The 117,033-nt window shown below is 41.6% G+C and overlaps 2 protein-coding genes and 1 long non-coding RNA gene across 6 annotated transcripts; 1 reads left to right on the forward strand and 2 right to left on the reverse strand.

Annotated features, from left to right (window-relative positions):
- Window positions 1–13,621: 13,621 nt before the first annotated feature.
- Window positions 13,622–39,869, reverse strand: shcbp1 (SHC SH2-domain binding protein 1). Of its 2 annotated transcripts, none has more exons than XM_053418354.1 (13): window positions 39,558–39,869; window positions 36,835–37,038; window positions 36,608–36,723; window positions 32,099–32,307; window positions 31,565–31,660; window positions 31,236–31,466; window positions 30,943–31,120; window positions 30,440–30,560; window positions 29,437–29,568; window positions 22,832–22,950; window positions 16,266–16,352; window positions 15,389–15,527; window positions 13,622–15,041 (listed from the first exon to the last, which is right to left on the reverse strand). In XM_053418354.1, exons 1-13 carry the CDS (start codon window positions 39,688–39,690, stop codon window positions 14,713–14,715), a joined length of 2,094 nt encoding a protein of 697 aa, XP_053274329.1. In that variant the 5' UTR covers window positions 39,691–39,869; the 3' UTR covers window positions 13,622–14,712. The 2 variants fall into 2 exon arrangements, with proteins under 2 accessions (XP_053274329.1, XP_053274339.1); XM_053418364.1 differs by lacking the exon at window positions 39,558–39,869 and adding an exon at window positions 38,989–39,539.
- A 199-nt stretch (window positions 39,870–40,068) lies between these two features.
- On the forward strand, window positions 40,069–45,816 carry LOC128436619 (uncharacterized). The gene is made up of 2 exons (XR_008338096.1): window positions 40,069–40,303; window positions 44,690–45,816. It is a non-coding gene; the product is annotated as an uncharacterized LOC128436619 (long non-coding RNA).
- Window positions 45,817–50,566: 4,750 nt separating this feature from the next.
- spg21 (SPG21 abhydrolase domain containing, maspardin) lies at window positions 50,567–116,457 on the reverse strand. 3 transcript variants are annotated; one of them, XM_053418385.1, is made up of 9 exons: window positions 116,180–116,453; window positions 115,073–115,135; window positions 106,599–106,760; window positions 81,903–81,983; window positions 63,586–63,731; window positions 63,394–63,502; window positions 58,659–58,766; window positions 58,436–58,576; window positions 50,567–51,151 (listed from the first exon to the last, which is right to left on the reverse strand). In XM_053418385.1, the coding sequence occupies exons 2-9, from the start codon at window positions 115,133–115,135 to the stop codon at window positions 51,035–51,037; spliced, it is 927 nt and encodes a 308-aa protein (XP_053274360.1). In that variant the 5' UTR covers window positions 116,180–116,453; the 3' UTR covers window positions 50,567–51,034. The 3 variants fall into 3 exon arrangements, with proteins under 3 accessions (XP_053274360.1, XP_053274366.1, XP_053274371.1); XM_053418391.1 differs by lacking the exon at window positions 116,180–116,453 and adding an exon at window positions 115,319–115,328; XM_053418396.1 differs by lacking the exon at window positions 81,903–81,983 and having other exon boundaries at window positions 116,180–116,457.
- Between the last annotated feature and the right edge of the window lie 576 nt (window positions 116,458–117,033).

Raw genomic sequence — 117,033 nt, forward strand, 5'->3', positions numbered from 1 at the left:
CCGCATTCCAAGTAAAGAAACATCTCGCGGTCCGGACAGCGAGCCAAGATAACCCGTGAGCCGAGCTCCAGACTACGCCTCGGATCTGAGACACTGGCCAGAGAAGAAAACACTTGGAATACGTTGCTTGTTTGGTGTGCATGTGTGTGTGCGATGAATCATGGGTAACGTAGTGCGAAGTCGAGTTACTTGGTTCAGGTTAGGCTACATCGCGGACATTTCACGGGCACTGAGCAACTACATGGTGCAAGCATTCGATTCAGACAGCGTCTCTCCTCAGGAGAAGGAAAACATTCCGTAACGTTTTAGCTAGACCTCAGATAATATTGTAACGGACTGGTAGTTAGGTTTATGTTCCGTTTGACTGCTATGTGTTTGTTATGACTTATGTTCAGCTAACTACACCATGTCAATAAGTATTGGGATTTCCAGAGGGTCAGTGAACTAGTCGGGTGGGGCAAGTGACCGTTCTAGACCAATGGCTGGAGAGTTACCTGGCATGACAGGCTCTCATTGGCAGATGAGTTGGCATGTCAAGGGTGAATTAGGAAGGGGAGTGAAGAACATAGTGGTGGATGACAGGAGTGTCGGAGTTACGAACAAGAAGTGTGTCGTGTTCGCTGGACTTTAATAAAGTTACACATAAAGAGAGAAGTTTCCCGTCGTCTATAAGCGAGGACGCTGAAATGTGAATGTGTTCACCGTTCAAATTCATTATTTGTCATTGAGGTGCGTTCAGTTCATCGTTCTCACAAAAGTGAACGTGTTCAATGAACGCGTTCTTTTGCGTTCGTTCATGCACAACACTGGTTACTATCACATGCAACTTACACATGTAGCATATTGACATTAACTAATTAAATTCAACTTGCTTTAATCTGTTCATTAGACGTGTTAAATAAACGGTAACTTTTATAACAATTACATATTAAAAACCACTTCAGGCATGTAAGCATATGATGATAGATAAAGCAATACGTTTTGTTGTTGTATAGTTTCAAGGTTACCTACCTCTAGTTCATGCTAAAGATTGTGACCATACGGTAGCAGCTGCAGCGCAGCGCTAGCCGGTTAGCACCGGCGGGTAGCATGTCGCAGGTAATCTAGCTCCGTAGCCTGAGCTAACCATGAAACGTAGAGCTCTGCTGGCGTCGCTCAGCTGTCAGTCTTCACACGCACTCCTCACCCTTGCCCATTGATTGGTTAGCGAGAAACTAGGAGGAGTCAGCACCGGCAAGATGGCCCGGGGGAACGCCTCCTACTAGCCTCATTCTCACTCTGCAGAAACCAACGGGTGACGTAACGGAGCCTACGTCCATTATAATACAGTCCATGGTTCAAACACATTAGATTACTCTACATGTTCCTGGGAATTGACAACTGGGCCACAGGGAAATGTGTGTTATTCAAGGTTGGTCCAGATGACACATGATATACATGATGCACCTGAGGTTTTTAACATCCGCAAGAAAATTAATTACAGTAACTATGTTCAGTGTGTAAAGGGTAGGTAACATCTTATCAAACTGACTGCTCCTCACTCAACCCTCCCTTCCTTATCGTGAGGAGAGCTATGGTGGCCCTCATGCATCAAAACGCCAGATGACCTCACTGAGCTGTCTCTTCTCCAGTGATGAGGAGTCTATAGACAGTGGTGTATAAAGTACTTGAAAGCCATACTTGAGTAAAAGTACAGATATATTACCTGAAAGTGACTCCTATAAAAGTTAAAGTCACCCGTAAGAAAATGACTTAGGTCAAATTCTTAAAGTAGCTCTTAGTAAATGTACTTAAGTATCAAAAGTATGTGACGTTGAAATGTACTTAAGTATCAAAAGTAAAAGTACAAGTAACACAATTAACAATGCAAGTTTTTTTCATAGTAGGCCTACACACAAACAAAAACAAATTTCACTCCAGGCTTTATGATTATGGTGAGGGTTGAATGTAAGGACTGTATACAAGGGACTTTAGCCGGTTCTGATTCCAGCTCCACTCCGGGTGTGTCTGCTAAAACAAGGCACTGTCGACTTCTCTCGCTTAATGTCCTTTAAGTTGGCGAGAGCACAGTACAACATATGCCTATGAAAGGCAGGGAAGAATATGGGTGGGGATGTGTGGGGTTCTACAAGAAGAAATGACACAAAAAACCGCGATGCTAAGATTATGGAAGGGATAAACAGTGCCAACTATACTATCAAAAGAACAAGTAGGCTGAACATACACACTACGTTAACGCGCATGCATGCAGACTACAAACATATCCGTATGAACAATATATATCCTTATCTACCCGTATATACATATTAGCGAGGAACCCACCGATATAAATATAAAACAGTAGAAAAAGGAACCCAGATATACATTGACGCAGATAATGCGCAGCATTCGCACTGACCATGCAGCTCCAGCAGTGCATGTTCACTAATAACGAACTCTAACCTACTCAACTGAAGCAACTAATAACACACAGTGCACACTCACGGTTCTCACGGAACCACACACACAAACAGACAGTAGTCTCTGACCGAAACACAGCTGTCTTCTTGCGCCAAGGAAAGCCAGGCGCCTCGTTTCTGCCCGTTACACAATTGTGCTGTTCACATGGGCTGCGATGGGACGCGCAGTGCCGTCTGTGCCTCGCGCCCTGCACAGATGGTTTCGGTTGAGAATGGCGCTGCGCGGCCCTTCCGGTGTAAAACTTTTACTCCTTTACTTTACATATCTACAGTGCTGTGAAAAAGTATTTGCCCCCTTCCTGGTTTCTTATTTTTTGGCATATTTGTCACACTTAATTGTTACAGATCATCAAACAAATTGTAATATAGACAAAGATAACCCAAGTTAATGCAAAATGCAGTTTTTAAATGAAAGTTTCATTTATTAAGGGAAAAAAGCTATCCAAACCTACCTGGCCGTAAGTGAAAAAGTAATTGTCCTCCCTTGATAAATCATGAATGAACTGTGATTAACCACATTCTTTGGAAAACTGAATTCAATTTCACTAGCCACACCCAAGCCTGATTACTGCCAGACCTGTTAAATCATGAAATCCCTTTAATAGAACCTGTCTGACAAAGTAGCTATAAGATCGCAAAAAGCAACACATCATGCCTCGATCTAAAGAAATTCAAAAACAGATGAGAAACAAACTAATTGACATATATCAGTCTGGAAAGGGTTACGAAGCCATCTCTGAGGCTTTGGGGCTTCAGCGAACCACGGTGAGAGCCATTATCCACATATGGAGAAGACTTGGAACAGTGGTGTACCTTCTTAGGAGTGGCCGGCCTACCAAAATAACTCCAAGAGCACATCGACGACTCATCCAGGAGGTCATAAAAGACCAGAAAAAAACATCTAAGGAACTGCAGGCCTCACTTGCCTCAGTTAAGGTCAGTGTTCATGATTCAGCGATAAGAAAGACACTGGGAAAAAATGGCATCCATGGGAGTGTTCCAAGGCGTAGGCCACTGCTGTCCAAAAAGAACACTAAGGCTCGTCTCACATTTGCCAAAAAACATCTTGATGATCCCCAGGACTTTTGGGCAAATATTCTGTGGACTGACGAAACAAAAGTTGAACTTTTTAGAAGGTGTGGGTCCCGTTACATCTGGCGTAAAACTAACACAGCATTTCAGAAAAACAACATCATACCAACAGTCAAACATGGTGGTGGTAGTGTGATGTTCTGGGGCTGGTTTGCAGCTTCAGGACCTGGACGACTTGCCATAATTGATGGAACCATGAATTCTGCTTTCTACCAGAAAATCCTGAAGGAGAATGTCTGGCCATCAGTTTGTGACCTCAAGCTCAAGCGCACTTGGGTTATGCAGCAGGACAATGATCCGAAGCACACCAGCAAGTCCACCTCTGAATGGCTCAAAAGAAGCAAAATGAAGGTTTTGGAGTGGCCTAGTCAAAGTCCGAATTTAAATCCGATTGAGATGCTGTGGCATGACCTTAAACAAGCTGTTTATGCACGAAAAACATCCATTGTGGCTGAATTAAAACAATTCTGCAAAGAAGAGTGGGCCAATATTCCTCTACAGTGATGTGAAAGACTCATTGCCAGTTATCGCAAATGTTTGATTGCAGTTGTTTTGCCGCCAAGGGTGGCACAACCAGTTATTAGGTTTAGGGGGCAATTACTTTTTCACATAGGGCCAAGTAGGTTTGGATAGCGTTTTTCCCTTAATAAATTAAATCATCATTTAAAAACTGCATTTTTCATTTACTTGGGTTATCTTTGTCTAATATTAGAATTTGTTTGATGATCTGAATCATTTAAGTGTGACAAATATGCAAAAAACTAAAAATCAGGAAATGTGTTTTCACAGCACTGTATATCTGATAGATTGATACATTTAATAATGTCACCTGTGTATTTTGTATGTAATCAGTAGTTTACATGTAGAAAATATGGTACCAGACTGTGGTAGTGCTTTATTACTGACGTAAGGTAACTGAATGCGGACTAACAATGCTAATGCGAGCTAACGTTAGCAAACAGAGGAGACAGGTGTCTTTTCCGTTGAAACACAAACACCTGCGAGCTGTACCGAGGTGAGCGAGAAGAGGGGGAGATCCTGGAGCTGCAGCAGTGGGGATGAGGAGACAATGAACCAGAGGGACCAGACTGAAGCTACACAGTTTGTCTTTTTATTCTATTACTCCGTGTTCATCTTGATATCAACCAGAGCAATCCAACACAGTGTTTTTATACCACATCTCTGGGTTTACATCTTACTGACTAATGTAACTGTAGCATTAGCTGTGCAGTCTACGTCAGTTACTGACTGTAACACCACTGAAAAATAATTATATGAATACTGTGTGTTAGAGGAATATTTTGTTATTGTTTTACATATGTGGGGTACAAAACCTTACAGCCTACAACCCCTAAAAACTGACAATCATATAATCAACGTAATACAGAACTAATAATAAAGCCTTATCTGAGATTCTCTTTTGTTTGTTTTTAGACACTTATTGAAGAGCCTGGAGCAGCACAGGGGCCAACAGCGGCAGACATAGGTACACACCTTTCAGAGAGCCAGAGGAAATGCTCTAGGGTCTCATTTTTAACCGTTGCATACACACAAAACGGGGCCTGAGACGTGCATACGCCACTGCAAACTTTGGGATTTATAAAAACAAACTTGACGAACTCTGACCCACCCGTAAGGACGTTTTGGAGACGGGAAAGTGAGGTGGTGAACTGAAGCCGGATTATTGATCCAATTCATAATTTACATTAAAACCAGCAACTTAGTTTTGCTCGCGCGACATTTCTGTTCTACACAAACCTTTTTAATAAAAAAATATATATAAGACATTTACAGCAAATTACTTTTAGATTCCATCAGGCGCACAGGATTCCATTAGGCGCACAGGAGACTTACAAGAAATGAAGAAACTTTCCAAATAATATCCCGGAGTGGAGGTAATGATCCACTGGTGTGAGGGAATCAAAGCTCTAAATAAATAAATAGGGGAGAGCGGGGTAATGTGGGACATCGGGTGATGTGAAACACCCCCTGTATCTAGGCAACGGAACACATTTGTGGTCATTCAAGCCCCTCCCATTCCCCCCTTGCCATGAAGGAGAAGTTGGTGCTGGTGCTGTGGAAAGTATGTTTTTTCACAAAAATGTGTTTTTTGCATGTAAAAGTAAATTTTCTTGCTTTGAACTTAATCAACTGTTGTGTCAAAACAAATTGAATCAGGTAGAAAAACTTATATCATACATGTTGATGAACTTCCAACATATAAAACCATGTGATTGATGCTAGCTGAAGATTAGCCTGAATTGCTAAAATATGTTGTTTTTCTAAAATTGTGGCTTCGGGGTAAAGTGGGACAAATGCTGTGGGGTAAAGTGGGACAGTATCTCACTTTACACCACCAATGAAGCACAAGTTAAGTTTAGTCTTAAACATATTTTAGTGTTATATTACATAATATATGTTTTATTTTTAATGTCATAAACATTGTAGAAAAGCCATCATGCCAAGAAACTACACCAGGAAGACAACCTGGGGCCAAACACCCCTCGCAGAGATGGAGAGTGCAGCCGCTGAGGTAGTGCAAGGAAAGAAGTCCTTAAGAAAAGCTGGAAGGGATAGAAATATTGATAAGACAACCCTCAAAAGATTCATAACGAAAAAAGAGAAATGGAAAGTAAAATCAGTAGCCTGGGGTGCAGTAGCTGAGGTAAAGAGAATATTCACAGATGAGATGGAGGAGGAGCTTGCCAAACACTTGAAACAACTAGCTGACCAGTTCCATGGCCTTGCTCCAGTTAAGTGCCGTGAACTGGCATTTGAATACGCAGAGAAAAACAATATCCCTGTCCCTGTGCAGGTAAGCTAGAGTGTGCAAGAGATCACATGAATCATAATAATCATAAATGTGCTTAATTGACCAATCCCCATGATTCTGTTACCAGTCCGATATTAGTTTTGGAATGTGTGGTTGTCGGGATTTTAACTATTACAACATGTGTTGTTATGGTAGTTTTAAAGTGGAGAAAGTAAGTGGACCACTCTACCCCGTAGCTGGGGTAAAGTGGGACACAAGACCACTTTTTTTAAAACAATCATATTTTCACTGCCCTTTGTCCTGAAGACATTCTGATCATTTCCATTGCTAGAAAATATCCTGAATTAATGGGAAATGTGTAAATTTTACTGATATATCATTTTAGCTCACCTAGAGGGGAACAAATGTAACAAATGTCCCACATTACCCCGCTCTCCCCTACTGCCGTGACAGTGGTGCGGGGTTCTGCATGATGTGTGCATGCGAATGGAAGGATGAGGAGGAATAGAGGGTTCAGCGATGTCTGATCAGCTGATACACATTCTATTGATCTGTGATATTTTAACACATTGTGTTATCCACAGCACCGGCAGAGAATCAGTGTATTTTATTTATTAGTGACATCCCTGCTGTCCCATAAAATAGTTCTTCATCTCCAACTCACTAACAAACATCTCAATGTCAGTTTCAGAAAGTTTAGCTTTGTCTTCTCGTCGCTTGATGCCGGGACTCAGTCAGTACTCACGGTGGATCTCATTTGTCAGCAGCATAATTTAATATTAATGGTCCGCTTTGCATTGACCATTTAAGAGAGCTTGGGGATGACAACACTGTTACCGCAGCATACAAGCATTTAATTTATTGACAACATGGCACTTTAGGCGAGGGTCTTGTTATCCCAAGCTGCTGTATTTGTCCCTCTGGAATATTCATACAGTACCACAAGTATTCACACCTCTGCGTTTATGTGCATAATGATATAATAGTTACTATTACTTATGTGGTAACTTTTTTTATTTAATTGTCTTTCTATTACTATAGTCACATATTTGCTTTGAAATTGTTTATTTTTTAATGAATATATTCATATTTCCCACAATAAACATTTATTCAATTGAGTTTACACTAATGCAAATGCAATAATAAAAAGCACGTTAAACAGATTTGCTGTATTTATTTGTATATATATATTATACACATAAACTATGTTACACAGGCTGGTGTGTGTGAAAGTCACCATACTTCAGCTTTGCTTTTCAAGGACGAATAGCGACCTCCCATCTGGATCATTCCACATCAAGAGCTGCATGGATTTGAGGTCCTGTTGAAAACAGTTACGATACTTAATATCATATTTGAAATGTATATCCAGTTTTGCAAAACCAATGCTAATGAGTATGACTTGCATAGCTTGTATTCCACAAGAATGACAATTTTTTTTAAATCATCTTTTACGCATATAAAAAAAAAAATCATATGAAGACAATTTTCACAACATTGGTCAAAAATGACCCATATTGACCTACAATGTTATTTCATGCACAGCTGAGTGTTTCTTTGCTGTATTTTTGGAAATCAATTTATTTCATCATTTAATATTCAAATTATTCATTAAATAGCTTGTTTTTGATTACCATAAATCATTATTTTAATTTTATCTTTCTCAATTCATGAACAAAAATATTTTTTGTATTTTTACATCAAGTTTACACACATGGGTCAAAAATGACCCGATGGAGTTTTAATAGTAAATATCTTTGCCATAAATTTATTTCATCATTCAGAATTCCAGGAGTTCCTCAATTAACTTGTTTTTGATCATTCCAAATTCTTATTTTCATTTGTCCTTTTTAACTTTTTTAATAAAATCATTTTTGTATCACTAGGTTCAACATGGGTCAAAAACGACCCGTATTCATTTCACATGTTATTTCATGCATGGCTGTGCTTCTTTGCTATATCTTTTAAAATCTATTTATTTAATCATTTAATATTACAAAGTATTAATGAAAATATCTTGCTTTTGATTACCACAAATCATTATTTTCATTTTCTCTGTCTTAATATTTGAAATAAAATAGTTTTTGTATTACCACATCAAGTTTACACACATGGGTCAAAAATGACCCGATGGAGTTTTAAAAGTAAATATCTCTGCCATAAATTTATTTCATCATTCAGAATTCCAGGAGTTCCTCAATTAACTTGTTTTTGATCATTACAAATTCTTATTTTCATTTGTCCTTTTTTACGTTTTTAATAAAATCATTTTTGTATCACTAGTTTCAACATGGGTCAAAAACGACCCGTATTAATTTCACATGTTATTTCATGCATGGCTGTGCTATATCTTTTAAAATCTATTTATTTAATCATTTAATATTACAAAGTATTAATTAAAATATCTTGTTTTTGATTAACACAAATCATTTTCATTTTCCCTGTCTTAATATTTGAAATAAAATAATTTTTGTATTACCACATCAAGTTTACACACATGGGTCAAAAATGACCCAGGTATGCAAGTGTGAATTTGATAGGAACCTTTGATTTGTAAATGTTTTTGGTTAGGAACATGTTTACTGTGGACAACTTTTCATATGCCATACTTGTCAGAACTACTTGTTCTGACAAGTAGACTATGTGCAGTTATCTTTTCACAGGATATCAAAACACTTTCTTAGGTAAAACAATTGTAAAATAAGACTTACAAGATCAGATGTGCAAAAGCAGCCCGTTACGTTCTGACAAGTAGTTCTGACAAATGTGGCATGTGAAAAGTTGTCCACAGTAAACATGTTCCTAACTACAAACATTTACATATCATAGGTTCCTATCAAATTCACACTCGCATAAATGGGTCATTTTTGACATATGTGTGTAAACTTGTTGTAGTAATAGAAAAACTATTTTAGTTCAAAAATTAAGACAGAGAAAATGAAAATAATGATTTGTGGTAATCAAAAACAAGATATTTTAATTAGCACTTTGTAATATTAAATGATTAAATAAATAGATTTTAAAAGATATAGCAAAGGAGCACAGCCATGCATGAAACAATATGTGAAATGAATACGGGTCATTTTTTACCCATGTTGTGCCTTAGAAGGGTAGTGATACAAAAATGATTTTTATTAAAAAAGTAAAAAAGGACAAATGAAAATAAGAATTTGTAATGATCAAAAACAAGTTAATTGAGGAACTCCTGGAATTCTGAATGATGAAATTATTTTATTGCAAAGATATTTACAATAAAAATTCCATCGGGTCACTTTTGACCCATGTTGTGTATCAAAGGGTTAAATCAGTTTTGTTATTTATTTTGATAAATCCTTAATTATTTTTGTATTTATTATTTCTTATATAGGCCTTTTATTTTTATTAGGCAAGCTTTTTAAATTGTACTCAGAATGCACTGGAGCTGGCCAAGAGTGGCAGGTACTGAAGACGAATGACCAACGCTGTTTCTTTTCTTCTGCTAAAACACTGAACAAAGCACATTCAGCAGCAAATCAAGTCTTGGTAGTCTACTTAACAAACTGAAACACAACGCAGGTAACCGGCACAAAGGATAGACCGGTTACATATGTTAACAACAGACGTACTCATGCAATTGAGGGAAATTTGTACTCTGCTTTTAACCCATCTGGTGCGGGACAGAGAGCAGTGGGCAGCCATGTACGGGGCCCGGGGAGCAGATGTTGGGGGAGTAAGGTGCCTTGCTCAGGGGCACTAGACAGGTTAGGGAGAATCCTCTTGGATTTTTGGACAGGTCCAAGTGTTGTCCATCCAGGTTCGTCTTTTTGTTAATCTGTCCAGGTAAGTTTTTTTTGTTGTTACTCCGTGGAGTCGAACCAGAGTCGAACCAGAGACCTTTTCTGCCCATAGTCCAAGTTTCTGCCACTAGTCCACCGCCTGTACAATGAGTGATCAATTGCAGATGAAAACTTTGGAAACACACAAATAATATTATAATACTATTGTTTATAATAGATATTGTAAAATGGCGGTCAGAAAGGTAAGAGAATACGAAAGAATGGAAGATAAAAACTTTTTATTTATAAAACATCAGATTAATAAACATTGCAATTTTTTGCAATGCATTGACTTTCCTGTGCTCCAGTGAAAACTCCATTGCTAATCAAAGCCGGATCTGAAAAAGGTTTTTCTTTCATTGAATTTGATCAGTATCAGGGTCAGAAACTGTAAAAGAACAGTAAGAAGATAAGTCATACATGACACAGTTGTCTTCTCCTGTAATATATTATTTTACATCCTGAAGTGGTGGGAAGTTCCCTAAACCAATAAATAAACCTAGGATGTCTCAACAAGTACTACAATGATCTTTGGCATGAATAGTTAACAATATTAATCTACTATAACAATGTAAATGTTACTATAACAGCATCAGCCTGACTACACACATTGTATTTATGGTGCATAGTAATACAACTAATCTATTAAACAATAGATTGATGTGTATTGATGTGGCAAATTACATGTTCAACAGAAAAACTTGAAAATTCAGCATGATAAACATGAATAGTTCACGCTCATAGTTCACCATTTAAATTCTGAACTAGTTCATTGCTCAGTTAATTTCATAGTTTTAAGGTGGAAAGTGAGAATGAAAGATTCGTTTTTTAAAGAAAACTTTATCCATCACTACCAGAAAGAACATGTAGGAATCTTTATCAGACAGTGTGTAAAAATCCCTAAGATAATAATAAGGTGCATCGGATGTAGTCGCTGAGTCTCTGCTTTCACTTGCCATTTTCATATGAGACCGAAAGCTGTTGTCTTGTGTTGCAGGTATGGCCTGCCCCTTTATGGAAAGTCTGTAGTGTGTGACGTAGTGCACCTGGGTATTGTGGGAAAAGGCGCTTAAAGTGTGTGTATAACGAGAAGTGAACGACCACCTAGAGGTGATGAGAGTGTTGCTCCTGCTGTATATCCGAGAAATAAAGTGGCCGCATTCCAAGTAAAGAAATGTCTCCTCCTCCTTATTCACAGATTGGTCCGGTCGGCTGTTTACTGGCCAGACAGTGAGCCAAAATAACCAGTGAGCTGAGCTCCCAATTACGGTTCGGAGCCGAGACACTGGCCAGAGAAGAAAACACTTGGAATACGTTGCTTGTTTGGTCTACATTTGTGTGCGATGAATCATGGGTAACGTAGTGCGAAGTCGAGTTAAATGGTTCAGGTTAGGCTACATCATGGAAATTTTACGGGCACTGAGCAACGACATGGCGCAAGCATTCGATTTAGACAACGTCTCTCCTCAGGAGAAGGAAAACATTCCGTAACGTTTTAGCTAAACCTCAGATAATATTGTAACGGACTGGTAATTAGGTTTATGTTCTGTTAACTGCTCTGTGTTTATCACTTATGTTCAGCTAAGTAGACCATGTTAAATAAGAATTGAGATGTCCTGAGTGCCAGTGAAGAGGTCGGGTTGGCGCACGTGACAGTTCTAGACCAATGGCTGTTGGGTTGTGTGGGATGGCAGGCTCTCATTGGCTAATGAGTTGGCGGGTCAAGGGTGAATGAGGAAGGGGAGTGAAGAATACGGTGGTGGATGTGAGGAGTGTTGGAGTTACCAACAAGAAGTGTGTCGTGTTATTGTATCTCTCTTTGGATAAAAGCGTCAGCTAAATGAAATGTAATGTGTTGGACTTAAATAAAGTTATACATGAAGAGAGAAGTTTCCTGTCATCTATAAGCGAGGACGCTACAATATGAACGTGTTCACGGTTCAAATTCATTATTTGTAATTAAGTTGCGTTCAGGTCATCGTCCTCATAAAAATGAGTGTTCAGTGAACGCGTTCTTTTGAACTCGTTCATGCACACAACTGTCAATTTATACGTTTTTTCCGTCTTTTTTGTTATTCCTGCAGAGCTATGATAAAAACCTCCCGTTCCCATTACTTCTTACTTCTTCTACGTTTTTTTTAGTTGTTCATGCAGCTTCTTCAGTAAACAAACATACACTCTAAGTGTCTACACCCAGACCAGCTGGTTAAGATTAAGATACATTTATTTATCCCAAACACATGCATAGACATGCACAGGCACACTCATGCAGGTAGGGAATTTAACGTTGGGGGACTAAGGTGCCTTGCTCAGGGGCACTAGACAGGGCAGGGAGAATCCTCTTGGATTTTTGGACAGATCAATCCAGGTTCGTCTTTTTGTTTTTCCTCCGTGGAGTCGAACGAGAGATGAACCAGAGACCTTTTCTGCCCATAGTCCAAGTTTCTGCCACTAGTCCACCGCCTCTACCGGTGGCGGTAATGCACCAAATTGTTATTTGCCCACTGCCGAAAAAAAGCCAGAAGCGACGAGACGCCACCTCAGACCGGTTTGTGCCAGGGTGGGACCTGTACTTAAACGGATTGACCCCCCCCCCCCCCCCCCCGTTTTGTTGTAGAATAGCGGTCGCCTTCTGATTGGGTGAGGATGAGTCGCAGGAGAGAGGAAAAAGCGGGAGTACGGCGAAGGAAAGAGAGAGAAGAAGCCGGCGAGACAGCTCTGAAACCCACGGGTTAGGTAGTCAAAACGTGGAGGTAGTGAAATGACCACAACCGGACCTCGGAGAGACAGAGAAAAACTGAATAAACCAAGTAAGGACTTGACAGTCAGCAAATACTGGTATCGCTGCCGGTCGAGCTGACGCACTCACTGACTGACTGACGGTGTGACTGGTGCGATCCTTATTTTTATTTTCATTAATTGAAGTGGACTATTTTTTTTTTTTTTCATATTTTTTTTTTTCCTTGGACATATCCTTAAGTGTACTTTTTGTTGGCGGTGTTTTTTGTTTTCTCGACTGGATCAATTTTTTTTGTCTCTTCCTTAGAAAAATAAAAGAGACTCATGGACCAGAATCGACATCTCCTGTGGTGTTTTATCATTTGTATGGTTGAAAGACAGATATAATTGTTGTTGGGATTTTTCTATTTGATAAGTTTTCTTTAGGTATTGTCAGAGTAACGTGGTTTATGGTACACACCCCTGCCTAGCCTTTGTGTTGGCTTAATTTAATTAATTTAGATAAATTATTGTCAGGGTTCTCCCTGGCTGGCACCCCAGAAAGAAAAAATACATACCAAGTAACGTTAAGCCGTCACAGTACGAATAGAGATACTACAAATTTATAGGGATTATTCTATTGAAATAAAAACGCTAGGTTTTTATTTAAGGCTCACTACAGAGTTAATATAACTTAGATAAGGATTATATCCAGTTTTTTTTGCAAAGAGAGCATAGAAAACCTTAGACACCTTACACACTGCTACTTTGAGACTTTATAATTTCTTTATTTCATAAAACACATCAATAAACCTTAAAAAAATAAACGCACAAAAAACAAAACCGATGCACCATGTGAGAAATCACAACATAAATTCAACATTGGTGCTCAACTTTCGACAAGCCACCCACCTTCAATTTAGTATTTATTAGATCCGACTTTGCAAAACCAAAACTAGTGGATTTCAAACTAATAGTATATTAAAAAATTTAAATCCTTTAGCTTCAGGAGGCAAAATGAATAAATAAGATAAAAGTTCAAATGTAGATACACTCACCGTTGCTGAATTTTAAAGGGACAGTTCACCCAAAAATTAAAACGTACACATTATCTACTCACCACTCTATGCTGATGAAGGGGTGGATGAAGTGTTTGATTCCACATGACACTTTTGGAGTTTCAAGTGTAAATAGTGTTGCAGCAAATTCCAGTAAAATTGAAGTAAATGCTGTTTGCGATTCTTGAAACATGAAAAAAAACATAAATCGCCTCCGTACTGTTCCTTTGTCCCAACATTTAAATTTGACTCGACACATCATCATTTCTGCCATGTTTTTTGCCTAAATGTCCTCTGATACCTTCCAATTGAGCCGCATTCAAGCAAGGATTATAGCGGACATTTAGGCTAAAAACATGCTGTAAAAGGACATTGTTTCAAGTCAAATTGAAATGCTGTGGGTTACGGACACTTTGATGATACCACAGGAGCAGTGTGGAGGTATTTTCTATTGTTTTTTTATGTTTGAAGAATTGGTCACCATTTTCGTCAATTGTGTTGGAATTAGCTGCAACGCTGTTTAGCCCTGAAACTCCAAAAGTGTTTTGTGGACTCAAACACTTCACCCACCCCTCCATCGGCATAATGGTCAGTAGATAATGAGTTCATTTTCATTTTTTCGGTGAACCTTCAAGGTTAAAGTGCAGCTGAAACATTTACAGGCAGCTTGCAACTGATAACAGTTCGTCTTATCATCTCTACTTAATGTGAATCAGCTTAATTTACAGAGGAATTAAGATAAATATGAAGTCAAATTATTGCTAAGGATGAGAAAAACATGTTGTCAAAAATATTTGTCAGTAAAAAAAGGTACCAAAGTCTCCCATGCCGTTACGTCTAAACTGGTTTCCTTGAATGGACATGAAAATCTGGTGGTCCATCAAATCCTGGACTGCTCGACTGCAAGTCTCCTTGTTTCTGCTCAGCTGACAACTAAATTGCCATCTCCTGCCTGAGAAGGAGGCTACGTTACCATCTGTGCTGTTGTTCTCTTTTGACTTGGGCTGAGCTGCTGAACTGCTGGAGTTTGGGCTTGCTAAAGATATTGAGGCAAGTAGAGAATCTGCAACTCCTGTCTGCTGTCCATCTTCAGCTGTCTCTCCAGCAGCGTCTTTTACATGGTCGTCTGGGAACAAAGCGTCAGTTAAACCGATTCTGTTTTCATTTATCTTCTGAACATACCTGCTGGCTTTGGATCAGGAAATAGAGGCAACCCCTGACCAGAAGGTTGGGGATTTGATCCCAGTCTCCTACACACTGAACTCCGAATTGCGCATGATGACTGTTCAGGCTGTGTGTGAATGATGTGTGACCGAGAATGTGCAGCACATAGATGCACTGAATGCAAATGTGTATTTTGAATGGGTAAATGGCTAAATTTTACATTATTACAGACCACTTAACATTCTCTCTGCTTCCTTATGTCTCATTTATTTAAGAATACATTGTGACTGTATACGGTACACTGCTTACCTTCATTTCTGTTCTGAGGAATGCTTTGTTGAACCCCTGTGTTGGGCTTCACGACAATAACTCCATAGCCTTCATTGTTGTGGATTACATTGTTCTCCATGGTGATGGTTGGCATCACATCAAGCTCATCAGCAAAATCCTGGGTGCAACCATTTAACATTTTTAAAGACAATGATAATGACACTGGTTCTTCAGATATAAGGAATAGGACTCCACTTTAGTTGCTTTTAAGTGCTGCCTTTAGTCTAATTTCTAAGTCTACTTAACATGTGATACATAAATGCAGCCATGTTTTCACATCGACCCCACAGTGTTGGCTAAACTGATAAATTTCTGTTACAGAAGTGTTGAACGCAAGAACCCATCAGGACAAGTCTGCTGTGAATTTAAAGCCCCTTTTCCACTTACATCTGGCTTTTGTCTAGCAGGTTTACCAGTGTTTTTAAAAACCTGCTATACCAACGAATCTTGGTGAAAATATAAAGGCACATTTTGGCTCAGTAGCCATTTTACTCATAAAAACTGTATTGTTTGGCATCATCCCCAGATGTCCTTTAACAGGCACAAGTACTCATTCTAAATGACTAACTCATCACCATTTTGAGGTTAATTTATTTATTCAATTTAAAAACTGTTTGAAAACATACATATTTTATTGTAAATCATGAGAGATTTCAAGCGGCCAGTAATTTAATTATAATCAATTATATATTTAAATGTATTAGCATTAAAGTCATTCACTGTCTGGGAGGCGATGAATAATAATTAAGTTTGATTACCTATATGAGCACCTACATGTAGTTTGTGATAAAGGTTTTATCATTTTCAGCGGCTCATTTAGGAACATTGTTAAATTCAGTTTTAAGTCTCTTCTCACCTTTATGAGGATTCCGTCTTTACAGTGATGGATGCCATTACTAATCAGATTGCAAACACTGCCAGGGTAAATCTCCACACCAGCCCCCTGTACAGAACACACCGCAGCATAAATAAGAACAATCAAAGAATCATTGTACATGATAGCCAGTAAGGCCCAATCCCATTTCACCCCCTTGGCCCTCCCCCTACTCCTTGTTTTCAGGGATTATCTTGCCCCTTGAAATGGAGTCACAAGTGGTAGTGTTTGAAATATTCCCCCATGAATTAGGACAGCCCTTCAAGAAACCATTACATCATTAGTAGTTCTTGCGAAAACCCGGCATATGGGGATTCAATCAACAGCATTGCGTGTCTTCAATGTTATGCATTTTCACATAACATGAAGAAATGTGAAAATACGTGATTATCATGCAAAAAAAAAAAGATCAATAGCATGCTAACGCGATATTAATAGAGAAATTGCTACATTTGTTGGTCTCTCTCCCAGCTTGCCGGTGATACGCAAGGCATTCTGGGTACCCCTGGGTTTGAAGTGAGGGTTGGAAAAATCTCTGTTTCAAGGCCATAAAGTCCCATCCCTTGGCCCCACCCCTTTGTCCCAACAGTTATTGGGACAGCCTACCCCTACAAGTGAATGCGCAAAGCCAAGGGGAAGGGCTAAGGGTAGGGCTGCTTGATTAATCGAAATTTAATCGGGATTACGATTATTGGGTCAAACGATCTCCAAACTACTATAATCGAGTTGAAACGATTATTTGGCGTTTTTCTCGAAAGATTGCATGCACAATTCAGTCCTTCCCCCAAAGCATTCAGCGGCCCAGCTGACTGGCACTCCCTCTCAAGCAGCTGTAAAGTGAAGGAGGCGAGTGGTGTGTGTGGTGACTGCCAGTGAAAAAAACAGCGCGAGGGGAAAAGCAGGGAGGGCAGCCCCGTTTGATCGATAAAAAGGGTCGAAAAAGTTCGAGCAGCAGCACACCATGTAGCGGCCGTGCCGCGGACCGCTATTCTCAAGCGCGCTCCCTCCTGGCTGTTCAGACCGGACCCGATTTCTCCGCGCCGGTCAGTCGGTCAGAGAGTGTTAGGGTTGCCATCATTAAGGGTTTGAATAACCGGGCGCCGTCATCCGTGTTTACCTGAACCGGAAGTGATTCACTTTATTGCGCACGCTCCAGTCACTTTAAGACTAAAGCATAGACTTCAGAATAAGGGCACATTAATAATCATTTGAATAATCGTGATTTCGATATTGTCCAAAATAAGCATGATTATGATTTTTTCCATAATCGAGCAGCCCTAGCTAAGGGGCAGGCCCAAGTGGTGAAATGGGATTAGGGCAGGTGAAGTGTCAGTCAGGCCAGTAAGCTAATTAACCTACGTGTCTTGGGCCTTTGGAGGAAACCACAGATAACCTTTATGGTCTCACACAGGCACATAAACATGCCAAACTAAACAAAATGGCCCAAGCAAGCAAGCAGGCAAGTTCAAACCAGAGGCTTCTTGCCGTTAGGCAACAGTGCTAACCAATGCACAACTAAGCCACCCGGATATGATATATGAAACCAAGGCTTGACATATCTAACTTTAAATTGATAGATTTAACATCAAACAAGCTTATTTCCAAATCCAGTAGATACAAATAAAACATGACCATTAACCTGGAATGGGTTTTTTTGTCAACCTGATGAATCCAGTGTTCATTCCATTTTAGCTGTTTCTGAACTCCACTTTAATTGCTCCACTATGTTTACCAGCTGGTCTCAACTATGTTTACAGAGAAACAGCTTTCCAAAAACGGTAATCAGGTGCTGAAGCAAAAAAAAAATACACTTTGACTGGTCATGGTTCTTATACCATTAAGAGTCGAATTGAATGTTTTTAAGACCTCAATAAATTGACGGCGGCGGCGGATGCTCTCTGTCCGCTGGTGGGAGAGTGCTCACCTGTGTGTGCGTGCACGTTTCTGTGTGTGCGTGTGTGTGTGCATCGGGATGGAATTTCGCCATGCGCGATACAGAGAGAAGAACAGAAATCTAAACGCGCGACCATGTAGAGACAGAAATGGTAAATGGTTTTGTTGTGCCAGAGCCCAGCGGGGGGCCCCCAGACACTGGAGCCGAGAGGAACAAAGGGTTGTTAAACTTTGGGCGGGAAAACATCCTCCTGCAGGCTCAAGAATCTCCCCCTGGTGGTGGAAAAATGTCCTGGGGTTTTCCCAGAAACCCCTGCTCAGTTCCAAGCCCCGCCCACTCAGATCCATTTCTGACACTCAATTGGCTTGAAGCCAGCATCATCCTATGACCAACTCCTCATGGAGGAGGACCTCTCAGGTAGAACAAAACCACTGAGACATCAAACATTGCAGCCATTTTCCCTGCTCTGAAGACGCCAACAGACCCCTCCGGGTCTTTCCAGATGATTTAGTTGCTAAAGGGGGCAACCAGAGTTATTTTCTTTCATTTCTTTCATTGTCTTTTATCTCAGTCGACGTTTTTATTTTCAAAAGGACTTTTGCTCTTTTAACTTGAAAAGACCAAACAGGAAATTGCACGCGGAACAATCTCAGACTGTTTCACTTTCCCCACGGACTTTATTTTTCTTTTCCCAACGATCTACAAACGGCTTCCACAGCCGTCCCCTGCAGAAGCGCGAGATTCATTCCGCTGAGGAGCACGAGCTCCACATCCCTGAAGAAGGACGACGTTCATCCCGTCGAGGCAGCACGAGAAAATCCGCTGCTTGTCCGGTCCAGCGGCCGAAGACCGCTTGAGAGACCACGTGATTCACTGGCCCGACGCGCACGCACACCGCGAGGGTGGTACAGTAAGAGGCTTTATTGTCTGGGCAGATGTTAATCTAATACGTAGCGTATTGTTTTAATACTTGAATGTATTTGTTTTGTATGAGACCGCCGAGTCTCTAGTGTTTTGCGGCGATTCGCCGGTTTCCGGTTACGGCCTTGTGCCACAGTTTTTAAGCGCCGTGAGCAGCGTCTCCAGCTCATTGTGACCGTTTGAACAACTTTAAAGAGACTTTACCGGTCAAACCTCAGCACACAACGCCACTTGGGTGCTGAGTGGTAAAGTAAATGTAACTGGTCTCTGACGGTGCTTTTAAGAGCTTTGCTCTCTCCTTGTATGCTCTCTCTCTCTCCTTCTAAACCGACCTATACACACATCCGATCTGTATTTAGAATACAGTTCATGTAACATAGTTAAATCTATATTCAGAGAGGCTGGACACATCTGGAAGCCATGCGGCCCAACGCCAAAGCAGAGCCAAAGAATTCTCTTTGTCTGAAAATCCCTTGGTGTAATTCATGTGACGACCACCAGTGTGAGCTCCGGCCACATGGTGTCATTAACATAGACTCCATTTTGAATAACGCAAGTTAAACCCACCATTTTGAATCTATTATTGCCACGCCTCCTCTCTCCCTCTCCTCCCATTCTGGCTCTAAATTCATGACGGCTCCGCCATCTTGTTTTGTAGTCAATCCGCCATTTTGAGAGTTTTTAGGCCTTGATTCCACGAATCATGATCGGCCGCCATCTTAGATGTGACGTCACCACGTGACTGCGTCATCGCCACGCCCCCTTCTTTTTCTCTCTCGCTCTCTCACACACACACACCCACACACACACACACAGACACAGAGACACATTGATAGACACAGACAGATACACACACACAGATACACATTGATGAATACATGTGTTTTTCTAAATTGTGATAAGCGGCTGCTGTTGTTATCTTTGAAATATGGGAGTTTGTTAAAATGATGAATCATTAAATAACACTAACTGTATTTCACATGCATACACATAGACACACACACACAGAGAGACACTTTGACACAGACACACACACACACACCGAGACAGACATACATAGGTAGACCGCCGGTTTTACATGTAAAACCGGATTCTGAATTGTGATAAGTGCTACTGCTGTGTTTATCTTTGAAATATCGGAGCTTGTTAAAATGATGAATCATTGAATAACATTATAACTTTATTTCCCCTTTTTAATAAATGCTTTTGTAATTAAAGTATCTGTAGTCTGTGATTATTTGTGCATATGTATGTGATTGCAGCTGGATTATGATTGCCTGTGCTCGAACTTAAAACCCTTCATTGTGTATTATATAATCATTAATATTAAATATTGAGATTATTAATATAATTTATCATTATGAGACTGATATTTATAGATTGACTCGTTGGTCCCTGTAACCAGGGTGGTGCCCCGCGACAATAAGCAATGATTACAGATTTGTATTATTCTTAATTGATAATTTTATTGTTTTCATTAATTATTTTAACTATTATTAATGGATAACCGTATAATTTATAATTAAATGTGTTACATTTCTTAATTAATAGCTTTATCATTTTTGATTATTTTTAAGAAATAATTGTTATTTTAATAATCATATTTCATGATTATTAATAATTAGCCAACGTCAATTCTACTCCTACTATTGCACAACAGTTTTGTATTTATATAGCGCTTTTCTAGTCTTGATGACCACTCAAAGCGCTTTACAGTACAGTTTTACATTCACATACACAATCATACAGTGGATACATCGCAGCACTTTGTTATTCTATGGGGGGCCATTCAGGGTTCAGCATCTTGCCCAAGGACACTTCGGCATGCAGATGGGTCAGACTGGGGATCGAACCGCCGACCTTCAGGTTGGAGGACGACCACTCTACCCCTCAGCCGCCGAAATGACATGCCGTCGTGTAAATAAGATAAATAACATAAGGCCATTTTGTTTGTTTAATAAAAGAACAAGCTATAGACCTGCTTTATAGGAAAGGTAACCTTAAATTACTTTTGTTGATATCTGGCGCTATATTAAAAAAATAACTTGACCTTCCAGGGGGGGCCCCCCTAATATAATGGTAGGAAAAACACTGGGATGTATGGGTAAGCTGTGGGAGACATCTTCAGACTTGGGGGTCACATTTCCTCATGTTACTCTATTGGGGTCCTACGTTGTTTCACCTTCGGGTCGCCTTGATGCATCAAGTCTATATTCAAATCTTCAAAAGACAACAGCTGTTGCCTGAGTTCTCCATTCACCAGCTTCCAGAAAACTTCCATAACAGACATGCTCCTGATGAGTTGGCTGATGATGTCCTGGGGGATTTCCTCCCAGACCTAGATCAGGGCATCAGTGAGCTCCTGGACAGTCTGTGGCAGTTCCTGGTGGCGCCGGATACACCAATATAAATAATGACCCTTAGGTGCTCAATTGGATGTAGTTAAGGGTAACATGAGGGCTAGTAAATGTTATCAATGCCCTTGTCATCCAGGAACTGCCTACACATTCTGGACACATGAGACACATGCATTGGCCTGCACCAGGAGAAACCCAGGGAACACTGCACCAGAGTAAGGTCTCACAATCAATCTGAGGCTTTTCATTCCGTTACCTAACAGCAGTCAGACCATCACTGACCCACTGCCAAACAGGTCATGTTGCATGCTGTTACAGGCAGCATAACGTTCACCATTTTGAACGCACGCTCACATACACATATAGTAACTACACAAGTGTGAATTTTACCAATCTCTACACTGTCAAGAACTCCATATCCTTCAACTTGGCTCACTACTTATGTGGTAACTTTGGTTATAGTTATTAATTTACTTATTGATCAGAGTTCCAAATTTGTAGTTAGTACTTTCATGAGCCTCAATCAATAAATTGGCTATCTTGTCCTTTCCTTTCAAGGAATGGTGCCCCGAGTTAACATTAATCATATAAACTGATATTCAATATTACTAAATTTAATATTAATATTCTATAACCAACTTTTAACCTGAATGGCCAAAGGCCCAACATTTAATGCTTAAGGTATAATATTCACGTATTCAAAGAAGTTTTTCTTTTGTTAATATCCTGTTCATTTACACTTATTATTGTTATAACCATTATTGTTGTTGCATATATTATATTATTATTGCTCTGTTTGTTTATTAGTTTATTACATTCCTGTTTCTAACTGTTTAACCCTGCTTCTTTCGTAAATTTGTAGACGTTTAATTGTGTTAAACTATACAGTTAAATGGTACACACTACAAACAACATCGAGACACATAACTGTCAGGCATTAAAGGGCTCATTGAAGGTCCATAGCTGACAACTGATTTGCAAAACTAAGAATTGTGTGGCACTGTGTCCAGCTCTGCCCACATGGACACTAAATATTCGGTGTAGAAGAAATCAACACCCATCGGTGTTATGCTAGTAAAAACATGAAACTGGCAGTTTTATGACCAAAGACATTTCTGTCGTAAGATAGTCCCGTCAGTCTTAAATACACTAATTTAATTTAATACTTTGCATCCAACTTATGGTAAATTAAAGACAATTTAGGACTATTCATTTTATTTTAATTTAAGACTTTTTAAGGTGCCACAGGAGCCCTATTGGTAACTTAACTAGAACAGTGAAATCATGTTCTGAACAGTTACAAAATGAGCTGTAAGATGTTAAAAGACAGTTAGGTTGAACCTCAGAAAAGTTGGTACTTGTAATCAGCATTATACCTTGGATCCATACAGGTCACACATGTTCATGTTTAGATGGGCTGATGTTCGGACAGTCACTCCAGTAGTCTCACACTGCAGCACACAGTTTTCCATGTTCAGAGATCCCTGTCGGACACCTGGCAGTTATAAAACAGAAACAAGTTTATTAACCAAATTAAGATACTGTTTAACTGCTTATTTAAACTGTAATACACAGAAACATAACTGCAAGGTAGTTCCTGCTGTATCACTTGTGCAGCCACAAATTGAGCACATTTCCAACTACAGTGCCAGCAAAAAATGTTTGTGTTGATCGCAGTACAAAGACGAAAGTAGTTTTTGTGACAGTTATCCAGTTTCTAAACACTTATCTAAGGCCTGTTCCAAAGTGGGGTTTTACAGGATAAATGTGCCAAACATGAAAGGGGGGACACTGTCATGGTAACTGAGTTAAAGTATTCTCAGTTACTATGGTAACTTACTAGGAATATAACCTGTTTGCTGGCAGCTATTCTGAGGTTCAATCCTCCTTTTGCCAAATCAAAAGTTTATGAGACAGATTAATTTCCATAGTCAAAGTCAATATCAAACAGAGTACCTTAATGTTCAAAAGTCAAATTTGGGAAGATTAAAATTCCTGGTGGATACAGATATTTATATTATATGACATTACATTAATTTACCATGGATTCATGATTTGCCAATGGAGGAATCGTCCATATTTTAACTCTCATTTGAGCCAAAGTACTTAGCAGGAGTATTGCTGAACACACGAGCAAGAGCATTGACACAGTTTTTTGGATGAGTGGTTCTGATGAAAATTTAAAAAACCATTACATGTTAGGGTACTTGTGGAAAGGAATGGGTTTCAATGGTGGCTCATGGCAGATTTTAAGCACGTGGAAAATTGTAATGAGTGCACTTTCTATAGAGTCACTCAGACACTGTCTGAGCGGAGTGGAGTAGCCAACTCCTGCTGTATCCATTAGGGCTGAACGATTAATTGCATTTGCGATAAAATCGCGATATGATAAAACGTGATTTTCTAATCGCAACCTGCGCGATTAAAACGTGCGAAAGAGAGTAGGGCACTGGGCTGCTGTCCTCACCCGCAGCAAGAATGCCGCGGGACCACAAAACTCCTCTGATCAAGAAGATAGCGATGCAAGGCTGAATCACCTACAGGGTCCTAAAGTCTTCGGCCGACGTGGCGGACTCAGAGAGCGAGCTCATCCTGCTGCTGACCGCGGTGCGGGCGGCGGACATGAAAATCACTCCCCGGAAAAGCAAGCCGTGCTCCGGGGCGGCGGGGCTCCAGAGCCCCCTGGTCACCTACATGCACATCTGCGAGACGGAGGTGTTCAGCATGGGGGTGTTCCTGGTGAGGCCCGGCGCCTCCATACCGCTGCACGACCACCCGGACATGAACGGGAATCTACAGAGCTGCTGATCCGCAAGCTGCCCTTCCAGCGCATCCAGCTGGCCCGCCGCATCCGCGGACACAGAGCTTAAACTGCTGCTGCTCCACTGACTACAACAACGCCGCATTCCAAAACTTATAAATGCAATTCAATGTGGAAGTAATCCAAGTATTCAGAATACGTTACTCAGATTAGTTAATGTAACTTAAACTTTTGATCAGCTGATGAACAGCCTATTTGAGTTAAATTGTTGTTTTCAATAAATTGCCTGCTCACAACTTTTGGTCTCTTGTTCCCATTTCTTCTTTTTGCATTTTGAAGCTCTACTTAGAACCTTCCTAAGATCCAACAGTGCGAAATGCAAATTCATGCAATTTTTTAACTGGTCTTAAGATTTTGATCAGGAGTGTACATCAAAGGGGGCTTGAGCACCAGACCATGTTCTTACTCAACAGAAATTGCCCCTTTTCTGGGGTGCTTCTTTATTTATTTTTTTGTAACAGATTAATATTATATTCCTGTTTGTGCACAGCTTCCCTGTCAACAAATATATTGATTAAATAAAAATCTAAATATCAGGTCGGGAGATTAGATTTAGTCTCTACCCTCCCTCCACTTCTCAGGCACATTCGTGAGCACTAGAGCTGAGGAAATTTTTGATTCTTAGATTCATCACAACGCAGACTCTGAATAATTACACAAGCTGCTTCAGAACAGATGCTCATTAAAAGTCCGGCAGTCCTGTGTCAGAGTCTCTGACTGAGTCCCTCTCCTCCTCACACCCCCTTTGACCTGCTCTCAATTTAACAATAAACAACATCACTGATCACAAGTTATTAGGACACGTACAGGACTGACGTCTACTTTGTGTTTGTTTGATCAGCTCCAGAGCTTATGAGGCACATGTTAAATGCTGCTACACAACAACAAGACATAATGTGACGCTCACAGTCAGGACATCAGGGTTAAGGTGCAGTGCAGAGTTTTAACTTCTTTGTTGCAGAAGAAGCGACAACCTGTTTATCCAGGAACATAAATATGAGTTCAGCATGTTTTTATAAAGATCAGTTCTTAGTGTGATGATTAGAAAACAACAGCAGAGCAGAGTCACTTGTTGATCTGCGGAGTTATGAGTGTCAGTCCAACGGCACAGCTAAGGGGGGCCAGGGGGGGCTATAATCAGAATTTGTCCTTTTCTGCACACAAGTCGAAACTGAATGAATATCAAATCAGTGTTGAGAACACTGACCACTGTCATTCACTTACTGTTGTAGTCTGATTTAGGAATTGAAAAAAGTGGGCACACCTAATATCTGTCCGACAGACTTTTTTAACTGATATTAACTGATGCAAAAAGCAGCCATGTGGAGTATTATAGGAAATTGTGGATGTGATACATTGAAATAAATCGAGTTGCATCTGGTTTCGAAGACTGGAGAGACAAATTGTGTGGTTTTGCAATGGCATTTATCAAGGGGAACAGTTCCACCCTAGCCTGGATGCCAGACGAACTTAGCCCCGCCCACAACAATTTGGTCGGGCAGTTCGGTCTGGAGTCGCTCCATTGGGAAAAAATTATGGCCCGACCGGGCCAATCAGATTGTCAGGGCGGGCTTTATACGATGATTGACAGATGATCAACGGTAACGTAATCAACCACGTCATCACAGTGCCCTCGGGTTGAATTCGTTTTCAACAAACATGCCTGCCGCTGGCGAGCTGAGATGTGTAGATGCTGCCATTGAGTCTGTTTTAGAAGACATCGACAGCGCATTCATTTTGAAAGAGGAACACAGAACGTGGAGGCGACGCCAAAGCACCGCGCTAATCCCTATCGCCCCGGCGCTTGGCTGCTCACACCGGACACTGAAGCGACGCTGAACCACCGGGCAGCGCAAATAATATCACCCGTTGATCCAGTAGATCGCTGCACCGCGAGGCAGCCTTGGCGCAGCGCGGTGCTTCAGCCTCCGGTGTGACTGGCACAAAGTTTTAACATGGGAGCGGATGGGAGCCAGCTGTTATTTAAGGCTTGGCGCTGCGCTGAAGCGTCCGGTGTGAACCCGGGTTAGTAAATAACTCACAATGCGTTGCTTAGCATACGTCACATACTACGTTGCTCTGATTGGTTGTAGGTCTATCCAATTGAGCGAAGAGGAATTTTACTTCCTGGCCAGTTGAAACACGCCCCATAATTTTTTCCCAATGGAGCGACTCCAGACCGAACTGCCCGACCAAAATGTTGTGGGCGGGGCTAAGTTCGTCTGGCATCCAGGCTAGTTCCACCCACTAAGAGTAAAAAAAATTTAAAAAATCCAATCAATCCAAAAAACGTCTCCCAGGTAGCCTGACGTTGTCATACTAACAATTCTAGTCAGAATGTGAGTCTGATACCGCTCCATTGGGCTGTGATTATGGCGCGGGTTTCAACCGAACCAGAAAAAAAAATGCCTCTTGTCTCAATTGGATAGACCTACAACCAATCAGAGCAACGTAGTATGTGACGTATGTTAAGCGATGCATTGTGAGTTATTTACTAACGCCGGGTTCACACCGGATGCTGAAGCGATGCCAAAGCGACGCATAAGCGCAGCGCCGAGCCTTAAATAACAGCTGGCTCCCATCCACTCCCATGTTAAACCTTTGTGCGGGTCACACCGGAGGCTGAAGCGCCGCGCCGCGCCAAGGCTGCGCCAAGGCTGCGCCAAGGCTGCCTGGCGCCGTGCATTTTGGCGTCGAGTCTATTTTTTGCGCTTGACGTGAGCGTATCGCACCAGGAAACACACTGAAAAATGATTTAAAACGATATGACATATTTTATTCCTGGAGTTTTAATTTTATCAATGACATTATTAAATGTCCCCCTCTGCCCATCCACTACAGCCACACAAGCAGTGATAAAGATAAAAAGAGAGAGAGGGGGGGGGGGGGGGGGGGGGGGGCTTATTTACCCTCGGCACCCGACATTTAACGGAGCAAACAGCGGAGAAGTTCTTCAACATGGATGACATTAAATTAATTTTTGAAGTGGAGAAATACAGTGAGTTGTATGATCCTCGGAACATGTTGTATAAAGACAACACCAAAAAAGACAAATGCTGGAACGCTGTTGCTTAACCTATTAAGAAACGGGTGAAATTCGCCTAAAACGCCTGTTTGAGGACACCCAAATTAAATTGAACGCTGTTCTTGAACCATTTAGAGTACATGCATGGTCTTGGTCTCTTTTGAAAGGTAACAGAATTACTCTAAGTACTACTGGCATTGAGTAATAGCAGTTGGCAAATAGTGAAGTAGAAGGTTTTTATTTTCGCCTGAATATTTTTGGTAAACAGATTCCTGCAGATGACTCTAGCTGGGACTTATGAGCTGGAAAACACAATGGGACCCTAGCATGAAGCCTTGACTAGCCCAAGTTCAAATTTGATAACAATACCACAGAAAATGAATATTTGACAGATTTTTTCCTAAGGCCATGTCTAGGCGTTTTCCACAAAGGCCATTTGGAGACTCCAACGGACCCTTTGTAACCATGGTAACCAACAAGGCTAAAAAGGCTAATTTTACACTTAAAATCATATTTTTATATAAAGGAGACAAAACCGGTCATATGGTTTAAAATGTATACAAATAAACATCTTTCATATCTTTTAGCAACATGTAGCAGTCATGACGGGGACGAAACACGGACGCACGGCGCTCTGGAACCAGCTGGGCACTGTTGCGCAGTCATTTGCATGGTGTCTCCGTATTTTTTTCCCATGGACGATCACTTTTTTACGATGGAAATTTCATTGGCTAAACGATATGCCAGTCATAATAAAAATCGGTAGCAATTGGCTCAGTCTTTACACGTCAGAAGAGGGGCAGGCTCTGTCCGTCAATGGGGTGCATCGTTGGCTCTTGTAGGCTGTGGACAGCCCATGCCAGCTCCTATTGGGTCAAGTTTAGATTGACAGCTCACTTAACCCAATAGGAGCTGCTAGCCACCATTTGGAGAGCATTGTTTACATGGACACATAGTTAGAGTGAGAGTACAACACGGAGGTGCTGGCTGCACAGCAGACAGCACCTCTGTGTAAACAGCAGACTGTGGCTATTCTTTGATGAAATAGTGTGTTATGGAATGATTATATTAGTGGATTGGATTGTCTGGACCTTTGGCGATGTACCAACACCGTTTTTGTTGGAATTTTATCGATCTGTGGATTAATATGATGATTCTCCGGTAAGTGGCGACAATTTTTTTCTAATTTCCGGTCTGACTGACGCTGAACTGAGAAGTGGATTGTACCGGCTGTGGTGATCGGATCTTTAAATGGTTTACATCAGTGGAATCAGAAGAAGTAGCTTTCTACAGATTGGTTGCATTAGTATCTAGCTGTACGACACAGTTCTTTAAATAAAAATGTTTGACGCTGATCGATAAAAAAACCCACCTGGCGGGCATCACGGCCCGAATACGGGCCGTGATAGCACAGGTAGTTAATGTTGGAGCAACAAGTAAGTATATGCTTGAATACTACTGGAACAACGGGTGATATTATTATTATTATGAGCCTCCCCCAGCTCATCAAGCTTTGGGGCAGCCTGAACAGGGATAGTTAGAAGTGCACATATGTTCAGTGTTTGTTTCATTGTCACCATTTCCTGTGACATTGAATCTGTACTCAGAGACAATTTCCACACATTATCATGCAGGGGATCTATTGTTTGCATGACTGGGGTCATTAAAACCAGCTAAGACTTGCTGCACCAATTCAGTTCAAAATCAAGACAAAACAAACAACAAAAGTCAGCTCCGGATTTTACCGTGGATCTTAAGAAAACAAATCAGGATATTCAACAGAAATAAAATCCCTCGTTTTGGAGTTAAATAACAACAGGGCACTCATGGTACTGTTGACGGTCAGTCAGTCAGACAGATTTGCAGCCTTCCACTCTGTCAAGACCGGCAGCTCCAGGAAAACGTCACAGGGAAATAAACAATTCACTGGACTTATCTTCTCAATGCTGAGATAAGGTTTCTGCTCCCTAGGAGTGACTTTAGAATGCGCCTTTTCAAGCATTGGTAGGCACATCCATGTAATGATTCAGATTACACTGGGGTTTTGATCGGACCATTGAATCAGTGTTCTACACAGGTTTTCAGTGAGGTAAAATCGCAGTGATGGATGTGCGTTTACTTTCATCTATACTCACAAAGAATGCCCTCGATAGCATCATGTTGGATAAACTTAATGTTGGACAGTCTGACATCCGCTCCTGAGGTTTCGACAAATGAGTCGCCCTTGTTTTTCTTCTCAATCACCACATCGTCAGGAAAGCCAAAGCCTGGCGCACACATTCAACACAGGAACAAATAAATCTGTCAGTATATGGCAAAGGTTGGTAAATCCACATATTTTCTGTCATTTACTTATGTTTCTTGAACGGTGAGCGAAACATATTTGTCAAGTTGAAACAATGTAACAGTAAGTAATTTGTACAACACTGTCACAAGGCACAGACAGAGTCTGAACCTGAACAGAATAATTAAACATTCTGCGATTAACAAAATTTCCTTTTCTTCACCGTAACCTTAGGACTACGATGCCAATTTTCATACTGCTCTGATACACACAATATAATTTCAAGCGCTCAAATGCAGTAAAATGTGGCTACAATATAAATTGTTTCCTTTATGACCACTACAGGTTCCCATGAGTTTAACCAAAATTGTAGTTGCTGTATTCATTGGGCATGGCATATTACATATTTCCTCATAACTCAAAAAGCTGTACAGCATCCTGATAAACTTTTCTGCACAATTACCTGAGCATACATTCGAATCTGATAACAGGCGGTCAAACTTTTGGTCAATAATTGTTGTAATGTTGCAGGATTTGGGATGATGTTTCATCCTCATGTCACTCCTTCTTAAAACAGAATTAAAACTAGGTTTGGCCATATTTTAATTAAGCTGCTACCTTCTATTGAGGACATCAAACAGAAAAAAAAAATTGATAATTGCAGCTATTTTATTATAGCTTTATTATGGATTAGAATACATTTATATGTTAGAAAAAACTTATTTGGCATCATGTTCCTGACTACCCTAACTGTGTGAGAAAATAACAAATGAGAACTAACAAAATAAAAGAACAAACAAGATTATATGATCTCATTGGAAATATACGCCTTTTTGAAGTAGATTTTTTCCAACCTTCTACAGTTATGGAGTCTGGTATGAACATGGATTTATTGACATTGTAGATCCCTGGGAGAACAATGACCACATCACCCTGATGACATGAGTCCAGCGCTGATACTGGCTCTCTGTGGAACTAAACACATAATTCAGAGGTTAGTACAGCTTAGCACTTGATAAATAATAATGAGTGCTAAATTGCATGTGCATTATAATAGATTCCACATTTTGGTGGTGGGTGTTTTGCTGGTGATCTACTAAAAATAATCGCGTAAATGAACAGGTGCAAACATGGAACAGGGATTAGTATTTAAATGAGTGTTTTGCGGACGTCACTGGTTTCCGCCATGGAGCAATACAGAGAGCAGAGTGAACAGAAGCGCAAAGCTAAATTTAATGCCATGGAATTGGAAGTGTTAGTGGAAGATAAACATGTTGATGAGCTACAGCAAAGTAATACTAATACAACTGAAAGAAACGTGATATGGGAGTATCTGCGAAAAATTATTTGCTGTGACCTGGATCTCAGTGTCCCCACAGGAGCACAGGGGCAGTAGTCTGGCAGTGAGGAGGGACTGAAGCTGGACGGTGCTGCAGGAGGCTGTGACAACATGGATCACCTTTACACCGGATGCTCTGGGTCCGCGACTCTGCACACAATGCTGCCTCGGATTACCTTTATAGCCCAACACGTACCTATACAAGAGGTGATATGTGCAAAAGTAAAAAAGGCTGGATGAGAGAGACAAAGAGACAGTAGTGGTGATGTTGCAGAGTATTTGTGAGATGTAGTGTGGAGACACAGATCTACCTCAACAAAGGGTTCTCAATTATGTGCAGTTTACGTTTGAACTTCTCCAGTTCGTCGTAGAGCTTCAGACCCTCCACCATTGACACACTGTCAAGCTCAGAGTCCGAGTCGGGGCTAAGGACACTGCGCAGAACAGAGAACTGCTGGAAGCACTGGGAGCATTTCTCCAATAAGGACTGGTATTCTGCCACCAGGCCTGCTGGGACTCTATCCTCTAAGATATCGTAGTACCTGACACAAGACACATTTCAAGCAAGATTCATAGGAATGAACAAACACAAAACACTGATTACAAGGACAGAAATCACGGAACCACATGGTGTACTCACAGCCTGAGACGGGGCTCCACACAACGAACAAAGTAGTCAAAGTCATCATCTTCATCTTCCTCATCCCACTGCCTCCAGACGTGGTTATAGAAAAACCTGAAGGGGCATTTGGTTATGCAGCAGTGGGATGCATAGAATTAGCACATATACAACACAAGGCAAAAGAACGACAACATAATACAAAACACACAATCAGATTATAGAAAGAGCAAAACAACTAATTATAACTATGCAAATAACTACCTCAAAGGGGTTTATGAGGGAACTGGTAGGTGGTATACAGGAGTATTTTAATATATTGGTTCTAGTTAGCTGAATTGTGAGGTTGGTACCAAATGAATATGTATAACTGTAACTATAACATAAGTGTGCAAAGACTCACGATGATAAACAATGTCTCATCAACCTTTAATTTTGACTTTTGAGGCCAAAGAGACACTGTTGGCTTTATGAAATGGCACATGTGGGCAGGTAATTTAAAATATATGGACAAACAAGTGAACTCCAGGTATAGCATCAGTAGAGCAGTCTCACCTGAGATGCTCCATAGCAAGGGCAGTCTGATCAAAGTCCCCTGACTCTTCGTAGACGACATGCAGCTCCTGCAGTGGGATTTTGTGCTGGGTGGCCTCTAGTAGAGAATTCATGGCTTCTTCGCTGAGTTCACATCCTCTGGTGTCACACTGCATAGGCAGCACCAGCTTAACACATGCCTTCAGATCCTTCAGGACCACATCATGCACCTGAAATCATCAACAGCTCTTCAGAACTCTCACCTGAAATCCAGCCGGGTCACAGCGCCAGCAAGTCCGTGGCTGACACCAGGCAGCCATGCCCAGCTCCACTAAGTCCACTTACAGTGTTAATTTGGGTCTTTTCACACACGTCTGGACCGTGAAAATAATTTTTTTCACAGTTTTTAGGGCCTCTGACAGTAATTTACTGCTCCTTTGTGTCTCCATCATTCGTGCTGTGCGCTGCGCCTACTGCGTCAAACCAAATGGAGCGTTTCCCGCCACCTCCTCAAAGTTTATAAAGTCTGTTGTTTTTACCCAGACTGAGTTTAAACATGTGCCCGATCACTCAGTCATTATTAAAAAAATCGATCATTATGTGATGAGCAGTGTTGATACCAACATTATTTGGTCGGTAGATCTTGCCGAGCTGGTCATTTCAAGAGTAGCTCACAGGCCTATAAAGTGTGGGCACCCCTGGTCTGTGCTGTAATAAAGTGTGGCAGATAATGTAATACTCTTCTATTCCAGTGGGTGGAAAGTATTTCTGACAAGTGAGAGGTCCGATTACTCAAAGCTGCTTGCAACTGATGAGTGGTGTGCAAAGCTGGCATACCTGGCTGATACATTTCATCATCTGAATGAACTGAGCACACGGATGCAAGGCCGAAATGAAAACCTGCTTACAAGCAGTGATAAAATAAATGGATTCCGTTTAAAGGTGCAGCTCTGGCAACAACATGCGCAGCGTGGCAACCTTGAGATGTTCCCACTGACTGAGAAAAGGCATGATTTCAACACTGCTGCAATGTGCGAGGTGATAGGCACACATTTGAAAACTCTTGAGGAGAAGTTGTCATTTTATTTCTCTTGAGCCATCACAGAATGCCTTGACTGGGTTAGGGACCCATACAGCTCAGCATCAGTTGCTGGAAAGGACATGACTTTACAGGAGAAAGAGGAACTCATTGAACTGAAACAATATCGTGGTTTAAAGCTAAACTTTGCTGATCTTCATTTGGACAGTTTTTGGTTATTTGCTGCCAAGGAGTTTCCCAATCTGGCCAACAAAGCTATTTGGATATTGCTCCTGTTTTCCACAACATATGTGTGAGCTGAGCTTTTCAAGCTTGACTGCGATAAAAACTAAAAACAGAGAGACACTGAGAGCTGTTGAGGAAGAGCTTTGTGTGTGTCTATCTTCCATTCCTGCCAGGATATCAGTTTTGTGTTCATCTAAACAGGCCCAGGTTTCACACTGAGTGAGTGTAAATACATTTAGAAACTATATTACTAACTATATGTATTATATGTACTGTGTTAGTCCATATAGTGTCATTTTGTTTCATTTTGGTTGGTGATGTGCCCCAGGATGTTGTAAATGAAAAAAATTTGCAGCGGCTCAAAAAAGGTTGAAAATCACTGCTGTATTGTACCCATGGGGAAGTTTCTCTTGGGCCAAAGTTCTACGGCAGCTGCAGAACAGTACATTGTTTAACAAAGAACAAAAAAAAGTACATGTATCATGTATGACTCACAATAATAATGCAGAACAAAAGTCAGGGTAACTATTGCACCTGCCCTAAAACACTTAAGAAGATGAAACACTAAATGGATATAACACATACAAGATGGGGAAAAGTCTTGCATGAGAGCTTAGGGAAGATGGTCTTACACTTTCTAGGCGAGGGGTCATTTAGGATCCTGTGAGCTAGTCTTGCCACAGAACCTTTGTAGATGGTCTGATGCGAAGGATAGTCCTTTATGCCTGTCACTTTAACAGACGTTTTTACCATGTTCTTGATTTCAGATTTTAACTGGACTGTTAGAGTGCTTATTTTATATCTTATTATGCTTTCTCGCACTTAAAGTCAACATGGGCACCCATTTAAAATTACAGTGCAGCTGCAAGCCAAAATATTTAATAGTGCTCAAATGCTCAATAACACTGTCACTGATTATGACAGGATCATTGACTATCACGTCTCTGTGGTCGAATTGCATCTCCTTTGTCTTTTTGATTTTAAAAATGAGATGACTGTCACGCCAGTCTTTAAAAGGTGTCAATCTCATCAAGATACACTGCAGGGGCAGTCATCCCTATGCAGCAAGCTTAAAATCACTGTATCTAACTGATGCCCCTAATATTGCAGGATTTTATTTGAATGTCTGAAGGTGCTGGTAAAAAGGGGGTCCACAACTTTGAAACCTTATGTAATATGCATGTGTCATTGAAAATCTGAAGATAAATATGATATATTAATAAAAAACTATTTTTAAAATCATAAAAAAACATTGATATCCTTTTTATAAACTTTCTCTGGTGACATTGCCGTTTTAGATTGTAGTGGGAAGATAATAAGTATCATAGATTATATATAATAATTGCTGCATTAAATTGAAGGGGATAATTCTGTTGAATACATTCTCTTATTAATCTCTCATAACGTAAGATCATCGCCGATCCTTCCCATCCCGGTCACCACCTATTCCAGAGACTCCCATCCGGAAAAAGGTTCCGGGCCATCAGAACTAAAACCTCGCGCCACCTGAACAGTTTTTTCCCTATGGCAGTGGGGCTCACAAACAAGCCCCCTGCATCACACTGACTCTCTCTCACTCTTCCCCCCCCCGTATGTAATTTAAAATTATATATTATTATTATATATCACCAATCTCTGCTCCTTAGCACCGCACGTCATCCTAACTCTCTTACTGAATATATTGTTATTTATATTATTGTTTTATGTACAGTGCACAAAGCACACCAAGACAATTTCCTGTATGTGCAAATATACTATACATAGCAAATAAAATAATTCTGATTCTGGTCTACGACTGAAAATATTTTCATTTTTAAACCCAATATCAGTTTTAACTGCTGGACGTGTTTTGTCCTATGTCTCAAGAATCAGTGCAGTGTGGTGTTGTAGATATCATTAACTTGAATTATGACGAGTCAGAATTAAATTGCAGATATCTGAAACTGGAATTTAGGATTGTAAAATAACATGTAGATATAAATTACGAGAAACTGCACACACAAATTATGTTGTTTAAATATTACTATGTTCAACAGATCTTGAAAATGTGAGTTTTAGTAGTTAAAACTGAATGAATAATATTGGTTTGACAGTCACAATGATTTTATATGTATATATATACACATGTATTCTACAAAAATTCGTACTAGTCACAGCGAAAGTACGACTAGTCAAAATTATATTACTTATATCTGTGAAGTCAATTCTGGATAATCACACTTGTTTAACTATGGTTAAAAACGGCGTCACCTGCTGAATAATACAGAGATAGATAGAACCTAGGTTAAGAAGGAGATACGTTTTCTCTATATGTTCATACCACATTCAATTCGTGCTGCTGTTCCATGTAAAATCAGCTTTACACCGTTTGGAGCGAACTGTCTTTTAAAGCTTTAATGTTAAGTTTTCCCAAACTTGTGATAACAAATCTTTGCTGCACCATTAGCAGTGTTTGCCTCCGCCATTTTTAAATTGTTTACTCCTGAGACTGTATCGTCATCTAAGCTAAACAAGGCACGGGATTGGCTGGTTTACTGCCCCCATCTTAAACCCAAATCATGCTTCTGCGTCGAAGATATGTTGTACCCAATGCCTAGATGCGTACCCAATTCAGAGGCCTGCGCGGTACCATGACATGCACCTCCCCAAAAATGTAACTACGAAGCGATGCGACGCGGACCGCAAAAGCTGTTCTGGGAGACCCAACACCATTTTGAATAGAGTTTAAGGATCGAAAGCGCACAACCCAGAACTAGTTGCTCTTCAACATCTATCAGCTCCAACACAATTCACTTAGTAACACTTGCCATTGTTCTGAAGTAAACAGAGACAACAGAGAATTTTTCAATAAGTTGATCACCTAGAAACTCTACCTCCACTAGCGTTTCCGCGGTGTAATTTCTGTGCGACTCACACACACACACCTACGCAAAACTATGAATGCTCCCGGACCCCTAAGTCCGCTACTTTTCCCACTTGCAACTCAATTTGATTGTGGAAAGCCCCTGCAGTCTTTATTCTAGAAAGGAATTGTGATAATTATCTATATCAACTGATGTGACATTTTTTTCTTGATAATTTGTTTTGCCCCAAATCCTAATTACAGTAATTAAAGACTGAAACTGTACAACAACGTTTCTGTTTTTTGATCATGAAAACAGTCACAATTTCATCCTTATGCATCATCCATCTGGATATACAATCTGTGGTATGAACGAGTATCTCAGGACTGATGTTGTAATATGTATTGTGCAATTGAGCCTTACCTCCAAAAGAACATCAAAGACATCAGTTGACCACAATGCCAACCAATCACATGGTTCCACGACCTTCTCTAGGTAGTCTGCTGTGAAGACCTTTACCTCAGAGGGCTTACAGTCTCCTGCAAACAAATACAATTAAAAAAACTAAGAGCAGCATTCTTATGAATCTTACAGAGTATAATTATGATTTGGTGTTTAAGTCAGACATGATGATATGTATGTGCTGTTACCAAGCATGTAGTCCTGATATGCCTTAAACCTCTCATAGAAGAGCAGGTGGCTTGTCTGAAAGGTGTCGGGCAGACCTAAAGTCCCTCCTCCATGACGTTCACGTCTCTGCAGCGTAGTGCCTGACTTTTCAACGTTAGAGTTGTCTGTGCAGCTGTCATCAGTATCACGCTCATCTTCATCATCCTCATCATTCTGAAAGAGAGCTGTTGTGGAAAATAAAAAAAATCTATTAATCCAATTGTATTTCCCCTCATCTCATTTTCGTCCGCTTATCCGGGGTCGGGTCGCGGGGGGAGCAGCTCAAGCAGGGGGCCCCAGACTTCCCTTTCCCGGGCCACATTGACCAACTCTGACGGGGGGATCCCGAGGCGTTCCCAGGCCAGTGTTGAGATATAATCTCTCCACCTAGTCCTGGGTCTTCCCCGAGGTCTCCTCCCCACTGGACGTGCCTGAAACACCTCCCAAGGAAGGCGCCCAGTGGGCATCCTTACCAGATGCCCGAACCACCTCAGCTGACTCCTTTCTAAGTAAAGGAGCAGCGGCTCTAATCCGAGTTCCTCACGGATGGCTGAGCTTCTCACCCTATCCCTAAGGGAGACGCCAGCCACCCTTCTGAGAAAACTCATCTCGGCCGCTTGTACCCACGATCTCGTCCTTTCGGTCATCACCCAGCCCTCATGACCATAGGTGAGGATAGGAACGAAGATCGACCGGTAGATCGAGAGCTTTGCCTTGCGGCTCAGCTCTCTTTTCGTTACAACGGTGCGGTAAAGCGAACGCAATACCGCCCCCGCTGCTCCGATTCTCCGGCCAATCTCACGCTCCATAGTACCCTCACTCGCGAACAAGACCCCGAGGTACTTGAACTCCTTTACTTGGGCTAAGGACTCATTTCCTACCCGGAGTAAGCAATCCATCGGTTTCCTGCTAAGAGTCATGGCCTCAGATTTAGCGGTGCTGATCCTCATCCCAGCCGCTTCACACTCGGCCGCCAGCCGATCCAGTGAGTGCTGAAGGTCACAGGCCGATGCTCCAATGAGGACCACGTCATCTGCAAAAAGCAGTGACGAGATCCTCAGACCACCGAACTGCAACCCCTCCCCACCACGACTACGCCTCGATATCCTGTCCATGTATATCACAAACAGGATTGGAGACAAGGCGCAGCCCTGGCGGAGACCAGCTCCCACTGAGAACGAAACTGACTGGCTGCCGAGGACGCGAACACAGCTCTCGCTTTGGGAGTACAGGGATTGGATGGCCCTGAGGATAGACCCCCTTACCCCATACTCCCGCAGCACCTCCCACAGTTTCTCCCGGGGGACCCGGTCATACGCCTTCTCCAGATCCACAAAACACATGTAGACCGGATGGGCATACTCCCAGGCCCCCTCCAGGATCCTTGCGAGAGTGAAGAGCTGGTCCGTAGTTCCACGTCCGGGGCGAAAACCGCATACCAATTGTATTTGTATAGCCTATATTTACAAATCACAATGTGTCTCAACAAAAGTGAGAAAAAAATACAAAAAAAAAACCCAAACCAAATAACAAGTGCGGGCATTGATAGAAAAGATGCAAAGGGATTTGGAATTAGATAAAATGTAGTCTAAGCCAGATATATTTTTTCATTTGTTAAATAAAATGTAACTTTTTTTTTTTTTTCAATAGGATAGCTATCCAGACAAAGTTACACTGCGGAGTAAACTCAAACAATCTGCTGAACACTGTTAATTTGTAAATAAGTTCTTTCTATATGATACACCCTGACAACCTGCCACATGGTTTTTCCTGCATAGAGAATTGCGAGGTGGCCGTCTCCTGGCAAAATTCAAGTAAATATTCGACAAACCGTAATGTGTTGACAATGTATTAAGTTGTGTTTTAAATATTACTCAAAACCTGTACCAAACTGTACTGTAAAGTTCTTTGATTGGTCCATAGGACTTGAAAAGCACTAAATAAATACAGACCATTTACCACAAAGTGACTGTACTAGTGTGTTAAATAAAATACAATTATCATAATAATTGTCATTAAAACTTAAGTTAATGTTACCTTCTTAGGTAACATTATTTCAGGGGATACTAACTTGTAGACATTTTGAGCAGAGGGAAGTTGGGCAACTTTATGTTCATAGTATCTGGTTTCCTTACCTTTTGAATACAAAAGCTGGTGTTTCTTAATCTTGATGTCATTGTGCATCCATGTTCAACCGGATTTTGCAATGATTTTCAATTACCGTAATTGATTTCGTCAATGTTAACATGAATGGTTTATATAAGTTTTAATGATATACTTCTTAACTGGTATTCTTTTTCATACCACAACTCTGAGCTCTGTTAAGGAAGCAATCAAATCTCCCATCGGTAGTTCAGCTTTTCGAGATTTAAATCCATATAACACAGCTCGTAAGAAGGCACTCAAGTAAAAACAAACGTTGTGCTTTTACTTTGCAAACAAATGAAGAGGAAGTGATTCTACTGATGCTGCTTCCATGATGGAGATTGGCACTTACGCCTCTCCTTAATTTTTTTACAGTTGGATATTGTGAAAGAAACAAAAATCTCATGATCAAATATGATCTGGTGGCTCAGATATTAGTGAGAGTTGCCGACAAATTTTGGAGGCTTACGAATAAATATAACCACGTTAGTGAACACCCTACATTAACCACCGCGTTTTACATATTTTAAAAGTTCAACAGATTATTGCCGACACAAACCTTGAGTTGAGGCCGACACACACTGCAAATCTCCAGAATCATTATTATTGTTTTCCACGTCGTCAAGATCAACGTGAACGAAAGACGGAAAATCTGTCCCCAGCGCGTCCGACATCGTGTTTACGGGTTCCATCCTTAAAAATACCTCGTGTCCCGTGATTCTTGCTCTGTGCAGAGTTTAGGAGCTACTTGGTATCGAGTACTTTATAATTTTTTATCATTAAGGATTGAATGCCTGAGACATTGCAGTGGCGCCTCGGTTTAACGAATGAACTCAAACGGAAAGACACACTCCCTATTTCTTTCAAAATATTCCCGGTCTGCACAACCGAAACCAATCACAACACAAAATCCACCGGAAGTTCCGCCCCTGATGACAGTTAAAGACGCCTGAACCAATGAGGTAGGTGTTGAGCACGGGTAACACAAGACAAGTCCTGCATCAAACCAATCAGAATAGTGTTGTGTGTTGATGATGCAGTGGGGCAAGCTCAAATCGTGGCGGCGGCAGCTCGTAGAGGCACTTCCGGTCGCCACCGAAAGTGAGTTGTAAAGGCAGTTGCCGCGATTTGAGGCTGGTAGAACCTAAAGATCCGAATTTAAACCCAATATTATAGGATTTAGAAAGAAAACTGGAAGTTGGGATAGTTCTCTCGAACAGAATATATATGTGGTAACACAGAGGATTAGATCCAAACTTTCAAAAACATTACACAGAACATTTCACTCTATTTATTGAAATGAAGGTACGTACAGTATTCTCTTTTTGTTGTTGTTTTTTCCACAAAGAATCCAAGGTTGTCAAATGATGCTAAACAATGGAATGTGATACACATACACATTAGCATGATGAAATAGATTAATTTAACTGTATTAGTTTTTCCTTTATGTAACACAACTGCTTAACACACATAAACAAGAATTTCAAGCAAAGATATTTAATTTGTTATTGTCAACTGTTTATTTAGCAATTATACTGTCAGTTTTGGGAGAGGAAGACTTTTGATCAGGGTAATACTGATGAACATGCAAGAGATGGTGTTAATCTTCAGATGGATTCCAAGTCTTTTAAGCAGAAGACAGAGAAAGGGAAGAATTCACAATTTGTACTGTGAGCATGATATATTAATCAGTTATTTCAATGTTTCTCCTTAATTGTCATGGCAGACAAAATTCAATTATCCAGCGACATAAAAAAAATCCTGTCTGTGCCCAGAACTTTAGCTGAGAAGCAGATATTCCTTACAGAGTATATTTCCGAGAGGTGAACTAATAAGGATATATATACACCGAATGAAGTTTTACTACAAGTTTTACATTTACAGAAACAAATGACTGGGTAAGTCAGTGATATACCAGTAATCTTTAGCTGTTTGATTCAAGCCTGCATGAATTAAGTGTATAACATATATATAAAAAATGTAAAACTGGCATCTTAAACTCCATTCAAGTTTTCCTTCTTATGTTTTTGGGAGAGGAAAAACCCTGAAAACGTCACTGAAAACACAAGAATGAAACTTCATAGGAGTTTAAGATGCCAATTTTACAATTCTCCTTTTCAGGTTTTGATTTAGTGGTTGCAAAGCGAGAACATGTGCCGTTACCAAGCGAAATCTGGGTTTCTGAAGGGTATATCTTCCAAGGATATCAACACGTACATTTCTCTGAATTTTTAGTAAGCATGTACATGTATATGGTAACTCAAAGGCAACACCCGATGGTATAAGCAGCACAGCATTCACAAACATCAGAACTTCATATAATATAACAATATATTATAATAATATACTAAAATTAATTCTGGGTCACGGATAAGCGGTCCAAAACAGTTCACAGTATGAAATATTAAAATAGTAAACATAAAGAACAATAATAAAATGTAATTTAGCCATCCACAAAATACATAATGTGAGTGTCACTCTTCAGTACATAATGATGTGCATTTATCAAGCTCTAGCTGAAGATATTTACCATTCGTTATTAGACATTAACAATTATGCAGAAGGCTCTGGATTGATCCCCTTATCGTTATTTTTTTATAAAATCAGTGACATACACATTGTGTATTTCTGAAAATAAAGATTAGATGGTAAAGCTTTGAGTGTTAAAGACAGCATTTGCTGTTTTAAAATGTAATCTATGCATTGATGATAAAAGTTACTGTAAATGTTTAGAAGTTAGAAGTGTTAGCTGGTAGCAAGATCAATCTAGATTAAATGCTTTGACCACACTTTCTCCTTTACAGCAGGAGAGCATTATTTTAAGGGACACCATGGCTGGAGCTGACTGGTGCCGTAGGACATGTTTTCAAGGACAACATAACCTTTCCACTGTCCTTGTGATGAATGAAGAGTAACAAGCCTAATCATTACAGGAACTGCAAAGCTGGGAAGGTGATCAGGATGAACATTCTCATGCTGACCTTTTCACCTTTGAGTTCCAAAAACCAGAAGACTATCTGAAGTTTCTTCCGATTTGAGGAATAGTGATTTACCATTGTGGACCTATGCAGCAGTCACAGGGTATCAACTAAATTATTGAATGATGAATTAGAGAACTTAAAGATGTTAACAACAACCACACATGTCTTCATACACGACAAATATTCTTTTTAAGTGGCTTTTAATGACAGTTAGACATAAAAAATGTGTAAGTAGTTGCCTTTTATTTTTTATGTTGGTGTTATTTGTCTAAAAGCAGATCATAATAACTAAAATAAAGCACTATATTATAGAATTGTCTATTGTAATGACTTCTTGTGTCAGTGATGGTAATTGTTAATAATGGAACCTTAACCCTAGAACACTAACGTACAATTAGTAACACCATCACTAACGTCGGGTATATTTTACCCGATATAATATACTCGATAAAAATACTTCTCATCAAAATATATTAATGAACAACAATACATTGCAATTTGAAGTACTCTTCTTTTATTTTCCCCGGTACAACATCTCATAAAATGAAAAAAATATATCATGGGTGGACCTTATAAAAATGCTCTAAAATTTGTGAAAAATTAGGGAGTCGTTAAAGAAAAATTCCAAATAGAAAAAAGCGAAGAGCTCGGAACTTGTTCTTCGGTCCAGCCGTTCCTGGGACATGTCCGGTGAAGGCACAGTCTCCCTGCATAATTTACAACTTATATTATATTCAACAATATTTTACCCTCTATCACTAACGTCTGGTGAAAGTCTCTGAACACGTGCCTATTGACCAGCTTCTGACCATCATCATTTCAGACAGAGTAGTAGTGTCATAGCAAATTAGATTTGTTTTATTTAACTCATTGAAAAAAAAACAGGGCTCCAGTTTCAGTCATTAAGCATCATGTTCATACCATATTTGTGTCTACCGGATTGTTATACATCATTTTCCAACACAGTAACAGCTAAACTCTCTATCTACATCTAAAAATGATGCCTGGATAAAGGTCATTACGATCAGCCAGCACAATACAGAATACGTCAAATTTGATCCACCATTACGATCTCTTATACGCAATCCACAGATCGTAATCCATGATATGGCCATAGCTGCGGCCCTGGATCTGCGGGCAATAAGGCAAAGGGACTCCTGGAAGGGGTCAAGTCAGAAACATGTATTGATGAGATATGAATTACTTTGATAAGATGATGATTTGAGAAGCTGGAAAGAGAAGCTCCGTGTGTCAGGTATCATAAATTCCCTTTGCACCTTAGCGTCATCAGGTGTTTTTGCCTTTTAATTAATGATAATGGCCGAACTTGAGGGTACACTGAGGCTCAGGGTACTGGTTTGTATGGCAGTACTATGAAAGCCCTGTGGCCCACTCAGTAGATCAGATATCTCTATGCCTTCTTAAACTAAACGCTTCCCATTTCAGAACACAGGACAAGTTACGTTCTGCCGCACTAATTAACGCATACCGCAAGTTGATGTTATCGACCTTCTAGACCTATAGCAGCATAACTAAAAGCAGGTCTAGGACAAGCCTGGACCAGGTCTATCTATTGGCTTTATCAAAAAGGAAGGGTTAAAGCCTACTCTTAAACATACAGATGGTGTCTGCTTCCCGAACTGAAAGTGAGAGATATTCCACAGGAGAGGGGCTTGATGGCTGAAAGCTCTGGCTCCTATTCTACTTTTAGAGACTTTAGGGACGACAAGTAAGCCTGAATTCTGGGAGCGGAGTGCTCTAGTGGGTTGATAAGGTACTAACAGCTCTTTAAGGTAAAAAGGCGCTATATTATTAAGGGCCTTGAAGGTGAGGAGGAGGATTTTAAATTCTATTCTAGATTTAACTGGAAGCCAGTGTAGCGATGCCAATACTCCCCTCCTCCCTCCTTCACGAGATAGAAGCGCCCAGATTTTTAGCTATCCATTACCTCTGTAGAAATATGGCTACTGGAGACAAAGAAAAAACTTTTACGTTTTAGCGACCCTCCGAAGAGGCACAAGCTCTCACGGTGTTGTTTAGGGAAGGCTCTCTGCTCTGGTTTCGCCTTCTTTGGTACTTGTCCCTCCGTGTTTCAGCAGTTCCCTGCTCCATCTCTCCACCAGTTTCGGGGGCCTTGGCCTGAAAAACGTTGAAGACCCCCGCCTTAGACCAACTTCTCTGTAACACTATGTTTTTACTGGTATAAATTACACTTGAAATCTCAGATTCTCATCAGATAGATCGCAGCGCTGACACGATCCGAGACTTGGGTCTTGTTCCCTCCGTCTCACCCGTCCTAATGGGGAGGTTGAGGTTGGAAACTATTCTTCCAAGAGGATCAGTCAACCGCTGACGCCGAGTCCAGATCCGTCCAGTCGTGCGATCCCACTTCTGACTCCAAGTTGTGACGGAAATCTGGATATTCAAGAGGCTGGAAACAACAAAGTTATCTATGTGTATTTAATAAGGGGATTTCTGCAGAAAGGATCAACACAGGGAAACCACAAGGATCTCAGAGTGATGATGAAGAACAGTCAAAAGCTCAGGTCTTATATAGCAGGACTTAGGGCTGTCCTTCTGAACCAATCCAGAGAGGTTCCATAAGTGGGGGAAGGAGAGGATTATAAACATTAACAGCTGATTCACATGTGTTTCCTTATGTCACAGTTCTCTGTGCCTCCAATGCCCCTCTTCTCTCCTTTTCCCTCAGGTGCAGCTCATCTCTTTAGATGACTCGGCGGAGGCTCACCAAGGAGCGCACCTGCACTCATCAACCTCCTGCTATATCTACCCTGGCTGTGCGCCGAGTCATTGCCAGTTCGTCCTTGGCACTACCGTGGTAGATACTCGATCTCGGCCCCTCAGTCTATTTCTCCTGTTGCGTATATCTCGTAACCCCATGTTTGTTTCTCCTGTCCTCCACGACCCCGTCATCTTGTCGTCCCTAAATTCTCTAAAAAAAGAGTAGGAGCCAGAGCTTTTAGCCATCAAGCCCCTCGGCTGTGGAATAATCTACCACTTTCAGTTCGGGAGGCAGATACCATCTTTTCATTTAAGAGTAGACTCAAAACCTTCCTTTTTGATAAAGCTTATAGTTAGAGCTAATTAGTGCGCCAGAACGTTACTTGTTCTATTTTATGACACATGACACACGGAGGTTCTCTTTCCAGCTTCTCCTTCCTCTTCTCCATCCCTATCCCCCTTCCCCGGAATCCCTTTGCTTTATCACCCGCAGATCCAGGGCCTCTGTGGCCGCACCATGGATTGCGGTTTGTGGATCGTACACCGGGGGTTGCGGTGGTGGATCCATTGTGGCGGATTCTGGGCTGATCGTGGTGCTGGTGGCGGACCCTGTGTCGCGTTGGCATTGGGCACGGGCGGTGGACCAGGACCGCGGTGGTGGCTTGTGATGGGTCCTGGTGGGCGGCGGTGGACGGTGACTGAGGACTGGGGTGGCGTCTGGTCTGGATGGTGGATCGTGGTCTAGATGGTTGCTGAGCATGGACTTTGCTTGCAGCAGGACTGCTTGGCATGTCATGTTGGGGTTGTCCTTCGGGATGTCTACCCTCATCAAATGCTGCTAGAGACTTTGATTATTGATGATGTTTTCCTGCACGTGGCATCTATTGCACTTCTGTCCGTCCTGGGAGAGGGATCCCTCACATGTGGCTCTCTCTGAGGTTTCTACATATTTTTACCCTGTTAAAAGGGTTTTTAGTAGTTTTTCCTTACTCTTGCTGAGGGTTAAGGACAGAGGATGCCACACCCTGTTAAAGCCCTATGAGATGAATTGTAATTTGTGAATATGGGCTATACAAATAAAATTTGATTGATTGATTGATTGTTGTTTTAATATTATATTAGCCTACAGTATACTTGTTGTTTCACTGAATTCTTACCATAATACTTACGTGATGATGGAATTCATTGTATGGCTGATGAACCTAATCTCAGGATTTTTCAAACCCAACATTCTCCTGCATGCACTCCCTCCTTGTCCATTGACCACAAGCATGTCTAACTTTTTGAGAAGGGCCTCAAGACATTGATAATTAAGTCTTATGAAAACTGTCAGTTTTCTTCGAACACCATGTTAGTGGCGTGGCATCAAAGTTCAGGGAGTCACTGTGACACACGTAATTGCTATAACTTCAGTGTTCTTTGGTTAATCTCCTCACACTACATATGTGTGACGACAGCCCCCCGCTGAAAGCATTCATATATTTTAAGGAATAGCATCCCCTAAAGCCCCACTATTGTCTCAAATGTACAAAACTAGTAGGAACATGCTTCATTCCATTACGAACAAACAAATATTTTGGATCGATATGGTACATCAAACAAGAAGTCAGCTATTTTGAAGTAAGTGGCCATTTTTGACGATTTATTCTGTACATGAGGTATTTTTAAAGAACTCCTCCTAGAGCTTTCATCTGTTCCACTTCAAAGTGTTGTTGTTAAGTTCATCTTAACAACATGGAGTTTCAAAATAAGTCAGGGTTTTAGTGTACGTCAAATGCTGTGACTGGAGTAAGATTTTGAGGATTGGCCAAAAAAGAGGGTAAGGGTTAGGGTTAGCCTCAAACTCCGTTCACATGATCACAGTTCGGGCCTGATCAGGGGCCGTATTCACAAAGGATTTTAGGGCTAAAAGTAGGTCCTAACTGGCGAATTTAGGAGTAACTCCTAAAAATAATGGGCGTGTCACTCTTAAATGTAGGACTCCTAACTTTTTTCACTAAGAGCAATTCACAAAGTATTTTAGGCCTAAAAGTAGCACCTAAGTCAAGGAGAGCTTAAAAGTCCTCAAGAGGACTCCTAACTCACTAAGACCTATTCACAAAGAATCCTAAAATGGCTGCGAGACGAAATGCTTTGGAGACAATGGAAGACCGTGAGTTAATCAAGAGATATAGGCTAAATCGTGAGGGTATTCAACTTGTTGTGGACTTAGTGCGGGATGCAATAACATCCCCGACTAACAGGAATAATCCCATTAGTCCCGAAATAAAATGTTTAGTAACACTACGTTATTTAGCAACAGGGAAAATGCAACTTTGCAATGCCGACGATTTAGCAATATCACAACCATCAGTCAGCCGTGCCATAAACCAAACTATCAACGCGCTAGCTAGACCACATATCATCCAACAGTTTATCCGGTTTCCTTTGGACATTCAACAATTACACAGGATCAAAGCCAACTTCATGGCGATTGCAGGTATGCCCGGTGTGGTCGGTGCTATTGACGGGACGCACATAAAAATAATTGCTCCATCAAAAGATGAGGACGTGTTCGTCAATAGGAAGAAAGTGCATTCCATCAACACGCAGGTTGTTTTTGATGCAAATTTCAACATACTGGATGTTGTTGCAAAGTGGCCTGGAGCTACCCATGATTCGCGCATTTTAATGGAGAGCGGTCTGAGGCAGCTTTTTGAGAGGCACCATGTACCAGTTGGGTGTCACTTGCTGGGTGACAGTGGCTATCCCTGCAAGACGTGGCTTTTGACACCCTACCTCAATCCACAACCGGGAGCACAGCTAAAGTATAACATGTAAGTGATTACGCAGATTACGCTTAGTCCTATGCGTAAAACACATCGTATTGGCTCTTTGACGCCTTTTATTTGTTAAATCCATATTTATTATTGTTTACCGTTTTCCTCCATATATGTTAGAGCACACAAACATACACGAAATGTTGTAGAGAGAGGAATTGGGCAGATGAAACGTCGGTTTCATGTACTCCACGGCGAAATACGCCTCACCCCAGAGAGGGCAAGCACAGTCATCACTGTATGTGCCATTCTACACAACCTCTGCAAGCGGAGGAACATTCCACAGCCAGACGATGATGACGATGAAGAGGACGATGACCCCGATGATGATGATGATGGCGCTCGACAACATGACAATGAATTTGGCCGTGTGGAACCGAGTGGACTGGCATTTAGGGATCACTTTGTGAATACACATTTTAGGTATTGTTGGCACATTTTAACACCTTGGCACAAATCAGTCAACACACATGTGTAGTTCATAACATTTATTTTTTCAATTTTTCAACTTTTCGATCTTAAGACTGTAATATTCTGTCTTCATTTTTATTAGCCACTCTTTCGCTTTGAGGACCTTTCTTTGCCTTTTTAAAACCCTCATTTCCATCCTCAATTTCTTCTCGTACAGTGAACTGGTACCAGCAGCAGGAGGGAGAGGAGAGCCAGTGGGTGCACCAAGAGGGAGAGTTGGAAGAGAAAGGGGTGGAAGAGGAAGAGCTGTGAGAGGAGGTGCAGCTGGGAGAGGAAGAGCTGTGAGAGGAGGTGCTGCTGGAAGAGGAAGAGCTGGCAGAGGAAGGGCTAGGAGGGGGAGAAGAGGAAGAGCTGTGTGATGTGATGCTGCAGCTGGACTTTCATCTTCATTTCTCCTGTGGGGAATATATATATATTTAATTTGTAACACATTTTTGGGAAGTGGGTTGACCAGTTGCACATTGTAATTCTTCTGTAAATATTAAACAGAAAGGTTTTTCATGAAGCCTTTTGAAATCATTGCATGCATACCCCTCAATCTCCTTTAGCAACTCGACTGCAGGATCAGCTGCACCCTGAAGGCCAGTAATGCTTGCGTCCGAGCCTAGGACGGCGTACACCACCGATGCGACCGGGGACAACGGCTTTGGTGCAGATCCTCCTCCAACAAATTAAATTTCAGTTTCATTCACGTTTCATATCACTGTAGCCTTTGTTAATTGTAAATTTAAGACATGCAAATGCATTTCCCAAATGAATGCAAGCAATGATAATAATGGACTTACCTGTAGCCGCAACAGCTCTTTTATAGTCGGCAATCTCAAACCTACACTGTGATTGCAGGGCATACCAACGTCTTTCGCAATCGTCGGTAGAGCGACAAACAGCAGGGAAGGAAGCATTTATGTTTACGCATATTTCTTCCCATGCCTCCCGCTTCTTCTTACTGGTCACTCCAGCCCCGAATCTACCCTTTATTACCCCCCTCCGCTCCAGCACAAACTGGGCAAGTAGTAACAATTGGTCCTGGGACCAATTGGCCTTTCGCTTGCGTTTCACGTTTTCAACATCCATCATGATAGGGGGACTTGAACGGCGGTATGGGCTGTTATTTAAAGTGTTTTAAGTGCTGAAAAATGCTCATTGGATAGTATTTTGCAGGGTGCTTTTAATTGCCTCCTTGATTGAAAGCAATTTACGTATTTTTATTGTTTGCTTTCTCTCTCTCTCTTGAACGTGCAGGCTACAACGTCATTATCGTGGTCTGCACAAACTTGTCATCATGCGTGTATTCTGCTAACTGCACTGTCCATAACTACTTCATAGGAATTCATTTCTAGCCTAGTCTATTTCCTTGTTTTTCGGTAATTTAGTGGGCTCGTCTGAACAACCAATCACCGCACTGACCGCTTCTAAACTCGTGCACGAGAATCAACGTCATCCATAGCAACGGCGCGTCACTCTTAGTTCACTCTTAGTGATTTATCCTTAGTAAGAGTAGGTCTCAAAGGCTTTGTGAATAACTTTTAAGAAAAAACTCCTACGTAAAATGTTTTAGCGCGAGTTAGGAGCACTCCTAGCGCTAAGATAAAATCCTTTGTGAATACGGCCCCAGATCTATATGTCAATATTCACTAATCATTACAGCACCATCTGCTGCCGAAAGGAAGACAGATGTTTTATACTTTGATGCACTGCTCCTGGCTGCTTTACAATGTACAGCTCAAATTAGCTCAGACAAGACATAAGACCTTCTTGATACTTCATGCGAAGAATTGTGACATTTCCTCAAACTATGTAAACATTGAGGTGCAGCGAAGGTTGATCCTTTTGTCAAAGGAGACAAATTAATCATAACCATTGCATTGTCCAATCAGACTCAAAGTTGTCTCACATGATCAGAGTCCAGGTCTGAACCGCTCTATGAGTCTGTATCTAGAGTTATTGATACCGCCATCTACTGGCAACAGGAAGTCAGCCTCATTTTACAACTTTAATTTGATTTACATAAAATGTTCACTGTGTGGTCTGCTCTTAATGGCTTGGATTGTAATGCGTGACTACTGGGCTTGGTCCAGCGCTGCATGACAGATGAAGGAAGTGACGTGTTTATCTTTCCAGCTGTGCATATTACATGCACAACACGGTGTTGTTTCGCCCTGTCCCTGTCCGTACTCCCCTGTGGCAGCTTCAAGCACAGAGTTCTAAAGTCCTCGGGCCTGCACAAAGTTGCTCGCAGCCCTAGTTTTCTTCTTTTAAAAAAAAAAGTTAAGTTACTTCAATTGTATTGGATTTGGCTGCAATGCTGTTTACCCCTGAAACTCCAAAATTGCTTTGTGGTCTCAAACGCTTCACCCACCCCTTCATTGACATAGTGGTGACTAGAAAATAGGTGAATTTAAATTTTTCATTAAACTATCCCTTTAAGGACAGGGGAGGCCACACCTTTTTAAGCCCTTGGAGGCAAACTGTCATTTGTGAATATGAGCTAAACACATCAAATTAGATCATTATCACTAAAACCAAATGGTGCTGCTATCATCAATAACATAACATCTGTATCACATTATTTATTTTCAGAATAACAACCAGTTTGACAAACATAATTCAGCTCATCTCTGTGAAATTAACAACTGCACAACATGTGAAATTCAGATTTTAACTGTTAAGGTGCAAAATGAATGGGGAAAAAAATAGTATCACTGATTTAAACAGACTTTCAGATATATATATCTGCATTTTAAATGTAGTTCTTTTATCTGTTAAACCGTTTTACTGCTGGTAATGTTAACCACAGAATGTGTTTAACACACAAACCAGTTCAGGCAATATATGCATACAAGTGTAAGTCCACATAAGGCAAGTACTCATTATCAAAATATGCTTCATCTGTCAAATAATAATATTCTCATTTGACCTGATGGTTAAATATCGAGTTCTGTCGAAAATCGGGAGAACAATCTGTGAATAGAGACAGAAATTGCTGGAAATATTTATAATGAAAAAGCTATAAGGTAAATGTCTCATTGGACATCTTCAGAGTCCTGGTTACTGCTCTCCTGCACCTCCAGCTCCTCAGCGCTCACCATTTCAGGACTGATAGCAGCATATCTTGTCCCGTGGAACTGACGAAGGTGAATCTGAACATAAACAAGTGATATCATTTAAAAAGTTAAAACAATATCTCATACTAGACAGAAAGTGCTACAGTATCAATGAGTCACGAAGGGTAAATCTGAATATTTGAGTAAGAAAAAAAAAACTTAAGAGTCAGGATTCTTATAATTGAGTGATTCAAAGAGTTAATATTTGTTGGAAATAATCTAGCAACAGTTTGTCAGGGCTCAAGGCAGCACCTGACAAGCCTGCAGCATACACGTGCTACACATGGGTGAAAGTAGTTACTTTTTTTCTATATGATCTTTTTACCATCATTATCTGTGGATTTTTTTTAACAAACTATGGTCACTGTACTTTAAAAAACTTCCACTCATCTGTGATCAGGACAAGAGCAATATATTTCATTTCTAATAACTAGTACCCAGATCTGTAAGATAACAACAATTATCATTATTATTATTATTAACCATAATACTAATTATTAATTAATTATTATATGAATTGTTGCTGATATCATTAATAACATCTTTACACTCATATTGTTTTCATTGTTAGTAGTCAGAGCGGAAGCCTGATTGTGCACAAGTGTTCCAGGTCCATCTCTCTCTTCCCCCCATTCCCTCTATCTCTTCTCTCCACTCTTTTACAACCATGTCTCCTCTCCATTTTCACCCCAACTGGTCGAGGCAGATAATAATTGAGCCTGGTTCTCCTAGAGTTGTTTTTTCCTTCCACAGTTGCCGAAGTGCTGCTCATTATGGCAACTGTTGGGTTTCTCTATACATTTTAAGGTCTTGACCTTCTATGTAAAGCCTTTAGATAATGTATATTATGATTTGGCGCTATACAAATACAATTTAATTGAATCCACAAACCTAAAGGGTGGCGGTTTCAGTCTCCATTCGGTATGCCTAAACCTTTTTTAGCATGATAATGAACTCCAACCTTTCCCTAAAAGCATCTTCACTAGTGTGTGATATGAGACAGAGAAAGTGCTGCACATTCCGGCTGAGGAAACGTGAGAACCGGGCCTCCTCTACCGAGCATTCTTCTGGCTAATGTCCAGTCCCTGGACAACAAGCTGGACGAACTTCGTAGCAGGATGGCTTTTCAACGGGACATTAAGTTTTGTAATGTGTTGGTTTTCACGGAGACTTGGCTCGACCCCTCGATCCCGGACTCCGCCATTGTTCCTGATGGGGTCTCCATTCACCGCTAGGACCGGACAACAAACTCAGGTAAGAGTAAGGGAGGGGATGTCTGCTTCATGGTGAATAATCTTTGGTGCTCTGATGTGAGGATTATGCCGACCTTATTACATCCCGAGGGAGTTTACATCGGTCAATATAACAGCGGTGTGCATTCCGCCACACGCCGACACTAACCAGGCACTGGACGAGCTGCATGCGGTGATCGACAGGACAGAGACATCACGGCCCGAGGCTGCGTTTATCGTGGCCGGGGAATTTAACAACGCCAAGATGAGGAAAGTCCTGCCGAGATACTACCAGCACATCAGCTGTCCGACGCGCTGCGCGAACACGCTGGACCATGTTTACACTCCCTTCCGGGGTGCGTATAAGGCCCTCCCCCGCCCCCCATTCGGCAAATCAGATCACGTTTCCATTCTGCTGCTGCCTTCCTATAGGCAGAAACTCAAGCGAGACAGACCGGTGACTCGGACCATTCAGCGGTGGGCCGATCAATCAGACTCGACTCTTCAGGACTGTTTCAGCACAACGGAGTGGTGCGTGTTCCAGGATGATGACATCAACACGTATACGGACGCGGTCATCTGCTACATCAGCAAATGCATCGATGACGTCGTACCCAGGATTACTGTGCGAACATTTCCAAACCAGAAGCCCTGGATTAATGGTGACGTCCATGCTAAACTCAAAGCACTGCTGCCTACATCTCAGGGGATCTGGAGGAATACAGGAAATGCAGGTACGCGCTCCGGAGTGCTATTAGCAGAGCTAAGACACTCTACAGGGACAAAGTGGAGTCCCATTACAAGGGCTCCAATACTAGGAACATGTGGGCCGGACTGAGAACCATCAGAGACTACAAAGCTAAAACCAGCAGTGCTGATGTAGTGTCTGCATCTCTCCCAGAGGATCTGAACACTTTTTATGTACACTTTGAGAGTAACTCTCCGGCTGCGGAGATCGAAGAAGCCCAGGAGGACCGCTGCCCCCCCCCCCCCCCCCCCCGTCATATCCAGGGCAGACGTGTGGAACTCTCTCAACTGGATCAACACGCAAAAGGCACCTGGTCCTGATGGGATCCCTGGCCGAGCTCTCAAGGTGTGTGCAGATCAGCTGGCAGATGTGTTCACAGACATCTTCAACCTGTCACTGCTCTAGTCAGTTGTCCCTGCATGTTTTAAGAAGACCATCATTGTCCCTGTTCCCAAAAAAAACTAAAATCCTCTGCCTGAACGACTACCGCCCAGTAGCACTCGCTTCTATCATCATGAATTGCTTTGAGCGGCTGGTCGAACCATTCATCACCTCCTCCCTCCCTGATTCTCTGGACCCTCTTCAGTTCGCCTACAGGTCAAATAGGTCGACTGCAGATGCCATCTCCCTCCACACTGCCCTCTCCCACCTGGACCAGAGGGACACATATGTGAGAATGCTGTTCATCGACTACAGTTCAGCATTCAACACCATCGTGCCCCTGAAGCTCATCACCAAGCTCAGAGACCTTGGGCTCAACATCGCCCTCTGTGAGTGGATCCTGAAATTTCTGACGGGCAGACCACAGGCGGTGCGGATCGGCAGCGGAGCCCTGACATCTTGGTGCCAGGACAACAACCTCCATCTCAACGTCAGCAAAACAAAGGAGCTGATCTTGGACAACAGGAAGAGACGAGGAGAAGAACACGCCCCCCTCTCCATCAACGGGAACACGGTGGAGCGAGTCAGCAGCTTCAAGTTCCTCGGGGTCCACAGCACTGATGACCTGACCTGGACCCATCACACAGACTCCATCAGGAAGACGGCCAGGCAGCGACTCTTCTTCCTCCGCAGGCTGCGGAGGCTCCACATGGACTCCAGGATTCTCTGCAATTTCTACAGGTGCACCATAGAGAGCATCCTGACTGGCTGCATCACCGCCTGGTATGGCAGCTGAACCGCCATGAGCCGTAAGGCTCTACAGCGGGTGGTGAAGTCTGCCCAGCACATCACCAGGACGGCGCTACCATCCATAGAGGACCTCTACACCCAGCGGTGCAGGAAGAAGAGCAGCCAGATTATTAAAGACCCCTTTCACCCCAGCCATAAAATGTTTTGCCTGCTGCCGTCTGGCCGTCGGTACCGCAGCATCCGGGCCCGCACCACCAGGCTCAGAGACAGTTTCATCCCCCAGGCCATAAGACTTTTAAACTTCTCTGAACTGCAATAACTCCACCAAACTAGCACTGTGACATATTTTTTAATTTGCACCATTGCACAAATTGCACTATTGTTTTATTTTCTCTTCAGCTGTTTTTATATATATTTAGATATACAGTGGATATAAAAAGTCTACACACCCCTGTTAAAATGCAAGGTTTTTGTGATGTAAACAAATGAGACAAAGATAAATCTTGTCTGAACTTTTTCCACCTTTAATGTGACCTTTAACGTGAACACTTCAATTGAAAAAACAAACTGAAATCTTTTAGTGGGAAAAATAAAAAAAATAAAAACAAAAATGAATGTGGTTGCATAAGTGTGCACACCCTCTTACAACTTGGGATGTGGCTGTATTCAAAATTAACCAATCACAATCCATCTCATGTTAAAATGTAGTCAGTACTCATATGCCATCATTTACAGTGTCTCTGATTAATCCCAAATAAAGCTTAGCTGTTTTATTAGTATTTTCCTGACATTCTCTTAGTTGCAATTTACAGCAAGAGCCATGGTCCGCAGAGAGCTTCCTAAGCATCAGAGGGATCTCATTGTTGAAAGGTATCGGTCAGGAGAAGGGTAAAAAATAATTTCCAAGGCATTTGATATACCATGGATAACAGTGAAGACAGCCATCATCAAGTGGAGAAAATATGGGACAACAGTGACTTTACCAAGAACTGGACATCCCTCCAAAATTGATGAAAAGACAATAAGAAAACTGGTCAGGGAGGCTTCCAAGAGGCCGACAGTAACATTAAAGGAGCTGCAGGAATTTCTGGCAAGGACTGGCTGTGTACTAAATGTGACAACAATCTCCCGTATTCTTCATATGATTCGGCTATGGGGTAGGGTGGCAAGACAGAAGCCTTTTCTTACCAAAAAAAACATCCAAGCCCGGCTAAATTTAGCAAAAACGTACATGAAGTCTCCAAAAAACATATGGGAAAATGTGTTATGGTCTGATGGAACCTAGGTTGAACTTTTTGGCGCAAAAACAACACTGCACATTCACCCAAAGAACACCATACCCACAGTGAAGCATGGTGGTGGCAGCATCATGCTTTGGGGCTGTTTAACTTCAGCTGGAACAGGGGCCTTAGTCAAGGTGGAGGGAATTATAAACAGTGAAGAAATACCAGTTAGTTTTGGCACAAAATCTTCAGGCTTCCGTTAGAAAGCTGAAGATGAATGGGAATTTCAAGTATCAGCATGACAACGACCCAAAGCATACATCAAAATCAACAAAAGCATGGCTTCACCAGAAGAAGATTCATGTTTTGGAATGACCCAGCCAGACCCCAGACCTGTTTCCAATTGAACATCTGTGGGGGGATCAGAATAGGGCTGTGAACAAGAGATGCCCCCGCAATCTTACAGATTTAGAGCCCTTTTGCAAAGAAGAGTGGGCAAATATTGCCAAGTCAAGATGTGCCATGCTATTATACTCCTACCCCAAAAGACTGAGTGCTGTAATATAATCAAAAGGTGCTTCAACAAAGTATTAGGTTAAGGGTGTGCACACTTATGCAACCAGGTTATTGTACATTTTTTATTTTTTTATTTTCCTCCTAAAAGATTTCACTTTGTTTTTCAACTGAAGTGTTCACGTTATAGGTCACATTAGAGGTGGAAAAAGTTCGGACAGGATTTATCTTTGTCTCATTTGTTTACATTACAAAAACCTTGGAATTTAACAGGGGTGTGTAGACTTTATAAACCCACTGTATATACTTTATTTTCTATTTTAAATTTTGATATTCTATTTTATTCTAATTTATACCATTTCTATTTAATTTTTTAGGTTGTAATTACTTGAGCATTGCTAGAAGAGAGCCTGTGACTCAAGCATTTCACTGCCAGCGACTGCTTAATGTTATTGTTGTGCATTTGATAATACAAATCTTGAATCCTTGAATCTTGAATCCATAGATGCACTGTATAAATAAGTGTGTGCAAAACTGCACTGTAAATTTCTTAGAGTGGTAATCAACACTAGAATGGAGCTATATAAATGCAGACCATTTACCATTTCTACTGAAGAACACAGATGCTCAAACTGGTATTGTTACACACAGGTAGTTCAAATGAGTGCAGTTCATTTTTCAAATCAAAAGGTTTTTCCAATTCACACTCTCGGGTCAGCTCAACTTCTGCCTTTCATACCATAACTAAGCGCACTAAAAGTGTGTTCATGAAAATGAATGGGCTGGCATGGGCTGGGATGAGCAACTGACGATCTGGACGGAGGACTATCACTCTTCCCCCTCAGCCACAGCCGACAACAGCAAGCTGCTGAATGACATAAAGCAGCTAAATAAGAAGAAGCAGCTCAAATGGAGGAAGCAGCTCAATAGGATTTCTTTTTGTATTTTTGGTGCTCCGTACATGTGAAACTCAAAATGCTTCCACACGCACTATTCTACAATAAGGTATAAAGATATACAAATTAATGTCACAAATATTTCAAGAGTTATGGCCAATTTGCGGTAAGCCCCGCCCTTGGGAAAAGTTTATGGTTGATAACGGCCTTGTTTTTTTACTATTCCTGATCAAATACAATATCATGTATTTCAGTCTCACAAGGCTTTATGCTGAATTTACGCAAATTATTTAAAATCCATCATGAGGAACAGTTTTGCTTCAAGAGCCATCTTTTAAGAAGACATTGAACTGGACTTGTTAGTGAAATTTCAAGTCAATGGGACAAATTATGTGAGGGCGTGGCCTGTCAAATGTTATAATGCCACCAAGTGGCAGATTGAGCTCAAATTTATTGGGCATTAACTTTATATCATTCCCAATGGATGTACCATTTTGTATGTTTCTGGCTTAAAATGTGTAAAAAAAATCCTGCAAAATATGCAAACGTTGGATAGGCCACGCCTACTTCTACCAATCAATTCTGCACTTTAGGATTTATTTCTTAGTTGCCCCTAGAGCATTCTTACCAAATTTAACTTGTATACGAAGTTTGATGATGATTGGACCAAATGATGATTGAACCAAATGTTGATGAGTCAATTTCCTGTTAAGCTATTCCCTTTAAGAAAAGTTTTTGTAAATAGCATTCATATTCTTTACAAATCCTGCACATGTGTAATTGAAATGTGAAGGTTAGTCTCACAATGCTGTCTGCTAAGTTTGGTATTGATAAGATTAAATATCAAAAGGAACTTAGGGTGTAGGCGTGTGGCTTGACAAAATGTGTCTTTTTGAGGCGCCACCATAAGGCCGATTGAGCTAATGTTTCACAGAAAGTTGATGAACACACAATCCACTTATTGTGCCAAGTTTTCTAGCTCATTCCATCTCACAGCAATTTGTGCCGAGGCAGCAGACACCAAATAATAGGAAAAATAAACTGCAGTTAAATCAATTAAGTTCTGGCCCTTCAGGCATCAAACCAGAATGTAGACACACAGTTTTGGTTAGTAAATGCATTCACTGTAACTTTGGATCTAAACATGGGAATTAATAGGGGGGGCTGCATTCACATGTATATCTTTGAAGGGGACATATTATGCCCATTTTACCACGAGTTGAAATGGTTCCTTGGGGTCTTAATGAAATGTCTAACATATGGAGCCGGGGCTACGCCTGTTTGAGGGTCGCTTTTCCATCACTTTTCCACCCCTGTATCTCCGTGGCGGAGACCCCCGGGCCACCTGCGACAGCCCCAGCCTTGCAGGCAGGCTTCGAGTAATGGAAAAGCAACCCTCAGACAGTCGTAGCCCCGGGGGGAACCCGGGGTCTACCAGAGCGTGTAGAAGCACTACAAAAGTGGAATTTTCATAATATGTGCCCTTTAATTCTTTAAATAAAACACCAAGCATCCTGATAAAGGTAATATATGTAGAGAGGAACTGTCTCAACACTTTGAAGGGGAATTGACTCGACCTGTATATAGAGGTTGACCTCGGCGCTCCTACACAGGTACGGGAAGTTTCCTCCTGTTTTCAGATGAGCTCGTCTGGCATTGGGATACAGTTTATACATCTCCTCCTTGGCCTCGAGAGAGAGAGCGCTCTGATCAAACACCTGAACAACATTCACAAAGAAAAAGTATAAATCAGGTTATAGTTTTAGAAACAGACATGAACTTGTACTTCATTTTACTTACATCTATAATGGTGACGGCAACTTCTTTTATTTTGTGAGGCTCCACATAAGAGTTTTGACAGTTGAGTGTTAGCCGTGATGCTAACTCACTTTGGTTCAGACTCTCCAACTACAACACACAGAGACAGAGAGAAAGACAGAGATCCTGAAATGTGATGTGTTTAAAAAATAATCTAAATGCAACAGTCAAACATGTTTTTATGTAAGTATCTGTCAACACGTATGTATAATCCAATTCAGACTTCTAAGTCATGACTTCTTAGCTTTTTTTGTTTTTCACTGTAAAATTGAACCCACTCAGGTGCATCCAGCTGATGACGTCTGTGTCCTCCAACCCACTAATGGACACACTGATGAATACATTGCAAGAACTTGCTACATCCTTTCACCTAAATATAATCTATGAAATAGTCAGACAATATAATTTACATTAAAAGCAAAATTCTGTTCATTCACTCGTATTTGATGATCAGAACTTGTGGAATGTTTGTTGCACTCAGATTGCCTGAACTGGGGCGTCATTTATAAAACAGTGCCTAGGATTCATATAAAAAGTATATGTACCGAAGAGCTACAAATGGTGTACCAATTGCACCTGGAAATGTGTGTACACTTCCTGCTTTCTAACAGTGCAGACTTTTTGCTGCCTGCCCTCCCTGGGAGGACATTTTATATATAAAACATAAGAGTCCTTTAGTTATGCTAACCATCCCTAAGTTATGCTGTTGTAGAATAAACTGCTGAGAGAACTCCCATCATGCACTGAGCACTTCTCGTTTTCATCAGAGGGTGTAGCCGAAGCATGGCTGCAAATGTCTATTATTCGCTTGTAAAAAAAATGTATTGCCAGATTTGCCTCAAACTTCACATGTATGACAAAGGTCCCGCCCTGAACATACTCTGGGTAGATCCACAGCAATGACAGTGCGAGGTTCTTATTGTTGCTATGATTCTTATCAATTAATTAATTGCCTGTTTGGGGAACTCACCATACTCAAAATGTCCTTTTTTTAATGTTCTTGGGAACACACATTTTCAATGAGGCGCTTCCTCTTCATTTACTTTCGCCTAGAGCAGTAGTTGCCAACTTCTCTGTCCATTCCAGTAACTCTCTGTGGTTGCGCCGCATACCAGCTGTGTGTCGGTTGTCTGTTGTTCACACTGGCAGTGTGTCTGCTACTGGCAGCGGAGCAGCTGGTATATGTACTGCATTTTCCTTCAATACAGGTCAAGTTATGGACTAAAATAAACAGCAGGACACTACGGTATGAAGACGTGCATATTCTGGTTGTGCAATAACAATAAAAGCCCCGTTAGAAAAAATGAATGGATTCAGAAAGTAAAACGCTGGAAATTTAATACTTTGGAAGTGTTGGAAATACCTTTGTGACATAGAAACATTGTGGTTCACAGCAGAATACAGAGAGAAAATGATCTTTCACCTGAGTTTTAACGTTTTTAGAGGAAACCCACAAAAAAATCCTCTTGCCACTCTCCGTTTATCCGATGCATGTGAAATTTGGTCATGCCTAGAAAAGTTGGTGATTTCACTCAATGAAACTTGTGAGAGAGGGGTTTGTCCATGGCGTGATGGAGAAATTTGATATCTTGCCATACAACTTCAAGTAGCTGTAACTTGCATGTTTTTGCTCCAATCACTGTCAAACTCCACGTGTGATAAAGGTCCCGCCCTGAATACATCTTTCTGCAAATATACAATAATAGTCCCAGCCCGCTTTAGCTGTGACAGGAAGTACATTGTTTTATTCTTTGACATGCTACGCCTAGCTTTTTCATTTGATCCAGCTCACAATTAGTCAGGGAAGCTTTGAGACACTGACGGCAAGTTGTGACACTTAAGCCTTTACATTGAATGGCGATGGAATGACCTTTGATGAAATACTACAAATGCTAAATGTCACTGCATAAGCTCCAATCTGCCTCAAACTTGACATGCACAATGAGACACTACATAAATGCTACCTACTGTAAACTGAAAGAAGTCCTTTTGTTTCAAATTTCAATGAAATAACCTGGAATGGGACACACTAACATCCTTCCCTTTGAGTTCCAAGCAAGTGCCTCTTGGTGGGTCTATTGGCGAGGTCGAGTAACTTCCCCGATGGCACATGACAAGGGCCTGCACATACTTGCTTGCAAGTCTAGTTACTATTAATAAGATATGGAGGCGGCTAAGACAGCACCTCCAGTTTAGCCGAGGGAGTTGAATGTTACAGCTGAGATCAGTTCGCCAATTAACTCTCCCTGGATTACGAAGGCAGCAGCATTTTTAATTTGTAAATGTAGGCTACTTGCATGGATAGGAAAATGTTAAGTTTTTAGAGGGTAACCGTCTCCTGCTTTAGGCTATGTAATTGTAGATCTCATGAATAATTTCAAATAGCCTACCTATCCATGTGTGTAGTCAGTGTTTGGCTTTTTCAGTCCGAAAGTGTAATCCGGCCCCTTGAGGTATCCGAACTATCATCGGAAAACTTTATTGGTGTGTGTAGGGACAGGGCTGGAGTGATGATGGGGAAAAAGACAGGACTGAAAGCGAGAGTCTTACAAGTGGCGCCGCACATAACTTCCACACACTGTATTACTAACTGTATTAGTGAATGACCGTTGAGAAGGGGTTTGATTACAGCTAGTTTAAAGCAGGGGTTCCCAAACTTTTCAGCTCGCGCCCCCCAAAATAACGGTGCCAGAGACTGGCAACCCCCACCAACCCTGGATGTGTTAGATAATGTTGTGCACAGCCATGCACACGCACGGTTAGCCCTATGCAAACAGAGGCATTAATACAACACAAAAGAACAACAGCCATGATGTTAGTTTATAACAATTTAAGAAATAGAATATAACCAGAATACAGGGAAATTCCCTGTATAAACAGCAGGGCTGAGTAAGCATAACGTTTAAGTATAACAAATTGCGCAGGTGATGTCTGTGCACGTCTGTATGCATAACGAGCAGCAGTCACCGTATTGCTGCCCTGTGCAAAAACTTTAGGGTTATTTATTTTAGCCTAAACATTATTTTCATTTCTTAAACTCACTAATGAGATGGGTGGGCAGTGAATAATTTCAGGTTAACGAATCTGCAGGCCGCACCGAAAACTTCCATGAACGGCCGGGAAATGACATGAGGTTCCAGTTTCGGGGAGTTTTACAAGCCTGAGAAGCTTGGCAGTTTACCCCCCTGCTCCTAGGTCTATGGGATGGCTTTCACATTTATGTTACAAAACTATGATCTTTACAAACGCAAATCAGGATAGTTTCACTCAGTGGTGCAGAGGTTACACATTTTTCTAAAAGGTATTAACTCCCTTTTAAGAAAATCTCTCCTATAAATACATCAGGTTTACTATAATTATAGAATCATGAATTGTTGCTTGAATAGATTAGCGATATATAAGTTAGTATGCTATATTGAGTGTTATCAGTGATACAATTTTCAGGTTACATCTGATGATACATCTAAGAGATGTCTTTCTGCTGACACCAAAAAACTGTGCTTCACATAAAACATATCAGCTGTGTCATCGCGTGACATAGTCCTAAACATTTGTCCTCCCAAACTACTGGGAAAAACTCTGCACCATATTCACATGTCAATGGCATACTAAGCTGTTGACTCTGCTGAAATTCCTTCATAATTTGTAAACACTACAATTGTCCTATTGTTGTGATTAATCTTTCCCAGTATTACATGCATATGAGGGTCCAAACACAGAACAACAAGAATCATGTAAATATATTACATTAACTTAACACCAGCCAGAATAAACTAGTCCTCAGTCACATACTCATCTCATGTAAAGGAAAAGTACAATTTAAGTGAAAAGGTAATTTGTGAAGTTTTAATCTGAAAACGTCACACTCAGCTTGTGAATATGTCAATTCCTAAAGATGCCACGTCAGTCATTAACGTCATCAGATTAGAGGGCTTGTCCAATCACAGCCTCGTGAATGACACGACTGTCTCACGCAAACAAGAAACCACCGGCTTATGTTTTGCGTGGTTCGATGAATGCCTCTGTTTTTGGTGTAAAAAAATTGCTGAAGTCGTCACAACACTGTTTCCATGGAGGAGAGGATGAATGCGTTGAAAAGTAGAGCCGCAGGCCCAGTGCGGAAGAGTCGATGCAGAAAAGACGGGTGCACAATCCCAAAATTACGGTTAGAGCTAAGTAACTCTTAGATCTGAATAGCGTGTTAACAACTGTGGGATTAGCGAGAAAGTTGCTAAAAGAAGAAGAGAGCATGAAGTGCTTGAGCAGAACTAGTTTATGTTTAAATATGTACAAACTGCTTAAATTTAAGAGTTTGTTCTCTTAACTTTTTTCATAAATGTGATTTTTGTCCTTCTGTAGTTTGATAGGAAACTGTCCGTCTTCACACCTGAGGCAAATGGCGGGCGCTCCGAACCGGCCTTTCAATATCTTTATGATAACCAAATTTATTGAATGTCCAAAGGCCGTTAGCGTGACAATATTTAATGGTGTCACGCTTAAGGTATAATAATCACAACACCATACACATTAACTCATACTTCTAATGAGGATTCATGAAAGCTTGAAGCAGCCTGAATCAGAGGCATGTGTGCTCGCATAAAACAATTCTGCAGTTCTGATTGAATATCATTTTCCATGGATCATGCTAATATGTAGCTTAATGTTTCTGCAAACTGTAGCGACACAGTAGTTTCAGACGGCATTAATTTCCACTTACCCTGTCAACCATGAAGTCAATTGCATCTGCCATTTTAGGATCCACAGGTCCTTTAGCAAAATTCCCCAGCACAATCTTCTTCAACATGAAAGCTGGCATCAACCAAAAGCTGAGGAGAAATGTTGAAATAGACATTAATGATTAATCTAAACATGCAGAAGTACTCTGTGTGAAGTAGTCATCAAGCACCACCTGTTAGCTGTCCACATCTGGTTAAAGATGGAGGTGTCGCTGAATGAATTACACAGGATCAGTGAGTGTACTCGGGGAGACTTGTGTGTGCACTCTGTAAACTTCTGAGCCAAGAATCCTCCTAAGGACGCCCCGAAAAGATGGACCTTGAAGTTCAATGACAAGAGAGGGTTGTCATCACCAAACACACATTTATCATTATTTGAAAGAGTCAAGGTAGGAGTGGAGCACTTGGCTAACTGGCCCTAAAGCTTATGATGTGCTTTCTGCTACAGGGAAATCTTTGAGCAAATGTATGCAGGTTTGTAAACACGCTCCAGGTGAGGCCTGGATGTGAGAGTTTGGAAATTCTGATCGTGGGTAATGATTAATGGAAGAACAGACATGTATGTAGAATAATGGATGAATAGATGGGTTGCTGTGAGTTAACTTAAGGTTTACAAGTGTTGCTCAAGGAACTTAAATGGCTTCCTGAAACCTTGAGTGTCTCTGGGCAAATGGTTCACTGCAGGTGTCACTCAAAGGGGTCTGAGCAGATGGGTCCAGAGGTCTATGTATTGTTAAAAGGGCCAGGATGTGCCCCACCCTAATAGACGAACATAGAAGGTAATGAATATCTTCTGCTCTTCTGTGAGAGGGGGTTATGCATTATAAGAAGACAGCGCTCAGGGGTGCTCTTTGTATAATGTCCTGCTGATGATTGTACTTTGAGTCCATCTCACTGAGAGTTTGTGTCAAATTTGGGGAGAATTTTCGGTTAACGGCGGTTCACAGGAATCTGCAGGCAGCAGAGAAAACTGTAAGGGAATTGACGGGGAATACCCGTTTCTGGCAGTTTTACAAGCCTGAGAATGTTGGGAGGTGACCCCCCTGCTCCTAGGCCTTCACATACAAATGACAATGCTCTGAGCTTTAAAAATGCAAATCAGGATAGTTTCCCTCAGAGCAGATAACACATTTTTCTAAAAGGTACCAACTAAACCATCTGTAAAATAAATATAAAGCCTGAAATTGTTTCCCTTAAGTAAGTAAGTGTGCTATAATGAATTACATTTTATACCATGAGCAAAGATCAATGCTATGATTTTTTTTTTAAACAGTGCACTTTATTTCAACATTTTACTATTATCCAAAACTAAGAGGTTTCAGTAAGTGTGTTTCTCTGGATAGGAGTGACAACCCACCTTTTCAATCTTAATTGCCCATGAACACTATACTAAATCTCAACCACTGTGCAGAGTGGCATGATTACAGTTATTTTTTCACTTGTGTTGGTTAAATGCACAGTGGTTGTGTTAACCACAAATCTACCAGCAATCCGTTCAACAGGAAGAAATTATGCTGGGTATTGTGAGTCTGTGCCCTGTAAGCTCCAAACTTTTACTGGCTCTCCATAAAAATATCTGTCCTCCCAAAATACTTGCAAATACAGCCCCATATTAACATGTCCATGGCAAACTAAGCTGTTGACTCTGCTGAAATTCCCTCATAATTTGAACTTCAATTGTCTTATTTTTTTTTTTTTTTATAAACATTTTTATTGATTTCACATTTGCAGTGGACAGTACAATCAAAGAGAGTTTAATTTCCATTTTGTATAACCCCATGCCCATCCCTCCCATCCCAGAGATCTTCAAACATTTTAACAACAGCATAATATACCAGATCAGTTTTAGATAACACGACATACAGAAAAAGATAAATAAATAAATAATAAACAATGACAATAATAGAATAATAATGTAATAAAAATAATAAATAAATAAAATAACATAAAATAGATAAAGAAGGGTGGTGTAATATAAGTTGTTTGCTGCCTGCGTCTCTACATGCTTAACTGATCAGCCCATTATTCCTGGGTCAGATTGAGTACCAAGAGTCATATCCAATGGGGTGGGGGTCGGCGGACTATTCAAGGTGTGAACAAAGGATCAGGGGGACGTTTCAGTGGCAGGAAGTTTATCGACATAATCCAGGAGTGATTTCCAGTGCGAATAAAACTTGTCAGGGCGGCCTCTAAGGCTGAATTTGATTTTCTCCAGTTTCAATAGAAATAATAAATCATGTAGCCAGGATTTGAAGGAAGGTGGCTGGGAAGATTTCCATAAGAGGAGAATTTTTCTACGTGCAATCAAGGACGCAAAAGCTATAACATTTTCCTGCAGGGATGTGGTTACAAGTTCATCCGGAGGTACCCCAAAAATAGCTATCTGTGGTGAAGGACTAACTGGTATACCTAGGATGTCAGAGATAGTTTTAAAGATTGATTGCCAATAATTTACCAACTTGGAGCATGACCAGAACATATGTGTCAGATTGCATGGCGTCTGAGAGCATCTATCACAAATTTCAGATGTCTTGTCTGGGTAAAGTTTGAAGAGTTTGTCTTTGCTATAGTGCAACCTGAAAAGTACTTTGAATTGGATAACAGAAAGTCTGGCACAGCTAGAAGAGGAGTTAACAGCTTTCAACGCTCCCCTGCAAAGAGCATCGGAGATGCCTATCTGGAGCTCAGTTTCCCAGCCAGTCCTGCTCCTATTCACAGATGAATCGTTTGTTGGTGACAAGAGATTATAGAGATATGAGACATGGCCCTTAGGCAACGACTTAGCCTGGAGAACCAGATCCATGCCGCTGAGGGGTGGGGCTTGTGGAAACTGAGAAGAGTAGGTTCGAGCAAAATCGCGAAGTTGGAAGAAGCGAAAGAAGTCTGTATTACCCAATCCGAAGGTTAAACATAGTTGGTTAAAACTAGCAAAAAGTCCGTTCATGTACAAGTCTCCCAGGCATCTCAGGCCTTTATTTTCTAGAGTTGCAAAGCGGGAGTCAATCTTGGCTGGTATAAATAAGTGGTTATTACGAAGAGGTGTAGCCTGAGGGAGGGAGAGCCATCCAAACCGTTTCCTGATTTGAGTCCAGATTTTTAATGTATTAATTACAATGGGGTTGGATGAGAAATTTGTGAGAGAGAGGGGGAGGGTACTACATACTAGTGCTTGAAGGGATGTGGAACATGAGCTCTCTTCCAATTGGCACCAGCCCTGTTGAGGAGAGGTGAACCACAATAAAATCTTTTGTGCATTAGCCGCCCAATAGTACCCAAGGAGATTGGGCAGTCCTAGGCCACCCTCCGATCTACTCCTCTGGAGCAAGAATTTATTGGCTCTGGCTCGTTTACCTGCCCAAATGAACGTGGATATGATACTATTGATACGGTTAAAAAATGAACAGGGGAGGTAGATTGGTAAGCATTGAAAAAGGTAAAGGTACCTTGGTAAGATATTCATTTTTACCGTTTGCACTCTACCTGCTAAAGACAGCTGCAAACGGCTCCATCTCTGAAGATCCCGTTTGACTGCATCAGTCAGTACCGAAAAGTTTTGTTCTTTCAGCGTGCCCATAGATCGGGTGATCATTATTCCTAGATATTTTATGCCAACCACAGAAGACTTAAATGGTATGAGATGAGTTGGGATTTCTGTAGCTAGTTGGTTTATTGGGAACCACTCACTCTTGGAGATGTTGAGTTTATATCCGGAGAATATGCTAAAAGAGTTCAGGATTGAGAGAATAGATGGAAGGCTTGACAGGGGATCGCTTACATACAGGAGTAGGTCATCCGCATACAATGAGACCCTATGTTCCTCTCCATGTCTCCTTATTCCTTTCAATCCCCCTTCTGATTTCAATGCTATGGACAACGGCTCAATGGCAAGCGCAAACAGCAGTGGAGAGAGAGGGCACCCTTGACGTGTGCCACGAAAGAGGGGGAAAGGATTGGAGCGCTGTGTGTTTGTGCATACTAATGCCTGAGGGGATGAGTACAGTAATTTGATCCAAGACACTAAACGTGCGCTAAACCCGAATCGCTGCAAGGCAGAGAAAAGGTAAGGCCATTCTACTCTATCGAAGGCCTTCTCGGCATCAAGTGAGATAACCATCTCCGGGTCTGTAGAGGAGGATGGAGTATGAATGATGTCGAGAAGTCTCCTGACATTAGAAAAGGAGTGCCTCCCGCTGATGAACCCCGTCTGGTCTTCCGAGATGACTGAAGGCATAATTGGCCCCAAACGGCGTGCTAAAATTTTCGCAAGTATTTTCACATCTACAGGTAGTAGTGAAATTGGCCTATATGATGCACAGTTTAGAGGGTCCTTGTCTTTTTTATAAATGAGTGAAATGGAAGCTTGCATTAGGGTGGGTGGCAGAGAGCCCTGGCTGTATGAATAGTCAAACATCTCCAAAAGTAGAGGGGCTAGCTGATTAGAAAACCGTTTATAAAACTCAACGGGATATCCATCAGGGCCCGGTGATTTGCCACTATTCATTGAGCTTATTGCTTCTTTAATCTCAGAGAGTGTTAAAGGAGCGTCCAGCGCCTGACCATCACTGGGCGAAACTTTTGGTACATCTAGATTTTGAAAGAAAGTGTCTATATGGGTTTCATCATCGGGGGATTCAGATTTATACAGTTGTTGATAGAATAAGCTGAATGAGGTATTAATTTTAATAGAGTCGGTCACTACCATGCCTGATTCATCTCTTATCTGAATGATTTGGTTGGATGCTTGTTTGGCCTTTAGCTGGTGAGCAAGGAGACGCCCAGCCTTGTCGCCGTGTTCATATAGTGATCCATAGGAATGGAGAAGTAGTCGTTCAGCTTCTGTTGTAAGGAGCAAGTCAAGTTCTGTCTTGAATCCAAGTCTTTCTTTATATAAGTCCGGAGTATTTGTTACTGCTAACGATCTATCTAGGTCTGCGATTAATCTTTCTAGTTCTTCCCTACGCATTCTGCGTTGTTTATTTGCATAGGAAGCATATGAAATTATCTTGCCTCTAAGAAAAGCCTTCAATGTGTCCCATAGCAATGATGGGGAGGTTTCCTCATTTTTGTTAGTGTCGCAGAAGACTGAGATTGAGTCAGAAATATGGTTACAAAATTTTTCTTCTCTAAGTAAAAGAGGATCGAGACGCCATGTTCTAAAATGTTTGGGTTTTAGGTCGAAACGGAGATCTAGTACTAAGGCTGAGTGATCTGAAACCGTTATGGGTAAGTATTGTACATCAATAAGAGAAGAGATAAGAGTTTTATCCACTAGGAAGTAATCTATACGGGAGAAAGAACGATGGGCGTGGGAGAAAAAGGAATATTGACGAGAAGATGGGTTCGTAAATCTCCAGGGATCGACATAGCCAAACTGGTCCATGATAGCAGACAGGGTTTGTGACATTTTTAAGGGCGGAATAATTCTGTGGCTCGATCTGTCAAGAACTGGGTCGATAACACAATTCAAATCCCCTCCAAAAATCAAAGTATGAGAGTCCAGATTAGGAATTAGAGAAAATACTGAATTGAAGAAATTTTGGTCATCCCAATTAGGGGCGTAGATTGATGCCAATATTACAGGCTTTTGGTATAACATACCAGAGATAATTGTATAACGTCCTTCTGGATCTGTGATAATATTACTAGAAGTAAATTGAACATTTTTCCTGATTAGTATGGCTGTCCCTCTCGTCTTGCAGTTAAATTGAGAGTGAAAGATTTGTCCTATCCATGGTCGGTTCAACTTTCTATGGTCAGTTTTTAGCAGGTGTGTCTCTTGAAGTAGAATCACATCAGCATTCAGATTTTTGATATATGTCATTACCTTAGTCCGTTTTAATGCGGCATTTAAGCCCCCCGTGTTTAAATAGGTGAACCTTACCACTTGCCCACCGGTGGTCCCTCCATCTAGTGAGCCAGTCATATTACAGCAAAAGGTAGAAAGTGTATCAGGTCAATTCTAAGACGCAGACAGCAAGAGATGAGTAAAATAATAACAAATAATGTCAAAAACTTAATAAACCACAAAACAGTGAAGCTTGTCAGTACTGAACACACAAAAAAGGTCTCTTTACCCACACTTCCCCCCACCCCCCCACCCCATCTGCAAGGAGACCTAGTCTCCTGCTCTTGCTCCCTCCCATGTCCCCCCCTGCCCCTAGGAATGTCATCCACTCCTAAACTAACTTGCTCATACTTCCCTTTCTGAAGCATCTCTCCTCGAAGAATCATCTCAGAACCCGTAACTGAACAAGTATTATAATGTATTATATAATCCCTTTGAACCTTTAACAAAATACTTCAGAATACCCCCCCAACATGAGGTGGATAGCATATAAAAAATAAAAAAATATATATTCTGTGGAATGTGGGCTATTACACAGTGAAGTATGACCCATGTACAGTGTTGAATATAATTATTTACCCTTACCATATTAAGTAAGCCTTCGAAACCAAGCAGAACAGGCCAACTCCTGTGCTTAGTTAAACGCAACCTTAGTCAAAACTTATAATTATTGTGCTTTTCTACATCTAAATAAAGACTACTGGCTCTGTAGAAATTGCAGTTTCAAGTAAATAAAGAGAGAAAATTCTGCAGTATACTCCCGAACATTTAGTTATCTCATACAACCAGATAATCATTATGAGAACTGTAGAACATGAAATAGAGTGAAAATAATTACAAAAAATTAAATTGTCCGAGTGCAAAGTTAACTCAGTTTACTGCAAGAGAGTGTCTTTGAATGAGACAGCTTAGTCCCCTGGTTCCCCAGGCAGAGACACAGCTGGCACGTTAGCCACCGGCTAGCACAATGATCGGCTATCAGTAGCCCTGAGCAAATACTCTTCAGTCACATATTGTCATTAAACAGGGTTTAACAACAGTCATATACCTTTGGCCTGCTATGCATAAATGGTCAGAATTATACTTATCGGTGATCTTACGCCTTACCGGAGCTGAATAGCCTGGATGGCTAAGCTAGTTAGGCCCCGGGCTCTGTTTGTATCTTGAGGCGAACGCCGCAGCCTCCTCTGGGGAGGAGAACCGCTTCCTCGCCCCATCGCTGAGTGAAATCTGCAGGCGAGCCGGGAAGAGTAGTGCAGGCCTGAGAGCGAGGTTGTACAATTCTGCCATCACCGCCCGGTACTTTGCGCGTTCTTCCACCACCTCTGGAGCGTAGTCTTCAAAGATCAGGACAGTAGTTCCTTCATATTGTAGTTTTCCTCTTCTTTTGCGAGCCTCTCGTATGATCAGATCCTTGATTCGGTAGCGGTGCAGGCGGATGAGCACCGGCCGCGGCCGCGATCCAGGTTGTGGCTTGGCAGTTAGCGCCCTGTGCGCCCGGTCAAGCTCTGGAGGGGAATCTAAGATCTCCTCCCCGAGTAGTTCAACCAGCAGCTTCGAGAAAAACATAGTGGGTGCCGGTCCCTCGATTGATTCTGGAAGGCCGATGATCCGGATGTTATTCCTGCGGCTCCGGCCTTCGAGGTCCAGCGTCTTCGCTAGTAGCTTGTTGTTGCTATCGGCTAATGCTAATAGCTTCGTCTCCAGAGTGCGAATACGCTGGTCGTCTGACTCGGCGCTGGCTTCCAGTGAGCTGATACGTTGTCCATGATTTACCACAGTGGTCTGCATCTTCTCCAGTCTTGACTCCAGGGCAGCAAAGGAGTTTTTAAGATCCGTCGCCATGCTGGCTCTGTGATTTTCCAGCAGGTCTTCGATGCTAGTTAAGCATGTGTTAGCGCAGGCCTTCGGAGCTTCATTTTCGTTTTTCTTTAACTGCTTCATTGTTTTTGACATTATTCCTGGTTCCGCAGTATTATACAGGGTTTATGGGTCGTCAGTCCTTACTTAGGTCGTTGGGGGTATATGAAAAGTACGGGTTTTTGCAAAGTTGGGTTACGGGAGACCGAGACTACACCGCTCTCACATGCTCACCAAACCGGAAGTCTCTTCAATTGTCTTATTTACCCCGACCGCAGGCTCTGCTTCTCGGCCAGATCTGCGCTGCTTCCCGGGTGGGCTGCTACATGCAATACTGCTGTAAAAGCGTGCACAAGCAGCCATTTGAAGCAACTTTAAACACAAACTAGCAGCAAGCTAGCGTTAGCTCCCTGCTGCTAACCGTAAACAAACAGCGATAGGTCCACCAGAAGCGAGCCGCAAACATGGGTCCAGCAACCCGACATCCCCTAACGAGCCCGAGCTGAGGAGGGGGCTTTGGCATGTGACTTACCCCGACCGGAGGCTCTGCTTCTCGGCCAGATCTCCGCCTCTCACCCCGCTCACCGGCTGGTTAGTGTCCCCCCTCGGCTAGCTTCCCAGCTAACACCTGCAGCCTCGAGCTGAGGAGGGTGCTGTGGCTCGTAACGTAACCCGGTCTCCTCCTCCACCAGATCTCCGCTTCCGGGGGGGGTGGGGCTATGCCAAGTAGACCGACTGTGACGTCAATTCTGGTCGTATTCCCATTCGACGCACTCTATGGTATAGTTTCTTACATAGAGGAACCACAACAATCGCGGGAGTTGTTTTTGGGACGGTAGATATGCCAGATACCCACATTAACGTGTAGAAGCACTACAAAAGTGGATTTTTCATAAGATTAAGCTGAAGATGCATTTATTAGTCCAAAACACATGCACAGACATGCACAGGCACACTCATGCAGGTAGTGAAATTCAACCTCTGCTTTTGACCCATCTGGTGAAGGACACACAGGGGAGTGAGCGACCATGTACGGCGCACGGGGAGCAGATGTTTGGGGAGTAATGTGCCTTGCTCAGGGGCACTAGAGTAGGGAGAATCCTCTTGGATTTTTGGAAAGATCAATCCAGGTTCGTCTTTTTGTTGTTTCTCCGTGGAGACGAACCAGAGACCTTTTCTGCCCATAGTCCAAGTTTCTGCCACTAGTCCACCGCCTCTCAGTAATATGTCCCCTTTAACACCAGAAAGAATAAACAGGTCCTCAGTCACATACTCATCTCATATAAAAGTACAAAGGAAATTTGTGAAGCTTTAGTCTGAAAACCTCACGTCAGTCTTCAACGTCATCACCTGATGGGCTCTTCCAATCAAAGCCTCCTGATGCAGCGTCTGTCTCCCGCAAACATGAAAGGCTCATGTTAAGCTTGTTCCGTATAAGTGACTCTGTTTTCGGTGTAAATAACTTGCTGAAGTCGACATGACACTGTTTCCCTGGAGGAGAAGATGAGTGCGTTGGAAAGTAAAGCTGCAGGCCCGGTGTGGAGGAGTAGAGGCGGAAAAGACAGGCGCAAAGTCCCTAAATTAAGGTGAGACCCAGCTAGAGAGCGAAGCCATTACTAACTGCTTAGCTAGCTCTTAGATCTGAAAAACGTGTGAACAACTGTTGGATTAGCGCGAAACTTGCTAAAAGTAGAATAAAGCATTGAGTGCTTTAGCGGAACTAGTGCATGTTTAAATATGGTAAATGGTTTTGTATTTATATAGCGCTTTTCTAGTCTTGATGACCACTCAAAGCGCTTTACAGTACAGTTTTACATTCACCAATTCACACACACATTAATACAGTGCATCTATTCGCAGCAATTTGTTATTCTATGGGGGCCATTCAGGGTTCAGCATGTTGCCCAAGGAAACTTCGGCATGCAGATAGGTCAGACTGGGGATCGAAATGTCGACTTTCAGGTTGGAGGACGACCACTCTACCCCTCAGCCGCAGCCCCCCCGTTCAAATATGTGAACAGGGCAGCTATTCAAATATGTATGAACTGCTTAAACTTAACAGTTTGTTCTCATTAAGTTTTTTCATAAACCTGACTCTTTCTCCAATTTCAATTTAGTAGGAAGCTCTCCGTCTCTTCACACCTCTGATGCAAATGGCAGCGCAACGAACCGGGGCGAGGGTAAGATTTAAGAAGAGACGTGCTGTGCTGTATAAAATACATCCTCCAGTTTACTTTATCTGATCTTTTTCATCGTTATGTTCCCACAGCCTGATTCCTGCACACACGCCGAGATTCACTGAAAGTACGGATTTTCAGTGCGGAAAAACTACGCCATTGTATGTAAGTAACTGTGTAGGATTATTTTTTTTGCTGAGGATCTTCCAACGGTGATTTAGCAAGGCTATTACCGTTTATTAATAATAAACTCATGTTACTCATGTTGTTTTCCAGCTGCCTGTACTATGAAGTACTAAGACACACTATGAGCCAGTATGAAGGAGCTTCCAGTACATCCAACCGGACCTTGCATCAGCATTGAGGAGTTCAGGAGTCGTCGGAGAAGAAAGAGGGTAAGGTGTATGTTATCATTGAACTGTGCTAATTGTACCGATTGTGTTTTTGAAGCGGGACAGATGACATGGATCCATCCTTCCACAGCCAGGAGCTCACCGACCTGTGTGCCACACTTCAAATAAGACTAGAAGCTACACTGGATCTCATAGCTACACACCACAGACGTCTACACACTGGGGCAGATTCAGTGAGTCCCACATAGAACGTATGACCCAGAGGCTGCAAAGAGACATTTCAAGCTTCACCTGATTAGTTTTTTATTGGCTAGGCCAGTTGTGTTTGTGCAATATTTGTGCTGTATGTTTATAAAGCTTTGACTCAACATATACCTTGTTCATGTTTTTTTCCCAGTACAATATGTTCACATATAACATCAAGCATCACATGAATGAATTTATAGTCTTAATTAACTGCAGTGCTTTTGGTAAAGGCTTACTAATAAGTTATAATATATATTAATATAAACATTAATAATAACTATATATAAATTTGTATTATTAATATTGTGTGGGAGGGGTTTACCCACGTGTGTACTGCAATGACCAATAGCAACGTTATAGTCCATGGGCCCAGACCTGAATTTTCACATATCAGTACCATCAGGGTGGGCAAATTCTAGTTGCTATTTTTCAATTGTTATACATCCCTAGATTATGTTTAGATGTGATAGCCCTTTCAGAGTGGCAGCTTATTAGTGGTTATTACCTCTTGAACAGAGAGACCCCTATCAGGCCAACGCGGAAAGATGAATTATCCAGTCATCATGTACAACTGTACCATCATACTATTATCTCGTCTCCATTGAAATAAAACCACCAATAAATATTTTTAATGGCCTCCTATGTACTGTGTACTGTTCTGTAACAGTTCACATTATCAATTTTATAAGGATATATAGTCTACTTTTGCGATATTTGCAGTTTCAATAATAATATTCAGTGTTTTTTTCTTCAAATACAATATTAAGTTAAATTTAACTAAATAATAGTCACTTAGTTTGTATATAATCAACCTAGGCCAATAGGCCTCAATAATTATGATGAAACTACAGATGATACAGGCAAACAATGTTGTGGCATGTCAAATAGTTTTGTTTTATTTTTCTTATTACCAGTACTTCAAAACACACATTAAATGTAAACTGTTTAATTACTGGTCTGAAATTGCATATGTCTGGAGGATGCTACACTTGTACACCATGCTCACTTAACATCAATTGGCATGTTCTATGCAACAATAATACTGATGGCTTGAATAGTAGTGTTATTTTACAACTGAACATATCGGGAAATATTAGGTCCACACCCTCAATCTAGGACTCAGTCACCCTCACCATCATCTGAGTCAGTTAAATCGACAATGGATTCTTCCTCACTGGGTTGATTAGAGCAGGTTTGCAGTTTGCACATATCTATGCACTTCAGGCCATGGGGAGACATGTGCACTCTGGCAGTTTGCATGACCATGTGCACTTGGAGGTGAGCAACTGCAACACTGCATCGGGGGCTGGTGAGCCACTCATCCACTCTATCGCCCGCTTCCCATCATCGTCTGTTGTCCCCCCACTCTCCTTTGGATCCGGCACGGAGGGTTGGGTCTTCAGAGACCGCCTCCATATTCCAGCCTGATAGATAGCACGCATTGCATGCACGAAGAGGCAATCCTCACACGTGGGATTTGACTGGACTCTACTTCGCCGCGTCTAGCACAGAAGAGTTGGTGACGAAGGGTGTTCACATCTGTTTTGCGGGTAGAATGCACAAACATACGGCATGTGATCTCTTGCAACTTCTCAAAAAGCTCATCAGAAACATACCAAGAACGTCCAAGCTCACTGAAGGCCTCTTGGTAGGCCTTGTCAGACTACACAACCAGTGAAGGCATGCATGCATACATTTCTGCTAGATAGGATTCTTGTTGAATCCTAAGCATAGGACCAACACATCTGTATCCTCAGCAGTAATGACAACTGCTTTGTAGCCAGACTCTGCTGCATGGAGAGCATGTAACAGTATGCAAGTGTCAGCTTCTTCCTGGGAAGATTTGAGCTCTGTTACCTCTTCCAATTGTTCTTTGTTGTGTTTGTAGCAGACTTCATCACATGTGACATACAACGTCTTGCTCTGGAGTTTTTCTCTGTCCCTTCCATTCATCGACCGAGACTTTGATAAGATTTGCTTTGTTGGAGGAACAGAGCAGATTTCTCCATTGTAGGATGTTGTGACCGGGTGCTATCTTCTTGAACTGAATGCCTCTCTCTCTACCTCTGTGGTCTATTTCCGCGTCTTTTATGGCCGTCTCCTTGTAGAGTAAGTAAATGCATAACTGCGCACTATTATGGTCAACCGAAAACACAGTGTACATTAGTGTATATCAAGGCTGATGCCATCTAAGAATCAGATTTTCAAGTGATAACAGCTAAACTTGTATGAAAAATCTAAATTTATTCTTTTCAATAGTTGCAACATTTGACTTGTACAAATAATTTAAATAATGACCAAAATTATATCACTGTTAAGATGATATTAGCACGTTAGCGATTTGGGCGAATTTCGCTAAAGCACTGATCAGCGAATACGGTAATATAGCCCTAAAATATAAAAAGCTGCTTTTGTGCAAGGGTTATCATATATTGAAAGACTTATATCAGTCCTACACACAACTTAGTATAGGTAAAGTTTTGCCCCCTCAGATGGTACCAATATGTGGTCTGGCCCATGGACTAATTCCCCATGAAACAGGACGTACATTTTAACTACACTGTGCATTGGCCAACCGGCCCCAAAATTCTCATCTATCATCATGGTACCGACCTGAATGGATCAATTAGTCTGTATGTAGTAATAGCGATAGCGCCGCTTACTGATCAGCATGAAAGTTAAGTTGTTGTTACTCCACTGTTCATTGTCCAATCTGCCCCAATTTGCCCAGGTTTCATCTCAGCCGCTACCTGAATAGATCTATAAGTCTGTATATTGTGATAGTGTCACCTACTGGCAAAAGGAAGTGAGCCTTGTTTTAGTACCATAATTCGATTGTCAAATTTTCACCCTGTGGTCTGCACTTGAAGGAGTAGACCGTGATGCGTGGGATTGGTGGGCATGGCTCAGCGTTGCGTGCCGGATGAAGCGTATCCTTCCCACGTTGTGCAAAATGCACGCAACACAGGGCCATTTCGCCCAATCTCCATCCGAGGCCGCATCTAGTGATTATTGTCTGCCAAACGAATTGGCTTTTTAAGGGACTAAACACAATTAAAAACTCACCAAACTTTGTTGAGTATCATCTTAACAAGATGGAGATTAAAACTACTTAGATGTTTTAGCTTTCGTCACACGGTGGGACCGTGGGATGAAAATTTGATAACACACCATTACAACAAGGTTGTTGTATCTCGGTCATACATGGTCCAATCTACTCCAAACTAGACGAGAGTCCTGGCCTTATGACATCTGCAACAGGAAATAATAATAATAAAGCAAATCGGAGCGATCCAAATAGGGTCCTCGCAGCTGTTTCTGCAGTAAACAAGGAAGTAAACAAAGTTTACGTCTTGTTGCCAGTAGGTGGCGCATCACTATCATTACGAGCAGACTAATATATCTGTTAAAGTAGGGGCTCTGATGTAGTGTGAGCAATTTTGTGTCGATTGGACAATGTTACAATAACTTAATTTTCACACTGATCACAAGGTGGCGCTATGACCCTGAACTCATATTAATATATGGAGCTCTTCAGGTCAGGATTGTGATCATAGATCAGTAGTTCGGAGCCGGTTGGATAATGTAGAGTGGTTTTACAAAGTACTTCCTGTTTCATGGCCAATCAGTAGGTGGTGCTATGTCACTGAGGACATATTGACACATAGAGCTGTTCAGGCTTATGGCCGGCGCATGGTTCTGCAACTGCGGCTGCTGCTTTTCAAGCAGTTATGTCGACGGACTCGTTTTAATTTATGGTTCTCCAAGGGTTGCGCGTGTTGCACAGCACTTCACCGCCAGACCACTAGACGAAGTAATGTTTTTTGTCAAAGACGACCTTAGAGACGCCTTCTTTGTGTGTGGCAGTCGTCGACTGTTTATTTACATCGCCAATGTTGCTCCTCATAGCCTTTTTCTGGCTGACAAATTTGTTCCATATCGTCCGTTTTACAAGTTGTCATACTTTCAGATCTCTTCTGCCAAATGCACTTCTATTTGGTCCTTATTCGTCCTTCTAAATCTTCCATGGTTTCTGCCGGTATTATGGGGCATGAAGCCGGAAATGTGACTTCAGAAAGGATGTAGTTATCAGACCAATCACTGCCTTGAGGGCTGCGTGAGGCTTGCGTAGCTTTGTCGCATCGTTAGAAAAATTGGGCGTCACACACAAACACGCAAGAAGGGGTATGCAAGAACGCAAGGGGCACGCAAGGGCTCAATGTTTACACGGTTTGAGGAGCTGTCACAATTCTGACCATGATCCAATGACTTGACTGAGTTCTTTTGAGCTGTATGTTGTAAAGCAGCCAGGAGCATTTCATCAAAGTATTAAACATGTCACTTCCTGTAGCCACCATCAGGCGCTGTGATTTCAAGTAAAAATGTCTATATAGATGTCATCAGGCCGGGACTCTTGTCTTACATGTCTAGTTTGGACCCAATTGGACATTGTATGTCCGAGATACAGAAGCTTGTGTTTTGATGGCGTTTAATCAAACTTTGACGCCACGCAACAATGTGACGAAAAATCAATCTCTAAATATTTTTTTATCTCAATCTTGTTGCTGCTATTTTTAACTCCAGTCTATCAATTAATCCTAAACCTAAACTCAGCTACAAATCATTTGAATGTCTGGTTCTTAGTCTTCCACGCCAATCCAGGAAACACCAACAATCATATTTGCTGTAGTTTACCGTGCTCCCAGGGCTTATACTGAATTTTTAACAGAATTCCCTGAGTTTTTATCAAACTTAGTCCTAAAGACCGATAAAATTATTATTGTTGGTGACATTAATATACATGTTGACAATAACAAAGATTGCCGTAGCGTAGCATTTAGTTCAATACTAGACTCAATTGGTTTCAGTCAGTGTGTACACCAACCTACTCATTGTTGTAACCACAGACTTGACCTTATATTATCGTACGGTGTCAGAATTGAACATTTAACAGTACTTCCGCGCAATCCAGCTCTATCAGACCATAATTTAATAACCTTCGATTTTTCAATAACTGAATATATGCCACTAATAAAAAACACATTTTCTAGATGTCTACCTGATAGTGCTGTAGCTAAATTTAAGGAAATAATTCCAATTACATTTAAACCCGTATTATCCGTAGATATAAAGAACAAATTCTTTAAAAACCTGAGCTCCATTGAGATAGACCACCTCGTCGATAGCTCTGCAGACTCATTACGATTAACATTAGATTCAATAGCCCCTCTAAAAAAGAAAAATGTCAAACATAGTAAATTAGCTCTGTGGTATAATTCCCAGACAAATGAGTTAAAACAATTATCAAGAAAACTAGAAAGGAAGTGGCGCTCCAGCAACCATGTTGAAAACCTCATAGACTGGAAGAATAGTGTTAAAGAATATAAAAAGGCTCTCCACAAAGCAGGAGCCGCCCACTATTCAAAACTAATAGAAGAGATAAAAACAACCCCAGGTTTCTCTTCAGCACTGTAGCCAGGCTGACAGAGTCACACCTCCACTGAACCAAGTATTCCTCGATCCCTAAATAGCAATGACCTTTTTTAATGATAAAATTCTAACTATTAGAAATAAAATCAACCATCTCCTGCCCTCAATTGGCACTAATACCCTCCCAACAACAGAGATCTCAGAAACGGCTGAGAATCCTACCCATTACTTAGACAGCTTCTCTCTGGTCACCTGTGATCAGTTTACCAAAATAATCTCAGGTTCTAAACCAACAACCTGTATCTTAGATCCCATTCCTACAAAATTACTTAAAGAAATTCTGCCCCTAATTGATAGTTCGTTACTTAATACAATCAATCTGTCATTATCATCAGGTTATGTACCACAGTCTTTTAAAATAGCAGTAATCAAACCCCTTCTCAAAAAACCCACTCTAGACCCAGAGGTTTTAGACAATTACAGACCAATATCTAATCTCCCCTTCATGTCTAAAATCTTAGAAAAAGTGGTAGCCAATCAGCTGTGTGAGTTTCTCAAGAAAAATAATATATATGAAAACTTTCAGTCGGGGTTTAGAGCCAATCACAGTACAGAGACAGCCTTGGCAAAAGTCACTAATGACCTTTTAATAGCCTCAGATCAGGGACTTGTGTCTGTCCCCGTACTGTTAGATCTCAGTGCAGCGTTCAACACAATTGACCATCAAATTCTATTACAAAGACTCACACAGTTAATTAACATTAATGGAACTGCCCTTAACTGGTTTAAATCGTACTTTTCTGATCGCTCCCAATTCGTGCAAATTAATGATGAGTCATCTGTGCGCACCTAAGTAAACCATGGTGTTCCACAGGGCTCTGTGCTCGGCCCAATTTTATTCTCATTATATATGCTTCCACTAGGAAACATTATCAGGACACACTCTGTAAATTTCCACTGCTATGCGGATGACACCCAGTTATACTTATCAATAAAACCTGAACAAAGTAATCAATTAACTAAACTTCGAGCATGTCTCAAGGACCTAAAAACCTGGATGACCCGCAATTTTCTCTTATTAAACTCAGACAAAACAGAGGTTATAATACTTGGCCCCAAACACCTTAGAGATATATTATCTAATGATATAGCTGCGCTAGACGACATTGCCCTTGCTTCCAACAAAACAGTCAAGAACTTGGGAGTGATCTTCGATCCTGATTTATCCTTTAATAGTCACTTAAAACAAGGCCCCTAATAATATAGCGCCTTTTTACCTTAAAGATCTGTTAGTACCTTATAAACCCACTAGAGCACTCCGCTCCCAGAATTTAGGCCTACTTGTCGTCCCTAAAGTCTCTAAAAGTAGAGTAGGAGCCAGAGCTTTTAGCCATCAAGCTCCTCTGCTGTGGAATAATCTACCACTTTCAGTTCGGGAGGCAGACACCATCTGTTCGTTTAAGAGTAGGCTCAAAACCTTCCTTTTTGATAAAGCTTATAGCTAGAGCTAATTAGTGCGGCAGAACATTACTTGTTCTATTTTATGCCGATGACACCCAACTAATCCTGTCTTTTCCCCGATCAGAAACACAGGTAGCAGCACGAATCACTGCCTGTCTGACCGACATCTCTCAGTGGATGTCTCAACACCACCTGAAGATTAACCTTGACAAGACTGAACTACTTTTCTTTCCAGGGAAAGACTCTCCCATCCACGACCTGACTATTAACTTTGACAACTCTGTGTTAACTCCCACTCAGACGGCTAGGAACCTGGGCGTAACACTCGATAGCCAACTCTCCCTCTCTGCCAACATTACTGCAACAACACGGTCCTGTAGATTCATGCTGCACAACATCAGGAGAATACGCCCCCTTCTCACTCAGAAGGCGGTGCAGGTTCTGGTCCAGGCTCTGGTCATCTCACGTCTAGATTACTGTAACTCCCTCCTGGCAGGTCTACCTGCTCCCCTGGTCCGCACCAGTTCTCAGTCAGCTGCTAGGCGCCAGCCGAGGTGCACCGCAGGGTGCCCCCCCCGCGCGAACAGAGGGTTCCCCCAGCGGTCGCCGTAGCTGAGGTGATCCGCGAGAAGGGCCCGACACGCGTCCAGAGTGGCCGCCGCTGACCGCGTACCCAGTTCCCTCCAACGGCCCGCCTTCCGCGCCGGCGATGGACACCGCCCCGCGGTCCAAGAGAAAGAAAGCCCCCGCAAAAGCGACGCCGTGAGGCGCCACCGGATGAGGACCTCCCGGTGCAGCACACTGAGCCTCCGGTGGCGCGGAGAGGAGGGCGACGGAGCGACTGCTCCCCTAGCCGCGGCACGTGCCCAGCGGTTTTACCACAAATATGAACATCGGCCAATGATATCGGTGAAAGTCAAGTTTATTACCGATAAGCCGATATCAGCAAACGAGGCGAATATCGGCCGCTACCGATGTTCGGCCGATAAATCGGTGCATCCCTACTAATAATCATTACAATTTCAATAGGGCCTCTCACCATTCGGTGCTCGGGCCCTAATAATACAATTTCTTGCAATTTCAATAGAACAATACTAAAAGGGTCGTCGCACTCTTACTTTATCAAGTTGCAGGTGATCCAGAAGCCTCCTGAAGCCATCACAGAACTCCATGAGATCCCAGTAGACAGGATACTGCAGCTGGAAACACAATTAACACTGGTTCATTTGGAAAACTCAAACTGGTCAGGTCACATGACTCTGGTGGAATATTTACATGGTAAATGATGTCAAATCGATCTTTGAATAAGTTTAGATCTCCATCTTGTTGTGATGACACTAAACTAAATTTAAAGTTGATCTGATGAAAGCCCTACGACAAGTACATCAAAGTAAAAATGTGGAATAATCCTGGTTCAACTGGTGAGGTTACCTCATGTAACCGCTTCTCCTCACAGCTCAACTGCCCACATAACCATGCTGCAAGTGGTTGGCCAGGTATAAAAATGTGTTCCTGTAACTTTCATAGTATTTTTAGGGCCCGAGCATTGTCAGTGCGAAGTCCCTAATGAAATTGAAATGATTATTAGGGCCGGAGCACGACTGTGTGAAGACCCTATTGAAATTGAAATTATTATTATGATTTCCTTTGGGGGGGGGGGGGGGGCTTTCTCGGACATACAACGTCCAATCTACTCCAAACTTGACATGTATGACAAGAGTCTCGGCCTTATGACATTTGAACAGAGTTCATGACATAAAATCAAAGCGCACCTTGTGGCAACAGGAAATTTCTTGTTTTTTGCACGTTTTACTCTTTGGTGTACTCCTCCTCGTCCATGACTGAAACAATGTCAAACTTTGTCAGAAGGGTCTCAAGGCATTGATGATACGGTCATATGGAAACTGTGAGTTTTTCGTTCAACACCGTGTTAGAAGCGTGTTTCGAATTTCAACGTGTCGCGATGATACACAAAATTGGTGTAACTTCAGTTTACTTTGTTCAATTTCCCTCTAACTTCATTGTTGTTGTTCTCTATTTTTGTATTTATGCCTGTATTTTCTTACATTTGAAAAAATTAAGATATTTAGAAGAAAATATTTTTGAGGAAAACTGAAACTGAAAACTGTGGTATAAAATAATTGCTGTTAAAAGTTTTGCAGTTGTATTTCATCACATATGTAAGTATTAAGATAAGACTTTATTGATCACATTTCGGGAAATTCAGTTGTTAAAGGAGCAGATAGACAAGACAATAACAAAGGTGTTAGAATAAGAATTTAAATACAGAAAATATGCAAATAATATACAACTTTAACTATGCAAATATTGTTTGTGGAGAAAAGTTATTATTGTGCAGAGACAAAGGATGAGTGCACAAGTGTCTACATTATATTTAAACATTACTTTCAAACGATATTGAAATAAACGTAAACATAACACATGCATATTAGACTGGCATAAGTATATAGGCAGGTATGGTATACAAAATGAAAGAGTATAAAAGGCTATGCGGTTAAAAATATGAAGAAATTACAAACACTCTTTTTTTGTGCTAATACAAGAATCTCAAGAGGCAATGCAACTGCATATCACAAATATAGATCAAACAAAAATCAGATGTTTTACTGTCAAATTGGTGATGAAATTTAGTTGCTGTATAATTCACATTTACAACAAAAATCTGCTCTACTGTCAGTAAAATTGCTCAAGTCAAGAATCCAAACAAACTCACAAATCACAATCACTTTCTTAGTGTTTTCAAAGACAAGCAAAATTAGTGTGATTTAATAAAACAAACAAAGTTGTGCTTTACTTACAGTGTGTGTTTGTTACCAGGTAGTTAGCAACATAATTTAGAGACTGCTTGTAGTAGCTGTAAGATAGCGATACCTTTCGTATATTTCTTTGCAGCAGATGATTTCAACCTCTGTGCGCAATCTCTGGCAGTTTCCACAAAAGCACAAAACTGCAGTAAGATTCAATTCAGTCATTCAGTGGATATGTCATTTAGAGATATTGCACATTAACAATGCTACTTATCACTCTGAAACATCCTGCTCCAGTCTTGGTCAAGGAATAAAAATAGATGATAATAATAATGATAATATATGACATGATGATGAATGAATAATATTTAAAATAAAAATAATTTACCAATGAAAATCTAACTGTGGTGTGTTTTTAATGGCTGCACCATAAACTGTATATGATGATTGATGGAAAGTATCTTGATTGTCCCCTGGTGGCTGGCTACAGTAATGTTCATAAAAAAAACCTTGTTAAGAGATACATATTAAATAATTTTTTATAAAACCGTATCTTTAACACCATGTTTTTAGCCTAAATGCCTGCTTCCGGAGCTAGCGATGCCACCGTGCATTCCACGTATACCCTTGGGCGAGAGCTTGTGTATGTGTTTGTATGTGCATGCAAATGTCAACATGGACATTTAGGCTAGAAACTTAGTGTGAATAACACCATTTCAAGTCAATATTCAATGCCAATATGAAGAAGTGACACTTCTTCACATCTTCTGTGACCTTCCTTGAGCATGTAGTGTGCGCAGCTGGGATGAAAGTAGATTAAGAAAAGACACTAGCTGTACCAAGAAACTCAAGAAACTGATCCCTGCTCAGTTAGTAATGTATCAAACGATTTATTTAGAGATTGAGAGACTTTACCACCTTATACTTTGAACTGGGTTGAATACATTTTCCTCAGGAATCTCCAAAGGAGGGGACTTTTATTTTTTTATTTGTGAAAATTAAAGAGTGAACTACATTAAAGAATACTGAACTGAGTTAAAGGAGTACTAAAATGTATTTTGTATATATATTTTATACGTAAACAGATTTATTTAAATTAAAAGAGAATATTTCAAATGTAATACATACATCTCTTTTCCCTCTGCAGTTTTCACTGTTTGTCTGTTACGGTGGATTAGTCAAGAGCAGCAAGCAGTGGGGATGGGCTGATCAATGTGCTAACTACATTGTAGATTGTTAGGCTTAGGGACTTTCATATCTAATTCAGATGCACCAGACATAGAGGCAACAACTTCAACTATTTTGCATATTTCACCAGTGACAAGACGTAAGGTAACACGATGTGATTTAGGAATGCAAAAGGAGACTTAACTATAAAATTGTAGTGTAGGTTTTCTAAATTGACAAAAATAAGAGTTTGGTACCAGACAGTGCTTCTTCACCTGTCAAATTTGAATATCTCCCTGTAAGAGAGTTAACCTGGATAGCTTATTTACCTAACTACAAAAGGCATCAAAGAAAAGGAAAATATTCGGTTAATCACTATATAGTCAATTGAATTATTCAATCAAGTTAACAATCAGATCGAAGAGTTATGATTAATAAACAGACAAAGAACTCATATTCACCAAAATAACCAGAAATTAATAGCAAACTCAATCATTTCCAAATAAGATAAATTAACCGTCAGAGTTCAGATGAAGTGCGAGATTGTCTGGTGGGAGTGTCTTCAGAAGAAAAAAATAAATTGTATATGATGTTCCATTCAGTTCATAATTTGATAAGAAAATAGGGATTGTGTGTGTGTGTGTGTGTGTGTGTGTGTGTGTGTGTGTGTGTGGTTGTGGGAGAGGGGAGTTGGGGTCCAATAAAAAAACTAAAATGAGGGAAATGTGAGTATTTTTGGTGGTCGATTAATCTCCAGGTAGAGGGATTTTCCCGAGGGCCACATGCAGAAAAATGTAGGAAGGACTTAGCCACTCACTAGGCGTGAGGTACACTGCCTCACTTCCAATGAAGCCTCAATTAAATGCAGGTAAATTACGTACGTGATGGTAACCGCCGCCAACACGCCCAGAAACTAGTTTATCTTTTTGTGATCTCCTTCCTACAGTTACTCTCACTTCACATCCTTCCACTCCATGCTGCCTTTGTTTGATTTCCCCTCTCCTTTCTGGCTCACAGGTGTGTCCAACTTATCACCTCCCTCATCCCTCCTTTTTCCTATTGAGGAGTAAAGGGCCACTCTGTCTTTTTTAGTTTTGTGGATCTGCTACAAAGTAAGTTGCAAATTTAAAGTTATTCTTTGATTTAGCCTCACCCTGTCAGAGCTTCACGAGATCACAAAAATTACAATCAAAATTCAGCGTCTGTGTGCATGGGGGTCGCCTGTCATTTTGTTCTTAGATAACTGGCCTCATGCCCAACGAAAGTCAAATCCAAATTGATCTATCTCAATCAAAACTGAATAAGCATAAATGAAAGGAAGCGAACTGACCTATAGAATTATGTACATCTCTTATGTCATAATGCATTGAATTAGTGTGCTATGTGTGGACTAAATCTGTTTACCAGTGGATGGTTGGCTTCTTGGGCAACTTTGGTTTGTGGCCGAGACAGCAAATTACTGTAACCTAGCTACAACCTGACCTTGGTGTAAAGAGCAGTTTGGCTGGGTGCCTGAGTCCATCGAAAAAAACAAACAAACAAAACCTCAATAAAGACTTTGGTGTGTTAGTTGAACACCTGGCCCCCAAAAGGAGGGGATGCTTCAAGGACAGCTTAGGGGCTGCACTGGACACAGAGGGACCCACCTGAGGTTTAAACTATATTTATTTAAAAAAGAAGTTTTTAAGTATTGCAAAGAGGCCTATTATATTTGAATCAATAACAGGGATTATCTACTCTGTGTCCCTCTAAAAGTAGAGGCTCCGTTTAGATTTCTGATCCCGGATTATAGGTGATGGTAGTTTTAAGAAAGTGTACACAAGGCGAAATACATTGAGTTTTTGATCAAAATCCTTTAAGCTTGCCACCACTGATGTAGCAAAGCAAAATGTAACAGTGAAAGCTCTGATGCTGCAGCAGCGTTTAATAAATGTATAAGTAAATGTTTTTTATTTTTCAAAGTGATGTGAATTAACAATTTATAAAATCAAGATTCGGTTGCCGAAATATTCAACAATCTTAATTTGACTAATAAATCAAGTCGATCAAACGAAATAATTTTGTGAATTCCCTAAATTATATGATGTTTGTGTGTTGCAAAATTTATTTAATAATAAAAAAAATAAACATTTGTTTGTATTCTCTACCAGGATAATGTACTTGAATAAAATGAATAAAACTAAATACACGTTCTACCAGTTATTATTTTTCTCGGAAATTCCGTGAAAGTTATTTCAGAAAAACGGAACTATTCAATTTAATTATTCAATCAAGTTAACAATCAGATCAAAGAGTTATGATTAATAATATTCAAGTCAAAACAAATCGCTTCTGTAATTATATGCTAAATAGGAAGTAAAGTTTGAATGTGTAAGTATTGACATTCCTGTATGCCTGTATGTTACCTGCATCACAGAGGATCAATCAGCACAGGTGAGAGCTGTTAGCTGATTGGTCCTCACACTTAAAAGGCAGCGTCTTCACTGCCTCGGGGCGCCACAGAGACTGGAGAAACTGTGACACTGGAGAGAAGCCGGACTAAGCTGCAAAGCTAGTCACTTTATGATAGGTTTATGTTTGTTCACATATGTGTTGTGTATCAATAAAATATGTTAAGAAGGAACAATTCTGTCTCTGGCTGTGTGCGGGAGAGCCCCGTGGCAAGCACCACTGCCAAACTGGAGCCCAACGTGGGGCTCTACACAGCCAGAGACGCGAACCAGCAGGCGGAGTGGGAGCTGGTATGGATAATGGAAGACCTGGTGGCCGCGTACCGGGAGGAGTGATCGGCGACCAGACGGGACCCGCTCCTTCTCCAGCCTTCCACACCGCGCCGAAGGAGGAGGTGAGCGTGGCCCCAATTTCGCATGCGGCGCAGGAGGTGACGGCGAGAGGGGCTCCGATTCCGCGTCCCAGCACTGCTCCAGAGAAGCCGGCGGGCCACCAATTCCACGCCCTCGCGCAGCGCTGACGCTTGTGGAGGGTGCAGCTCCTCCGGTTCCTGTCTCCAAGCCCCCTGTTCCGGCATGCAGGTCGGCGGTGAAGCAGACGCCCCCTGTCCCTGCACCAAGGCTGGGGAGTAGGCTAGGCCGGATAAATCATTGGCCTGAAATTTGTGATGGGGGTATGTGGAGGTGAGGGGGCTGGGAGAGCGCCCTCACCTGCACCACAGAGGATCAATCAGTGCAGGTGAGAGCTGTTAGCTGATTGATCCTCACGACTAAAAGGCAGCGTTTTCGCTCATGAAAATGTGAGTGATTGCATCGCAGGTTGATTAAAGGTGTGCCCCTAAATTTTCTGCCTGGGCTCCGGAAATAATCAGTAAGGGGCTACAGTGCTACTAGTAAAAAAAGTTAGTCTGGAGCCCTGTGTCCTGTTGCATACCACTGGTCATGCTTCTCTCCTGCTCTTGGCATGATCGGCTGTCTCAGGGCTGTAGCCGCTGTTGCTCAAGATAAGAAAAATGTATTAATTAATTAAATTTAAATTTAAATAATCAAGATATAAAACAAAAACAAAAAAAATTAAGATTCCACCCATTCTTTTTGATCATGATTCTGTAGTTCATGTTAACTCTGTTACTCATCACATGACAGCAGCTTGTCGCTCTGGCTATTGAATGATCATTCTTAAGCCCCCACCTAAAATTGAAGCGTTCACTATTTCTAAACCCAGACACTCTTCTTTCTATAAAGGATGAGGATGATGAACATGACTGTGTTCTGGTTATTGAAAACCAGAGACCCATCTTGTTGCAGACACCAATACCAAATGCTGCTTTGATTCTGTAAGTGGACGGTTCAGTAAACAGACCGTCTGACACAAAATATCTTGACGGCTACACTGGAATAACTGATTAAGAAGTGCTGGAAGCACAAGTGTTCCCTTCTGGTACCTCTCTAGTATTATATGCCCTTAGAAGAACTTGCATTTTGGCAAAGTACAAAGTTGCAAACCATTTACACTGATTCTAGATAAGGGCTGGGTGATAAAACGATATAGATAATTAAACAGCCAGTGAGGATAGCGCTACGCCGAACCAATCACGTGGCTGAAATAGAGTTCCACTCTCATCGGGTTATGGTGACGCACAGAGTGTAGGAGTAGCAGCACACGTGTTACTGTTTGGGCTCCTGCATAGAGCTGGACGACTTTGCATTGATGCAGTTACTGAACAATATGAATCATGTTAAATGTTTTAGCGGGTTTCCCACCGCTGAATAATTATAACATCACTGCTTCAGAACAGACGCTCATTAAAGGTCCCTTCCGCAGATTACGATGCTTAACCGATACTTTAAAAACGATACCGGTGCCTGAACCGATACTTAAAAAAAAAAAAGTGCACCAAACGACGCTTGACGACATTTAAGAAAGGCTTTTTTTAAAGTAGATTATAAATATAAATAAATACAAAACACTTTTAAACTGAAAACTATGAATTATATATGAACTGTTAACAAAAGTTTACACTATACTTAAGTAAATACAAATAAATACAAAACACACACACTCTGACTCGTGACTCTGACTTCGGTGCCTGAGCCAATTGAAGACTGAGGGTCGCTTCCATCACACGGAGACCCCCGTATCTCCGTGGCTGGGGCTGTCTCAGGCAGGCTTCGGCCCGCCTTCGTCCCCCCAAAATGCAGACGCTTTTGTGAAACTTTTCTCGGCGTGGTCTTCGTTCCTCCCGCACTCAGCCTTTCCAAGCCGACCCAGAGCTGGTCGCGGCACACCGCCACGGAGGAAATGCACTCGGCGGGGGCCAGCCAGCGCCGGGGAGAGGTCTCGCGAGGATATCCTCCCAAACCTGCAAGGAAGCCCTGACGCACGCCGGCAGCGCGGAGACAAGATGCAGGGGCCCGACGGGAGGCGCCCCTTCCCGTGAAGGAAGGAGTGGAAGTGTGAGGAGGCGGGAGGAACGACGACCTCAGTATTCAATTGGCTCAGGCACCGAAATGAAGCACCGAAATCTGCGTTGCATTTCGGTCCGGGTAGGTACCGGTTGTATTGGAACCAGTGCCATATTGGAACCGGTTCTCGGTACCCAACCCTAAACAGCAGTGATGTCACTAATAAAGAAAATACACTGATACTCTGCCGCTGCTGGGGATAACACAATGTGTGAGATCAGAAATCGCTGAGCCCTTGCTTCCTCCTCGTCCTTCCATTCACGTGCACACATCACACAGATCCCCGCACCACTGTCATGGCAGTATTTATTTATTAAGAGCATCGGACCGGTTCCCTCACATCAGTGGATCCTTACCTCCACTGGGAGATTATTTGGAAAGTGTCTTCATTTCTTATAAGCGATCTCCTGTGCGCTCTGTGCACTCTGTGCTCCGTGGCACCACTGCAGCAATATGATGATACACGCACAGTGTTAGAAGATATTATTAAAAACTATCAATGACTCGGCTCTGTAACTCCACTTTTAAATAGAATCTGAACGTAATTTGCTGTAAGTTGTTTTATATATTTTTAAATTAAAAGACTCGGGTGGAGTAGCTATGTCGCGCGAGCAAAACTAAGATGTTGGTTTTAATGTAAATGATGAATTGGATCAATAATCTGCTTCAATTCAACACCTCATGTCTGCATCGCCACTCCCCCCAAAATGCAGACGCTTTTGTGAAACTTTTCTCGGCGTGGTCTTCGTTCCTCCCGCACTCAGCCTTTCCAAGCCGACCCAGAGCTGGTCGCGGCACACCGCCACGGAGGAAATGCACTCGGCGGGGGCCAGCCAGCGCCGGGGAGAGGTCTCGCGAGGATATCCTCCCAAACCTGCAAGGAAGCCCTGACGCACGCCGGCAGCGCAGAGACAAGATGCAGGGGCCCGACGGGAGGCGCCCCTTCCCGTGAAGGAAGGAGTGGAAGTGTGAGGAGGCGGGAGGAACGACGACCTCAGTATTCAATTGGCTCAGGCACCGAAATGAAGCACCGAAATCTGCGTTGCATTTCGGTCCGGGTAGGTACCGGTTGTATTGGAACCAGTGCCATATTGGAACCGGTTCTCGGTACCCAACCCTAAACAGCAGTGATGTCACTAATAAAGAAAATACACTGATACTCTGCCGCTGCTGGGGATAACACAATGTGTGAGATCAGAAATCGCTGAGCCCTTGCTTCCTCCTCGTCCTTCCATTCACGTGCACACATCACACAGATCCCCGCACCACTGTCATGGCAGTATTTATTTATTTAGAGCATCGGACCGGTTCCCTCACATCAGTGGATCCTTACCTCCACTGGGAGATTATTTGGAAAGTGTCTTCATTTCTTATAAGCGATCTCCTGTGCGCTCTGTGCACTCTGTGCTCCGTGGCACCACTGCAGCAATATGATGATACACGCACAGTGTTAGAAGATATTATTAAAAACTATCAATGACTCGGCTCTGTAACTCCACTTTTAAATAGAATCTGAACGTAATTTGCTGTAAGTTGTTTTATATATTTTTAAATTAAAAGACTCGGGTGGAGTAGCTATGTCGCGCGAGCAAAACTAAGATGTTGGTTTTAATGTAAATGATGAATTGGATCAATAATCTGCTTCAATTCAACACCTCATGTCTGCATCGCCACTCCCCCCAAAATGCAGACGCTTTTGTGAAACTTTTCTCGGCGTGGTCTTCGTTCCTCCCGCACTCAGCCTTTCCAAGCCGACCCAGAGCTGGTCGCGGCACACCGCCACGGAGGAAATGCACTCGGCGGGGGCCAGCCAGCGCCGGGGAGAGGTCTCGCGAGGATATCCTCCCAAACCTGCAAGGAAGCCCTGACGCACGCCGGCAGCGCAGAGACAAGATGCAGGGGCCCGACGGGAGGCGCCCCTTCCCGTGAAGGAAGGAGTGGAAGTGTGAGGAGGCGGGAGGAACGACGACCTCAGTATTCAATTGGCTCAGGCACCGAAATGAAGCACCGAAATCTGCGTTGCATTTCGGTCCGGGTAGGTACCGGTTGTATTGGAACCAGTGCCATATTGGAACCGGTTCTCGGTACCCAACCCTAAACAGCAGTGATGTCACTAATAAAGAAAATACACTGATACTCTGCCGCTGCTGGGGATAACACAATGTGTGAGATCAGAAATCGCTGAGCCCTTGCTTCCTCCTCGTCCTTCCATTCACGTGCACACATCACACAGATCCCCGCACCACTGTCATGGCAGTATTTATTTATTTAGAGCATCGGACCGGTTCCCTCACATCAGTGGATCCTTACCTCCACTGGGAGATTATTTGGAAAGTGTCTTCATTTCTTATAAGCGATCTCCTGTGCGCTCTGTGCACTCTGTGCTCCGTGGCACCACTGCAGCAATATGATGATACACGCACAGTGTTAGAAGATATTATTAAAAACTATCAATGACTCGGCTCTGTAACTCCACTTTTAAATAGAATCTGAACGTAATTTGCTGTAAGTTGTTTTATATATTTTTAAATTAAAAGACTCGGGTGGAGTAGCTATGTCGCGCGAGCAAAACTAAGATGTTGGTTTTAATGTAAATGATGAATTGGATCAATAATCTGCTTCAATTCAACACCTCATGTCTGCATCGCCACTCCCCCCAAAATGCAGACGCTTTTGTGAAACTTTTCTCGGCGTGGTCTTCGTTCCTCCCGCACTCAGCCTTTCCAAGCCGACCCAGAGCTGGTCGCGGCACACCGCCACGGAGGAAATGCACTCGGCGGGGGCCAGCCAGCGCCGGGGAGAGGTCTCGCGAGGATATCCTCCCAAACCTGCAAGGAAGCCCTGACGCACGCCGGCAGCGCAGAGACAAGATGCAGGGGCCCGACGGGAGGCGCCCCTTCCCGTGAAGGAAGGAGTGGAAGTGTGAGGAGGCGGGAGGAACGACGACCTCAGTATTCAATTGGCTCAGGCACCGAAATGAAGCACCGAAATCTGCGTTGCATTTCGGTCCGGGTAGGTACCGGTTGTATTGGAACCAGTGCCATATTGGAACCGGTTCTCGGTACCCAACCCTAAACAGCAGTGATGTCACTAATAAAGAAAATACACTGATACTCTGCCGCTGCTGGGGATAACACAATGTGTGAGATCAGAAATCGCTGAGCCCTTGCTTCCTCCTCGTCCTTCCATTCACGTGCACACATCACACAGATCCCCGCACCACTGTCATGGCAGTATTTATTTATTTAGAGCATCGGACCGGTTCCCTCACATCAGTGGATCCTTACCTCCACTGGGAGATTATTTGGAAAGTGTCTTCATTTCTTATAAGCGATCTCCTGTGCGCTCTGTGCACTCTGTGCTCCGTGGCACCACTGCAGCAATATGATGATACACGCACAGTGTTAGAAGATATTATTAAAAACTATCAATGACTCGGCTCTGTAACTCCACTTTTAAATAGAATCTGAACGTAATTTGCTGTAAGTTGTTTTATATATTTTTAAATTAAAAGACTCGGGTGGAGTAGCTATGTCGCGCGAGCAAAACTAAGATGTTGGTTTTAATGTAAATGATGAATTGGATCAATAATCTGCTTCAATTCAACACCTCATGTCTGCATCGCCACTCCCCCCAAAATGCAGACGCTTTTGTGAAACTTTTCTCGGCGTGGTCTTCGTTCCTCCCGCACTCAGCCTTTCCAAGCCGACCCAGAGCTGGTCGCGGCACACCGCCACGGAGGAAATGCACTCGGCGGGGGCCAGCCAGCGCCGGGGAGAGGTCTCGCGAGGATATCCTCCCAAACCTGCAAGGAAGCCCTGACGCACGCCGGCAGCGCAGAGACAAGATGCAGGGGCCCGACGGGAGGCGCCCCTTCCCGTGAAGGAAGGAGTGGAAGTGTGAGGAGGCGGGAGGAACGACGACCTCAGTATTCAATTGGCTCAGGCACCGAAATGAAGCACCGAAATCTGCGTTGCATTTCGGTCCGGGTAGGTACCGGTTGTATTGGAACCAGTGCCATATTGGAACCGGTTCTCGGTACCCAACCCTAAACAGCAGTGATGTCACTAATAAAGAAAATACACTGATACTCTGCCGCTGCTGGGGATAACACAATGTGTGAGATCAGAAATCGCTGAGCCCTTGCTTCCTCCTCGTCCTTCCATTCACGTGCACACATCACACAGATCCCCGCACCACTGTCATGGCAGTATTTATTTATTTAGAGCATCGGACCGGTTCCCTCACATCAGTGGATCCTTACCTCCACTGGGAGATTATTTGGAAAGTGTCTTCATTTCTTATAAGCGATCTCCTGTGCGCTCTGTGCACTCTGTGCTCCGTGGCACCACTGCAGCAATATGATGATACACGCACAGTGTTAGAAGATATTATTAAAAACTATCAATGACTCGGCTCTGTAACTCCACTTTTAAATAGAATCTGAACGTAATTTGCTGTAAGTTGTTTTATATATTTTTAAATTAAAAGACTCGGGTGGAGTAGCTATGTCGCGCGAGCAAAACTAAGATGTTGGTTTTAATGTAAATGATGAATTGGATCAATAATCTGCTTCAATTCAACACCTCATGTCTGCATCGCCACTTTCCCATCTCCAAAACGTTCATACGCATGGGTCAGAGTTTGCTTAGAAATACGCACAATTTCCCGTCAAGTTTGTTTTTATAAATCCCAACTTTGGCGTGAGCAGTGGCGTACTCACATTTCAGGCCCTGTTTTGTGCGTACGCAACGGTTATAAATCCCACTCCCTGGGATATACGCACATTTTCCCATAAAGTTCGTTTTTATAAATCCCAACTTTGGCGTGAGCAGTGGCGTACTCACATTTCAGGCCCTGTTTTGTGCGTACGCAACGGTTATAAATCCGACCCCAGAAAGACAAGGGAGAATACATCAGGCGTGCAGTGTCCATGTATGAGAAGCAGGCCAACACTCTGAAAATATTTGCCACTGCCAAAAACTATGGGATTGAAGCTAGCTTTCGCATTGCTCACTGCATTGCGAAGCATGGAAAGCCATTTACTGATGGTAAATATATAAAGGAGGCTTTCCTCTCTAGCTCAGAGGTTCTGTTTTGAAGGAATACCACATCGAGACAATCAAATCAAGAATCAGAAACATCCCCATATCAGCTCTAAGTGTTGAGCGATGCATCGAAGAAATGTCATAAAATGTCAGGGCGCAGCAAACAGCTGGGTTAAAAGATGCCATGGTGTTTAGCATTGCACTTGATGAGAGCGTTGACGTGAACGACGTACCGAAACAACAAAAGGTGAGGACATAGCCAGGGTGTTTATGGAACATTTTGAGGAGCGAGGGATTGACATCGGCAATATGTTTGCAGTAACAACAGATAGCGCCCCAGCCATGGTCGGGAAACAGAGGGGAGCAGTCAGATTAATAGAAGAAAAAGTCGGTCACCTCATCATGCATAATACACCAAGAAAATCTCTGTGCAAAGATGTCAAAGACAGATCTTAATGAGGTTATGGCTACAGTGGTAAAAATGATTAACTTTATAGTTAAGTGATCTTCACTGACACACCGACAGTTCCAGTCACTGCTCAAGGAAATGGACTGCGCTTACAAAGACATCCCTCTCCACTCTGCGATTAGCTTGCTAAGCTGCAGAGAAGTTTTGGAGCGGTTTGTTGGCTGCTTTGATGCCATCAAGGCCTTACTGGCTGAAAAGGGCCAAGACTTCCCAAAACTTGAGGACGAGCAGGCGGTTTTGAAACTCATGTTTCTCACAGATATTACAGGACATCTCAACGAGCTCAATCTCCAGGTGCAGGGCAAACTGTTTTGGACATGCTCGACACATGGGCAGCTTTTGTCGGCAAGTTACCAATATTTGCAAGTGACGTAAATAACTCCACTTTCCGCTACGTCAGACAGGTAAGGGAGTTGTAATGGCAGCACAGTATTGGTACCGCTGAAATATGCAAATGCATGAGCGAGCTTCAGCTAGAGTTCAGAAAACGGTTATGGTACTTTCAGAAGTATGGACCTATGTTAACTTTCATGGACATGAATTTGATTTATCTCTGATAGACTGGTTGATTACACAGGGCATGGAATGCAGCTGATTGAGCTGAGGAGTTCAACACTGTGGATGACTAAGTTTGCAGAACTACGTAAACAGCTGGAAACCACAGCAGAGCAAGATCACAAAACCTTCATCTTCACCTGCTGGACATCTTTACCGGAGAAGTTCAACTGTCTCCGGAACGTTGCACTTGCTTTACTGACAGTCTTCGGGTCAACGTATCTGTGTGAGCAGATATTCTCACACATGAAGAATGTGCTCAGCCCCTCCCGCAGTAGTTTGACCACTGACCACTCCGAAGCATGTGTGCAACTTAGGGTCACTAACTACAACCCCCAGATAATGGAGCTCAGCAAAGGAAAACAAGGTCAGGGATCACACGGATGGATAGGCATCATTGTCTTGGCCTGCACATGTGTTTGCATATGTTGCTGTTTGTGCACCTCTTTTTCTCTGACTCAGATGTTGATGTTTTCATGCGGTCACATTCTTGTATAGCCCTAGTGCTGTTATTTATGTTTGATCTGCTTTTGTCCACTTTGGACAACTCCAATGCAATACTTGTTAATGAGTTACTGAAAGCAGTGTTTTGAAATGGTGTCAGTTCAATCTGTCATGGGGTGGGGAAATTCTGAATATGAGTGTGGTTGGTGGTGTTAATGACAAACCTATTGTCATAACGAGAAACAGATTATTTTAAGTGTTGTTCTATATATAAAGCCAATATGGATGAAAAAAATGACATGTCTGTTGGATATATGAATATTGTTTGATAATAAAACTTAATGTCAAAAAAGAATGTTGATATGGCAAACTAATTAGCAAGAAAAGTTCAACGGGCACTTATGTGAAAAAGATTGCCGATCCCTTGTCTTAGTTAAAGCAGAATGGATTCACACTTCAAGATTCATACCAGCCCTTTCCCTAAACTGGATGCCAGACGAACTTATCCCCGCCAACAACATTTGAGGTCGGGAAGTTCGGTCTGGAGTCGCTCCGTTGGGGAGAAATTATGCCCGGTTATAAAATCATCCGGACCAATCAGATTGTCAGGGCGGGCTTTATACAATGATGGACAGATGATCAACGGTAACGTAATCAACTACGTCATCAAAGTGCAGTTGACGTTGTTTTCCACTAACATGCCTACCGCTGGAGAGGTGAGATGTGTAGATGCTGCCATTGAGTCTGTTTTAGGAGACATCGACAGCGAATTAATTTTGAAAGAGGAACAGAGAAACGCGATCAAGGCATTTGTAAATCGAAAATATGTTTTTGCCATCCTTCCTACGGGATTCGGAAAAAGTTTAATCTATCAGCTGGCCCCGATGGTCGCGAAGAAGATGGGACACGGGAATGTCACGTTCCAACCGTGTTATTAAGTTCTTACAGGACCGACAAATGCGATACGATTTGGTTGATGTGTTGTGGAGCTGTAATCCTAAACGGAGAACTTGTTCGTACGTGCATTCACCTTTACTGTAACTGACTGCTACACCTGCCACTTTATGCATACTGTTTTATTCTGTTATTTTGTGTTGGGCTTATTTTGTTTTACACGTAGCGACTCCCCTCGCATAAATACCTGAAGTTTAAGGAGTGGACCATGTTAATAGACGCACCAGATCCCTCGCTTGCGGACCAGTGCAATAAGACACCTGCCGTACAGCGCCGGCACAAGGATAGGAGCAGGAACTACGACCGGACGCCGGCTGTGCGGCATTTCTCAAAAACTATAGTTTAACACCCCTCGCCAGCGGAACGAGGTAAGGAAGCAGGTCCCATTTACTTTGCTGCAGGTAGCGCGGAACGGGAGTCACTGTCACGTTAACGTATCAGACTTGTCTCGTGGATATTTGTTTGTTTATTGTATTTTAACATTTGTGGTTGGTTTTATGGATTAAAATATCGTATATTTAATGTCATTCCAGTTTTACGGTGTATTTACGGCTACGATGAAGTGAACAATAAAGAGCCGTGTGCCATCATTAGAGAAAACTCTGCGTCATGTTTGGGGGGGAGGCTGTTACATTAACTGTTTCTCTCAATTTTTACAACCCCGGCAAAAATGTTTTTTATTGATCTTCTACTTCTTCCAGCGTGCGTGCAGTTGAGTTCTGTTGACAACAACTATGCGTCGCTTTACATACGTCACATACTAAGTTGCTCTGATTGGTTGTAGGTCCATCCAATTGAGCGAAGAGGAATTTTATTTCCTGGTTCGGTTGAAACACGCCCCATAATCACAGCCCAATGCCAAATGAAGCGGTATCAAACTCACATTCTGACTAGAATTGTGAGTATGACAACGTCAGGCTACCCTTTCCCAAGACGCCCATGACAAGTAGAGGAAAACAAGGAGTGGTTCTTCATCCTTCTGGGACAATATATTGTGCAACAGAACTGCCTATCAAGACAGGCATATCTTGTCCTAGGCCTAAATTGATAAATAATCAACAAATGCTTTGTATACTGAAGGGAATTTTGAGGTGACAATTCATAAAAAAAAGCTGGGTAACATTGTCAACAATGAAATTAATTGATTTGACCGGAAATCATTTACCCTTAGATATAAATAACCTCACATTTTGCTATTACATTTTATCTAGATTACTTTTGTATCTAATTTAGAAAAATGTATGTATGAGGCTGCTTCATATACACACAATCTGGTGGGCATAACAAACTATCTAAGTCAGTGCTAGAAAACAGACTTTCATTTAAATACTTAGGGCCTGAACTACTAAAGGTTTGCGCATGTAAAACGTGTGCAAACTTGATTTCACCGAGGAAAAAACATGCAAGCTGATCTACTTATGGTGCGCACTGAGGATTGCGAGCGGTGCCCATTTAGTACGTTTTCCTTAACGAATATGAAATATCAGGCGTTTCTACCCTAGAGCGCAAAATATTGGGGCGGAGTAGATGCAATTACTTAAATTTAGCATTGCTATTTGCAAAGCCTGAAAATAATTGTGCTGATTGTGACTGTGTCTATATTAATAGGTTTGAGAGGTAGGAGCTAATCAGTACAGTGTTGTGAACAGATGGCTGCAGTTATTGTGGTGAGGAGGAGACCACATAGAAGAAGACTGACAGAAGTTTTTTTTACAGGAAGTAAACTGCACCTGCTGCCCAATATTGGTCAGAGGCATTTCTTCCACCGGCCCCCCACCTATTTATTGGCCGAGGTTTTGGATTGAGCAATTTTTTCTTTTTTTCTTTTTGTTTTAACCACGGCATTTACTTTTCTCGCAGATACTCTACAATAGCGCTTTTCTTTGAATTGTATCAATATTTCTTTGCCTTAGCTCAGGGGTGTCCAAACTAGGGCCCGCCATCCATTTTAATTGGCCCGCATCAAAACAATTTAACTCAAAAGAAAGAAAAAAAAAGACAAAAGTTTTGCTCTATTTTTGAAGAAATTGTACTTTCTTGATTCTTTTTGTTCTGGGTTTGTACCCTCGGGTACCCTTGAATGCACTGATTGTAAATCGCTTTGAATAAAAGCGTCAGCTAAATGAATTGTAATGTAATGGACTATGGCCCACTGTATTGTACTTGTCAGTTTTGACACTAGGTGGCGCCCAACTCACCCCTGACCTGCCAGCTGTCCCTCAGAATGCCCCCACGCCCCCTGCCCTAAGCGACGCGATTGAGGCGAGTCAGTCCTCTCCAGGGCAGGGGGGCGTGGCGTGAGTGGCCCAGACCTTCGGATTTTTTTCTATATGTGGCCCTCGGGATAAAAGTTTGGACACCCCTTCCACTAACATCTCAAATTCCATGGCTTTAAATTTTGCTTTGCGCTTGAGGTCACTCTGATCTCTGTAATGCTCAATGGCAGAAATCAGTAACTCACGCAAAAAACACTCTTAAATACGAGTGCCTCTATCATGGTTGCAACTGTTATCATTGACGCAATTATTTTAAGTAGATCTGCAATCTGTTATAATGCACACATGCAACTTAACTTGGGATCCGGCCCTTAGTCAGATTAAAACAAAATTCAAATAGGACATTTTACCTTTATGAGGCATGTTATCTCTTAAACAAATAGATAAGATTATAAAATTTGTGGTTGAATAAGGTATTTTTCTTTAAATTTGACCTCATTGTGTCAGGTTGTGCATTCAATACAGACGTCTTGTTAATCGTCGTATATGACAAATATTGCATATGAAAATTATGATTTCAGGTTTTCATTGTATGTATAAAAAAAAAGAGAGTATAGAGAGTAATTGTATTATTCTATTTAATGTCTATCCGGATCTTATTGTCATAGAAATGTTGTATCATGAAATAAAAACTGTTGTAGTTGTATTTAGCGAAAGTTGTAATTGCCATGCATCGCATGTGCTAGTAACCTTTCCATGGTGGTGACCCTCTACTGTGCGTGAAGTAAATGGGTTGAAGACTCTACAATGTGTTAATTATGATGATGGTTAATGTGAAGTTTTTTATTGAGTTTTTGATTGAAGTTGCAAATCAAATTATTTTCGGAGACTGTCCCCTCTTCTTTAGACGTAGTGCAACTGTCTGCCGTGTTTGGGGAAGTGTGAGAGCATGGCCAAGGTAAAAGGCTTCACTCCCTAGACACCACAGATATGAGAAAAGGGTCCCAACCCTGAATGAGAAGAACATAATTTTTTTTACAAATAGAACTTAATTGAATAATAGAGGCTAAAATGTAATTTTGGTTTTGAAATAACTTATCAATCAATCAATCAAATGTTATTTGTATAGCCCATATTCACAAATTACAATTCATCTCATAGGGCTTTAACAGGGTGTGACATCCTCTGTCCTTAACCCTAAGCAAGAGTAAGGAAAAACTACTAAAAACCCTTTTAACAGGGTAAAAATATGTAGAAACCTCAGAGAGAGCCACATGTGAGGGATCCCTCTCCCAGGACGGACAGAAGTGCAATAGATGCCACGTGCAGGAAAACATCATCAATAATCAAAGTCTCTAGCAGCATTTGATGAGGGTAGACATCCCGAAGGACAACCCCAACATGACATGCCAAGCAGTCCCGCTGCAAGCACAGTCCATGCTCAACAACCAGCAAACTTGTTTGTTGAAATGTTGATGTAGTTGCAGTACAAAGTCTAACGCTGTATAATAGAGAGTGACAGCAATTCCAGCCATTCATGGATGTGCTGTTAGAATGGGTGCTGCAAGTAGAGGGAGAAATATGGAAATGCTTTGACAGAAATCTTGAGACCTGTGGGTGACAATTGCTCATGTTACTCTGTTGGTGTTTGGTCTCCTTGATGCATCAAGTCTACATTAAAATCTTCTACACAAGACATCAGGGCTTCTCGATTAATCGAAATTTAATCGTGATTACGATTATGGTGTCAAACGATCTCCAAACTACTATAATCGAGTTGAAACGATCATTTGGCATTTTTTGCGAAAGAGACGCGCATGCGCAATTCAGTCCTTCCCCCAAAGCATTCAGCGGCCAAGCTGACTGGCTCTAACTCTCAAGCAGCTGTAAAGTGAAGGAGGCGAGTTGTATGTGTGGTGACCGGCGGTGAAAAAAACAGCGCGAGTGGAAAAGCAGGGAGGGCAGCAGCACATCATGTAGCGGCCCCGCGCTCACCGCTATTCTCAATTCTCAATATCCTGGTTTCACGGAGGAATAAGACACGCAGCCGTCATCGGTGTTTACCGGAACCGGAGGTGATTAAAAAAATAAAGCATAGACTTCAGAATAAGGGCACATATTAATAATCGTTCAAATAATCGTGATTTTGATATTGTCCGCGGCCCCCTGGTGGTCCGCGACGGCATTGCAGGGGGTCCGCGAAATTCGCTTTGATATTTCAACACATTTCCAGATTACTCTTGAATATCGTGAAAAATATTTAAAATAATTAAAATGTCTAAAATAATATAAAGGTGATGAGGGGAACCTTGAAACCGGCTTGGTGCTAGAAACTGCCAGTAGTTTTCCCCTGTGCATGTGTGTTAAAGGTAGATGTAGAAGAGCGGTTGAGCTAGGTAGAAAAACTCTCAGGAGGTCTTGGAGATGTAGTTTGTATGATGGGAATTTTTATTTTCACAAAAATTAGGCCCAAAAGGGCAGAATTAATAATGAAAATATTAAATAAAACAAAAGAGCGAAAAACAAATACTTTGTAGTAAGATATATTAATTGGCATAATAGCCAAAACAATTAATTGCAATAACAGTCAATTTTAGAATTGTCGCTGGTTGAGCAACAATTTCTTAGGAGAGCTCTAGACACACACACACAGAAGTACTACTCAAGCAGTATGTGGGATTTGCTGATGGTGATCATGAGGTTAAACTTAAGTAGGCCTCAATTGTTTGTGTGATATTGTATGATAATCATTTGTGACATATTCTGCATTACTTTGTCATCTTCCCTATTCAGCTGTAGCCCCAGTTTATGTTGATTGTTATGATCACCGTTACTTTAACGTTCTCTCAACATGTCAGCTACATGTCTGTACATTTAAGTCATGAACGTTATATATTGACGTACATATGATTCTGAGATGCAGTACAACTACAAAATGCATTTTAATTTTGTTTTCAATTCTTAAGCACTGAAAATCAACCGTTTTTGTAGATTTGTTTGAGGTTTTTAAGTAAAACCAACATGGAAAACCAAATGTTAAAACGTCCTTCTATCCGCACGCACACGCACACACACACACACACACACACACACACACACACACACACACACACACACACACACACACACACACACACACACACACACACACACACACAAGTGGGCCGCGGATTACTTTCTAGTCAAAATGGTGGATAACCAGTTGAAAACCCCTGCTGTAGATAATTTTAATAACTAGGTTGGCATCAAGGATACTGCTCTCAGGTTGTTTGATTCCTAACTTGATTGTGTTCTCGTTATAGAGGACTATAGATACATGGGTGTTTACCTCAATAACAAACTGGACTGATCCACACACACAGACTTCCTGTACAAGTGGAGCCAGAGGTGCCTCCATCTGCTGAGGAGACTGAGGACCTTGGGAGTGTGCAGGACACTACTAAGGACTTTCTATGACACTATGGTGGCTTCCGCAGTACTCTACGCCATTGTCTGCTGGGGATGTGGATGCACTGAGAGTGACAGGAAAATACTAAATAAACTGGTTAGGAGAGCCAGCTCGTTCTTGGACTGCCCTCTGGATCCCACCGAGGAGGTGGATGAGAGGAGGATGCTAGCAAAGGTGAATTCAATGATGGAAAACATCTCTCACCCCCTACATGACACCGTTTGGGCCGTAGCAGCTCTTTCAGCAGCATAGTGCAAGAAGGAACACTTCCACTGATCCTTTTTTCCACTGCTCCTAGACTGAACAACACCATCTAGAATGTTAAATAATAACTGCTTTGGTCATGTTTACTAACACTATTTGAATTTTTTTTTTCAATTGCACAATTCCTTTTACTATTTTGCACTACTTTTAAGAGGAAGAAACTGTTTGCACACTTTTTATGTACAACCGTCTTGCCCTTACGTACAAAACATAATTATGCTAGAACCTGGGCCTTCTGTTTGACCAACCACAAATTAGAGACTTGGAAAAAAAAAATGTACACAGTCTTCTCTAGATTGGACTACTCTAACTCCCACGTTTAAGGCAACTAGTTAAGAATGCAGCAGCTTGGCTTCTCACTGTTCTTAGAAGACAACATCACCTCACCCCGATTATGGCTTCTCTTCTTTGGATCCCTATCCATTTTAGAATTGATGTTGAGAATTTACTGATCCCTTTGCAAGGGTGCCAGGGCTTCAAGCTACATCACAGCAGTTTCTATTATCGTGGTATTGTTAAAATGTGCTGTAAATTTTGAATGTTTCTGGTACAAAAGCTATATAGTAATTTCACCATGTCTTAGGGTTAGAAAAAAATATGATAGTCATTTTATTGTTTATCGAAGGTCGACAACTTGTTATGTTAAGTGCAAACGTAGATTTGTATAATTTAGATGAAACACACTCGTGAAAACATCAAAATAATTTTGTTATATTAAATTTCTGTCGACAGCTCCCTTTCACCTAAAATCATACACACTGGACCTTTAATTAATTCATGCTTATAGCCTTACCTGTACTAGGGTTGCCCTCCAGCGCCCCCCTTAGTAGCACCGCTCTTGGTAGCGCCACTGCATTGAGGCACATCCCAACAAGCGACTCTGCTCCTCTACTCTTTTCTAATCACTCACACATAGAACTGATCTTCATAAAAACCTGCTGAATTCCTATTTATGTACATAGATAAACGTGATGTTGGTTAATGAATCCATATCATTCAGATCACTTTAACCCTAATGTCCTGGTTGTGCACATCATGTCTCGTCTCATGTTGTGTGTAGCAGCTTGTACCGTAGGTTTTCTAAATTGGAAAAATAAAAGAGTTGCTGCTATTCTGCCAACAAGTCCTTCTTCTCCCAGTTTTTCTACCTCTCCCCTTTCGGTTCTGGTGTGAATTGGTGCCATCATGGCGGTCTAAAGTGTACTTTACAGTGTTTTTGGACTGCATCGCAAGTCCTTGGCTATGCGGCGGTAACTCCAGCCAGCATCAAAAAGGACCTTAATTCGAGCCCGTTGCTCACTCGTTATCCTTGTTTTTTGTAAGGAAAATGACCTAAATCTTCTTATGATGGCTCTATTCTATGGTTTATAGAGCATAATTGATGACTATATAGATATTTCAATCGTTTAATGGGTATTTTAATGGCCAATTCAACAAAAACAACTGAAACCTCTTAAATATGCCGTGTTCTAATAATTTTGGCCACCACTGTATATTCAATTGAATTATTCATCAAGTTAACAATCAAATCAAATAGTTATGATGGATACACAGACAAATAACTAATTTTGACCAAAATATCTAGTAATCAATGCAATCCAATTATTTTCCAAATAAGAACAATTAACCGTCCATTCAATAAACATATGAAAGAAGCTTCCATTAACAGTTCATGATGAGAATAGTTCGAGTTCAGATCAAGCGTGAGTTTATGTGTGTGTGTGTGTGTGTGTGTGTGTGTGTGTGTGTGTGTGTGTGTGTGTGTGTGTGTGTGTGTGTGTGTGTGTGTGTGTGGTGGTGGGGGTTAGGGGGGAGGGGAGTTAAGACGACCTTAGAGACGCCTTCTTTCTTCTTTGTCGACTGTTTATTTACATCGCCACTGCAGCTCCTCCTTTTTCTGGCAAACAAATCCGCCAGTCATTGACGGGTTATACAAGTGGTCATACTTTCGGATCTCTTCTGCCAAACGCTCTTCTATTTGGTCCATATTCGTTCTTCTAGATCTTTCTGCCGGTATTATGTGGCATTAAACCGGAAAAGCGACTCCGGAAAGGATGTAGTTAGCAGACCAGTCACATCCCTTGAGGGCCGCGTAAGGCTCGCGGAGCTTTGCCGTATAGTTAGAAAAATGGGGCAACGCACGTAAGCACGTAAGAATGTAAGAAGGGATACATTAGCACGTAAGGGGCCCGGAAGGGCTCTTGCGCTTGCAGGCCCGTGAAAACGCAGAAGCATGCGCCGGCCTTTAGGGTCCAATGAAAAGGTAAAGTAAGGGAAATGTTTGTTCTTTTTGGAGGGCCTTTAATCTCCAGGTAGAGGGAAGATGAGGGGTGAATTTTCCAAAGGCAAAGAGAACTCGGTGAAGCCAGGAGAGTTTCAAAAGGGAGACTTAGCTTGTTTGTTTCATCCAGGACAGAGGGAATCACGTTCCAATCCGAGCAGGTTAGATGGGGTTTTAACATCCACTTCAGGCTCCAGGGATCAGCTTTTTTTCCTCATGGTCCAGGACGATTGTGCAATAAATCCAGCTGGTTTTTGGAACAACTTTCCAGAAACTAGTTTATCTGCTTTGTGATCTCCTTCCTACAATTATTGTCACTTCACATGTTTCCACTCCATGATGCCTTCGTTTGAGTTTTCCCCTTTCTTTTTCCTCACAGGCGTGTCACCTTTATTATCTCCCTCGCCCCTCCTTTTCCTGTTGAGGAGCAAAGGGCCATTCTGTCCTTTTAGTTTTCTCCTATCTGCTACAAGCTGAACTAAATGCATGCAAAATGTTGGACTATTTTTCAGTGTGTTTTAATAAGTGTCTCATAAACTCGAGAGCAAATCAAGCAAATCCAAAGTAAACTTTGCATATGCAAATAAAAAAACGATTTGAATGCTGAGCCTGCGCGCCTGTGTGAGGGACTGCTGGACAGTTTTTTTCCAAAAGCTGTACACTGTGGTAATCAACCTGCGGTTATAATGATAATGTAAATTCCACACGGTTAAACTAACCATCTGGAATTATACTGTGGTTAATTGTAAAACCGGTAACCGTTTCATCCCTACTCCTAGTATATCTGTAGAAATTCATGAGAATTCAATCGGACAACACAGAAGGGGATCCCTCGCTGGATTCACCATGAGCGAGTGGGGGGTTGATAACGATTCTGACACAAAAATGAAAAAAACAAAAAGAAAACAAATATCTCTTGGTGAAAAGGTAGAGCAGCACACAAAGAAGACACCGACCAAGATGTCAAGAGAGTTTGTGATGATAAGAACTGACGACGGTGTCGGGTTGCTGTAGACATGATCACATGATCTCGGCAGTTACTTCCTGCCTCTGCCTCTGCTCCACCTCTCCCCAGAATAATGCACAGGATTTGTTGCTGTTGTGAACATCTCTGCAGAGTGATGGACAGACCACCATCATACAAAATTACCAAATAAAAAAAACAGATATGGACCCTGGTGGTCAAGCCAAAAAATAGCTCAATGCTTGGGCACTGCAAAACAATAAAAGTGTGAAATCATGCCCCATACCAACGTTGCAATGAGTTTTTAGTTATGAACTCACCGAGATGACTCTGTAGCCCCAGCCTGTCAGAGCCAATAACTGCTGGAAGAACACCTCTGCTGTCCCACTGACAGGAGGAAGGAAGATAATGGGACACCTGATGCTCTTTGGACCTGCATCATACAGCGACCACACCTTACTGTCATCGTCATCAACAATAATCTATAGGAGACAGAAAAGAACACATTGACGTGGAGAACCTTTTTTACCAACTTTTTGGAAATGTGCAAATTTCGAGCCAAGCGTGATGGCATCCCAAATCAAATCATACAACAAGTATTCATCTCCACAAGAAGGGTGATGCACAAGGCATTTATGAGAAGAACTGTTAATTTGAACTTCAAACAGCATTGAAGGCCCCTTGCACCTTTGTGCACATCACAGCCAAAGAGAAAGACAATTCACAACCTTCAATACCTTTTGGTTCTTTATAAAGCAGCAGACTTTTGTGTTGTGTGACTGCATCATGATGGGTCATGGATTCTACTTTCTAAAATAGTAACGGTTTGTTAATGGAGAAAAGATGCTGTCTAAGAAGCAGGAGTGAAAATACAGAGAAGGTAGAACAAGGTAGACAAAGATACTCCTGAACAATATTTAAGTAAAAATATAATCAGTACAAAAATATAATCACAACAGAAAGGACAAATAAAATTCCTTTCATCACTTGGTGCTTGGGCCCTTAAAAGATTTAACAATTCCTAAATAAACACAGTATAACCAACCTGCATGTGGTTGGCCAAATGTGATCACTGGAGTACAAAAGAAAACACCTGGGTTTTCTTTAAACTGTAAAAAAAAACTAACAACTACCCTGTCAAACTCATTGTGATGCTTAAAGAAACAGATTGACCAGGATTGGCAAATGCTCCAATAACACTCTTAGTTTAGAACTTTTAGTGTTAGGTATAAAACAGAGCTTTGCATGAAAATTACTTCCCCCTACCTTCCCAAAGCAGACCTAGTACAAAAGATTTATATAAATTTTCAATCAGGTTAGAGAAGGCACTGGGTGGACAGATTCCAAAACAATAAACAAAACTAAACCATTTAATTTACCTTAATCATAAAAGAAAACAATAAAATCTTACCTGCATCGCAAAGTAAACAGCTACCTCTACAGCTACCTTGACTGCTAGTTATAGATATTTATAATATTTACCCTGTAACCCCTCCCAACATCAAAACCAAGTGCCATTCCTGAGGGAATATCACAATCCTGGAATGGTGCAGTAAGGTGCCGGGCGTCTGGTTCAGTATCATTACAGCAGATATATATACAATAGAGAGTAAAAAATAAAATTTAAAAAAAGATTAAAATAAATAAATAGAAAAGACAGAATTAGAGAGTAATTCACTCATACAAAGTGTTCTATACCATTTTTTTAAATGATCCTTTTTATCTTGCCTTGTGTTGGCTTTTATATTGTCTCTTACTTAGTGGCGATGTCAGTGGAGCTAGCATTGGAGCTTTCAATCCCTTTTTTGCAGAGACATGATCATCCCAAGCAATAGGATTAAAATTTACACTAATAATAAACCATGTGTCAACAAAATGGTAAAATCTGCATTACAGAGAAAGAAACTTGCTTTTAAAATGGGGGACACGTCTGACCTGCACATCGCTACCATAGGAATTTTAATAGCAAGACCAAAATTTTAATCAGATATGAAGAGGGAAATGGCTGCAAACAACCTTGGCTCAGCATAGGCATGCATGAAAAACATTGAAGGTCTCCAGGACAAATCAAAAAGCACTCAAGTCACTTTAGATCGTTTTAATTCAGACACTACCTTTGCCAATGCTCTCAATTGCAATATATACGTTTTGACATGTTTGATATTGTGCAAAAGAGCTTAGCCCAGTTTTAAATTTCATTTTTAATAAAACGTTACAACACAGAATGGTCCCATGGTCTGGAAAGATGCAGTGGTGGTACCTGTACCTAAAATAAACACTCCAAGAACATTTAATGATTCCAGACCTGTAGCCATAACTTCTATTTTAATTAAGAATTTTGAAAACATTGTGCAGTCTGTAATTTTAAGACACGCATGCCTTTGACGGGCTGAAATTGGCCTACAGGCCTCCCAGAGGAGTTGAAGATGCCTCAGTCACTCTGCTCAATTTGCTTTTCAAACCCTTTGAGTGAAAGGGCTGTCCTTCTGTTTTTATTTATTGATTTTTCATGTGCCTTTAACGCAATTCAAACTTACATTTTAACCTGTAGGCTTTTAAAACATTTTAACCTAAGTTTAAATCTTGTGGGCTGTATTTTCGATTTTCTAACAAACAGCCACAAAGCGTGAGAGCGAATGGATTTTTATCAGATAAAGTTTGCTATTCCACTGGCTCACCACAAGGGTGTGCGCTCTCTCTCCTTTGTTTTTTATCCTATGTGTCAAAGATAGGTTCATTATTATTATTATTTTTTTTTTTTTTTTTTTTTTGTCATTAAAGTTTTTTATTTATTCATGCATATAAAAACATACAATCAAACTCAAAAAACAACATTTATAACAGCATCAACAGACAGTATACCCATCATACAACCTTATATACAAAGGCCTCCTGCAAATCGATATTTTGTTTTTTTTTCTTGAAACAACCAGAATGTACATCCAGCACCATGTCTACAAATGTTTCCATATGTCCTATCTACAAAAAAATACGGTCCCAGGCCCTCCTAAAATCTTCCTCTTCATTGTTCATTCTAGCTCTAGATCATCTGTCAATCATCGTATAAAGCCCGCCCTGACAATCTGGTTGGCCCGGTCGGGCCATAATTTTTTCCCAATGGAGCGACTCCAGACCGAACTGCCCGACCAAATTGTTGTGGGCGGGGCTAAGTTCGTCTGGCATCCAGGCTACTCCTGATCTATCCCCTTCCAATGTTTTATCAATCTAGACATTTCAAATGATAGATTATATAATCTTACATTAGGTAGACCCATGCCTCCTATTTCCCTTGGAGACCACATCTTCTTTATATTAATCCTTGGTCTCTTTTTATCCCATAAAAAGTCTTTAATAATTCTATCATATTGTTTAAACAGCTGTGGCGCTATATTAACTGATAGCATCATGGAAACATAACTGAATTGTGGTGCAACCACCATTTTAATTACATTAATTTCCCCCCAGTGTGAGCTTCAATTTTCCCCATTTATCCAGGTTCATTTTTATTTTCTGGAGGAGCGGTTCCATATTTGAGAGCATTATATCATCCAGATTTGGATTTAATAGAATTCCTAGATATTTCATACCAGAAGGCAGGAACTTGAAGCCATATGGAGTGATAACCCCAGAATGACATGTATGTGATATCGGCATACATTCAGATTTATGCCAGTTTATTTTATAACCTGATAATCTAGAATATGACTCGATACAGTCAAGTAACGCTGGCAGGGAGTCCCCAGGGTCCGCTAACACTGCTAAGATATCATCGGCATACATAAATAGCTTGTGCTCTCTACCCCCCGCCTGCACACCTTTAATCCTCAAATCAGCTCTGATTGCTACAGCTAACGTTTCAAGAACCATCGTAAACAGCAATGGGGAAAGGGCACATCCCTGTCTTGTCCCCCTGGAAAGACAGAAAAGATCAGATATCAGCCCATTTGTTAGCACAGCTGCTCTTGGGTTAGAGTAAAGTATCTTCACCCAGTTACAAAAACCAGGACCCAACCCAAATTTCAAGAGCGTCGACATGAGGAACCCCCACTCCACCCGGTCAAACGCTTTCTCAGCATCAAGTGAAAAAGCCGCAACTGGTACCGGATTAGAGCAGTTCATATGCATCAGATGTGTGAGCCTTCGCATGTTATCAGCTGAGGACCTTGTTTTAATAAAACCTACTTGATCTCCATGTATAATGTCTGGTAGTGTCTTCTCTAAACGTGACGCCAAGGTCTTTGTCAAAATCTTACAGTCCACCCCAAGAAGACTCACAGGTCTGAAATTAGACGGATCTGAGGTATCTCTGTCCTTTTTAGGTATGAGCGAGATTAAAGCATCATTAAATGTGCCAGGCAGTGAGCCCTTCTCAAATGCCTCCATGTACACCTTATGCAATTTGGGGGCCAAAATATCCATATATTTCTTGTAATATTCAATCGGGAAGCCATCCAAACCAGGTGACTTCCCATTTTTCATGGATGCGATAGTAGCCCTAATCTCTTCCTCTGTTATTGGGGCATCCAGCATGTCTTTTTGCTCATTAGATACAGTAGGCAGGTTAAGACCTGAGAAAAATGACTCTGTGTCTTCTTGATTAGGTGCGCAGGAGGATGTGTAAAGATTTTTATAAAAGTTTTTAAAAACCTGATTAATTTCCTTTGATGAGGTTACAACCCCATTATCCTTCTTAATCATTGGAATGTTGTTGGAATTATCCTGTTGTCTCAATTGTCTCGCTAAAAGTCTGCCATTCTTTTCGCCCCCTTCGTAGAAACTAGTCTTTAGCCTAAATAAGGCAAACTCAGCCTTTTTGTTATATATATCATGTAGTTGATATTTCATCTTACAAATTGTTTTGTATAAATCATCTGAATAGTGACTAGCCAGTTCTTTCTCTAGCTTACGGATCTCTTTGTCTAATGTGTTTTCTTTCTTCGCATTCGCCTTCTTCATTTTTGAGGTGTGGGCAATAATTTTCCCCCTTATATAAGCCTTAGATGCTTCCCAAACCGGGGAGATTGTTTCTGTAGAGCCAATATTAATTTCAAAAAAAGATTTAAGATCTTCTGCTAACATATTACTAAATGACACATCCTGTAGCAATACAGTGTTAAGCCTCCAACGTCCTCTTTTCCCATTATCTGTGTTCAGGTCAACCTGTAACTCCACCGTGGCGTGGTCACTAAGGGCAATAGCTCCTATCTCACAGTCCACTATTGAGTCTATTAATGAGTTAGATACCAGAAAAAAAAACAATCCTTGAATGAGATTTGTGACAGTGGGAGTAAAAGGTGTATTCCCTCTCACGTGGGTTCACCAATCTCCATATGTCCACCAAACTCAAGTCCTCTGTCAGCATATGAATTGCAGCTCTGTCCCTGGGTGAAGATTTAGCACTGGGCTTACTCTTATCAACTATCCCGTCCATTACCTGGTTAAAATCCCCTGCCAGTATCACCCGGCCCTGCATGTTTCCTATCACTCTGTTAACCTCATGAAAAAAATCAGGTTCCTCCTTGTTTGGGGCGTATATATTACATAGCACTGTCCGGATTCCATTGATCAATGCTTCAATACTAATAATCCTACCCTCCTTATCATTGTGTTGTTTTATTATAACAAAACTCAGATTTTTATTAATGAGTATCATCACTCCATTCTGCTTACTAGAGTATGAGCTATGGAAAACCTTCCCTACCCAGCCTCTTTTAAATTTCCCTGCCTCTTCGTCCCCCATCATATGAGACTCCTGAATAAATGCTACATCTGTATTCTTGGATTTCAAATATGTCAGAACCTTGCTCCTTTTAATGGGATTCCCACATCCATTTATGTTCCACGATACTATATTAATGTACCTGTTAGCCGTCATTTCTAGACCTGTAAATACTCTTTGACCTCAGTTCTCTCACCATGGTTTCAACAACAGCTAAACACATATTCAATAGGTTGTTCAAAATGTTAGGCCTTGTTAGATCTACTGTCTTAATGCAAAGGTAAAACATGAAAAACACAAACATAACCCCGGTTAAAGCAGCCCAGAACTCGGTGCTTCTAACTAACCCCCACCCCGCCCCCCGCTTAACCTGATCTAAATTAGCCGTGTCCATGAGGCGCATCCTGTCAGCTCGTAACAGCACCGTTCTTCCCGCCTCCCACAAACCATCATCAAAGTTACCTCATTCCCACACACTTCGTCTTGTTTCCATAAAGTCCCACGGTACTCTATTCAGCATCACGCACAAACTTCTCCGCTTCTTTGCTGTCTCGAAAGTTTTTCTTCTGCCCTTTCCATGTGAAGATGAGCGTTGCAGGGTAGACCAGCCTGTGTCTCACATTTAGCTGGCGCAAACGTCTCTTCACTGGAGTAAATGCCTTCCTTTTCTCCGCCAACTCTCTCGTCACATCCTCATAAAAGGACAGCTTACAGTCCTCCCAGTCGATCCCACGTCTCTCCTTAGCCATCTGTAGCACCTTGTCTCGTGCCGCTGAACGTAGGAAGCGCATCAGTATGGTCCTGGGCGGTTGATTCGGCCCGGTACAGGTGCCATAGAGCGGTGGGCACGTTCAATTTCAAACTCGCTGCAAGATAGCCCGAGCCCCTGAGATATTTCTCCTGCTGCGGTTTTCCAGGTCTTCCACACGCATCCACAGTGTTTCCAGTCGCTTGTCACACTTCTCAATGTTTTCCTCCATCCGTGTATTTACGTCTTCCACGTCCGCTATCCGCTGTTCTGCCTCTCCCAGCCTCATCTGTATGCTCTCCACCGCGTCTTTAAGCTCACCTGAAGAGTGGCACTCATTTTCCGTATTTCCTCAAACATAGGTGTATCGTCAGACACTCCAGGTTTAGGGTCGCTGTCACCTGACGTTGTCGGCGAGGTGGGTTCAGGTGTCGGGCTGGTCTTTGAGGTTAGCTTACTTCTCGTCGCCGCACCTTTGAAAAAGTTAGCTTGGCCGTTGTTTGCCATTTCGATGGAGAACTAAAAGATTTTTGGTCGGAAACTGGTAGTACTTCTTATCTTTAACACAACCCCTCACTTTCCCTCACACAAAAGTGTGTGTCTCCAAATTTACTTAATTAACTGACGGTCATGGGGAGCTCTCCTACTGTGCTGCCATCTTCCCTGCGGTCCTACGTGACTCCTCAAAGATAGGTTCATTTTAAAGTATGCAGTTGACTCTGTGATTGCGAGTCGGCAAGTAGGAGTCATTCCTCCAACTTAACATTTCAAAAACCAAGGATATCGTCATTGATTTTAGAAAAAACTTGCCCACAAACGAAGAACCTTCCATCAAAGAATCGTATAAATACCTTGGGACTATTTTTGACTCCAAATTTAACTTTGAAGCAGTGAATGTGAAGAAAATGGTCACCAGTGTTTGTACTGTTTGTACCTTTGTCCTATTTTAATATTGACCAAACCCTGCTGATACTATTTGTCATGCTTTTATTAATTGTGTATTGTTTGGTGTCATGGTTTGGTAACCTGTCTTTAAAGGACAGAAACAGACTGAGTCAGATAGGGAAATGGTCCCGTGGGCATATAGGTGAGCCTCAGTTGAGCCTAGAGTCCCTGTACACCAAACAGTTATAGAAGATAGCCAGTTCCATTACCAATGATGACTCACATCCTCTCAATCATTGGTCACCAACCCGTCGATTGCGATCTACCGGTCAATCTCCCAGTCTTCACTGTCAATCCCCCAACACTCTGAACTCACTGGCTGTCGTTGTGCTGCAGATCAGCTGTTTGTCGGTTGTCTGTTTTTCACACACGCTGTGTGTCCGTTACTGGCGGTGGAGTTGCAGGTTTATCTCTTGCATTTCCTTCAAGAACAAGTTGGTTCATGTACTAAACTAAATGTCAGGACTCTATGGTATGATAATGCGCATCTTTCAGTCTGTCGATAACAATCAAAGCCCCGTTGGAACATATGAATGGATTCAGAATGTGAAATGCTGGAGTGCTTTTACTTTGAAACGGGTTCAGAAAAATGTGGTAAATACATATACATATATAAATATATATTTTTAGACCAGATTAATCGATTACTAAATTAGTTGCCAACTATTTTGATAATCCATTATAATTTATTAAATCAATTAGTTGTTGCAGCCCTAGTAAAGAGTAGATGGCTGAGAGGGTCTCCCTGTTTGGTCCCTCGTGCTACGAAGAGCGATATCATTGAATTTGTATTACTGCAGCCCTTGGATCTGAATATTTTACATTTATCCATTTCATAAAACTTCTCCAAACCCAATATGTTTAGGGCATGGAGTAGGAAGCCCCCACTCCACTCTATCAAATGCCTTTTTAGCATTCAAGGAGTCGGTAGCTATCATTGTGTTTGCATCTCTATTAGGTTGTATAAGATGTAACAGGCATCTGACAGTCAGTAGATGGCCTTCCCTTGATGAATCCTATTCTAGTCTCATGGATCAAATTGTTTTATAGTTAGAAATTTGCAGTCTTTATTTATCAGTTTCTTGGATCAGTGGGTTCTTTATCTATTTGAACAATTAAGGATAACAGAGCTTTGTTGTATATTTTTGGAAGTCTCCCCAAAGAGAAGGATTCTTCATACATAGCTATTAGAATAGTCTGAATAGAGCGTACTCCACTTTTTAATGCATGTCTCATTTAATTAAAATTGCAGGTTACACCATCTATTAAAAATCGATCAGTATGTTACTTGGACAGTGTTCATGTGTTGATATGTACTTGCAGTGTGCTCAGTGATTACGTGCATCACTATTGTTCGACATAATAAATTATTAGATACTTACTCTCCTCAAGGGCACTGTGCTTCTGAACCAGTTGTAGTCAGGAGAAACTTTGATATCATCCATCTGATGACAAAAGGAGAGAAAGGACAGACAAATTCATAGTCAGAGGGAGACGGAAACATAAAGATAATCAACGAGAGAGACAGAAACCTAAAGACAAACAGGCATAGTCAGTCAGAGACGAAACTGTAAGAGACAGTCAAAAACAGATAGTTGGAGAAAAACAGAAACAGAAAAACAACTAACAGAGGGCAAAGGCAGCTGTCAGACAGTAAAACACACAAAGTTAGAGAAAAAGACAGACAGTCACAGAAACAATCAGAAACAGTCAAACATAAACAGACAAAATGGAAAGGCGATGACAAACAAAGAACAGAAGTCGGTAATAAACCATCAGACATTAAGAGTCACAGAGACACACACAGTCGCAAACAAGCAGAAAACAGAAAACACAGTCAGCAACATACAGCAATAGACAGAGACAAACAAAGGGGGAAAGTCAGTCACAGATATACACAGACAAAGAGAAAGACAGTTTAAAACAATAAGGGTCAGAGACAATTCCATGTAAAATCATCACACTTTTGGCTGCAACGTCATAGAGCTTTTTGGGGGCACTCTGGACTTTGACTGTTCACATCTCCCTCAATAAAGAGATATATATATCTGAACAGTCTGCTACTTTCAATATTCAATATTCACAACATAAAACCCCATATAAATAACTATTAAAAAGATACATAAAATTTGACAAATATTCAACAAAGTAACGTCAGGTCTTCAAGACATCCAGAAGGTTTGATCTTTGGTTTTTAAGTTGTTGCTGAAAAATCATTAATTAGCAGTAGTGTCATCATGTCACAAAAGACAGTAAACAAAAAATGTCACCGACAGAAAGGTAGTTACGGAGATGGTCAGACACAATCCGTTAAAGACATCAAGTCACAGACAAACACACAGGAGAGACAGTCAAATATTAACTGTCTGACACGATTAGAGTTGTTGTGTGGAGAACGTTAGTGGACATCTGCTACGAACAGACTCGGGTGAGAACTTGGTGATTAAATAAAGTAGCCGTGTATCAATATGATTTAACCGTGCTATTACCGTGGTGGTTGTGTCTGTTAGTCACCGCGAATAGAGGACCTTATCCTTATCTCGGAACCATTCTCCGTCTGCTGCTTCCTGGTCATATGACTTCGGTTTCACACACTTCCGCGTAGCATCTGACACCGCCCACAGATCCACCGTCTAAATAACAGATGCGAAGCCTCCGTTTTAACTCCAGCCAGTGGCAATAGGACCACACGATGTCGAACGCCAATCTGTTAAACATTACGATGTCATTTACTACAATGTGTAACCTGCCTTAAAGCAACAACGAAGGTGTTACTGTGAATATTCTCTTCACAGACAGCAATGAATCATGCGCATTACCGCCACCTGGTTAGCCTCCGGTATTGCATGTAAATTGTACTCGACTAGAGATGAGGGGGAAAAAATAAATAAATAGTGGAGCCAAATCAAGGCCAAATGTGGGGATAATTTAAACAAATTATTTTAAGTGACACATTAACATTTGAACCCCCTCATTATATTTATTATTATTTATAGTTTAGGAGTAGGGCTCGTGTATTGAATGGAGGACCATACATCAGAATCAGAATCAGAATTCTTTTTATTGCCATGTATATTTGCACATACAGGAAATTGCCTTGGTGTGGTTGGTGCACTTTACAAACAACAAATTAAAAAACACAATATTGAACAATATAACAATATCAAAAAAACAACAGTATATACAGTTAAAGAGTTACGTGCGGTTTTAAGGTGCAGAGATTGGTAATAGTGCCAGTAATATAGAGTTATAAATTATGTGCAAGGGTGGGTGGGGGGTGGGGGGTTCAGCAGAGTCAGTGTGATGCAGGGGGCTTGTTTGTGAGCCCCACTGCCATGGGGAA

The sequence above is a fragment of the Pleuronectes platessa genome, chromosome 1 (genome assembly GCF_947347685.1).
Source record: "Pleuronectes platessa chromosome 1, fPlePla1.1, whole genome shotgun sequence".
NCBI classification, from domain to species: Eukaryota; Metazoa; Chordata; class Actinopteri; order Pleuronectiformes; family Pleuronectidae; genus Pleuronectes; species Pleuronectes platessa.

Excerpts from the sequence above, each read along its gene's own strand:
- shcbp1 (XM_053418354.1), bottom strand. The coding sequence starts at position 39,690 with ATGGAACCCGTAAACACGATGTCGGACGCGCTGGGGACAGATTTTCCG. Across the intron at positions 36,724-36,834 it reads ATATCAGGACTACATGCTTG|GAGACTGTAAGCCCTCTGAG; the intron begins GTAACAGCACAT and ends ATTTGTTTGCAG. Across the intron at positions 31,121-31,235 it reads ATTGAGAACCCTTTGTTGAG|GTACGTGTTGGGCTATAAAG; the intron begins GTAGATCTGTGT and ends CCTCTTGTATAG.
- spg21 (XM_053418385.1), bottom strand. The coding sequence starts at position 115,135 with ATGGATGATATCAAAGTTTCTCCTGACTACAACTGGTTCAGAAGCACA. Across the intron at positions 58,577-58,658 it reads TTGCCGTCACCATTATAGAT|GTGTTTGATCAGAGCGCTCT; the intron begins GTAAGTAAAATG and ends AATGTTGTTCAG. Across the intron at positions 51,152-58,435 it reads AGGTCAACCTCTATATACAG|ATTCACCTTCGTCAGTTCCA; the intron begins GTCGAGTCAATT and ends GTTTATGTTCAG.